Genomic DNA, 136,518 nt, shown 5'->3' on the forward strand with positions numbered 1-136,518 from the left:
TGATATACGTAAAATAAAAAAGTATATTAAAAAATATGTTTGTAATGCAAATCGATAATTTTTTAACAAATAATTCCCATCTAAACACGCTCTTAATAGCACTCAGTTCCACTTTTTGAACCCTCAATAAAAGAATGAAATGGACCGGAAAATTCCAACCAAGATAAGCTAAATATATCGTAGGCTCCATGCTTGCAGTAATAAAATAAAATGTGAGCTTTGAGCATATATTGAGAGCACGAGCAATAATGAGACAAATGATCAAAAGCTAACTCTTGAAAGACTTTTTTGGCGCAGGCTGACAGCATATAGCCGACGACTGAGCTGCTCTATATATCTTAAGAAATGTCCTACCTAACTTTTCTTGTCCTTTTTTCGATTTAAATTTATGTAATTATTTGTTGTTACCTGGTACTACTATTTTGATACCCTAATCAACAATCCATCTAAAATTAAAGAAAGAATTGCACACATCCACTGCAAAAAAAAAAAAAAGAAGAATGAAAAAAAATCCACTTCCAACGCAAAGTAGTAAAACGACAGCAATTCAGCAAATCGCAGACACTGACAATACGGCACCGTTAGCCATATTGCTGATAACTTGAACTTGAAGTATGAGCAGTACTTGATGAAATTGAAACTCCACAGCCGCCCGCATCCTGAGAATAGCTGGCACCAGCAGCCGCCCCCCCAGCGGAGTAAGAACTTCCACCTTCTCCTCCTCCACCACCAGCAGCCCCTCCGGCAGTGTAAGAACTACCACCTCCTCCTCCACCAGCAGCGTAAGAACTAGAACTACCACCTCCTCCCTCAATCTCCTCCACTACTACAACTTCTTCTACGTAAGTACTTGTTGGTTCCTCAACGCAAGGAGCTGGAGGAACGATGATTGGCTTCTTCTTTCTCTTGGCGAAGCAAAAGAGAGCGACTGCAAGAAATGCAAGGAAGAATACACCCCCCACCGAGACACATACAGCAATTATAGTTGTATGGTGATGGTGGTGGTGGCCTCCACCGCCGCCGCCTGGTGCAGGTGGAAGCGCAGTATGATTTTGGGAGGGTGGCATAGCATTTGGTGATGGTACTGGAGGTGGAAATTGATGGGATGTTGGAGTAGGAGGAGTTGGTGCTGGTGAATGCCGTGGCGGTGGTGGAATAGACGCCGGTGTTGGAGTTGGACCAGTTGGTGGATGATGTGGTGTTGGTGAAGCAGGTTTAGGTGTTGGACTTGGCGACTGATGCGGTGGTGGTGACGAAGGTGCAGGTGTCGGGCTTGGCGAATGCGGTGGTGGCAGGGAAGAAGGCCTCGGTGTTGGGCTTGGTGAAGTCGGTGGTGGTGAACTAGGTGCTGGTGTTGGGCTTGGCGAATTATGCGGTGGAGGGGGTGTAGGTATTGGTGTTGGGCTTGGTGAAGTAGGCGGCGGCGGTGAACTAGGCATTGGTGATGGACTTGGTGAAGTATGTGGCTGTGGTGGCGAACTAGGCGTTGGAGTTGGGCTTGGGGAAGTATGTGGCGGTGGTGGTGAACCGGGTGTTGGAGTTGGGGGTGGTGAATTACTAGGTGGTGGTGCTAGGCTTGGTGAATTAGGTGGTTGTGCTTGCGGTGCCAATGGTGCAGGTCCACCAGGAGGTGACAGTGGTGGAGCGGTAGGACCATTAGAAGGTTTTGGTGGTGGTGCAACTTTTGGGGGTGGAGGTGGTGGGGATGATACTGTTGTGTTGCATGGAGGTGGGGGTGGAGGCGGGGGCGCATAATTACATGGAACAGGTGGAGGGGGAGGGGGAGGGGGTGGGGGTGGTGGAGGTGGTGCATGATTGCATGGGACAGGAGGAGGTGGTGCATGATTGCATGGGACAGGAGGAGGTGGTGGTGGAGAATAATATGGATACGCCATATGAATGCTTTTGAGAAGAGGCATTATTGCTCCGAGAATTGGTTGCCTGATTACTTTAGTGTGGATATGTTCTTCTATGCTCTGCAGTCCAACGAGGAGCGCGGAAAATGCGCAGGGGCTATCTATATATACACATATTTTAGTGAAGAGCGATGATAAGCAAATGCTTGTTGGAATATAAAAGTAATCAAGTAGAGGGTGTTTATACTAACAATTCAAGAATTAATGAACTGTGTTCATATTCAAAATAATAGTAGTTGATTTGGAATGTGGAACTCGCAAATTGCTCCTATATCTCTTTGACATTTCTTACTTGGAAGGAACTAACAAACATGCTTGCTCGATAAAAGACCACACCCAAAAAAAAAATTAAAAGAAAAAGGTACACTGGAGTTGTGTTGCACCACCTTCAAAATTCAATTATACCATAGTAAGAAAGTTAACCAAGGCCGGGTTGGATCAGTTGGATCCTCTGTGCCACTACTCGATGTCAAATCCAGTGTCAATCCCACTAATCACGTGATGGTAGAAGAAATTTAAATAAACAACATATGATAAATTAAATAAATAGGACACTTGACATAAATATAGAAGTGGCACTGAATTGTCACTGAAAAAGTGGCACTGAGGATCCCGTATGGGGTTGGATGTATGTATGTACCCTCAATGAAGTTAAACTAAAACAACCTAATTAAGAGTGATTCTTAATCCTGTTGGCTAACTTGTTTAGATGTTGATTATACGTAGACTGGACCCACATCTCTTATTAATTGTTATAGACTTATTTATTCTAGTAAAATATGGTTTAGGAACTTGAGAGAGAGCTGAGGTTAAGCCATTTGACACGGGCAAAATTAAGCAAGAAGAGCGATTTCTTGTGAATGTTATTGCTTTGAATTTCAATGAACAAGACCTACAAGCTGCAGATTGCTGGAAATGCACGGAACATTCATTTCTAGACATCTGAAACCACGCAATACAGCAATTCAAAAATACTCTTCTTAATTGTTGTTACTTGTTTAAAACAAAAAATGAGACTGTATGCCAGCTTATAGGACAACGATGTTAAGTGGTAAATTTTATCAGGTGAATTATAGATACTGTTAAAGAAATTTACTAGAGTAGCTAAGTGTAGTTAAATTTTGATATTTGAGAAAAAAAAACTTTTATCGAATAATCTCACGGTTATTACAACAAAATTCACCACTACAATATCAACAATTAACCGATGTAATTAATCATCGAATTGTGGGGCGTTGAGCATTTTCCTCTAATCTAAAGCCATTCATGTCGCGGCGCACGTCGTTCATTCTAATTCAAGTCGTATTTGTCAAGCCTAAATAACATTAATATTATTAGCTATCCTCGAGCACATATATGGAATGATAATCCACGGTGTAAAACATGTTTTTGACTCTAATCAGTTGGTCGCTTTTAGTGTGTTTTAGAGATTAAAGACTCCAAAGTTGGGTACCACCTTATCCATTCATAGCATCATTATCCCTAGTTAAATGAGATTAAGACATGAGTCCTTTTTTTTTTTGTTAACACAATTCAACACTTAAATTTAATGGATTTAGATCTTAATATATTCAATCCGTTTGATAACTAAAAATTGAACATTTGAATTAATTAAATGGTACTAAATTTTCTAGACAAAACTTACTACCAAAATGAAATGATAAGCTATTCACTTATCATTGAACGTGATATGCACTCAAATGTATTAGAATTAATACTTAATGAATTCAATAAATTAATGAATTCAGACTTCAAATTTCAAATTTTAAATTTCAATTTTCACACTTCAATTTTATCAAACACACGCTGTATCAAACGCACACTAAGACATGAGTCAGTGAATTGAAAATTAAACCAGTGATAAACCAATAGTCTGCTTCAAATGTAGCACCTAGCTAGCTAGTGCGGTCAACGACCTTGAAGATGTCGAAGAAAGTTCTTTCTCTATAATTCCAAAGACATCAACTCTATAGAAGGGCTCGTGCATCTTGTGTCAGCTAATAGCTAGTCCCGCCGAGAAGTCAATTTGGACTGCTGTATATGGAACCAACGTTTTTGTTTTGTTTTTTTTTTTTTGAAGGATGGAACCAACTTTAAGACAAACTCTAGGGGCCGTCTACTTTAGTCTACAGTGCTCTCAATAGCCAATAGCCTACCAAAGTTTTGCACCTCATTAATTGCCTCATTAAATGAGATTAGTCTCTGTTCAGCACTGTTTTGCACCTCATTAAAAATAATAGCCTACCAAAGTTTTTTTTTTTTTTTAGTAGGTACGGAAAAACACCAAAATAAATCTACTTCGATCAGAGAATTTACTTGTCAGTAAAATTTAGAAAACCTGACCCTGAATAAAGAAGTAATGCAAAAACTGAACTGTAAGTTTTGCTGTATTTTGAAGTCAAAAGGTGCTTTATTTGGGCATGTTTAGTAGGGGTTGGTTGCATATCGTAAAAAATTTCATTGTGCACCTAATACTCCAAAGCACAAGTGTCGTGTGTTAATTTGCAAGAGGCCAAGTTGGACTTTCTGAGAATTAATTAATGTCAAGACGAAGTTTCGTTTAGAGGATGACCTTTTTTATTTTCTTTCTTTTATTATTAGTAATGATTCCAGATTCGAGGTTGTCTGTCCTTTATAAGTCCACCATCTATTTTGTAAGGGAAATAATAATATTGGCACCTTTTAAAAAATCTCAAACATTTCTTAAATATAATGCTAATATAATTTTTCATTTTGTAGTGCTCTCAAAATACACAAAAATTATCCTATAGCTAGTATCCTCGGAAATGGGGTAGGGACGGTCATTCTGAGCAGTTAATGGTGGTCCAGATAACAAGTTGTGCATCGATTTTCACACCGTGTGTGGGACCCGCAAAATTTTGTACTAAAGTTACACGTTGTGCAAATAAAGTTACACCGTGTGTAACTAAAATTACGCGCTGTCGAAAATGGTCAAAACCGTTGGGAACAGTTGCACCTGCAACCGTCCGTGCCCCTTGTCCATTATCCTCCGACAATTACAATACATAGCTAACCTAGTGAAAGATCCAAGTCAATCATTATTGTCCCTTTATGATGTCTTTATATATTAAATTCGTCCTTAATTTTCTTCTTTCTTCTTCTTTTTCCCCTTTGGAGTTAGGTTCTATTTGAGGCTGGTCAAATAATGATAGAGATATCACTACCGACCACGAAAATAATCGCGTAGCTGGCAAGTTATATAAAATTCTATGCCAATTTCGCATGACTTAAATCGCTCGTTCTCCATATTTATATTCTTTTTGTAATTTGGCAACGTGTGTCATCGTTTCTTGTCTAGTTTCTAAATTCCAAAAGTACGATGGTGCTGGATGGATTATCGAAAAAAGTATTCTTTTTTCTTTTGTATGAAACATTGACCAAGAATTTTGAACAAATATAAACAATGTTTAACAACACGAGGACCAAAGTATATACAACCAAAATTTAGCAAGAAGGTTGATTGCATGTCCCAATTAGTTAACACATGAAGAAGCAACTAGAATTTTTCTGCAATTAATTAAATTAGATTATATATTCTTCGTAATGCATATGCCAAATAATTGGTGAATTGAAATAGAGGGATTGTGCCCATTACTTTGTACTATTAATCCTCAACTAGAGATGTGAATGCAATCGTTGTTGAAAGCGTTGAAGATCGACTTCCTGCAAAATACTAACGTGTACAAGAACTATCTTCTTTCATTTCACGAAATATTTAAATGGTCCAACCTAGATACCTAAAATGCGAGTTCAATTCCTTTTTTTTTTTTTTTTTTTTTGTAATTCCGAATGAATGGATAGCAAATACGAAATAGATAATTGTTGGCCGGTCAATAGCATGCTACATTCATTAGAAAAATGATTAATCTTGTACGCACTAATAGTGTATACACTCTTATGGTTGAATGCATCAGAATTAATCTGAATTTGAATTCAAAATCTAAATTTTACATGTGCCATGCATATGATCATGATAGTATATACACTGTTGATATATATAAAAATTAGTTTTAGAAGAAAGGAACATCAAACACTTCAAAACTTTGAATTACTTTCATAGCACTCATGCAAATAAACTAACACAATGTATAGCAGTACTTTTGCAACTTAGTTAATAAAAATTTTCACTTATAATTAGGAGGTTATGCGTTCGAATCATTAAAAAAATAAGTGAAAAATCACTATTGATCATTTTTTAAAAGAAAAAATAAAAATATTTATACAAGCTAGAGCCTAGAGCAGTTGGTGGATGGAGATGTTGTGCCTCATTTCACACGTGAAATATAGGACTAAAGTTTTAAACTCACGAGGCAATTGAAGAGTCAATACCATGAGAGAGTCACTTGTTTATGTTAGAAGCTTATTTATTTTCTAATTTATTTACTAACTAACAAGTAGTAAATTTATGCCCTCTAAATTTCTAAAACAAGAAAGACCCATTTTAGATCTCAAGTTTTCAAAAACTATAGGGTTCAAAAACTTTTGACTGCAAATGTTCCATGTGGTTTATGTGTTTTCTGGAATGTATTTTGAGGTATTTTAAAAACTTAAAATTTTATTATTGTATTTTTTTAATTTTTCTCTACCATCACATACCATTGCCACTACCTCTCCTCTCTCCTCCTCCTTCCTCCACTATCGCCATCGCCCCTCTCCCCTCTCTCTTCCTCTCTCCTCTCTCTTCGGCTTCCTCTCCCTCATTTCTTTTTCATTTTCATCTTGATCTTCCTCTTCCTTCCTCTCTTTCCCCCTTCCCTTCCTCCCCTCTTCTCCCACAAACCCCCTCCCCTCTCTCCCCCTCTTTGGCCGCATCAATCGCTACAAGAATCCAGTTGGAATCGACACGATGAAAGGGGCATGACCCTTCTCCTATTCCTCCCTCTCTCAATGAGAGAAGAAGGGAAGAGGATTACTGAAGAAGGGAAGGAAAGAGAGCGAAGAAGAGGAGAGAGAGGAAAAGGAAGGAGAATTGAAGAGGAAAAAGGTGGAGGAAAAGGAAGATCAAGAAGAGATGATGACAAAGGGTCGATAATGGCAGTAGATGAGGGATGTGGGGAGGGACGATGGTCGGTAGAAGAAAAAAAGATGATACGATTTATTTTATTGTATTTTTATTAGGTACATTTGAAATTATTTGTATTTGGAGTATTTTTGAAGTGCTTTTAGAGTCGGTCACTGTAGACCATGAAAACAAAAACTTGTATTCAAATACAAGCTCACCTAAGCAGAGCCATAATCATTAGATACAAAACAAGTCTTTATTCTTTGCCAATCTTTTTTTTTCAGGAACATTAATAGTTTGGATGTAGGAAGGTAAAAATGTTAAACACAGCAAAACAGTAATAAAAAGAAGGGTTTTTCTAACGAATCTCTTTAAGGCACTCGTTAACGCACCTACTATTCACCTAACTTACCTTATATATATATATATATATATATATATATATATACTAACAATTATTATCGTCTCTTGCATTTATATACTTTCCTTATTTAATTTTGTCTATATATATATATATACTAACAATTATTATCGTCTCTTGCATTTATATACTTTCCTTATTTAATCTTGTCTATCCTTTATACCGGTTAGACAAACCGTAGAAAGAAAGCTTTAGGGAAGTGAAAGAGTCCAGCCGAGGAAACATTCCAAGAAATGGTGTGGCCCAGGTCCGTATTCAAGAACAGTAGATGCAAATAGCCCAAATCAGGGTGGGCTTTGGTTGATACCTGCAAGCTCACATGGTAGGAATATTTAATTAGCCCGGCAATACAAAGCTCTCCAATTTAACATTTCAACATCACACGTACTTATCTGCCCTCAATCCTTGAATTTTCTTCAACCCAAAATAATAAGTGACTATTGATGGATCTTATGCACATATACTTTGTCTATTTGTTTAATATATACCAAAGTAGACTTTTACAACCATTGAATTACCCCATTACAAGAGTGAATTTAAAGAACAATTCATCACTCAACTTTTGATGGCTTTCTTTTAATCAAATTGATTCAATATTGCTAAAATAAAAGGTCACATAATAAGTTGACCAGTAGTACAAGAAGATCTTCAAAATACTAATTAAGCAATACATAAATGTTGGCAATTGATTTCACATTATTATTTTAACTTTTAATATTGCCACAAAGCAAAAGATCGGTAGTATAAGGTAAGAATTTGCTTCAACAATCGTACTTGAAAATAGTTTTACTCCGCTTTTTCATTCTTAGACTGTGTCACCTTCTTGAAATGCAGAAATTTCCTTTAATTCAGTTACCAAGTTAACACTTAGATATATTTTTCGTAATAAAATCTTCACGTGGTGTTATCTATCTTTCCCTTTTTTTTTTTTGCAAATTGTCTGGTTATAAGTAATTATGATATGAGTCACATTTTTATTCAATTAGAAATATCCTAGTCATATAAATATACACAAAAATATATTACCCAAAAATGGACATGGGAGGGGTGATACGAGTAGTGCTTTAATGATAGCACTCAAAAAGGTAAATTTTGGAATATAACTCGAGAAAAGCATAGTTTTATTTATTACTAAATTGCTTATTTGGCTTAAGCATTCCTTAGGTAAGCATACAAGAGTTCATAGATAATTATCGTTTCCAAAAAAAAAAAATACAAGAGTTCATAGATGACAGAAGCAGAAGGAAAATACCGCGGTTGACGTTCAGTCGCCGAGTTGTCTTGTGGCATGTTTTCCTGGGACTCCAGCACCAGCACAGAGTACAATGCACTCTCAAAAAATGACACCCGCGGAGGAGCCTTTGCTTAGTTCAACCTCTGACGATAACCAGCTCCGCTTCCACACCTCCCACTACCAGCAGCTCCAGCACCAACGAGATGAAGAATCATTGGATGAAACCCAAAGCCTCGTTCAAGAAATATGGTTAGAAAACAAGAAAATATGGCAAATTGCGGGTCCTTCTAGCTTCGCCCGAGTAGCTATGTTCTCACTCACCGTCATCACCCAATCTTTCGCCGGCCATCTTGGCAACCGTGACCTCGCCGCTATCTCCATTGTCACCACCGTCCTGATCTCCATTACCTTCGGCTTCCTGGTAAGTCAAAGCAATCTAACTTTTTCTTTTCTTTCCTTTTCTTCTCTCTCAATTTATAAGTAGATCAGTATTCGTGAACTTGGGCCGTAAATGTAAATGCGAATGTAAGAGGCACTAAATACGAATGCGTGCATTTAATACATGGTCAATTACTCGTGTATGCTGAACTAGCGCCAATTGGAAACCCTGGTAGAAAAATTTGTAAACTAACCATAGTTGTAAGATATGAATAGTCGGCTATGGAGTAACAGAAAAAACATTTGATTAAACATTATAGTACTAGGTGGTCTAGTTGTTCAGTGGAAGGGGATAAGTTTTCTTGACATTGTTTGCTTTTTTCACTTGTTAGTCTAGGCTAACAACCGGTCAAATTATTTATTCAATTTTTGTTTGACTTTCGAAAAAACTGTGAATGAAGTTTGTGGCTCATTTTGATCTCTTCATTGTGCTTTTCTTGGAATTTTATACAACTCGGTACATATTTAAATTTTCTGGGCAGTCCCAGTAAGAACACCTGGGCATAACTCGACTGATGTTTTCCAGCGACACTTTAATAGACTTCAATTCTGTGACTTGCGAACATTCTACTATGAATGGCTGGAGCAAAGGGGCATCTATTTGCTATTGCAACATCATTTTGTTGTATTTGGCATGCGTATCGACACTAACATGTAATCAGTGTTCCAGCTGGGTATGGCTAGTGCACTCGAAACACTGTGTGGAAAAGCCTATGGAGCTAAACAATACCACATGTTGGGTATATATTTGCAGCGGTCATGGGTTGTTTTATCCATTAGCTCCATAGTTCTGTTGCCTCTTTTTCTATTTGCTACACCCATAATAAAGTTCACGGGGCAGTCAGAAGCAGTATCTGAACTAACAGGTGAGGTGGCTCTGTGGCTTATTCCAATGCACTTAAGCTTCCCCTTTCAGTTTACGTTGATGAGATTCTTGCAATGCCAGTTGAAGACGGGGATGATTGCTTGGCTGTCTGGTGGGGTGCTTGTTGTCCATGTGCTATTGAGTTGGATATTTGTTGGTTGCATGAGAGTTGGAATTACTGGTGCTGCAGTTATACTTGATCTTTCTTGGTGGCTTTCTGTCGTGGGATTGTTTAGTTATAGTGTATTTGGTGGGTGCCCTCATTCTTGGACTGGATTTTCCAAGCAAGCATTTCATGGGCTTTGGGAGTTCTTCAAACTCTCTTTTGCTTCTGGTGTCATGCTCTCGTATGTTTCCCGCTCCTCTTTCCTTGAACTTGAGATAATTTGACTTATATGACTAACACTTCTGATCTATGTCTACTGTTTCAGATTGGAGAATTTCTTTTATAGAGTGCTGATTATTGTCTCAGGGAATATGGAATTTGCTGAGGTTGCTGTTGATGCCCTGTCAATCTGGTTGGTTTTCGGTACTTTGTTGATCTTATTTTTGTTTCCTGCTATTTGTTTAGATGCTTATGTAGTTTCTTCTTCCTTTGACAGCATTACGATGTATGCTTGGGAATCCATGATCCCTCTTGGGTTTTTTGCTGCAACTGGGTATTTTTTTTTTTTTTGTAACTTTCATTCAATTTTTCACTTTGTTTCCATTCTTGAAGTTTCAATACCATACCAAAATTCTGAAGTGAAGTGCCGAGTTGTATATCATATGACAGAGGAAAAGAGAGAGAGAGATTGGAGACTCCTACCATAAATATACACAAATTTTGGATATATGACATTATACTTGGTACATCTTGTTGACGTTGTTCAAAGATACAAATCAGAAATATAGATCCAAAAACTTGCATACAGGGTTCCAAACGAACCTCTCTATGGAAAAAGAAAAATAAAATCTCTAATGCCCTTTCACTTGATTATTTGCCTAAACCACATGTATTCCACTTGTAATAAGTCGGGAAATTTGGTAAAATAGAGGAACCTATTGAAATCCTTAGCAATTGAAAATGCTCCCTCAAAATGGGGAAAGAATAGCCTATTTTTGAAGATAATCATACCTCTTTCTTAAGTGATTTAGCTTTGAGTGGTCCTTTCAAGCATAAGTTTGTCCTCAACTGTAACTCGAAGAATGCAAAACTGCAATTGATTCTATCAACCAGATAGTTTATTCTAGTACATGATTTCTTATTTTGATATGTTTGTTACTTTCTTTGTTAAAAATAGATATGATCTAGCAATAATAGACCATTCATTATCTTCTTTTTAGATGGCTGTTACAACTGAATGGTATTCTAAGTTCTGTTTGATGTGTGATGGCTCATGCATCCAGGGTGCGGGTGGCATATGAACTTGGGGCAGAAAGCAATAGAGGTGCCAAGTTTGCTACCAAAGTGTCATTGTTAAACGCTATAGCATTGGGTGTCATGTTTTCTTTACTTGTCATGATAGTCCCTGACAAGCTTGCAATGATCTTCACATCAAGTAGTTCTGTCACAAAGATGGTTCATGAGCTTTCACCCTTTTTAGCGATTACCATTCTTGTCAATGGAATCCAGTCCATTCTTTCAGGTGAAGAAACCTCAAAATCTATAAACCTGATGATTCAGATAGAGTATGAACACAAATTGAGAAAATTGAACAGGAGAACATAAATTGGCTAGCATAATTCATCATTATGCTCCAAATATAACATTTCAGGAGTAGCTGTTGGATATGGCTGGCAAGCACCGGTGGCATTTGTGAATGTAGGAAGCTATTACATTGTTGGAATGCCTCTTGGGATTGTCTTGGGATGGTGTCTGAAGTTTGGAATCAAGGTATATGCCAATAGAGCCAGTTAAAATTTTGAATTTGAATCTTCTATGTATTAAGCTCTCATAGAACATGAGGTAAAATTTGCAAATGTAATGTGAGGTGTTCTTTTCCAAACCAAATGTTTTCTGAAGTCTTTTGCTATTTCTTATAGTTTTCCAATGCTCCTAGTTGTTCTTCAGTTACTCTGTGATTAACCTCACATGTATTTTAATTCAACAGGGCATCTGGGCTGGAATGATAATTGGGACCATTGTTCAGACATTTATTCTCGTCATTATCACAATCAGGTTTCAAGGCGAAAACGAGGTAAACTTTCAATCTGAGCCTGGCTACTCTTGATCAACACTACCCTTGGGCAATATTGAAATTCATTGCAAAAGACATTCGAAGAGAACAAAGTTTGGAGCCTTAATTTGTATCTCAGGATTGGAAATTGAACATAAAACCTCTGTTTGATGGGTTCAGATTTCACAGCCAAACTGAAATGGGTGTGAGACTAAAGTTTTGATCAAACTTAGCCTTCCGTATACAAGGGTTATGGATACAATTTCCTTCCTTATGTGTATTGTTGCAGGCACAGCACGATTCGATTCAAGTGAAGATTTGACGGGCTTCCAATTACTTATACTGCAAATTCATCTGCCAAATTATGGACTAGTCAACTTGAAAATTATCCAGAACTTCTAATGCATGGCTGCAAACCCCAGCATTTCTTGAGATCAAAGCGGACAATCACAGATGACATTTCAAATACGTGGAGCTATGATGCTGTTTTTTGGCTTCCACAGGGATATGCTGTTAGAGAGCCATCTGAAATTCAATTATATATAGATATATATATTCCTTTTGGACAAACTTCGGTAACCTCGTATTGTTATTTTGCTTGGTGCTTATAACTCTCAAGTCATCTGTACTAGTCTGAATATTCTTTGAAAGAAATCAACTGGGAATTGTGGAATCTTTTGGTTTTGGACAAACTGGTAGCTTACATTGTTATGTTGCTTGGTACTTAATATCACTCTCAACTCATCTGTCCTAGCCTATATATTCCTATATGTTCTTTGGGGAATATGCAAGTAGTTGAGATGGCTCCGGTTGGTATAATGGAAGAGTAGTTGATGCTTAAAAGAAAAAATTACAGGAAAAGCAAAAAAAAAAAAAAAAAAAAACGATTGCAACCGCCATCCTTGGTCGTTACTCGTCCGTTAAAAGTCATATAATCCTAGTAACCATTTGTGATATTTGGAGTGTCATAAATGAGTAAATGCCAAATGTGGAGTCATACTAGGATTGACCACCACTTTAACGCACACATTGCTCTAAACAACTAATAATCCATAAAAATAGCCACGCATATGCAGTAACCTTCCAATATCTACATGCTCCTTCGCAAGCTCTCACTTTTCTACGCTTCAAACTCCATCATCTCATCCTTCTCCTCCCTATTTAATCTATATCTTTTGCTATCTCTTCCTTGATCATAATTAACCCTCTTTTGCTCTCACAAATTCTATCTCTTTGGCTGGCTCCAAGGCTTTTAGAAGTTTTGATTGACAATGGCGGGTGTTTCTAGGATTGAAGAACTTCATCAACCATTGTTGCATGAAGTAGAATCGAATTGTTTGAATAATAACGACGGGGGAGTTCAAGAAAATGAAGATGCTGAGGCAACAAACCTCAAGAATAGGATGTATATAGAATCAAAGAAGCTATGGCAAATAGTAGGACCGGCCATTTTCAGCCGGATTGCCTCTTAGTCAATGAACGTTGCCACCCAAGCCTTTGCAGGCCACCTTGGTGATGTTGAACTAGCTTCCATCTCCATTGCCAACACTGTTATTGTGGGCTTCAATTTTGGTCTACTGGTATTTTTCTTTCTCAAAAGTATATGCAAAAGGTTGTCCTTTTCTACGTGCTTTCCTTTTTGTCATGTTTTTGTAATTCTATGCTAGGGTGTTTCCATTGTACCAACCATAGACCCCACGAAGTGCTAAAGGCCTGTACACCAGTATTCCCAGCCATTTTTCTCTCTAGCTTAGGAGTATTACCTAACAAAGCCGGACGAAAGTGTTGAATGAAAATTCAAATTTTATCATGGTTTAAGCTGAAAATAAAAGCTAGCTACTCCTCTTTTTAGGCACTCTAATAGATTAATAGACTACAAGGAATGCTGGCATTATCATCAATCATTCCTATTTTGGAAGTATACTAGTAAATAAAACCTTTCGTTTGATCTTATAAGAACTCTTTCCTGTTGTTAGAAAATTGAGAGTAGAGTTCAATAAACGTTAACTCTTGTTATGTCATTTCTGAAAGATGACTGTCGAGATTTTCCATAAAGAAGTTTCTTTGTCGGATGGAAAAATTTTTCATTTTATTTTACAATGGCAAGGTACAAATTTTTTGTTGGTTCACTCAAATTGGCTCCTAACTAAAGCTAACACAAATTAATAGAAACTGCATTTGTCCAATTTGGCAAGACATGAGGAGGGCTGTACAATCCTTTGTACAGACTAAAGGTCCTTAAATCAGATCTTTTCAGTCTCTTGAATCAGTATGAAGAGGAAATTAGTCCCGCTGCAATTATTTCTCGTAGCATTAGTTAAAGATGTCACCTACAGGTTGCAACATTGAAATTGTGTCCCACTTTGTGAAGTTGGAGCATTAGTTAAAGATGTCACCTACAGGTTGCAACATTGAAAATGCGTCCCACTTTGTGAAGTTGGAGATGAACGTACAACCTGAAGTTTCGACAGAAAATGAATGTAAAATTTTGTGTCTTCGCTGACTGATGAGCTTTAGATGGAGTCAAGGAGAATCCAATAATTAAACTAACGTGATATTCCATTTCTTTCCAGAATACTGGTTTAAATATGAATCCATGTGTTTCCATCTTCTGTGAACTGAGCATATTCTAAAACCATGAACTAGTTAGGAATGGCAAGTGCATTGGAGACGCTGTGTGGGCAGGCATATGGGGCAAAGAATTACCACATGTTGGGCATATATCTACAGAGGTCGTGGATTGTCCTCTTTATTGGTTGCGTCATCCTACTGCCTTTGTATTTTTATGCCACTCCAGTTTTGAAGCTTTTAGGACAACCTGATGACGTAGCGGAACAATCTGGAACGGTGGCTATGTGGTTCATTCCATTACACTTCAGCTTTGCATTTCAATGCACATTGCAGAGATTCTTGCAAAGCCAGCTGAAAACAGCAGTTCTTGCTTGGGTCTCTTTGGTGGCTCTAGTGGTTCATGTGCTTATGTGTTGGCTTTTGGTTTATCATTTTGAGCTGGGGATTGTGGGTACTGCAATTACATTAGATGTCTCTTGGTGGATTTTAGTCCTTGGGTTGTTTGGTCATGTTGTTTTGGGTGGTTGCCCTGAAACTTGGAATGGTTTCTCTATGCAAGCCTTTTCTGGGCTTTGGGAATTCCTGAAAGTCTCCACTGCATCCGGTATCATGCTTTGGTAAGTTTATGCCTTTCATTTCCCCTTCCCCATGATATATTCCAAAAAATCATTATGTCTAATTGTCTCATGCAGTGTGGAGAATTGGTATTATAGAATATTGATCTTAATGACAGGAAACTTAGAAAATGCTACAATCACAGTTGGGGCGTTGTCTATTTGGTATGTCATCTTACTGCGGCATATGTCATTCATTAGAATATATTCAGTTTAGGTTTACTTTAAAGATTTTGTCTTCATGTTTCTTCTACGTTCGGCTTAGATCAGATGTTCTATTATGTGAATTCAAAATAATCTGTGCCTGGCAACTGTCTTTAACAGCATGAGCATTAATGGTTGGGAAATGATGATTCCTCTGGCCTTCTTTGCTGCAACAGGGTACTGTATCACATTCACTTCCTCATTATCTCACAAAACTTGCTATAGAAAAATTTTTTTGAGTCTAGACAGCAATCAATACCCTGGAAAAGAGAGGGCTAATGTCCTTGAGAATCGAATAAGTAGTGGCAGATTTTTATCAGTCATATACACTTCCCATTTTCCCCTACTTCCTTCTAGACAAAGATACTTTTCAGTTGTAATGAAAATGTTTAAAACATGGTAGTAATCAAACTGTTGGGAGTTATGGCTAACTCAAGTAAATACAGACATTCATGGATATTGTTGATCCATTTTGTATGTTTTGCAAAACAATGGTGCAGGCTTAAGGATAACCAGCAGTTATTATATGGTGGAAATATTATCCGAAAGAGGATTTTTAGCCATATATCTAACCTATTTAATGTGAAAAGCGCAGAGTAAGGGTTGCCAATGAGCTAGGGGGAGGAGATGGAAAGGCAGCAAAGTTTGCAACTATTGTTTCTGTTGTACAATCAACATTAATCGGTTTCTTTTTCTGCGGGTTGACAATGATGTTTCATGATAAGATTGCACTAATTTTTACATCAAGTGCTGAAGTCATTGAGGCAGTTGACCGACTCTCCTACCTCTTGGCTATCACGATTTTGCTCAACAGCGTTCAACCTGTTCTATCAGGTTAATCTACTATGCTTTTTGGTGGTGAAGTTGGCTCTGATTCGGATTAGGGGAAATGTCTTAAGAAGTGTCTGCTGGATTTAATTTAGGGGTGGCTGTTGGATCAGGCTGGCAATCATCTGTTGCCTACATAAATCTCGGCTGCTACTACCTTATTGGACTTCCATTGGGAGCGGCTATGGGTTGGCTCTTCAATTTGGGAGTCGAGGTACGTTATATTCATCCACAGGAGTCACAGCTGCCACTAAATTTCTCCTAACTTATGATTGGTAATTAGTAAAACTTTTAGCAATGGCATTTTGCTTTCATCCAATAGTTGCTATGGACAGGCCAGAACAATGGACATCACATTTTTATGCGTCTTCCAAATTCAATTTGGAAAATCAGGGAACATGGGGAGGAATGATTCTTGGTGGGACGGCAGTGCAGACAGTAATACTAGCTATCAAAACTGTCAAGTGCAATTGGGATGAAGAGGTGGACTGTCTACAGCACTCTCGCTCTTTTTGTCTTTTTAAGCTACTTCTCTTGTTCAGATCTTTCATCGCATGTAAATTTCAGGCCAAGCGAGCTGTTGCAGGGGTTCAAAAACTGTCCTGGTGATCAAAAGACGTGATCTCTTGAAGCAGAGACTTCACAATCATTGTGGTGGGTGAATTTTCAACAGTTTGATTAAGTGGATACGACCATCCAGGGTGTTACTTTTCAGTTTAAAGAGACATATATTGGTGTAGTATCTTCGTTGAGAAATATTCAACTTCTCATAGCATAATTAGGAGCGAGATGCAGACATGCATTTTAATAGATCCGTAGTTTTGTAGCGTGAGTAGAAAAGTAGCTGGACAAAGTTAACCATCAAAGGTTACTTGATCTGCTTGGCCGATTTGCAAAGATTAAAGCCAAAATGGTATCAAGAGCTTTTATCTTAGTTTATATTACTCTAAATTCCGACAAAGTAATATCAAGTGCTTTTATCTCAAGAAAGTGTGGCATTTTGTTGAGTGTATGTGGTGAGAATATTTTATAATTAAAACCAAAATGTTGAGACAAAACTTTTTTGTCTAATGCTCCAACTTTTAATGGTGAAATTTACTAAATCTGGGGAGTAAAATTTTAGACTTATTTTGGTAATCAATGATCTATGATTTATGGAAGGTGGCGGAGACAGATTTTGTTCCAGCACTATTTGAAGATTTGATAGATAAACAAATTAGAGATCACAAGGTTATAGAGTTAGACAGCAATCGAAGGCCAACATTGGCATATCATTTTTTTTGGTGCCGTTGTCACAAGAATAATGGCTAGCTTGTGTTATTTATAATTTAGTTGAGAATGAATTATTCTCAATTAACATAAAAGGAATAAATTTCACTTTGAATTGGCCAGATTTTGATAATTCTAAAATAGAGTATGATAAAACCAAGAATTTAGAACTTGAAAGAATTCAAGAGGGGCTCTCTGATAAGTTAAAAGGTGTCAAATCGATTCCTATATTCATTAAGAGTAAAATGTTGCTATTTTTGGATCTACAGTTGTGAAGGTGATGACAAAGAGTAACGGTGATGTCTAAGTTTATAAAAAATTATACAGAAAATTTGAAGGTTGTTCTATATATCCCACAACAATCATTTTTCATGTGTTTCATATTTTCTGTTTAGGTTTAAATATCGTATAAGGGTGTTCGATTTTGAACCTATAAACAAATTATTTAAATGTATCAAAGAAGCCATCTTTTATTTTGAAGTTTGGTGCAACAAACCAAAAGAAGCAGTAGTATTTTAGTGCAAGGCTAATCATCAATTTGCACAAGAAGACGAAAGAAAAAGTTTGTTGTAAGGCTAATCATCTGTTTGTAGACATTCTCTCAAAAATCTTCTCCAAGATAAGATTTGAGAATTTAAGAGGACAATTGGGAATTTATAGCAAAAGTAGCAAGAAGGGAGCGTTGGATTATGCAACTTATCTGCAAATTTTTTAGCACTAGGATAAATAAAATAATTGTTGAATAAATTAGGCCCTGTTCCACAATTTTAGTATTTAATTATTTCTAGTTTGTTAAAATTTCAAAAATTTTGTTTAGGAGATTTTTTAACAGAAGATTAGATGAGTTGTTAACTTTTTTTTTTTTTTTTGGTTGGGATTTGTTAAGAGATATTTGTGATTAGTTTATTGTTCTACGTCTATTAAATAAAAAATTGATGAATGAAAAAGAGAGTCATTATTATTTTACACCACAAACTAAAGTATTGTTTCTTTCTTAGTTTATAATCTAAATACCTACAGGTTCGCCGTGGACTTGACGAGGTATAAGCACACAATATGACAGCCAAAATTATCTTCTTTTTTTATCCACTTTGATCTTGATCAGGTCAAGTAATCACCATTCAGACCAACATTTTAGCTGAAAAATAGTTGAACAATTCCTCAATTCTCCAATTTCAAGATTAATCAAATGATATTGAGATCGGACACTGGCCCAAAAAAAAAAAAAAAACCGTTTCCTTGAAAAAATAACTTCTGGAGAATCAAATTAGCAGCAAAACTCTTAGTAACAAGATAATTTTTGTTGCATGTACATTTTGGTAGTGTTTCAACTTTCAATTGACAAAGATGAATTTTTTGACCGAGGTTCTAAGATTATCGTCATTTTATTGAACTTTGGAGGAATGTTTGTAGCTAAAATGCTATTTTTCACTCGTTTGGCAACCTTTGTAAGGTTTCTCACATATCTGATTCTGCTGTTCTCCACCGACTTAAGTGTTTTATGGCTACTGTTGCTTAGACTTCAAAACTTCCGCCAACCAAAAAGCACATGTAAACGGAAAGTTAATGAGTTATACCGGATTTTGACTCAACTTGTAATATTAAAATCTCTCCTTTTTGTTGCTACTGTACTGTCCAATGTCAAACTCGTAGTTGATTGGTTAAATTGGATCTCAACTGAAAGCAGCATATGTCTCGATAGATTGTAAAAGACTTTCTGGGAAAATGTATGGGAAATTTGTCAAATTGGTCCCTAACATTTATTAAAAATACTTTTTTAGTCTCTAACATATAAAATCAGCCAAAATTATCCCTCACACTTAAATTGTGATCCAATTTAGTCCTAATGCTCATTTTTGCTCATTTCTCCGACTAAAAATAACACGCATCTCTTACGTGATTATATTTTTAGGGGTAAAACCGGAAAACACATTTCATTACAGGTTGAAAGTAAAAGGATAGGGGACCACCTGACTTTGTCAGTAGGCAAAGCATCTCCAGCTGCAACACCACCTTCCCGGACACCCACCACCTCCTCCTCCTCCTCCTCCTTGACTAATTGTTGTTGTTGTTGTTGTTGTTCCAGTTCAGCAGCAGCGGAAAACGGAGAAGGAAGAGGAGGAGCAGCAACAGCAACAGCCTGTGATTCTGTTAACCTGGCTAGTACGGCAAAAGACATCCCTCCAAGGACATTGTTTAAGCACCTCAAAACGACAACGAAGCTTTTGAAGAGAAAAGAGGGAAGGCCCTTGGCAAGCAGAAACTCGATGCCGTTGAGGACTTGGTATCTGAAGTTGCTGCTGACACCCATGTGGACGGCCCAGGTGAAAGCGTTCAAAGGCGTCGGAGGAGGCTTGTTGGGGGTCTGGAAATTGGGATCCATCTTCTTCCTCATCTTGATCAGGGCATTGGAGATGGCAGTTCCCACGAGTTCGGCAGCGAAGCCCGCAGCTGCAAAGAGGGTACCTTTGTACACAAAAGTCCCCATCCGACTGAAATACGCCGTAAGCCCCCGGCTTGAACATGTGGCTGGGAGGACAGGCGGCGAAGATGGAGGGGAGGCGGCCAGAAGAAGAAGCGTCCCCAGCCCCTGCGGTGCGTGCCAGGAGATACATAAGCAGGAAATTGAGAATGGAGCCGACGACGAGGGTGGAGAAAACGAAATCCAGTTCATTAAGGCCGAAATTAGGATGAGATGCCATGTCCCCAAGCACGCAGGCCGTCACACTCTACAGCTTTGTCTTCGTCATCATCATCACTAACATTTCCAAGTTATGATTGTTAATTAAGGGATGCAATTTAGGGTTTCTTGAAACTGTAATTTGAGGGGGAAAGGTGAAAAGGCAGTGGTGGTCCCCTATCCTTTTACTTTCAATTTTGAAAATGTGTTTTCAAGTTTTGCCCTAAAAATATGATCACATGGGAGAGGCGTGCTATTTTAGTCGGAGAAATTAGCAAAAACGAGCATTAGGACCAAATTGGATCACAATTTAAATGTGAGGGATAATTTTGGCTGATTTTATATGTTAGGGACTAAAAAAGTATTTTTGGTAAATATTAGGGACCAATTTGACAAATTTCCCCAAAATGCATTATACCCTATTTACTCTTCTTAATAGTAGGACCGCAAAGTAGAGATCTTAGAATAGGTTGGTGTAAATAGTCATGCGGAGAAACTTGCTATGGTCAGGGTCATAGATTTTAGCTCTGAGTTTGAATGAAAGATGCCAGAAACAGATACAGAAAAGGATTCAAAATGAAAACAAACAAAAGGGTTTTTGTTAGTTAAGTCAACAAGTACTTACAAAATGCGGTATCTGGAGATCCCTGGATTGAAATCTGAGGGAGACTTGCCGCCGGAAGAAAGAGACTTGAAAGATGACATTCCCCTGAAGAAATCAGGAGCCATTGGTAGTAATACTGATGATGCAGACGACTATGGAGACACTGCATTCCTCTTGACCAACTCAAAGCCTTTCGAGGTTGAACACTCTACAGAGCCTGGTCAGGAGCTCTTCAAAAGAACAGGTAACACTGCCTAATTCCTACCTAATTTGTTGGGTTCTCAAGAATCGAACATATGGCCTGATGCTTAAAAGTCTTTGTTCTGCTTCTAATTAATGCCATCCCCCTTCAAACTTCCTCCTTATTACTTCCCTTAGTCCTCATTGGTTGATTGGTTTCTATCTGTCTTTGTTTATCCCATTGTTTTTCGGGGATTTTACTGTGAACTTAACTGATTATTTCTGATTTTATTTTTGTGGTTTTGGCATGAATTTTATTGCAGGGACAATATGGACTGCAACAGCACATATAATAACAGGAGTAATAGGGGCAGGTGTACTGTCACTTGCATGGAGCACCGCCCAGCTTGGGTGGATTGCAGGTCCATTGTCCATGATATTCTTTGCCCTCATCACCCTCATTTCCACTCTCCTGCTTTGTGAGTGCTACATGACCCCTGATCCCGAATGCGGTCCAATCAGACACGGTTCCCTCACAGGAGCCGTCAAATTCTTCTTGGGTTAGTAGTCATTAAGTTTAGCATTCTGTTGTTGATTTTGAAGGAATGAATAGAATAAGAAAGGGGTCATTTTCTTGATTTATTTCTTCCTGTCGGTATTCTTGTTGGTAGCCATTAAATACTATTTCACGTAATCTTTTTTGTACATTGAGGAAAAAACTCTCATGGGATTATAGGATGTAGGAATTTGTGGGATGATTTATTCGGATCCCTTGTTCTGGTCTCTTTCAGTGCTGAAGATTCTACAGGGACCTTTGTTTTTGTTACCATCTGCTAAGAGAGATGTAATAATTGAATTAAGGTGCTGTAGAAATTATGAAGCTGTACAAACAGTTTCAGTGCTGAAGATTCTGCAGGAATCATGGCTACTGTCTGTAAAGAGTGCTGTAATTGAATTAAGGGAATCTGCAACTATTAAGCTGTACAAAGACGTTTTAATACCTATTATCTGTTCAATGTTCTCGTTGAAAAAGTAATCATCTAATAGCTTGGTCTTATCATATTTTTGAAAAAAGAGTCGTTGAGGTTAATAACGTCAGAGGAGATATTTGTTATAATTTTGACTCTTGGAAATTTATTTCAGGAGAGAAGAGGCACAGGATATGTGCAATTTTTGTTCTGGAGAGCTTATATGGCACTGCTGTTGCATATACCATCACAGTAGTTGAAAGTGCTAGGTACTCTTGTAAGCATTCCAACTCCTTGCCTTAGATGCACGACATTGTACTGCGATTCAATGCCTTTGCTTAAAATTGCTCTTAACTGCTAGAGCCACTATTTTTGAAGTTTTGGATTTTTCTTATTAATCTTGGCTTCTGATTCATTACATTAGATGATGAAAAAGTTGAATTTGAGCGATCCTGGAGAAGTCTTTGCATAGCAAAGTTTTATTTTTCAGAAAAATTGGCACAAATGGCATGTTCTAGCATTAATCTATCTGTCAAATAGCTACCAGGAAGCTGAGTCAAACAGTGCAAAATTATCATGTGTGGTTTCCTTATTCACTCTTAATTCTTGGCTAAAGACTCTTTATAGATGTTGGTCAATCCAAGACTAATGTAATCTTTCTTGATGTTTTGGTTCTGTTTTGACAATTTCCGCAGTGCAATAAAGAAATCAAACTGTTATCACATAGAAGGGCACAATAGTAGTTGCGGGCATGTCAATGCTAATATGCTTATGCTAATCTTTGGGGCGGTTCAGATTTTAGTGTCTCAGATACCAGATTTCCATAACATGGCGTGGTTGTCTATTGTTGCTGCTGTTATGTCCTTCACCTATGCTTTCATTGGATTTGCACTTGGCCTTGCAAAAACCATTGGTAATAAGACTAAATTTCTTTTTGCTGGCAGATTTCAGTTTCTAATTTGAGTTATGACCATTACATGTTGTATGTACTCTTACCATAAGTTCTGCAGGAAATGGGATGGTCATGGGCAGCATTTCTGGAGTTCCAGCAGGTAGTGGAGCAGAAAAGTTGTGGTTAGTCTTTCAAGGAATTGCGGACATAGCTTTTGCATATCCCTATTCAGTTATTCTTCTGGAGATACAGGTTGAAAATCCAAACTTCTCTGGATGCCAAAGTTTTTTCTGTATGAATTTTGATGCCTGGAGGAATTAAAGATTAGTTTGCATTCAGGACACATTGAAGTCACCTCCATCTGAAACCCAGAGCATGAAAAAGGCCTCTAGCATTTCAATCGCGACCACCACTATCTTTTACCTATGTTGCGGATGCTTTGGATATGCAGCCTTTGGAGACAAAACCCCTGGAAACCTCTTGACAGGATTTGGCTTCTACGAGCCATATTGGCTTGTCGATTTTGCCAATGCTTGCATTATTCTGCACCTTGTTGGGGGATATCAGGTACCTTACGCTATTTAGACTAAAAGAAAAACACTTAAGGTTCTTGTTTCACTCTGGTCTTAGAAGGGTCTAACAAGGGCCTCTCCGGTTGATTTTGTCCAGTTTGGTCTAATTGTTGAATCCTTTTTGCATAATTTCATGCAAGTTTGGTATAATTGTGAATTAGTTGTATGAGTTGACAAAATTCACGTTTATGCCAAAGTTGAACCATTTTATGCTGATGGCAAGAATTACATAACTGGAGAAGCCTCTCGGATCCCTGATTCTCACCATCCTTGCATATTTCCCCCATGCAGCTGGTATGCCAAGTAATCTTTGCACTCGTAGAAAAGTGGTTTGCTGCTGAGTACCCAAACAGCGCACTGAGGAAGAATTTAGATTTGAAGCTCCCAATGTTTCCAAAATTTGAGTTGAATATGTTTAGGTTTGTGTTCAGAACCGCATTTGTGGTGACTGCAACTGGAAATGCAATGCTATTCCCGTACTTCAATCAAGTATTGGGGGTCCTGGGAGCCTTGAACTTTTGGTCTCTTGGCATATACTTCCCCGTGGAAATGTATATTGTGCAGAAAAAGATTGGCGCTTGGACAAGAAAATGGGTTCTTCTTGAAGTTTTTAGCCTCGTTTGCATGGTTATTTCGGTAGTGGCCTTGATTGGGTCGGTCGAAGGACTGATAAGGGCTAAATTAAGCTGACAAAAAATTTGCACCAAAGTGGTGATGAATTACTCAGATTTCGTTATATGAACAAATTCGTTAATCACTCAGATTCCTGTAGTTCACAAATGCACCCATTCACTAACACACTCGCATCTTGCCACATTATAACGGATAGAAAGGTTAAATATGTTATTAGCACACACATTGCAATCAAAGATTTCTAAGTTTTTTTTTTTTTTTTTTTTTGTGGTTTCTACATTAATGGTTCTCTGAAGTAAAGTTTCTATGTATCCTTTATCTAATCTTAAATACAACTGTAATAAGGAATTATCCTTTTAGTTTTTTTTTTTTCATTTTTCTGGAGAAACTCTGCATTTTGAAACAAAAATAGACTAGAACATATGCTTTATTCGTGGTAGGAATTGTCTTTTTACGTAGAAAAGTTACTGGAATACTTTGAAGAGCGAATCATAAAATTTGGATCCAACGTACAAAGGAGATGTAAAAAGATATTCATGACTATGTTGTTTCACATGAAAGAACCTAATCAAGATGAAAGTATTAAGAAAAATATTAGAAGATATTATTTACAAAAGAGGTGTGGTTGTACCTCTACGATCATACTCAACGAATATGAAGAAGAAAGGTGCCAATTAGACGATAATGCCAAGGCAAATAAAAGATTTAGGCAAGAAATGGATTTCTTTACATGGCATAATATCAGAATATGATAGAAGGCTGAAGCAAGACAATTTAACAAAAGGATAATGTCTCTTTTTTTTTTTATGATTTTATGTAAAATAGTAGATTATAAACTCTCTGTTATCCACAAAGGGTGGCTGACAGTCACCAAACTGAAATATTACGAGTATAAGTTCTTCCCACCCAAGCCCCTCCCCCCCCCCCCCCCCCCCCCCCCCCTTTTTCCTTCTCAAAGTTCATCATGTTAGAGCTTAGAAGTGTTTTACAGCTTTAGAAAGGTAAAGAAATCCCGGGTAGTACATTTTGTTGTTCAACCTTTACTTTTCCAGGAACCATGTCCCATAACCCTTTGATGAATCATCTCAAAGTGGCGTCAATAAAAATCCTGTTTCAGCAACGGATGTGGTTTTGGCCATGGCCTTTTGCTTTACTAACAAATATTTGCCAGGTTTTGCAGGGACATAATCTGATATCACACCGATAGCAATAATCTATTTACATTGTTCCATTGACGCCTAATCGAAGTAAATTGCCATTCTTTCAATTACTTCATGTATTAACTCAGGTTTTAATGTCAAAAAAAAAAAAAAAATCTCAGCATTATCAAAGTGTAGTGTCAAATTTTCATATTCTTAGACTAGGCATCCTTACAAATTTCGTGGGCTTACTAGGAATAAAAGAAAGACTCGTATTTGAGGAAGGAACAGGAACTAAGCCGGGTGGTAGTTTGTCTCCCTTTAACTTGAAAGTTTAAAGGGCAAATTACATTCTACCCCCTGTGATTTAGCCTTTTTTAACACAACCCCCCTATGATTTCAAAAACTATACATAACCCCCTCATGGTTTGGATTAAAGTGTCAAAGTAACGGAAATAGTCATTTGTAATGGAACTTCTAAAAATGTCGAAATTATCCTTATAAATACATGACACATTAACCCCGTATAATTTTTATATTTTACTATATAAGCCCCTTATAGTTTAATACTTTACCATATAACTCCCTTATAGTTTTCAAAATATACACATAACCCCCCTTGGTTAATAAATAATTTTCAACTTTACATAAGGGTATTTTTGATACTTTAGGTGACTCCGTTAAGAATATGATCATTCCCGTCACTTTGACACTTTAATCTAAACCATGAGGGGGTTATGTATAGCTTTTGAAACTATAAGGGGATCATGTAAAAAAAGGTTAAACCACAGGGGAATAAAGTGAAATTTGCCCAAGTTTAAAAGATGTCGCTTATATGTTAAAATTTCTGAAATTTTATTTGAAAATTTATGTTAACTCCAAGGTTTATATATCTTGATGAAGCTCGCCCATTCAAAATAAGAGCTCTGTTGTCTCTGCTTGTTTGAAGCAGAGAACCCTTGGCAATAATTAAGGCGACCGCATTCCCATGTTACCCACCAGCACTCTTCCGCAAGGAGACCATTCCCAGAAGCCAGAACACTTGCCTCTGCCCATACCCTTGCCTCAAGCTACGTGCAAGATCAATTCTGCAACGTAGGTTGAAATACCAAGCAAGTTGAGGATATTTAAATAGACCTAGCCTCATAGTGGATGATACATGCATAAAATTAATGTATTAGTCGAATCCTAGTTATGCGTCAAGTGGGAATACCGGCGCATAATACACCTACGCATGCATTCGAGGGAGAAAACACAAACTTGCATGATTGCATCTGCATTGCTAATTCATTTTAAGGGAGAGCTTGTATGCTGTAGGAAGTGAAAAAGGAAGAGGAAGAAGAATGAAAGTGAGAGAGTAAATAAAATTAGAAATGGTTTTAAGGAGATTTTTTTTCTATTAAAATTAAAGTTCCTCCATGTAAATAAAATAGAGACAAAGTGAAAGTTGTTTTAGGCAATTCAATATGCCGGAAGAGGTCAATGCAATTTTTAGAATTACAAAGAAGCTACGTGAAATTATCACAGATCTCAAGGGGGGTTTCTGAATTTATCCCTTGTGATACCGTAAGCTATTCACTTAATCTTCTAAAACTTGCTAAAAAATATTTGAGACTAAGATGAATAATCAAAACTTGGGCAGAGTAATGGAATTTGATGGCACTGATTAATAAAATAAGATAATAGGATTTGCCCCTTAATTTGGGTGCATATGATTTTGAGCATCAATGAATGGGAGATTTAATAATAATAATGATTCCATTCTTTTGTATTCCCCCCTGTTGTTAATTCATAATGTCCGCTTTCTACTATTCTACTCAATGCAGTTCTTTCCCTCTCTCTTTTGCTCCCCATCTTCGCCTTCTTAGCTGGATGTGGACGATATCAAATGTCTGATTGTATTCTCCATGATCCTAGGAGGAGGATATGGCGATCTATAATTTTGGTCAGCAATTTGCGTGGAGCTTTTATTGCGTTCTTGATGCAGTCAAGCACTAATGTTTTAATTACGCAATGTGAAGTCTGAATACTCCAAATAGTACGCTAAAAAGGGAACAATATATAACTACAGATTGCAAATTAATTTGAAATTTCCGTTCATATAATTGGTTCTGATACTCCCACTGAACTCTTTTTCTTTCGTACTATCTGAGCTAGTACAGATCATAAGTTGATTCAATGCAAGTAGAGGAAATAAATAACGTCCATGTTTTCAGGATCTAAGAGCACTGATACAGACAAATTCATCGTCACCGAAGTTAGTATCTACTTCTCGAAAGTCAGATATAGCAGCTAAGGGTTCCGCTGTGTTTAAGTATGGCATAATTTTAGATTTGAAAACTGTGTTAAAATGACGAGAATCCCATTTCTTCAATCCCCCAATCCATTTACCACTGGTTTAACTATAAAATGGGAACCTAAAATACATTGCTGCTTGTGATGCCGCCATTGTCATCATTGCTAAAACCATTTATGATCCTTAACATAATTGAATAATTTCTAACCAGTTCTGTTAATTTAGAAATCAGATTTTTTTTAGGGATAATTTTTGAAACTTCCCCTGAGGTTTCTGATGATTGTAGTCACCTCCCCTGAGATTTGAAAAAATTATACGTACTTCCATTAATGTTATGAAAAGACTATAATGGTCTTCACAAATTCTACAAATTCTAAGTAAAAAATGGGTTTAAAAGAGGAAAAAGGAAACTTTTTCTCACTAACACTTAGTTCTCCAAAAGAAGCTCTAACTCATAAGAATATATTTGTTAAAAGGAGTATTTTCACAAATCACTTAACAAAAAAAAAAAAAGAAAAATTCATGTTCAAATACAAAGAAAGGATGCCTTCAAAACATGAGTCAAATTTTCGGCAAAGAACTATTTTGAAATTTTTACCTAGTAGATAACAGTGATATCTGACTTCTTTTATTGTTTAATTTGTTTTACAAATCAGATAAAGGCAATATAGGATATTCATTGGATTTTTTGCTCTTACATCACCATTTGTTACCAAGACATAATTTTTTGTGTGTGTGTGTGGGGGGGAGGGGTGTTGGGTTTGTAAAATTTCAAATCTCATCTTGCAATTATTAGAAACCTCGAGGGAGGTTTTTGAAATTATTCTTTTATTGGGGCAAATTACATTTTACCCCTTATGATATAGTGTTTTTGTACATAATCCCCTATGATTTCAAAAACTATTTATGACCCACTCATAGTTTGAATTAAAGTGTTAAAGTAACGGAATTTACAATCCATAACTAATTCACCTGAAATGTCAAAAATACCCTATGTAAAGTTGAAAATTATTTTGTTTTGGCACTTCATACTTCAAAGTGTGAATATCAGTTGTTTTCATAAGTGGTACTAGTAAAATAATAGTATAATCGACTAGCAGTTAGTACATATAGAGAGTAGCAGCTTAAAAAAATAAAAAATAAATAAAAAGATTACTTTATTTTAAAACCACACCTATTTAACGAGAGTTAGACCGATGGATCGCTAAGAGGCTTCTGTTTCTTCACTTGCTGTCTGACTCATAACTAGCTAGCCAAGAATTTTTCAAGAAACCAGCTTCAACATGGAAGAAGGACTGAAGAAGCATTTGCTACAAGCTGATCAGAATGGATTCAAATGCTTGATAGATGTGCACCATAAGGATGAAGCGAATGATGATGAGGAAAAAGATCTTAAAACAAGGGTGATTATTGAATCAAAAAAGCTATGGCAAGTTGCTGGCCCGGCCATCATCACCCGCTTAGCCAATTACTCCATGAATGTCGTCACACAAGCCTTCGCTGGCCACCTTGGTGATGTAGAACTAGCTTCAATTTCCATAGCTAACAATGTCATTGTTGCTTTCAACTTCGGCCTTCTGGTTAGTTATTCCCATCACATTCCCAAATAGAATATCTAGACAAATTGTAAGACCATAAATACTCATACATATAAATGAGATGAGAAATCATATAGCACAATGCATTAGCCCGATTGCTTTTATACTTGGAAAGTAAGAATACAGAAGTTCGAGTATTATAAAAAGGTTGCAGGTTGGCTGTGCAGGGTTCTAACTTCTAAGTCTTTTTAAAAAAAATAATAATTTTCAGCTTGGAATGGCAACAGCATTGGAGACACTATGTGGACAAGCATTTGGAGCCAAGAGGTACAATTTACTAGGCATATACTTGCAAAGGTCGTGGATCGTTCTGCTTCTGGCGAGCATTTTATTATTGCCAATGTACATTTACGCCACACCAATCTTGAAGCTGTTTGGCCAACCGGAAGACGTAGCTGAGCTATCTGGATTAATCTCAATTTGGTTCATACCCCAACATTTAGGCATTGCATTTCAATGCTCAATGCAGAGATTCTTGCAGAGTCAACTCAAGAGTGATGTGGTGGCATATATCACAACGTTTACCTTGGTGTTTCACGTGTTCATTAGTTGGCTTATGGTTCATCATTTTCAGCTTGGAGTGATAGGTGCGGCCGTTGCTTTGGACATCTCTTGGTGGGTTTCGGTCTTCGGCTTGTTGATTTATGTTGTCGGTGGTTGGTGTCCTCTAACATGGACTGGATTTTCCGTGGAAGCCTTCTCGGGGCTTTGGGAGTTTCTCAAAGTTTCTTCTGCTTCAGGAATCATGCTTTGGTACGTATACTTGTGCTGTTTAATGTTTATGATGAGGTAATGGATTTTCCAATTACTAGCTAATGTTGTTGGCTCTAGTCAAGTCCATAGTCAGCGGGAGATTGCGGCACTAGAATAATCACCGTCAGCATCAATGTATCCGTATTGGTTTCTACGAGGGAAGCTGTAATTTGATCATGACTATACATATAAATGCTATCATCACGGGATAGAGTGCAAAGTGCAAACTTTGATGAATGAATTCCCCCCTTTTGTGGTTAAATCCTTCGATAATCACCTAAATTGTAGATGTTTTAACTTTTAACAGGTACAAAATACGCAATTAGGCTGAATCTTTCACTGATTCTAGTTCAACTAACTACTTGGTTAACTAAATTGAGGTGCGAATGTATATATTAATAATGAGAAGAAGACTAGCAAATCAACAAGTACCAATTTCTATTAACCCTTTTTAATTTACTGAGCTTGTGTTTATATTTATATTGACACTTGCAGCTTGGAGTTTTGGTACTATCGAATTTTGCTACTAATGACTGGCAACCTAAAGAACGCCACTATAGCTGTCGATGCACTATCAATATGGTATGATATTTTCATCCCAGTATTGGTTTTCTTTTTCTTTTATATTTATTGGGAGAAAGGGTTTCATTTTTACTAGACAATTCCAAGCTAGCTTCCTTCTAAAATGGTGAAGATTTCAGATGATTATAACATATTGAACTCCTTGGGAGTCATGAAAAGTGCATGTTTCATATGACTTCTTATTTTGGCTGTGTCTGGTTTTTGATTGGAAGCATGAGCATCAATGGATGGGAAATGATGATTCCATTAGCCTTTCTGGCAGCAACCGGGTAATCTGATGACCTTCTCTTCTACTAGTTCAATACATTTTCTATCTCACCTGCTTTCTTTAATCTTAACAAAATATTTCTGCTAAACAAGTTTGTTTGATTTCCCTTAAAGTTATCAAAATATTTTTTATCAAATAGATTTGATTTTTTTTTTCGAATGAGAATGCTGGAAAATATTTTTGACACATAAAATTTTTGATTTTCTAAATTTTGGGGAATGTGCCCCCGCCATGCATGTTACCATTGTCTTATCCACAATGGTGAAAATAAAGGGTTTATTCTAAAACGCAAGCAATTTCAGAGGTCTTACATATGGTGTCGTTTACGTTGAAAATTTGCAGAGTGAGAGTAGCGAATGAGCTAGGTGCAGGAAATGGAAAAGGAGCAAAATTTGCAGCCAAGGTGTCCTTGGTTCAATCCAATATTATGGGGATCATTTTCTGTGTGCTTATACTGATATTCCATCAGCAGTTGGCCCTCATCTTTTCATATAGCAAAGCTGTGATTAAAGCTACCGATAAATTTTCACTTCTTATGGCTCTTACCATTCTGCTCAACAGCATACAACCAGTTTTGTCAGGTAAGAATTCGAACAATTTTTCATCCTTCTGTATTTCATACAAATCCAGCAACAGAATTATGCAAAAACGAAAAGCAATAACGAGAGGACTTTTTAAGTTTTCACTACAGCCAAGATGCTCAATTACGTACTTTTTCACCTCTATTTCTTTATTACATCAAGTGATCTAGCCAACTTCTTCTCCATTTGGCAGGGATCGCCATTGGATCAGGGTGGCAATCATTGGTTGCCTACGTTAACTTAGGATCCTACTACGTTGTGGGAGTCCCGCTTGGTGTAGTTATGGGTTGGGTATTCAATTTTGGTGTTGAGGTATGTTTGTCCGTATTTTGCACTTTTTTTTTTTTTTTTTTTTTTGTGGTTGCTTTTGGGGACAGGTGAGGAAATGCATTCAGTAGCATTTAATAGAGAAATAAGAAGACTGGTAACGGACTAATGAGTTTAAACCCAAAATAGAAAAATTAGTCTGTGATCTCCAAGACATATAGAATGAGAGAGTAGAACTAAATTTTTTGTTTTTAGGCAAAATATGACAAATTTAATAACTAGTAGCATGAAGTATGACTATGACCATTATAAAAATGACCATCATAGTTAGTAAAATAGAGGATGTGTATCATATGAGATATTATACGTGCGCATATATATTATGGAAATTTTTTTTCATAAGTACAATTAAAATTTTGGCACAAAATTATGCATATAAACTCGTACGTGAATAGTATGAATATATTTGAAAGTTATGAAACTAAATATAGGTTAAAATTACTGTATTTTTTTCAATGATTGTGCTATATTATACCAATTTTAATTCTTATCCTTATGCATGAGATGTTAAATTTATCAAAATTTTATCACCTTATTATTCTTATATATATATATAAATCTACAGAATTATGTTATGTGTCACTATCATTTTGTATATAACTACTTAATCTTATTTAAATTTTTTTTTTCAAAAATTGAAGTATAATTTAAAGTATAATACATCAAAAGTTTATTACATATTTTGACGATCAATTAAAATGTACGAGCATTTTTAAAAGAAAGTACAATAAAAAAACGAGTATAAGTGAGAGATTTCGAGTTCGAATCCTATCATTCACACTAAAAAAGAAAGAGTATTTTGCACAATTTTTTTTTGAAATGTATGAAATACAAAAATTTTTATGAATTATATGGATGAACATGTATTATACGGATATAATACAAGTATTCACTAGCAAGGACTACACATAAACTTGTTGAGTTCCATAAGGATAGAAAATGAACTAGAACAACAAAACAATATTGGGCTGTTCCTTAACTTGACAAAAATTTTCTAACTAGTGAACTGGCCCGACCAAAAACTTGAACGGAATCGCTTTGATCCTAGCCCATTTCAGCCCAACTTAAGTAAATTCCCAACCAGAAGTGCGTTATAAACCGATATTTGGAGACAACAAAGTTCCTGCAGAACCAACCCATTTGACTCCGATAGCCCATGAGTATACGTAGGCACAGCAAACAAAATCAGATTACGAATTTAACTCGAAGAATTTTCTGCAGTCCCCAAGTTGCTAGTAGTAATTTCCCAGGTAATTGTTTTTATTTTTAGCTAGAACGAAAGATATAGATTTTTTTTTTTTGTTGCTAAAAGATAGAGATATTAGAATAATCAAAAAGGGTGCCAAGAACAAATATGGGAGTGCCTATCGACGATTTAATGTGAAGTTACTTCAAGAGTACACTTGGTCTCACCAATGCTTTGAATTAATGAAAAGAGAGAATCGCAGTTTTAGTTCCAAATGTTTAGGGTGTAAGTGCTTTTAGTCCCTATAGTTTGGATGAAAATAAATATAACTTCAAATGTTCCAAATTTTATGCGCATGTAGTCCTAATGATTAATTTTTACCAATTACTATCGAAATCAAGTCATATGCTAGTAAGTAATTTTTGAAAAAAAATTTTAAAAAAATATTACTTACCATAATCTATGATAAAAGATGACTAATTATTCATATGTTGATTACGTAAGTAATTAGTCTTTAACCTAATTTTTTTTTGTCAACTGAATGCTTTTTTTAGGCTAAAGTCTTATTGCTCACGTGATCAGCAACCAAGTAATCTGTCCTTTTTTATTATAAATTATGGCCAATAATATTTATTTCAAATTTTTTTAAAATTCTTTTTAAAAAATTAATTACCGATACGTAGCAGCATGTGATTGGATTCAGATAGCAATTGGTAAAAAATCAGTTAATAGGATTAGATGTATTTAGAGATTAAACCATTTGGAACTACATTTACTTTCTTCCCCACTTTAGGAACTAGAAGCGTTCATGATCCAAACATTTGGGACTAAAACTTCATTTTCCTCTTAATGAAAAACCAGGGAATTTGGGGCGCAATGATCTTTGGTGGAACTGCTTTGCAAACAGGAATTCTTGCTGTCATTGCATTGCGTCGAGATTGGGACAACGAGGTCTTTCCTTGGAACAAATCTCCCCCAAATTGTTGTGCTTGTTAACATTTTAATTTTTAAAACTAAAATTTTCTTCATTTTATTGGCATTGACTTACAGGCTAGACAGGCAATATCGCATGGATGATCAACCAAATCGTATAAATGCCATACAACAGATCACGTATCCCACTGGCAACCTCTCACAGGAATGATCTGTCAGCGTCCATGGCCTTGAATAACAAATAATAAACAGTCTCACAACAAAACCGAAATTGACAAAAAGAAATGTATAGCAGATCCTATTCCAGAGAACAATTCTTGAAATGAAATTTATAGTAGTATTTTAGAGTTGGAAATTAAGTGTATTATTCACAGCATTTCATATTTGGAGATTAAACCTCACACTTTCTCGCTTTAAATCTTGATCTTTCTAGCAGTTAGCAGATGCACAAGAAGGGGTCCCAAGTAACCTTGATCTGATGATATGTTCCAGAGACCTGCTCTTGCCCATGTGACACCAAACTAATCTGATTTAAGTATGGACTGTATTAGTTTTTTTTCTTTTTTCCGTGCTCAATTATAAAATACTATTCGATCGAGAATTCTCTTTCTTTGTTGTTTATCAAACTTTGAAGGGCAACGACAAGAGCTTTATTAGTCCCCCACCCCTCTAAAAAAAGACAGAAAAAAAGAAAAGAAAACTAGGAGGGTAGTTGCTCCATCATTAATCCTTTCATTTTCTTTATGGAGATTGTTAACAAATGATATAATAGATGTAATTGGATTTTCCCTTCTGTTGTTTGCATGTCATAGTCAAGAAAGACAAGCACGCAACTGTGGAAATCTTGGTTCAGCAGACAAATTTGCTGTTGGTTTAGGTTTAGTGAGTATTTCTCCTACTTGGATTTAAAATAGCTCAAAGGAAGTGTACAATACTTGAAGCATGAATAAACGAAGCGCTCTACATGGTAGTCAAAATAATGACTAGTATTTTTTTCTAAAAAAAAAAAAAGGAAGTTACTAGTTATAACTCAAAGATAAAATACAAGTACAATAAGATATAACCTAGAGCCTGTTCGGATTGGAGATTTTGAGAGTTTTGTAGAAAAGTACTATACCGTAATAATGTGATGTGAGTAAGATAAAAAGATAATTGAAAAATACATCAAGAGAATATTTTTACAAATTTTTTTGGGAAACTCACAATCCAAAGGGGATCTTAGAATAATAATTTATAAATAAAAAATAAAGAGATCAGGGCCTATCCAATTGATTTTGTCCAGTTTGGTCTAGTAATTGTAATTCTTACAGCTTTTAGCATAAACTCATACACCTTTTGGATAATCGTGAATTAGTTATATGAATTAATAAATTTTACATTTACACCAAATTTGTACTATTTTACATGAAATGTTATATAAATTACATAATCGGACAGAATTAGACAAAAGTTCAACTGAAGAGGCCCCTGATCCTAAAAGAAATTACAAAATATTTACGTATAACTGAGATCTTCTAGTTCAGTTAAAAAGATAACAGTTTTTGTGTAAAAAATTTTAGAAATTTTAGCAGTTAAACTTTCAGTTAAATGTTCAAAATTAAGGAAAACTAAGGAAACAAATTAACAAGTGCAGCTTAATTTAAACTCCTGGAAAATAGTCATGTCTTGAAGTCACTTAAATGTGGGTAGTTGGACTAACTTGGTGAATCGTCTCGTACAGTAACTTAAATTCCCGGCTTGGAAGGTGAGTTTTTTAGAAATTTATCTAAAACTTTACTGTAGCGCACTGTAGAAGTTTTTCAAAAAATTTTTAGAGTGTGTAAATTTTTGAATATTTTGAAATGTATAGTTTAAAAACTTTGAGAAGTTTTTTGAGGTTACTGTAGTTAAAGTTTTTAAAATATTTGTAGCAGACAAACTTGCCAAAAAACTTATAGAGAAAAACGCAGGCCATGCAAGGCAATGCAAATGGGGTCAGTCTACTCAGACCGTCTAGGTTGTGAGGAAGAATAATGGTCCGTATTGAACGCGCAAGAAATGGAATTAAGATATACATGCTTTCCCTCAAGTCAAAACAAAACGCTCCGATCCAGACAATTTGGCATACTTGAATTTGTTTACCACTTCGCCTCTCCCAAGATGCAACATACCCGTAGATTCTTCATGAAGGAATGTAGACCCACATGAATTAAAAGACCCAAAATAAAAAAGGAAGCACAAACATGCATGATTATAACTAAAATGGTCAGCCACTATCATATAAAGAAATTTTCAGATGCCATGCAAAAAAGCTGTTCTTGTGAATAATTGTCGACTGGATTGTAGTGATCATGTCCTTTCCGCTGTTAGCAAGCTTTCGTTTAAATTAATTCCAGCTATTTTACACATGTTTTTTGGCTAGGATTCAATCATGCTGGGGACCAAAGCCCTAATCATCCATTTCTTTTTAACTTTCCAGAATTAAAAAGCTTGTTTAGGGCCATGGATGAACAGTGAAATTATAAATGTCTACGATGGATCGAGGATCACGAGACGACCTTGTTGTTTGGCCTGTGCCCAATGAATCGACGCATCCTGCTGTGTCTTTTAGGCTTTAAATCAACCTCCCCCAGTCTCCAGCCACCTTCTCCTCTCATATTATTATGATATACATATATATATATATATATATATATATATATATATATATATATAACAAGGGTCCTGAAAAGAATCATGCTATGTAAACAATGAAAATATGGTTATAAAGGACCGAGATTGAGACATGTTACGCAGAAGAAATTAGGATCAATTAATGGGCTTCACCAAAATCATTGTCCTTTGATTATTGAAGAAATTTAGATGAGAATGCATCGTTCAAAGTAAGATTAAAAATCTTCGTTCAACTAAGCTAGTATGAAAAGCTAGCCCCTCGGGCACAGAACGGCTGGCTATGGAATAGCCTCATTAGACCCAGGTCGTGTGGTAGATTCTGACTCTCCTACCGTCTCATGTATCCTTAGGAGGCGAGGTGCACAGGCGCAGGGAAATTAATCTGGCAAAAGTTGGAACATTTCCTGTGTTGACAAAAAAAGAAAAAAAAAGCTAGTATGAAGTTATTATGCTTTTTCAGAACCTATATATGGAAGTTGTATTGAATGAAATAACGAGTTTTTTTTTTAAATATATATATTAAGCAATATCTTAGGGGGTAAAGAATAAAATTTGAATCAAAGTCTGGCAAGTACATATTTTTCTGAAGTTGTTGCATGATGCATTCAAGAATTACTGGCTTTCCATGATGGACAAAACTCTACTAAAAATATTGGTATAATACAGGAATTTGAGGGATCTCGGAAAGATGGAGAATGAGGGTTCGAACTAAATAAGCATTAAATTTTCACCAGTGTCCTAATGGTTAAAAGAAACAAAAATGAGAAATAAGAAGTGCTCCCAAAAAAAAAAAAAGAAATGCAAAAAGCTAGCAAACTAGTTTCTCTATTTTTTTAAAAAATAAAAGTAAAAAGTTTATAAACTTGAAAATAAGTACTTGATGGCGGGGAATTTAAACCTAACCTCCTGATAAAATAAATAGTGGGAGTGTTATTAACAAATTTCATTTGAAATTTAGCATTATAATTTAACATGTACTCTTGTGATGTTTCTCTAAATGGTTATATGACGATGGATGTTATACATTTAAAGGTGCTATCAAGAACTCACCAATTGCATACATCTTAGGACATGATATGAGTTTCAACTTTCATCTAAATCGATTTTCTTTTTTTTTTTGGGCAAATTTTGGTCCTTATTTATTCATGTATATCCCGACTTTGTTTGAAATCTTAAACCTAACGTGGGACTATAAGAATAGGAGTTTTAGATCTAAATTAAAAGCGGTGGACCCAAATTAATTTAGCGTAGATCTGATATTGCTTTTGGGCAGCGTAGCTTCTCTAATGCACACATTATTTTGTCTAGACTCCAAATCGACAAATCTTCCTACGTAGGTTGTGTAACTTAGTATGTCTGAAACCTTCTGCGCTATGCCAGGCACATGGCATTGCATCATTGGGATATATAAAATTCATTGACTGCAAAATTGAACAAAGTCCGTGATTTTCGATCTGCATCCCTTTCTGTCTTTCTTATTTTTAACCGTAATGATAATATTTTTATAATCTAATTTATTCTAATTTAAGAGAATGAAAGGCTAAAGAAAATATGTATAAGATGCATCCCTTTCTGTCACTGTAGATAAATTACATGTCCAATGTACGAAATGCATGAAAAATATCGATTTACCTCACTTTTTGCAGGTGGCAGGGATCATGGATGAGAAAGTACGTGGCTTGGGAGTATAAATCACATTCAAGGGAGGCAAACAGTGGCGGTGTCAAGAACTTTATTCAAATTTCTTGATATCTAGATTTTTCTGAAAATTTCATCAACGAGTGCGCAGGCATTCGTTTGGACCGGCAATGGTTCATCGTGTTCCCTTTGACCTCTTTAGGTCTTCTCTCCCCCTAATATAGAATAAGAGTAAGTGTAAAATAGAATCTATCGTGTCTGCAAAAAGAAAAAGTCAAGATCTTTATTGAGGGGGTGCAATAATATTAGTTTAGACTTATAAGATGTTGGTTTGTAGATTTTTGGAATAACTAAATATTTGTTGCAGTAAACATGCAAGTAAAGATTCATTATTAATTAGCTCATTCAATGGTATAAAATTATGCATAAAAATACAAATTGTATATTCTAATTAACATATACAATTGGCAAATAATTTGTACACAATCAAACTATTAAATGAAATGGAAAATGTAAAAAAGTTAAATATTAAATAAATACCATTTTCTTACAAAAGAAACGAATTACATTTGATAGAAAGGAAACAAATAACATCATGTAATATATTTTTAGTTCTAGGTTTACCACTATGAAAATAAAGAGGACAATTGTAAAAAATTATAACAATTTGGGGGGGGGGGGTTAATTATGAGATTAGAAGGAATCCTACCAAAACTCAGGGGACAAGAGAGAGACAATATTATAATATTTAAAATTTTTATAGGCTGTATTAGAGTTTTTCAAAAGTTGAAGGGGTGTCGCCACTAGGGGCAAAATATTAAGTGAAATTTCATCATTTGAAGTCCTTCATCCTCTTCTTGTAGCTAATCCCACCCATTTGCTTAGGTGATGTACGAGGAGTTAATTTTGTTAGCATGCTTGTAGTCACTTATAATTTTTTTGTCAATTAAATTTTTTCCCTTCCAAAAAATCAAGAATTAATAAAAAACTTTAGTCGCTAGATTTTGTTACTAAACTTTTTTTCCCTATTTTGGGCACATGATGAAATATATATTTCATATCTAATTTAATTTGCTAGTGGACACAATGAATCAACTTTTATTTCACAGAGCGCCTGGCTATTTGCAGGTAATCACTACTAATTCGTAGCAGAAAATCTCGGCCGGTGCTCCTTTTCATTGTTGAATTTATATCCATCCCTTTACACGAAGTTGTAATTCCAAAAAAAAAAAAAAGGGGGTCATATTTCGGTCTTTTTACATGAGTAAAAGGTCAGTCCACTCAGGAGTGCCAATAGCAACTCCTTACTAAATTCATATTGCCAGATGGCCACAAAGTTGTATATAAAGTATCCACTTTCATGATAAGCACCACCCATCATTTCCTAACTTCACTCTGCTAAATAATTGAGGGTGGATGGTTTTAGGATACCAGGTTTAGGATGGAGAGTGCCAAGAGCAATGAGATTATTCAGCCACTATTAGTGCAAGATTCGGCGTTAAGTACAAATAGCCGGGAGAAGTACATACCAGCTGAAGGTTCAGGAGGAGACCTTAGCAGCAGGGTGTGGACAGAATCAAAGAAGCTATGGCACATAGTTGGGCCATCCATCTTCTCCCGCGTCGTCTCCTACTCCATGAACGTAATCACTCAAGCCTTTGCCGGCCACCTTGGTGAGGTTGAACTAGCTTCAGTCTCCATCGCCAACACTGTCATTGTAGGATTCAATTTCGGGTTCTTGGTACGCACATTTTATTTATCCCTTTTGATGCTAACTCACTAACAGGACCATGAACCACATTAATGTCACAAATTTGGTACTACTATTACCATATGTATTGTTTTCTTGAAAGATGAAAACGGATCTCTGAATGATCAACCTCTTTGATTCATATGTTGTTGATTTTAGACTACAAATTAAGGGATCCTAGTGGCCATCGGTTTCTCTTACTTTTCTCCCATTATGAAGGGAATTGAATAACCAGTCGTCCTAGGCGCGCGAGTTGGTATCGGGTAATATTCAGGATGTGTATAGTAATGCACAAGATGCAGTTCCACCTCCTGTGGTCGGGACTCCGGAGACGAGTTTCTAGCAAGTCATAAGTATATAAACATTTATCCAACTTTACATAAGTAAATCCAACATGAACATAAATATTTATGCAGCCATAAGATTTTGATTTGCAAGTATAATTAAGAAAATTAATCTATGCTTGTTGGTTATTGTTTATGATTGTCGATTACTCCATTTCAGCTGGGAATGGCGAGCGCATTGGAAACCTTATGTGGACAGGCCTTTGGGGCTAAAAGGTACCACTTGTTAGGCACATACATGCAAAGATCATGGATAGTTCTATCCATCTGTTGCTTCATGTTGTTGCCATTCTACTTGTACGCCACGCCCGTTTTGAAGTTGCTAGGCCAGCCGGACGAAGTCGCCGAGCTATCGGGGCAGCTTGCCTTGTGGTTTGTTCCGATGCATTTCAGCTTTGCACTTCAGTGCCCGTTACAGAGATTCTTGCAGAGCCAGCTGAAGACTGGGGTCCTGGTGTGGGCATCTCTGGCAGCTCTTGTGATTCACGTGATTATTAGTTGGGTTTTTGTGTATCAATTTGACATGGGTGTAATTGGAGCTGCTGTTGCCTTGGATATATCTTGGTGGGTTTTGGTTTTGGGTATGTTGGGATATACTGTTTGGGGTGGGTGTCCTCAAACATGGACTGGTTTCTCTATGCAGGCCTTTTCTGGTCTTTGGGAGTTTACAAGACTTTCTGCTGCTGCTGGTGTAATGCTTTGGTACTGTGCCTTTACTCTTTCCTTACTCTGATTGATTAGAATTCTTTTTGTGTTGTTCTTTTCTTCTCAACTGATTCATTGTGCAGTTTGGAGAATTGGTATTATAGAATATTGATATTGATGACCGGCAACCTAAAGAATGCAACTATTGCCGTGGATGCTCTCTCCGTCTGGTGCGTATTTTTTATCTAAAGATCTGCAGTAATTGGTTAGATAAATCTGCTCTAGCTAGCAAAATTGATGGACTAGGTAAAAATTAAAAAAAATTAATAAAGTCAAGGCTTGAGCCTGTAATTAGGATTCGGACTTCACTCTCTTCCTACCACAACCTAACATAGCCAAAAACAAATGTGTTAAATATGTTTCTTTGCAATTTTGGCAGCATGGGAATCAATGGCTGGGAAATGATGATTCCTCTAGCATTCTTTGCGGCAACCGGGTACTATCTCGAATTCCTTTTGTTGGCCAAACATATGAGCAATAACATTGGATGGATCGATGTTTAATTTCAACTGTTCTTGAATGGTTAAAAGCTTTGTTGTTGTTGAGGAGCATAACTAAGAGAGGTTCTCAGGAAGAAATTAAATAGGACCAGTGTTTAAATGCAAGGATGGACAATTAATTTAAGTATGTCCATCTCTATGATAATTTTGATATAAGTTAGATAATAGTTGTTAAAGAAAACCTAGTTAAAATGCTTTAGATTTTCTGGCCACAAAAATTAATTAAATTGGATATAAAGCAATAAATTAAAAAAAAACTATTTAAAATAGCTTCAAGCTTTTCTATCCACAACACCTCATTAATTTGGATGTAAACCAGTATATGACAATATATTCTTAGTACTTGGGACATTGTAACGTTGAAAGTTTCCCCTTGAAAAATGATTTTAACAAAACAACAACTGCAGCAATAATAATAATTAGAAAAGGTTATTTAGTCCAATAACAAGCAAGGTCGCACTTCACAAAGTTTTTGTCATAGAAAAATTTAGGCTAATTTAACTGTTTATTTCAAGTTAATATTTTCATTTTGCCCAAACACAAGTAATATTAGCAATGGGTTGGACAGTATATATGGCAAGAGGGCGTGTAAGTAAGACATCTCGAGTTCGAAATCTCCCACTTATACTAAAAAAAAATGTGTAATATTAGCAAATGTATTTCCCTAGCGTATATTTTTGGATTTTCATTTTTGTTTGCATCTGAAATGCTGATCCAGGGAAAATTGCTTTCTGTCTTCTAATTATCAAAATTTTGATGACAGAGTAAGGGTAGCCAATGAACTCGGTGCGGGGAACGGAAAGGCAGCGAAATTTGCAGCAAAAGTGGCAGTTATCCAATCAACAGTGATAGGCATCATCTTCTGCGGCCTTATTCTGTTGCTCCATAACCAAATTGCTTACATTTTCTCATCAAGTTCTCAAGTTATTGCTGCAGTGAACAAGTTCTCGTACCTCTTAGCTCTCACCATTCTTCTCAACAGTGTTCAACCGGTGCTCTCCGGTTAGAGATTCCTCCAGTTGTTTGCCTGTTATTCAATTTCATTAAAGATTTATTAAAGTCTTTATTTTGGGTCAACAAAATTTCATATGTTTTTCTTTTTTAATTATCAAAATTTGCAGGTGTAGCTGTAGGATCTGGTTGGCAAGCTTGGGTTGCATACGTGAATTTGACTTGTTATTATGTAGTTGGGATTCCCGCGGGAATCGTACTCGGTTGGTTCTTAGACTTGGGTGTTGAGGTAAGCCAATCTGCTTCTAATTCTTTGCGATAGCGTTATACTTGAATTGGGAAACAAATTACTACTCAAAATTCTTTGGATTAATTCTATTTTACACCCTTCAACTATATTTTGATTTCTATTTTGGTCCCTAAACATTAAATTATGACACTTTAACATCTAAATTATACCGCAATTCTCAATTTAGTCCCTAAACTCCTTTTCTAATTTTGGAATTTTTTAGGTTATTGTTCAAGCTATTTGCTGCTTACTTGACTTATATTCTGCCATTTTCGGAGATTCTATCAACAATTGTCCGTGATTCTCAATTTGATCCCTAAAACTCCTTTCTTCCCTCCTAATTTTGGAAATTTTTGGGTTATTATTTATTTATTTATTTTTTGCCATTCACTTGATAATATTCCATTAGTTTTGGGAATTCTGTTAATAATTGTCCTTAAGTTAGACGGTTTTTATAGTTTAGGAATTAAAAGCGTTCAAATTTTTAGTTTGGAGACCAAAGTAAAAATTAATATATAATTGAGGGACACAGAATAAAATTACCGCATTATTTGAAGTAAACTTCAATTGAAACCCCTCTTGTGGGTAACTTTACCACTTCTACACGAATGTTTTATGTGCTCATGTCACTCTTCAAAATACTAACAAGTGATTTCTCATTTCACGTCCAAACTCGAAAGTGATATTGGCATTGCCACTCTCGAAAATTCAAGTAATGCATAGTAAGTTGTCAATAGCACTATACGTATGAATTTGATCTGATTACAGATACACGAAGGGTAAAAAATACTTGGATGTTGTAGTAGCAAGTCATGCCAAGAACTAGGATGTGGATTAAAATGCAGGGAAGAACAAGGCATACGCTTGTACAAAATCCAATGCTTCAATTAATGTGGAACTTTTCTATCTCTTCACCTCATCTACCCCTTCTCATAAATAGTAGCGGAGCCAAGAACTATAGCCAGTAGAGGTAGCATTATACACCTAAAATAATGTTCTTATTATGCAAGAAAATATCAAATAAAAATAAGATTTTTATTATTGAGTTTTTGTGTTTTGAAAGTATCAAAGCTATTCTTTATCCAAATAGAAACCAAATTTGTGTTTTAATAGTTTCAAAACATTTGTGCTGTAGAAGAGATATCTAAAAGAAATTGATTGTTTAGAGAGCTAATGCAAGAGGAATGAGAATTTCTTATAATATAAGAGGGCAATATAAAGGAAAAAAAAGGGTATTTTTTAAAATTGAGGGGGCGCAATTATAATAGAAACATAAAAATTTATAAAAGTGTCAAGACTATTCTTGAAATTTTGCAAAGTTAAGGGGGTGCAAGTACACACCCTCATCACAATGTGGCTCCGCCACTACTCACAGAGCATTTGAGACAAAAGCATCCCCACAATTAGAGACATTATTATTGTTTCTTTGTTTCTTTTTCTTGATTGCCTGCCTTTTCTTTTCTTCCTCTTTTACAAAACCAAACTATGAGGGGGCTTTGTTTTAGGGATCTCACGCCATTCTATGTTCAGATAATTTTTTGTAATGTACGAGTTATTTCATTTAAAGAATTTATTCCAGGAACAAAGCTTCAAGTACTAACACAATTTTAAATTATTATTTTAAATAAACATTATTGAACCAGTGTCAGGAACTAGAGACACGCTCTCTTTCATTTATTATAATACACGCACATACACACATTTATGACGAAAGAAACCTCTTCAAATTTAGATTTTTTCTTTTCCTCCAAAATTATACTCCCTCCGTCCCACTTTGATAGTTTTGTTTTCCTTTTTCGTTTGTCCCAAATTGTAGTCCACTTTCTAATTGAAGAATGTAGTTGTATTTTAATTTTCCTAAAATACTCTTATTGGAAGAAATCTGTCAATTGTCCAATTTTACGCAAAATTGGATAGATTAGGAACCAAATGTACTTTTTGAAATAGATTGAGGACCAGTTCCGTGCATGGGTAATACATTAGGCATTAAAACTACAATTCTTCCTATAATCTTCATAGGAACATCACTTTTATTAGGTTGTAGTGGAGGAATTAATCCCTCATCTGTACATAGAGCATCCTAAAATTCCTATTACTAGGACAAAGCTACCATCCCATGTACGTTTACTATCATCAGATCGTGGCACCAATTGATACATGGTCCAAAATTTTGAGTCTTAGGCATATAAATGTTGGCAATTTTTGCCTTTAATATCGTCCTAACCACTAGAAATTACAAAATAAAAGAAGGCTAAAGATTGTGAATAATGTTGGTTTAAAGTTTAAGCCTTTGAAATCCATCCACTCATCCAGGGTATCTGGGGCGGAATGATCGTTGGTGGAACTGCTGTGCAGACAGGGATACTAGCCATAATAACCATCCATCGCGACTGGGAAAAAGAGGTAAGTAATAGTTAGACTTAAATACCCATTAATCTCAACTAAAAGCTCTCTATTGTTGTGGATTAATCTTACTCTAAAGATTTTTCTGGGTTTTTGCAGGCTGAAAATGCTTCCAGGAATATCCAAAAATTGTCATGTCCAATTCCTGATTTGTTATCATGACTTGTAGACTGAATTTGTGGCACGGTGGAGTTGCCTGGTTTTTTTGATTGAAGCTTTTCAGTTGTCAAGAATATCTCATACCATTAGAGAATTCGTCAAAAATTTATCTAGTGGACTGCGAATAAATTTTGTCAATAATGTCAAAAATATGTTTAGCAGTGCATTTTTTTTTCCTGATTATTCCCTGATCATTATCAATGTCTCGTTTAATCGGTCCCTTTATACATTTGTCATGATTTGAAATGACATCCGTTAGATTTAAGTAAGCTTATTACATTAAAGCTGGTGATCTATAAATGCAAGGAATTAGAGAAGTTTAACATAAGAACCTATCTCCGGTTCCTTTTAACAATCACCAGCACACATTTATTAGTGATTATCAACATCTGTCTCCAAGTAACAAGAGCTGGTTAGGAGCAACTGAGACAAGTTTCCAATTGGAATAATTATCCATTTATCAGACACAAAATTAAGCAAAGTAAATACTATCCGATTAATGCATTTACAACACTAGTGCAGATGAAGATTTCCTCCCCCCCTGTTCTCTTCATGTCCTAATTGTGATTAACTCTAAAACTTTTCATTAAAGAACTCAAGGGTTCTTTGGCCCATTCGTTGCTAGAAAAGGGTAGTCTACTCGTTACATCAACCTTTTTTTTGGACACTGTACTCAAACATAATGTTTAACTTGCCATGCGGGGGCAAAATGTTTATTCTTTTAGTTCAGGTGGGCAAAGTGAGATTAATCCTATAATTCAGGAGGGCAAAGTTTTATTAACCCATGCAAATATTACCCGCATACCAAGCTAATTCACCTCATATATTATTTATGGGATAATTTCAGAAACCCCCCTGAATTTTTTGATAATTTCGCTGAGCTCCCCTAAAATTTTAAAAATTACACTTACCTCCCTTATCCATCTAAAATGACAATACTAGCCTTAACATTTAAATAAAACTTTGTTTGGTATGTATATAAATGGAATGGGATTTATAATTATTGTTTCTTTTCATTTTCTCTTCTTGTTCCTCATTTTTTATATTTTTTACTAGTAAAACTATGGAAATATAAACACCAACATTAAATGTCAAACTAGTGACTTTTTTTTTTTGAAATTTAATATGATCCAACTTTTATTTGTCAATCCTTTTTTTCTTTTTTTTGTGTATTAGAAGCAATACTAACTCAAAAATAAAGGTCCAAAACTACTATTGAAAAGCATTATGATAGTTTCACGGATCTAAAAGCAACCAACTCTAAAAGCATTATGATGACACTCTCTTCTCTAATTTAGAAAGAATAAATTTGATATTGAAAAATATTTTATCATAGTATAGAATTATTGTCATTATTGCTTATGAAACAATAAATTTGGTATTGAAAACTTGACAATCCATTCTCATACATAGACTAAATATATTATTATTGCTTTAGAAAGTAATGAATTTTATAAGGTGAGGGTATTTTGGGGTATTCAATTAAATTTTTTACTAAGTCCAAAGTTTGGTTACAAAAAGAGTCAAATCATGGGAGAGAAGTGTAATTTTTAAAAGGTCAAGGGATCTTAGTGAAATTGTCAGATACCTCAGGGGAGGTTTATGAAATTATCCCAAGATTATTTGATAGCTGGGATAGATTTAACGATGGATAATATCTCAAAAACAATTTAAGAAAGGGTTTTTTTAACTGGTGCCCTATGGTTATTTGTTGATACACTTACATTTCACCCCAACCTACCATATATATATGCACACACTAATAAATACTACTTTCTCTTGCATTTATACACTTTTTCTGATTAATCTCTTTGCATTTATATGTTTTCCCTAATTAATCTTATATTTCTAAAAATCTAACACTTGAAATACATTTTAATAGTCACCGTTAAACAGGCCGTTTAAAAAGTTAAGTAGACACCAATTGAAAGCCTAGGGCCAATTCTTGAACAAAGGATCTCTCATTCTTGGGGCTTGTATTTGATTTCTTAGTTGTGGTTTAATTTAGAGAATTAAACAGATTGTGAGAAGAATAAATATACATATTGACTTATTTGAACATTATTTTTTTGAATGACAAAAAATCGATAATCTATAATCACCCAAACTGTAGTTTTCGCTGATTTTAATTATTCTCTATAATCAGTTTATATAATTAGATTTTATAAAGTCTAAAGCAATCAGGAACAAGGCCTAAATCTTTTTTATCTAGAAGTGACATGCATGTAAATTGACTCGCTCAATTTTGTTCTCCTTTTTTTTTTTCAAAACTAAGGTAAATTAAAGTTTTAGTGGACAGTAAGTTCGCTAATTGAGTGTTAATACATCTACAGGGGTAGTTGTTGGATCCGGATGGCAAACAAGTGTTGCATACATTAATCTATGCTGCTGCTATCTTGTTGGGCTTCCCCTTAGTGCTCCCTTGGGCTTGGTTTTTGGATGGGTGTTCAGGTATGTATACATGTTGACTTTCTCTGACTATGTTATACGTATACTTTGCAATCAGCACTTCAGCAGAAGAGTTGGCTTTTAATGCATAAAACAAATCAAGGTTTTTTTTTTTTTTTTTTTTTTTTGGTTGAAGGAAATCAAGGTTTTTACTCTAACAGAAGCCTACAGAGATGTTAATTAGGCAACCTTGATATCCCTATTCCCTAGTTTTCAGTTCGACCATGATGTTAAGGCCTGACGTAAGTCAAAAGGAATTGCGTTGCATTTCCTTTTTCTTAGTTATTGCATGGCATATAAAGACTAAGAAAATTAAGGATACTGCAAAGTAGCTTTTATTCATGTATATCGAGACTCATTCGGGTTTAAACAGGAGATGTGCTAGGGCTAAAACACTAAAGGTGTATTTGATAAAATTAAAATATGAAATTTCAATTCTAAAATTTGAATATGTTAGATTACTAAATTGTTTAGTATTGAAATCTTACTTTTGAGCATATTTTGCATTAAGTGATAAGTGAATATTTTATCGTTTATTTTTTGGTTAAAAGCAAATAATTAGAACTTCTTGTGTTAGGAAAATGATATATTTTTTTTCCGACAGTTGAGAAAAGCAAATAATGGCTTTTTTTGCTTTTCTTTCCTTTTTTTTTTTTTTTTTGATAAGTGGGAGATTATGAATTCAGAATCTCCTATTTACAATCCATCACATCTTATCATCCAATCCAACTTTCCCTCCCAAATAATGGCCTTTATACTTGATTAAATGGTAAATATTTGCTTATATGTCAAGTAACCACGATATTTCATACAGCCAGTATTGCATGCAAATATATTGAAAGAGACGTTAACTTTTAACACTAGTGATTGTTAAATAAATACGGATCAATTCTACTTTGCACCATTCAACTGTACATAAATTTTCACTTTGGTTTCAAAAATTTTAAATGAGACACTTAAATTCCTAAAACATAAAATATGTCTCACTTAAGTAAATCATTGACAGAAGTAAGACAGATTTTATACTTATATAGGATAATTAAATTTTATACTTTAGAGACTACAATGTGAATTAAAATTTTTTTTTTGACAGATTTCAAAGACTAAGGCGCTCTCATACCTTAGGGACTAAAGCACCTCATTAACTTAACAATAATTGAGGTCTTTCACAATATGAAGCATTTGCACCACTTGGGGTCTTTTATAATTGTAGATGAGCCAAGCAGTAGCTCCAATCCAGTCTTGTAACACCCCCAACAAGCATCCAAAAATGCCATGTGATTTCAAGAAGACTTCTGAGGAAAACGATAAGTCGGTAATGGATTAGGTACCAATTGGGACAATATAAGGAAGTCCAACAGACTAATTCAAAGAAACACGCAGTGCATCTATTCTCCACTTGGCTGCCGCCTCAAAAACAATAACAAGGAATGAAGTGTCTGCTGTCTCTAACTTTTCGTAAAATTCTGCAGGCTGCCATTTTAGATTTTAGTAGTACTATAAAATGACTTGTAAATTTCGCCGGGACTAAACAATGAATGGTTAAACAGTTGACTTTTTTTTTCCTTTTTCTTTTTTTTAATCATTTTTTCCTCTCGTTTCTATTAAAACGAAATGATTAAACTGGTGGTATTTCTTGACCGTCATCATAAATACCTCTCATGACTTTCAAGTTTGCAATGCCCTCCGATCTAGAGGAATCGGAGCTAAATTTAGCAATACCGGTCCATGTTTTGGAATCACCTACCTGTTTAATTGAATTGAAATCTTCTGGTACATTTCAATTAAAGCTCATAATTTACTAGTTGGAGTTTTTAAAATCCACAACTAAATTTTTTTTTTTTTAAAAAAAAAAACTGAACTCCCATGGAAAATTGCTTTCAAAGTATTGGAAATTTAGTGATTTAGTGTAGACGAAAAATGACTTGTGGCAAAGAGTTTGCAAAATGGCCATAAAACAAACCAATTCATCTACGTGATAGGTTTATGGATTGCATTAAGGCGAAAATTCAGACAAATGGCAGATGCAAGAACTTATGAAAGTTCTCATACGATTACGTAAAATCTTCCGCAGCCACAATAAAATTAAAAGCCCAAGCCAATCAACTTCAAGAATTGTTGCCCCGTTATTACTTATTATATTCGTTCACGCTACGGCGGCCGAAACAGTTAACCATTGACTTCTACAGGGCGAGAGCTTGATTACCTCACTCGTTCCCATAACTCGCTGATCAACAAACCGAGTTAGCTCAGTTGTTTCATCTTTCCATCCCTTCCACACCACCATTCTTCCTCTATCTCGCTTCTCATTCAGCTCCTCCAGTCCCACTCTGGTTTGTCTGACCAAATCCCAAAATTCATCGTTTCTTTTCCTGTTTGCAAACATTTCCACTAGCCTCATCCTGCAGTCCTCCAGCCTCTTCAAACAGCATATCAACTCGGCCAAGTCATCGTAGCTCATCCTCGCCGTCCGGTCACCTAACTCATTGAGTCTCGTGATAATTTGATGCTGAGTAAAACGATAGTCCTCGCTCACCAATAACATGAATTCGTGCACCAAATCCAATCTTTGGTAATGTAACGACTCAGGTGCAGCACAAATCCCTTCAACCATGCACACAAGAGAATCAATTTCTTTCAGTAAATCGCAGTCTGGTGGTCGAATAGCAATCTTGTTATTTCCATTTTCTTGAAACTTTGAAGATGAGGAGGTGCAACAGAGGTAGCAACCTAAAATCCTGGCAGTGATCAAGTTACGTTCCAAAACACTAGCGTACCACCGGACCCATTGGGACAATTCCCAATTTTCAAGGTTGCTTTTGTTACTAAACCTCGTAAGCTTGAGAGAATTTTGACCGCCGGTCAAAGGGTAGAGAGAGAGCTGTTCCTTGAGGATGAAGGAACCGTGGGTAATGATGTTGTGCAGGATGAAGAGGCATTTCAGTGCCACGTAAGGGCTCCGAGTGTTGTGAAGACGGTCTAGGACAGCTTCAACGCATGCGCATGCAAGGGGAAGATTAACATCGTGGCCGAGGCTGAGGATGGCGTCTAGTTGGTGCTCCGGTGGGGCGGCGGTGGAGCTGTGGCTGGTGGCGCGGAGGATGGAGATTTTTATCGAAGAAACGGTGCGTTTTGTGGTTAAGTTTGCTTTGATTAGTGAAGCGTTGTCTTTGAGGCGGCCTATGAATTCTCGCAGCTTTCTTGGCCGAGCCATTTTTGGCGAGAGGGACAGAGATTTGCTAATAATTTTAGCGAGTGACCTTTGATGAAGTCTCTGTATGGAACTTTTCTGCTTACAAAGAATGATAAGATGGATTTCATTTTTTTCAACTTGTCTTAAATTTATATGGGGGAATGGCTCGAGATTCCTATTTCCTTCGGTTGCATTTCCACGATGTTTCCTGATGGGCAGTGACTAAAACAAAAGAATAGAAAAAAAAAAAAATATATATATATATATATATATTCGACTATTCGACTATTTCCTTTCTAATCAATAACTTGGTCAAGCATTATTTGTACCATAAATTTAAGGGATAATTACACAAACCTCCCTTGAGATTTCTAACAATTTCACTCGGCTCCCCTCAAATTTAAAAAATTACACTTACCTCCCTTGACATATTAAAATATCTATAATGCCCTCCACTTGGCAAACAATTTTAAATTTAAGGCAATAAATTTACAAAACCCATAAAAAATCTATTTTCTATCTCTTGTCTATTTTTGCTCTCTTTTCTAATTAATATAATCTCTTTTATTATCTCCAATTTTTGTGGATATTAGCAAATTGAAATTATAAAATCAATAGAGAGAGTAGATTATATCTTAAATTAGAAGGAAATAAAGAGACTCACAGTGATAGAGAAATAAATAATGAAATTGATAATTGAAATAAAAAGAAGAACTAAAGGTGTGGAATTTGTCTTTTTTTTTTGTTGCAAGAAAATTTTTTATAAAATGTCAATAATTACATAAGGGTTTCTTTTATTGGATTAGAAATTTTTTATTATGATTTTATTATGGAGGTAAAATTTATTCTCTATTTTTGAGATATCAATATTTTTAAGGTTGTAGAAGGGTTATAATGGCGGTTCTAGATCAAATTAGTTTGTATTGAAAAGGTATTTTAGCATTGATATTTAATTTTGGGGTACAATTGGTTGTCAATAAGGTTTGTGTGTGTGTGTGTCTTTTATTTTTTTGTTTTTTGCTTGGAGAGTATTGATACTATATATACAATTTGAAATTTTTTGGATGGCTATTTGATTTTAGAACTTATGCTTGAATGGTTTATAAGGATTAGATTTGTTGATTTATACAAAGTGCGGAAGAAAATTATTGAGTATACAATATTTTTCTTTCTTAGTTTTGTATAAAAAGGTAATTTAGGATTTTTTTGTTAAAAAAAAATCTATTTCATTGGACCTATGTTGTTGCTAAACAGTAAAAGTAGAGGAGATATATGTAATTTTTAAAATTTGAAGGGAGCTCTCTGTAATTGTTAAAAATCTCTGGGGGGTTTGTGAAATTTTCCGTAAATTTAAATATAGGGAAAAATTTTTAGCCAACAGATACAACGAAATAACAATTTTAGCTTATCAAAAAGCAAAGTCGTAGTCTCTTAATTTCCTGGAAAAACCCCACAAGTTGATAATAAAAATTTTATATTGGTGAATAATGCAAAGACTTGTATGTATACTCCGCGGAAAAGAAACTATTGGGAAGAAGCATCCTTAAGGAATTACTAGATATATACTAGGTCAGGTCATCATTTAAAATTTTCTGTCACTGTCACGACATAATTATTGGTGAAACCTTAAGCCGACAGAAAACAGGCTTGAGATCCTGTGTCTAAAACGTCTATCCAAAGTTCCCTGTCCAAATGCTACCGACGCCGTTTCATTCACAAAAAATTAATGGCGTAACATATTTTGACTTGGCTAAGTAGTCTGTTTATGATAAACACTGCTTCTTCCCTCAACACTTGTTGGACGGCAAATTAGGTCAAGCTTTCAAATCATGGACACTTGTTCATGCAAACCGCGTAAAACATTAAAAGTTTTGTTTCTTTGAGAAGTATCCCATATCGAAAGCAAAGCGATGGTTAAGCTCTGATGTGCAAATTCTGATTGGATCAGTCGTCGTCTTCATCATCACCCCATTATTAGCATTATCTGGTATACCTTTAATTTGTAATAGGGCTTAAACCCAGGCTCTTCGAACAATTCTTACGTACGTACGATATCAAATCAACACTAAAAATTGGAAACTCTGATGGGGCCTTCTGATATTTCTGAAGAAATCTGTGCTAAGCGTTTCTTCTACATTCTCCTTCAGTTCTGTCGCAATAAGAAAACGTATATTCAATCTATGTCCTCTAATTAAGGCTTATTATTGTCTTTTACCTTTTTTTTTTTTTTCAAATTCAGGGGAGATGGCAAGCTTTATATGAGAAAAGAACGAAGGAGATATATTTAGACTTCAAATGGAGATACTATGGTTATCTTGCTCGTATCCTTAACAGTAACTTTGGTTTTGTTATTGCGTTGCATCTCGTGGTTTTGGACTTGAATGTATTATTTAGGTTGAAGTCCTAGGAGTTAGAAATTTTAAGGTTGAGAGAAATTTTAAGGTTGAGATGTCACCATATACAAGTTTTTGTATCCACTATTTGGTACTTCATTTATTGAATATTGAGTTGCAATTTTCATTATTTGTGGGTTATATTGTTGATTATATTACTCTCGTCATTTATGGATTCTTTGTAATATATTTTTTTTTTTTAAAAAAGGGTCCTAACTAACATTAATTAAATTAGATTAACTAATATTGTTGGGTTGGACAACTAAATTGGGCTAATGTTGAAAGATTAGGGTAACATTTGGAACTAGGCTTTACCAATACAAGAAGCCCAACATTAATTCGTCTTCATATGATAGCAAGCTCGGCTGGATTTGTTGATTCCGATAGCACTAACCAAGATTTATTTGTTGTTTCCATAGGGAAGGGAGTATGGCTTGGCAGAGGCTAGCAAAATTTGCTATGGAGCTAGTTAATGAAATTAGATGGAACTCTAATTTCCCAATATCGCTGTTAGATTTATGGAGCGAAGATTGGATTGGATGGTAAGATGGAAGGGATCATAAATAACAAATCTATGTTCGAATCCTATTATTTATCCAAAAAAACAAAGACCAGAATGATATGAGGATAGTGGCCCCTTTTGTAACTAATACTTGTAATAGTGTGTGTATATATATATACACACATATATATATAATGTTATCGTTTTGAAAAAAAAAAAAAATTGACATGCAACCTTCAGCAACCAAATGTGGTTATTTGGACAAAAGTCTTTTCTAACATCTCCTAAATCAAAAGAAAAATGTCAATATCATTCGTGAATTAGGATATACAAATTAATGCACACAGCTACAAAGACCGACAGTGAACTTGTCGTTGTGGTGATGAAAAGAAATATCCCGCATGCGTTGTCGGAAATCCAGCCTTTGTTCTTAGATTTTCCAAATTCTGCTTTTAAGATATTTGCTTGAATAAAACTTGACAAAAGATTACAGAAATAGAACCTTTGAATCCTATTTGTGATCCTTGTGCTGTGGTGGTGGTACTACTCAGTACAAACCATATGAAATTAACTAAATAAATAATAGCCGTCAATTGGGTCTCAATTACTCATTTGTTGACATAACAAGGAGCAATGAAGTTATACTTGAAGATTCATATGTTGTTCGTTATAACTTTGTTCAAGGCAGATCTTTTGAGAAGGTTTATAGGCAGTTATGGATATTCATAACGACATAAATGCTTCATTCGAAATTTTTATTTTGAAAACTGTAATTGAAAAGGTACTATATATAGTCCCCTACTATGAACAAAAAGTGTATTAAAGGAGACTCCACTAATGCAGTTTATTGGAGCACACGGTTAAATATCCTTGAGATTGACTTCAAATTGAAGCAAACAAAACAAGGGAAGAAATGCTTTAATTTCGCTTTCCTTCGAATTTTAGTCTTGTCTAACATCATCATTTAGTTACAGAACATACAAGGCTTCTCATTACTTACGACTAGAGGTGGCAAAATGGGCGGGATGGGCGGGATTTGCTTGGGTTTGAAATGGAACCGAGTCATATGGGTTTGGGCCCAATCTTACCCATATGTGTTTTGGAACTAACTTGGGCGGGATCATTTTGGGATGGGTTTAGATTGATCCCGCCCAATACCCAAATCCATTTTCTACATATTTTTTTTCCTTTAATTCATTTTTTATTTTTATATAATTTTAATATTTTTGATTTATTAAATTTCTTTTAGTTTTATTAAATAAACATGCAAGTGCTTTATACTCAAGATTCCCACCAAAAATTGGATTAACAAATAAAGGAAAAGATAGATATACAGCCATATTCCAACATATATCAAGATGGCCAAGGTCCTTAGGATGTTGAATATTTATCCTTATCATTATCCAAGGATGACAGGTCTAAACTAACTGAAATGCTGGAAATTCTTGTGGATAATGACTAGGAAGACTACTAGATTATATTCGATGGTATAACTATAAAAATTGTTAAAGATAATTTTTGAATCTAAGATTCCGTTTGGATTGACTTTTTTTTCAAAAAATAAGTTTTTCAAATACAATGTTACAGTAATATACAATAACTCAAGAAACATCCCATCCATATTAATATATCAAATATTTCAAAAAAATTTTATAGTAAAAATTTTTCATATACACTGCTACAATAAAATATTTCAAAAACACCTACCAAAAACAGCTAATCCAAACGGAGCCCTTGCCATTTGAGCCCAATGGGTACCCAAGTATTTCCCATCCTTTCCCATTCATTAATGGGTATAGTTGGGATGTGTCCCAACTTAAACCCAATACCAAATTATAATACCCATCCCACCCAAAGTTCCTTTGGGCATGGGTAGCCCATTGGGACTTGGGACAAATTGCCAGCTCTACTTACGACCCAACCGAGAAGAGGTGGACGATCACACAAATTTTCCATTTCATCCAATATGGGTTTTGACAAACATGATTGTTGCTGAACTGCTATATTAACTTTTTGAAGGTAAATATTTAAGGATGATACCAACCCAAAAAAAAATATTTAAGGATGACTATTTACAAGTAATTAAAAACAAAATTGGTTGTAAAAAAGAAGATAAATTGAGTCCAATACTTAATCTATAGTACAGAAATTTGATTAGTTCACAACTTTAAACCGGACTATTATCTGGTCTTAACCTATTGAACGATCTTTCCCCATCAACCTCTTTCTGAGCACTGCTAAACAAACGTTCAAATGATGTTTTAAAATTCTTACCGGACCTAAACAAGCTCTTGGGGTTTCCTGCTGACTCTTCCCCACTATGGTTAACTACATCGTTGGTCGAACCAGTACGAGAGAAGAAAGGCGGGTTAATTGTAAAACCCCACCTATCAAATCGGCCAACTTGATCCAACCGTTCATAATCTATTGAATTATTCCGTGTTCCACCACCACCACTTTCACTCCTTCTATACCCCTTTGTGGAGCTTCTAATTCGAGTAAAAGCCACACAACTCTTCGCCCTGCTTAACTCTGAGTTAATTAAACGGTTTTTTATGTCCTCCGGTAATCTTAGTGTAAATCTCTCACAATCTTCACCTGGTTGAATCACTGAGTGACCAGTTGAGTGTGATCGAGGAAATTTTTCATTAACTCGCAATTTTTTCGTGTGAGTATGAATGGTTGGTTCAGACAAGTTTATCACCTCGGGTGAACCAATATGGATATCAATAGCCACATTACCGGTTTGAGAAGTCGAGTTATTGAAACCTTGGGTCGATATGGAGTTGGATGACAGATTGACAACCGGTTCATGAGTGTCTGAACCACGGTCATCATCATCCAGTTCGACCGGATCCACAACAAGGTTGGCCCGGCAAACGGGGCAGGTGAAGTGGGATGCCAGCCAAGCTCCGATACAGTCTGGATGGAAGACGTGAGAGCATTTGGGAAGCAAACGGAGCGTTTCATCGTCCTCAAACTCGTTTAAACAAACAGCGCATTCTAGCGCACCGTTGCCCAGCTTGAGCCCTTTAACATCGGAATATAAGAACATGGGGAAGGTGTCTATAACTGAAGAGTCGAGCCCACGAGCCGCTGCCCGACGTAAGCGACGGCGTGAGCCAAGGTTGTAATCTTCGGTTATGGCGTCGAGGCTATGCTCGGAACAATGGCGGATGGACACGGAGACGCACCCCATTATGAAGAAAGCACTTATAAGGCAGACAAAAATGATTGCCATCGAGGGGTTTACTCTAAGTTTTGTGTCAAATGAAAAGCTTTCTGACTTTGACGGCGGTGGCGGCGGCAGCGGCAGAGGAAAAGATGATGATGGTAGAGTTTCGTTTTGGGCGGCTGCATTTTGTAAGAGAAGTGGGAGAGCGAGAACCATGAGAACCAATTTGAGTTTGATTACTGCATGGCTGAGTTGGCAAAGAAAACATAGGAAAGAATCCTATGTTTTGGGTGCGTTTTCATTTCCTCGGCGAATCAGTTGGAGGCTCTAGTTTCACACATCTATGCAGTACATTTTTTGTGCGCTGAGATGAAAATTTTGTGGGAATGTTTGAGCCGAAGAGGGGGCAGAAAAAAAGCGTTAAATAAGGAGGGGAATTTGGTGGAGGGGTCCGGCGAAGTGCCTTGAGCTTTAAGATAAAATGAGATAGTATCATTTCTCCTGTTTTGGGTGATTTGACCCGGCAGTTCATAGGGACAAAAACAATTTAAAAAAAAAAAAGGTGGGTGTGGAGAGTGAAGTGTGGGACTTGAATTGGCAATTGGCATATCGACAATATACCAACTAGGACAAGATATATAGCAAGGGATGCCAAGTGAAATACAATGAGGATTAGAGTCCATCATCGATAAGTTACTGGTTTTTCTTAGAAAATGTGCATTTGAATTGAGGAAAATATTTATCCATCTGTTCAATACTTCAATTTTGGATGGAATTAGTCCAAACTCGTACTGTCTCAATAGAATTGTTTCTTGTGCCTTTCCTTTCAGTAACTAAGACTAGGGGACCCGTCCGGGGAACTGCAAGGGTGCTTATAGGGCGAGACCTGCTCGCTTTTACTCTCAAGAGAAAGTCATTTGCTCAAAATAAAATGGCTGGTTTTTGAGGGGTTAATGAATATCTATATTGAGAATATGATTATGTAAGATGTAAAACCACACTATAGTTTTTCACGTGTCTTTATTTTTTAATGAAGTACACTTTGTAACATTAAAACCACACTATAATTTCACGTCTGATTGCATTATAGTGGAGTACTGAGTAACAGAAAGGTTGGAGTCAGATTAATAGTTAATTCCTCACTTGCTTCCAGGTATTGGCTCTCATCTACTATAAGAATCAAGTGCACCTGCTATACTTAAACCTTTTCCTAACTCTTCTAGTTTAGACAACAATCCATTCTTTAAGACATCATGAGTTGGTTACTAATTAATACTAAGCACTAAAGAAGTAAAGATTCCAGAACAAAAGGATGGCCCAAAAAAAAAAATTTTTTTTTTTTTTTTTTTTTTTTTGCAACTTTGCAACAGAGAATATGTTACACAACGTTGGGTAAATTGTAGCAAGTGTAAAGGTGCCAGTACTAAAAACTACATATGTGCCGTTAGAATTATTTTTAAGCGGAATGATTTAAATTCAAAATCTTTTTTTTTTTTACAAACCTTCCATTTTACTGTCCAATCTAACCCTCGTTCAAACTACTTTTACAAGCTTGATGGTTGTCAACATTGTCTTGTCTGGATGTAATTCTTTGTCCAAAAAGACTTTAAATTTATCCGAAATAAGAACGATTCCAATGAATCAAGAAAAAAGAGGGTCCGATCCATTTTGTCCAACAAAAGTTTTAAACGTAGTTGCGTGTGTGATCATCGAATGGTCCACGCCTCCACAGAACGGAGATGGAGAATATGGAAGCGGCCATCATAGAATGGTAGTTGTTGTAACTTGCCAGTCAAACTAAGAAGCTCCCAACAACTGTTCTTGGCACGTACGCTATGTAGATTGGGTGACTACTGCATCATAAGCAACAAGCAAAGCAATGGATAATCATGGTTCATTACCTCCATGAACAATGCTTGCACGTCCGCCTTAAAAAGGTTTGCTTATCACTTTATCTCACCAAGAGGAATTTTTGTCTTTTTTTTTTTTTGAGAGAGAGAAAATTTTGTCATATAAACCAAATGTAATCAGATTAGGAGTTTTAATAGATTTGACATGTGTTTTTTCTTTTACATTTTGTTAAGATTTTGCAACTCATATATTTGTTGTTATTGATATTTTGGCATGATCCAAGGTTGTAAACAAATGAAATTGGATTGAACTTCTGAGTCGTCAAGTTGATTCAAATTTTGAGCTAATCTCGATTTTATTTGAGCTTAAAATTTAAACTTCAGTTTGATTTGATTTAATATTCGATAAGTTCGAGTTTGATTCAAGAGCTCAAAATTTTATTTAATTTTTAATTTTATCAATAATGTATATAATAAAATAATAGATATGTAATTTCAGTCAAAATCTCAATAAGTCGAACTTGAATTGAATCCAAATTATTAGTTAAGGGCTTGGTTCATTTACACCCTATTACGATTCATTTCATAGTTATAGTTGTCTGTTTTACAATCCCAATAAACTTCTTAATGGGATTTCCTTATTTGTAATACGTATAGAGTAGACGAAGATAAAGACCATAATCCTATCGATACATAAATATTCTGATCATTTTGTTCTTCAAAAATATTTTCTATTTTATAACTTTATCATTACTTACAAAATTTGACATAAGTACAAAATTTGAATTTTCACTTTTAAATTACAAATCAAAATCACTATTATTATTTTTGAAGTTGTAATCATTAGGATTTTCATGTTTGTTGGTTGCAAGAACTTTGATTTGGATATTGTATACATCATGTTCAAATCTTCTAATTGTTTTGAAATGTGTATAGAACTTAGTGTATTTGGAATATGCACTATTTGGACAAAGAAATATTTATTTTGTCAACACTTTTTTATTTATTTATTTTTTATTTAAGAAAAGGTTTCAAGCCTTACAAGAAACAAGAGCGAAAGTAGAAATTGAGAGTTGAACCAAAGACACTCTTTATTTTGCAAACATATTTTATCTCACATATTTCACGTATCAAAATAATTGTTAACAAATAAAAACATTTTTCCAAAATAATATTCAAACAAAACACATATTGATTCAATGTTTTGTCTAATGCGAGTGTATTTGGGTCAGTTAGGCCCATCCACAAGAGTTTATACAGGCCTTGTGGGAAAACTAGAAGCCCGTATACAAGATTAATAGGATGAGCACATTTATTTCTTGGACACCATTGTCATTGGTCAGGGGTCAGGGTGTCAATTTCCATTGTCATCCATCTTCAACCTGCTAAGGCTGATAGGATCCATGTTTAAGGCCATTTTACATGTAACCCTAAATTGATCAGATAGTTGATCCAATTGTGATGGCAGATTAAGAAAGATGAAAGGGTTTAAGTACCTTTTTCTCTCTTTTATAAAATAAAAAAAAAAGTATACATTTTTCTAATTTTTTCTCTCCACTAGCTCTCGAATTTCAAAAGTTGACAAATTATTTTCAAAAAAAAAAAAATAAAAGAATTCGTGATCAAATGAAAGTTTGAAAAATAGAATATGTTAAGTAACTTCTTTTATAAATACTGTAATTGTAGTGAAGTAGGGTTTAAAGTTTTGCAAGTTGTGAAGTGTATGTAAAAAACGGAGCAATTTTAAAGTCATACGAATGGTTGATTTTAGAATTGTATAAAGTTCCAATTTCTATGAGAAGAAAATTTCAACAAAAACTCAGAAAGTCAATGAAAAAAACAAGAGGAAATTTGGTTGGCCGAGGAATTTGTCAACAGCTCTTGTCATAAATCATCATAAAAGAGCACGCCCCAGCGTCCAATATGGTGTCCTTATTTGTTGCTAGGAAATTCGTCTTTTTAGGAGGTTGACTCATGTATAGACAACAAAAAATAATTAATGAAGAAAGCAGAGCCTAAAAAACTACGTTGGCTAACTGCTGGTTGTCATCAGCTATTTTCTAGAAAAATTATTCTAAATAATCTACTATCCAAACACATTCGACTGTAAACAAAAATTGTAGTTATGAAAACTAAGCTTTGTTTGGATTACATTTTCTTGAATTTTTTATAGAAAAATTACTGTAGTGATTTGATGTATGTGAATGTAATTACAGAAAACGACGTAATTTTTCGATAAAAAAGACTGTTCAAACGAGGCCTAAGGTCTTGACCGATTTAAGAGACTAGTACACTAAACTCCATAATTGTTAAGAATCTCTCGTTTGAATTGATATTTTCTGTAATTTTGATAAAAAAAAAAAAGTTATAAAAATTTAATATATGTAAAGTAAAAAAAATTAAAAAATAACTTTTATATGTCTGCATAAAACGTAATTAAACTACATGTTACCGTGGCCCGTGGAATCCATGGTTTTTCAGGCGCTTCTGATATGCAGAGTGGTATTGTACCCTGCGCCGCGGTTTAGACGGTTTGCCCGCGCGAAGACGGCAGAAAGGCGGGTCCCGCCAGATGTAGAGGCTGCACACACGTGTACGGCCGGTTGTAGACAAGTTGATGCTCGTCCAAAAGAACCCGACGAATCCACCCGTCACTTCATCTTTCACACGATGGGCTTACCGTACACCATTTTATGCGGTCACTGCGGCCGTGCCGACGTGATGAAGTTTTTGGTGCATTTACGTTGCATGTGCACAAGATTACAAGTATGGGTGTGGTTTGATTGGAGATTATTTGAAAATATATTTTATCTAGATGGATTTCTTTTAGTGAGTGTCTAATGAATAGCTATTAACGCTTCTATATTTCATATATTTTATTATGTGTATACACATATTAATAATTATTATCTTTCGTTATATTTACACTCTAATTAATTTTATTTTTTTTAAAATCTCACGTCAGAATTACATTTTAATGAATGGAGCGCTCGTTAGACTGACCATATTTAAAATGATATTGTAGTATTTTTGTATAAAATAATATACGTGAAATAAAAATGTATTGAAAAAAAATAAAAAAAAAAGTAGTTGGCAACCAAACAAACTCATTATTTTTCTATTTTTCTTTTCTTCTTTGCATCTCTTCTTCTTTTTGTTTTAAAATTCTAAGTTTGCACTGAGAGAGAGAGAGAGTGTGTGAAAACAAAAAAAAACTATGTGTACTATGTGCATTGTAAAGTCATGCATAAATTTTCCTCAAGTCAAGATTATTTGATATTCTTAATATATCTATATTTTTTTTTTTATGTGTGTGTATGCATATTATAGGATTTCAGTTTAAAAATTGTGTGGATTGTATAATAGTATATTGCAACTAATTTAGTCCCTACCTCAGGGGAGGAATGGATTGGATGGTTTGGAGAACGGAGTATAAAGTGAGAATTTATAAATTCGATCCCTCCCACTTATACTTAAAAAAAAATTGTTCCCACCTTTCATTTTGCTGTGTGCATTTTAGTCATTTCATTTAGTCATTGGTGTTTAGAACAAACAGCAGTTATCTCTTTTTTTCTTTTTTTTTTTTGAATTGTAATAGCAATTGCAATACGTAATCTAAAGGAGCAACAGGCTGAGTGTGGCGTACTATTTGATCTTTGAGCATAAATACTTGGTTTATGAAGCTTTTACATATTGGCTTACATTTCTCAACCAAAGATTTAGTATTACACTCAAAGCTCACCCCCAGACTTTACCATCTAATGAAGTATTGGTTTAACTATAGAAGTAGATTACTAAGTTTCCACGATACAAATTTTCAAAAGAAAAAGAATGGTTCCAAGAATACAATATACATTACCCTCTTATTAGTAATTGTTTTCTTTTTTGTCATCTTGACAGTCCAATTGCAAACTATATATTCTTCTGCAGATGGAGAATTCCTAGCTAGCACTCTTTAAGTTCTTTACTCGAGAGTTGACATAGCTTCGAAAATTAATCTGTTTCATACCATCAGCAAAATGCTGCGACAATTGACACACAGTTCTTTTCGTTGTCTATCTCCATTAGTATTTTTGTCGGATGGTAGTACTGCAATTGCAACTTCGTGCTTCAACCAAATTCGTGTCTGTTACATCTCAAGATCTCAATAATATTGGGTATTCAATTCGCTCCCGGAAATAAAAATTTCGTAATTATTTTTGGATACTTTATGGATCTGGCTAGGCCATTGTATATGGATGTGAAGGTACATTTCTTATTTTGAAACAAAAGTTCCAATGAGAGATTGATTGAGTTAATGGGACAATATTATTTGACACAAGAAATATACTAGATTGCAATAATGAACATGACATGTTCAGATCGATATGATGTCGAGAACCACGAACGAACAAAACTAACTATTAATGGAGTAACAACTACCAACGAGACAGAGGTACTGTTTGTCACAAACAAGCATCATTTTTTACACTTAAAACTATGCTGGCTTTCTAAACTTGAAAGAAAAGAAACCTCTTTTCCATCTTGTAATTACACACTTACCTCCTCTATGAACTCTGGTTGAATATATGTTTATTCATTATTTTATTCCTTATCAATTAGTGTTTCACGTTGCATATATTATATCACAAAAAATATTACAGTAACTCCAACCGTATCAAGCAAGATCGTGTAGTTTGCAAACTGGATTGGCAGCACAAGACATATATATTGGCGACAAATCTTAGGGGAAATCACTGTAAATGATCTCTTAAAGAAAAGTTTCAGACACCAAATAATCAATTAATGACCTGTTCAACTCAATGGAAGTATGTTATAAACATGGATGGGTGGCAATCTAGGACTCGATACGTGGGGAATTGTTTGTTTTTTGCACCAAATTAATCCTGATTTAAGTATTAAAGGAGGATCAATTTCTCTTCTGATTAGTCCATACCACCAATCAAGTCCCCAGAAAAAACCATGAAACTACTAAGGATTAATGATTGATGAATATTAAAATGAGAAGAAAAATTGTGAACTGTTTTAGGGCAGAATTTAATCTGGAATCTCAACGTGCCAAAATTCAAGAAAAACGGAATGTCGCTACTTGCTACTTGCGAAAGTACTTGAACGGCGCCGGATCTAAATCATAAGAGAATCTTCGCCTTCATGCTTTCATAAAAAATTCAGTAGCAGGTTCGCAGAATTTGAGGTCCCAACTTTTGCAGTTTCTTAAATAACTCAACAGGGCATGTTCGTCTTGACCTCGAAAGAAAATGACAAAGAAGGAGGAGGGGGGGAGGTGGCATGGAACTGATGAACCATGATTTTTCATGACAAAAGAACTACAACACAGATGTTCCATCACCTGTGATGTTGCACAGGGTAAGTCTACAAGAATACTACAACATAGTATTCTACTTGGTTTCAAAAAGTTCATCAATTTGGCTAATATTCAAGTATATACCTGGTCTCCATTTTCCCCTTGAATTAGGAAAAGTTTTTATTAATCATGTCTTGCTGTTAAGCGTTGCCCTCTTGTTTTACTATCATACATCTACTGATTGATCAGTGTCCATCCCGACAAGACTAAAACTGACATAACAATTAAAAGAAAAAAAAAAAAGAAAAACAAAGATGGAACGAAAGGTTCCCCACATGTCTAGGTTAGAGTACGGAACTTAACCGCAGTTCACGCTGAGAACACATGCCATTAGAATTTTAAAACATTAGATTAATCGCCTAAAACCAGGATTAAGTTTGGTTTTATATAGGACGATGAGTTGTAATTATAAGGACATGGGTAGGAGCCACCAGGTTTTGTTACTTTGTAACAATGACATAGCCTAGCTAAGACAGAAATTAAAGTTGAGGGCTTAGACTTGACCAATAGTCCCACCTTCATTGACAAGAAATCAGTCTTTTCTGCTGTATATCTACTCACTTCTTTACTTGCTTTGACCAAATTAGAACTAAAACTCTGAATTAGATGAAATATACAAGATCTTCTTCAAGGAAAAGGGCCCTCCAATTAATCTTCTGTTAATGGTTTCAACCAGCTAAAGGGGTAGGACTCGGGAGAGGGAGAATAAATCCAACTAAATAGAGTGCTTTTTTTTTTTTTTTCCTTTTTTCCCTGGCAAACATTGTAGACTGGCATCAAAAGTGCTACAGGGTGCTGATTACAACATTGTTCCTATTGCTAATGCAGACATTTTATAATCTCGAACTCGTTTACGTGTATCTTTCCTTGGAAAATCTCAAGATTTGATTAATAAATTGGTATTACTGCCAGTCAAGTTGCATTCTCTAATTGACTTCATCAGACATCGAGTGTCTTAAACAAGACAAGAATGTTATTGATACATACAAAATAATGCCAGATGGGATGCTCCCTTTCCCCTATATTAATTAAATCAGAGGACAAAATACCGTAGTTCTAAAAAATATTCCTCCAACATTTTCCTTTTTATCTTGTTAAAAAAGTCAAGTAAAGAATGAATGATAACTATAAAGTATTCCGCCGGAGACTTACATAGGCTGCACAAAACGATGCTGCCAAAATGTCTTATCCAATGGTACGTTAATACGTAAAAATGCTGCAGGAATGCAAATCCACTTAAACTATCCTCTTAGTTTGTGAAATTCAAGTAACGCGTGCGTACTCATCCCATCAATTTTTCTTTGCCTGTGTGGGAATTTGTCTTCGTAACTAAAATTATTGAAACAAGTAAGATTCCAACATTTCGTTGAAACTAGAAAATGGAGATGCATGGTAAGAAATGAAACAAGAAAGAATGTCCTATTGAGAAGATGTAGTATAACTTTGGCAATGTTGGTTAAACTTAATGCTAATGACTGCAGTACTAGCAGTGCTAGTTTAACAGAGCGACACGACAGTAGTCTTGGGAAGGCAAGCGTGAGAGAGGAGGAGAGAAAGAGAGGGCCGTAGTTAGTAGTCTTGATCGTAGATGATAGCAGAATGGGCGGCAGAGTTCGTAAGGTCACATGGATTCCTCTGGCAGCAGATGTCCAAACCTTAGTCTCATCCGTCATCTCTCTCACACACACTTCGACACCTACACTCCTTTTTTCCAGATCTTGCAACAGAATCTCTGAGCCAGCGTCAACTTTTCGTCAGCGTCTCTCTTCTTCCGTGCCAGTGTCCGACCATATTATTACCAAATGAAACTAGGGCTTTTCACAGTCCTCGGGGGACGTCCGTCTCCCCCGAATAATGCAATGCACCACCTACTTGCTGCCACCACTCAAGTGACTAAATCACCCCTACTTTATCAGTTTTTTTCCCCCCGCAAAAATTCACTTGTATTATAAACATATTTATTAATTACCGTTTTATTTCCTCAATCACAATATTGTCTCACATATATAATATTACAAAACAGTGTTATAGTATTATTATAAAATGTTGTGATGAACTATATTTTGTCTTCCAAAACTATAGACATATATACTTTACTACTTACAGTTAATAGTTAATAGGGTTAAGACAAAGGTACCTTTTGCATACTCTTGGTTAATTTTTGAGCGCACACATTTATAGAACAATTGTAACCTAATAAATGAATATTTTTTCAGCAATTGCTAAATCATTTTCAACACCACTACACGATGTACTTGACCTTTTAGTAGTAAAAAAATAAAATAAAATTCTACAAGAAAAATGTTTAAGCAACTCGAAGGGCTTATCTCAATGTCGATAATGGTGCTTATTTTAAATTATATAAAATTAGTGAGTACATTCGGAGAGAAGATTATTTGTAAGAATTTTTTTATTGTATCACTATTTTAATGTGATTTATGTGAAATAAAAAGGTTATAAAGAAACTATAAGTGCTTTAGAAAATGTGTTTAGAGAATCTCAATTTGTTTACCAAATAAATTAGATTCCAAATAGTAAAGCAAGTTACGAATGTGTCATACAAGTACTAATTAGCATCTTATTGACTCATGATTAGAATCTTGTGAGAGCTGCAAGGTAAGTGAAAATTATTAAAACTAATTCGTTTATAATTTAAAGCAAAAAGAAAAGTGACAAAAAACCGGTTAGAAGCTTTGGGAAATTTCTTTTAATTTTTTATATCACGTGATTCGGTGCTTTTCTTTTCAATAAGGCGTTTCATATTTTGATCTAAAGTGTGGCATTATCCAACAGGCATTCTGTACGAGTGTTCAAGTCATTTCATCAAAATTTTGAATGGAAAGGTTATCATTAATGCTTGACTAGTCAACATAGGGGGGCAAAGTTTATAAGTTTGAAGTTAGAGGGGCAAATTGTAATTAATCCAAAAAAAAATTTCAAGTAATTTTCCATCCAATCACAGTCGTGTATTTAATAAGGCAGGTTCCAGCTTTTGGATGCCGTTCAGCGCCAAGGTACTCGGTTTATCTCAAAGAGGTGATTCCAATGATTAATTTGCTCATAATAGGAATCGACCTTAAATCCTCTTATTTTCTAATAGGAATACTGTCGAGATGCATGATTATCAGTTGGAGGACAAAGCCCTCAAGGTAAGTGTCCATAGACTAACCCAAACAAATTAGAATTGTTAATAACTCTTGTTTATGCATGGATTACATGACGCTTTTCCTGATTTATGCTATTATCTTGTTACTTGTATAGAAGACAAATAAGTCAATTCATAATGCTAAGAATTCATAATGCTAACATATTATTGAAATTCATTCTTGATTTACAAGAAACGATAACAAACAAAAACTTGGGAAAAAAAATTATTACCATTTTTACGTCTACAATACCTATGCATAAAACACGATATCAGTCCGAATTGTACATATTAAACTAAGGAATATTGTGAATTCGAATCGGTCCCGTCTTATAAGGACACATGAGTAAGGGCTGTTCAAAAGAAAATTAAAGTATAGTGCCCAAATCATGTATATATTAAGAGAATAATATGCAAAAAAGACTTGCACCAATTGTTTACTCAAAGGTTACGTATTGAACAAGGTCCCACAGCTTGGTTTACCTTGTTTGTGAATCTATAAAGGGTCATGAGCATTATTACTGTGCTATCTATGCATTGGCGAGAAAGGAGAAACTGTATGAAGCTATGTGGTATGGTAGTACTAAGAGAATTCTCCATATTGGGCTTTACAAATAAAAATTCTGATGATGAGTTATGACTAGTCCAACTTACGACGTCACGTGTAAATCACTGTAACTTTACTTGTTTGATTAAGGGTCTCTCTCCTTTCCTCTCCTCTCAGTGAGTCAGTGTCTCTCTCTCTCTCTGTCTATAAGAGCTTATGCAAAAGCAATTCATTTTCCTCACAAAGGGAATGGGAATGAATAAAAGCCTAATTTGTTTGGTCTTTTGGCTTTCTCCTTCTTGGTCTTATGCATGAACCTTCCTATATAAGATGTCAATTTTCGTCAAGCTAGTAAGCATATTACTATAGCTTTAATCTTCTTCTCCTCCTATTTTTCTCCTTGGGCCCTTTTATTCTACTTTTGCTGCTTGATGCTCATACTCCTACCCTCTCCACAAACATGCTCGTCTATTTGTGGCAAGAGAGAGAGAGAAAAGAATAGAGTAGTTGAGAGGAAAGCCACAAGGGAACTAAAATAGCAGCAACCAAGGAAATTAAAGAAAATGGCCCTTGATGCTGCAATTCATATGCAAGATTCATTTGGCTACTTCTTCAAGGAATTTTACACGTCGGGAGGAGGAGGAGGAGGTGGAGGAGCAAATGGTGGATGGGGCTATGGCTATGGCTTTGGCTTGCAAGAAGAAAAGGGTTTTGTAGAGATGTTGGATAGTGGCATGGACCATAATTTACACGGGAATTGGGAGTCTTCATCTTCATCAGTTGTGATGCAAAATGTGAAGGAATATTGGGATCCGAATTCCTCACCGGAGGCTTGCACAGCTGACCAACTCCTTTTAGAAGGCGGCTCCCCTACGATGGAAGAGCCACCAGAGTCTGCACCTACCCCGGCTGCAGGCAAGAGAAAAAGAAGGCGCACTAGAACTTGCAAGAACAAAGAAGAATTGGAGAATCAGAGGATGACACACATTGCTGTTGAGCGGAATCGACGGAAACAAATGAATGATTATCTTGCAGTTATTCGATCCATGATGCCACCTTCCTATGTTCAAAGGGTAACAATAATTCATTCTTCAAAATCTAATCAGCACAATAATATGATACTTAAAATAATTTCTTTTTGAAGAATCTTAAATTATGGACGAATGTTGCTATTCCTTACCCTGTTATTGTCTTTAAAAGAAACATGTGCAGCCCATCAGGTAAATAATTGGACTCTTTTTGTTTCCGTGAAAAGCGTCACATAACCCCAAAAAAAAAAAAAAAATTTCATGTTCAATGTTTATTATCGTTTTCATGAAAGAGACATGATCAAAAGCAATTAAACGGTTTGTCTTATCATTTCGGAATGCATAAAAACTAGTGCTATATGGCTTGTCAATCTGTTTTCAAATAAAACAGCTGATTCAATAGTCACAAAGCTATAGTATGTGGACTACAGTAAGTAGTGCAGCATAACTTTCTTTAATTTTTCTTTTTCCTCTTAAATTCCTATTTCAGGGAGACCAAGCCTCAATAATTGGAGGAGCAATTAATTTCGTAAAGGAGCTTGAACAGCATCTTCAAACCCTAGAGGCACAGAGGAGGAGAAATAGCCAACAAGAACAAGAAAATGGAATGTCACCACCACTTTTTGCTGATTTCTTTACCTTCCCACAATATTCAACGCGGTCATCTTCAACTACTCTTCACTCTAACACCATCAATTCACCAGTGACCACCACCACAAGTGATCATCAGCCACAGCCTAGTAGGGCAGCAACTGATCAGAGCCCGTCAGCGCTAGCAGACATCGAGGTCACAATGGCCGAAAGCCATGCCAACCTCAAGATTCTTTCAAAGAGACGTCCAAGACAGCTCTTGAAGCTAGTCGCTGGGCTTCAGTTGCTTTGGCTCACTATTCTCCACCTTAATGTCACAACAACACTTGACCAAAAGGTTCTCTACTCTATCAGTGTTAAGGTTGGTTCATTTTCTTACTCATGATTTATTTATATATACTTGACAAAGATACATTCAAACCCACTGGCTATTTTCACGTCTTTATTTTTTTTTTTTTGGCTTCTTATCTACGATAACTTTCCATTTAAACATTTTTTTTGAGGAAAAAATGTACTAATCAATTTGTGGCTAATTATTATAATCTCTTGAAATAAACAGCTTGAGGAAGGGTGCCAGCTAACAACAATAGATGAAATAGCTGATGCTGTGAATCACTTACTGGGCAGAATTGAAGAAGGAGCTGTTTGAAGCTGAAACCCTGAAATTTTTTAATGTGTTGGGTTGAATTTTTGTCCAAGAGATATTCTGGCCTCTAGTTTCTTGCTTCATTCCCCCACCTTAATCACTTACTTCTCTTTTTAATATCTATATATATATATATATATAATTTTCTAATTCTCCTGGTTGTGGTGGTGGTGGGGGGACGTCTTTGTAATATTGATGTGTCTCTTAGCTAGTTGGTTATAATGGGACGAAATATTCTGTCATGTGCATGCAGTACTCTCTGTTAGCCCTCCAGGCGTCCGATCATTCATCCCGTGGTGCCTGTTCTGTTCCATGCGGCTTTCTGGGAAGAAAAAATTGTAGTTTAAGATTGAAATGAATAAAATTTTAGATGTGGATTGAAGTCCCAATTTTTTTTTTGTCTTTTCTTTTCCTTTTTCTTTTGACCTACAAGAATGGTGTCCCATGACTGGAACAGTGGAAGTTGAACATTCTCGTACATGAATCTGGAGGAGTTCAAAATTCTTGTCGTTGAAATTTTAAAAAAGAAAATCATTTGCAACAAAGCGCCTGAATTCTTCCAAATTCTAGTAAAGCCACAAGACTTCTTTCAAATACAAATTTCCAGTTTTTACCGTTCTTAATTATCTTTCTCAAATAGGTGAACACTGAATGTCATGTCATGCACTGTTGATGTTCTCTTTTTATTCCTTTCTTTCTTGATTTTGAAACAAAAATTAAGCATAAAATATAGTAAATTCTCCTGGGGTGGTTTGTCTATGGCACGCACAAAAACCATTTCTTGATTTTGAAAAAAAAAAAATTAACGGTAGAAACCGAATGCTTGTCTCCCTTTGTTTATTTTTTTCCCTTTTACTATTCTTGAGGTTCATTATTAGCAACACAGTTTCTATTTGGTAACAAATTATTAGACAATATAAATGGGCTGAGACATGTATATGAACCGTGAAGCAGTTAAGAGAAGCCGAACGCATCTGTTTGGCTATTAGATGACAATGTACAAGTACTCTCCCAACTTTCTTGAAAAGAAATTGGCTTAATAGAAATATTCAGGGCCACAAACTAGTCCTCTTTCTGCTATTGCTCCCATCAAACAAGACAAGCATCGCGAATTCAAAAACTAATGAATTAAGAAACTGAACGTATTTCAGAGTAAAACTAAAGTAGTACTACTTTCCTTAAAAAAAAAAAAAAGAGGAAAGAAGAAGACAAAGATATATAAGGGAAAAAATTCAGTTGAACAAGTGAAACCATTCCAAGGTAGATCAAAGCAGAAATCTTATAAAGTTAATTAAACATCTAATACTTGTTCTTGATTGATTATCTTAACTGATTATATATTCTGATTTTAGATAATCAATTTTTGTGATGTTCTCGATTGCTTTTTATACTCTAGTTATAGATTTTTTTTTGTAATGGCCAAAAAAGGTAAAATCTATAACCATCGAAATAGAAAAGTTTTTCGCTGATTCTAATTATTCTCCATAATCAATTTTTATAATTAGATATTATAAAATCTAAACAACCGAGAACAAAACCATAATTGTGAGACTCAACATGACATTTTATTGAGATATCAAATGTTCTGCGTACCTAATTGTATTTCATTGAATAATATATCCTCCGATTGGAAATTGTTATTCTATGAAGTGGTTAATGGAGATCGAGCGACAAGTTGGGTGCTCTATTTTTTTTTTTGTCGAGATCATTCTCTAAGCTGATATTGTGACTATTTTAAAGTTTAAACCTAACAAAAAAAAAAAAAAAAAAAAACCTACCTAAGGACCCATTAGTTTGGAGATATAATTGTCATGAAATTAGTTCTCTATGAAGGGTGTTTTAGAAAGTTTTGTTAGTATCCGTAGGCATGATTCTGTCTTTGATTCATGAGGTGTTAGATTCGCCATCTCTTTGTCTCCTTTGCAATGGGTTAAAGCCCCACGTTGACGAGCGTGCATCCGTTCACATTGTACACAGAATAAACAATGATGCTATGCAGATGCTGACGGCCTGATCAGCAGCTAGGAGATGTGGGGAAAATTCTAGCTACCTTCAGCCGTCTCCCTCCCAGCAATTAACACTGACTAGAACTGTCATTATTATTGCTCATCATATCATGTTGACGTTTTACATTCTTTTTCCTCTTTGGCCAAATGATTTGAGTTTCCTTTGGAAAATTGAAAAGGGAAAGAAACGTAAAGCATTTGATTTGGGTTCAGACTGGCCGTGATGCATGGTTTTTCTTTATTTGGATGATGACTGCTATTAGAATTCTTCTTGCTGACATTTTTTCTTTCTGAAGATGTAAAGGGATGCACTCATTCTGGCAGACTGGAAAAGGCGATAAAGAATCTAAACTCCACTGCTTAAAGCATATTCAAATGACTCCCAAGTGTTGCAAATTTAGCACTCTCATGATAGATTAGATCTGTTTTGAGTCAATTTCTCCAAATCTTAGGACGACCGGCTAGTACTTGATCAGTACATTTATCAAGACTTAAATACCTCAATCCGAACAGAAGATATTATGGCTATTTTCTTTTTTATTTCCTTAAAAAAAATTAAAAACAATAGTGATCTCCCTAGCTACTATCTCCTTGATGACCTCTCGGCAAACATCTTATCAACTAGACTGAATTTCGCTGTTATAGTAATTTTTAATATGAAAGTCTAGAATTTTAATGGGATGTGTTCCTAAGTTTCAAAATACTTACCTTCTTCTCAAATAGCTAAGCAAATTTTGGTACAAAATCAAATATTCTTTGGGACACGTTGACATTGATGGTTCAATCTCTCATTCCTTTTCTTTCTGTTTTACCACATTAGAGAATCAGAGGTAAAATCAGGTACTAATGATAACTCAGGAGCGATGAATGTTGGGAACAGAGAACGCACACGGGAGAACACTATCATCATATTTGTTTGCCACACAAACAATCATAAGGGGATTGACCCTCTGAACAGGTTGATGTCAAACCAAACGAGAAGCAACATCACCGGTCTCATGAGTTCTTTCTCGTGCTTCTCCACGGCATCGATCACAAGAATCTACTCGGCTACCAGCCATGAAAGTTCATTCTTCCTAAACATAGCTCAGTTTTATTTCTCAACAGGCGATTATATATAGTTCCCAATTTTTTTTTTAAGAAAAATAAGAAGTAATATAGTAGAAGAATTTTTTCGAACAAAACCAAACCCATCTTAAATTTATAAATATAATTAGATTAATCTTTACAGCACGGTCAATCCACACGATGCATGTAATATGTGCAAAAGTTATAATTTAAAATTTGGAGGAAGATTATGCATCATCATATATTCAAACCTGCAGCATCATATATTATGCTGCAGGAAAGATTAATCCAAGGTTGTATAAGATGATGCTCTCGTACATCTTGGTAGTTGCATTGACCTTATAGAATCAAACGCTAATAATTTCTTTTAAGAAAAAGTTCATTTTGATGCTACCAACAAGTGAGTCTTTCTCCGGCAAAAGCAAACAACTTTTCAACTATTCGTATGTTCTTGTCACGTATAAATGCTTCATATGCGAACAGAGTATGGAAGTAAAGTCCACAAATCTTCCAAGTAAGTTACTCATGCATTCATTGTATCATATTATATTACTGCAAATAAAGCAATCCTGCTTTAGGAGATAGAGCTCATGTGATTAATGAAGATGACCAGTGATAGGACTTAAAGTTGTACGTAAAAGGCTTAAAAAGGTATCATGCTTTCTGATAAATCTCTGAACTCTTCCCCATAGAGTGGCAGCCCCGCTAGTATTTTATTTTTATCCCCTTCTCTCTTCATTCCATCTTTTAAACTTTTTGATCATCGATAACGCTTTCTCTTGGTTTTCTTCACTTTGATTTGGACAATGTTGGCAATCGGCTCTGTCTGTCTCCAAATATCAAATCTTCGCCAAATGGTCTTTTAAAGCTATGGGGCTTTTTAAATGATTTATAGAGATGGGGGCAAGTCTAATGACATGAATCGAATAAACTAGGGTATTAATGTTCATGTGTTGGAATCCGTCAGAAATAAGGTGAAGATGTCTCATTTAACTTTAAAAAATATGTCTTTGCATTTAAGAACTAGTATTTTAAATTTAGATTGAAATTAATTGTCGTCCTTCGGGAAAAAAGAACAAAAAACTAAATAATCGACCGACTCAATTTAGATTGAATATCGGTACAACAGATTTCCAAAAAATTGAATTTTTAATTTCCAAATTCTCAATTACCGACCGAATTACCGAATTTCACATTTTAGTAAAACACATGTTTCATATATTGCATACCTACCAATATATCATATTACATATTGATCTATATGTGAGTAATGTTATAAGTTAGATTTCGTGCTTTTACACAAAGCTTAAATGTGTATTAGTTAAGTAATTAATAACTTCTACAATGCTAATTACACATTAAATATTCTAACTAATCTCTATTAGAAAATTGTATTTTAAAATTTTGGATATCACCTATTCTTCTGAAATTCAATTATTAATATCCACATTACCAAGTAAAAAAATTTGAATAGTGATTGGATGTTAGTCTTGTAGAGAAAAACTAAACTTTTTATGTTCAAATTATTGATTATAGGCTGAAGAACACCCTTACCCATTAATGGATACATTGTCAGTTTAGAAAAGATAAATCCCGTATTTCGCTTGTGCAAAATAACGTTGTCAGCTCCAACCTTTAAAATGGTACTAGTATTCTGCACTAAAGATAAAGAATGCATATGGCAAGCCTTTATTTAATTTGGACCTTTAGACGTTTCACTCATTTTTGGACCCAAGGTGTCAGCCAGCCCAAGCCGAAGATTTTCTACCACCCACTCTATCCTGTGCTTCCACAATGCTGACCCTCTGAATTCTCTCACTTTCATAGGCCCAAACTTCAAGCAATCATTAAATGCCTCTCTACGCTTGAGCCCAATCTTCAATGGAAAAATATTTGGTCCATCATTGATACAGCGAGGCACTCTAAAATACTCCAAAAATAATTCAAATATACAAAATCACAGAAATAAAAAAAAATAATAAATATAGCAATTCCTAGTCCTACCACTTACTTTCTCCTTCCACCTACCACACACCACCACTCACTGTCATTGCCCCTCCTATCCTCCTTACTCCTTTGCGTACCACCGTCCCTTTTCCCTTCCTTCTCCTCCTCCTCCTTTTTTTCTCCTCCTCTCTCTTCCTTTTTCTCCTTTCCCCTTCTTTCTTCTCTTCCCTCCTCCCTTTACCTCTCTTCCTCTTCCTTGGCAACTCCCCTTACAACTGGAGGAGAAAGGAAAAAAAGGGAGGGGCAATGGCGACTATGGAGGAGAGAGGAAGAAGGAGAGAAGAGGCAGCGGTAGTGGTGGTGGAGAGTTAGCAAATTTTTAAAAATATCTCAATAAAATTTTAAATTTCAAAAACGCCTTAAAATATATCTCGAAAAACACTAAATTTATACGAACTATCTGTAGTGGTAAGTTTTTGAAATACAATGTTATAGTAAAATTTTGCAAAAATTTCCAAAAACACCTAATCCACATGATGGTAAGTATTTGAAATACAGTGCTATAGTAAAATTGTCTTGTGTGGGATGCATCACTTTTACATGGGTGAGCTCTTCTTCGGTAGGGTTTCTCCCCAATTTCCCTTAATGCACATTTAGAGAAAAGTCTATAGTTCCTTTAAGGAATCATTCCCTTAATTTCTATCTCTTAATAATAGTAATACTTTAAATTAAAAAAAAATAAAGTTCAAACAATTTAAGAGTCTAAAAAATTAATTTCATCATGCAATGGTGAATTTAACTTGAGAGTATGATATCCAAAAGTGATTATAGATACTCCCCACATTTAGATGCTTGACAGTTGACACATGTATTTATATAATACCAAGGGTTGAAATCGATTATAGCTAATGATGGTCTTAACTTTAGTTAAATATAGTCAAACTTCCTAATTCAGATCTCAATAATTTTCTTACCAATTTGCTACACAAAAATCTTATCACACCACAACCACTGATTGCACCTAATAATCATGACGTAAAGAAAAAATACATAAAAGAATTCGTGTTAGTGCACTGTGAAAATTAAATAGAGAAGGTGCATAATTTTTTTTACTCGCAATCACACACCAATGATTGAGACTAGTAAGAGGTGGGATATTCGCGGTATCAGAATGCATCAATCAAGTATGATTAAATGGTGACGGTGGCAAGACCATTGTTGATTATCTTGCAGGTAGAGTTGAGCCTAATCGTTCATCAGCGTTCTTGCCAATACATCGCAGGAAAGAAATGAATTGCAAATTGGATTTCCTCCACGCAAGAAGGTGATGGGCTATTAGCACCTGAAAGCCAAGTTCGAAGAACATATGATGTTATCCACCCTTTATGCACATAGAAATTTGAAATGAAATGATTGCAACAAAATAGAAGAAGATGGCTAATTCAAAAAATCTTCAACAATTTACAAGCAATTTTAGAACCGTATCAATTGGTAAATCCAATTGCGAGTTGACTGGATATCTTGACAGAATCAAATGAATTTCAGACCTAGACTGTCCCCGTCCCTTTCGTGATGCATATTACACTTCTGCATTTACCTCTTGGTATAATTTGGACTAACTTTTTCCGCAGCTTGAAATTGGCGAATTTGTAAACAGCTCTTGTACGGTACTTTTCTTGCTAGTGTTACAAGCCAATGGGTATCACTCTGTTTTGCATTGAGCCAAAATTCTTCAGGAATATGCCATCTTCACAAGGGAAGTGATGAGTTGCTTCTTGAACTTTGCCTGGATAAAAATGACCTCCCAGCATATGAAAACGATCTCTTCATCCTAACAGGTCCCATATGCAGAAATTGTGTAATTGAAGAACTCCCATTGCTAATCCTAGGCGTCCTAGAATTTTCACCGACGACGCTCTCTCCAGAAACATGGTCTGCCTCAACATCTTGATCCACTGGGGTATCCTCAAATTCAGCCAACCGCATGTTAGCAACAGCACCATTGATATTTGCAGCCAACAAAGAATCCACTGAAACAGACCTTCTCATTGGTTGCATCTCAAATTTCCCTCCCTCCATCATCGATTTATCGTGTGAATCATCAGTTACCCAAAATTTTGCAGCTTCCACAACCCGTCCATCCTGATGAACCTCTGGAAATTCAGTGATTTCCCCTGTAGGACCTCCCCCGTTTTCACGAAATTCATTTTCCCTTGTATGATTAGTACTCAATTCTTCATCATCTTCCGGATTCTCCACCTGGGAAGCTTCACCCGGGCGCATGTTATGAGAATTAATCCCAACTGAAGCCACCACAGGAGTAGCTGCGGCACTGGAAACAATACCAGCACGACAAACGGGACAATTTGTGTGAGACCTCAACCAGGCATCGATGCAAGGAACGTGAAAGGCATGGCTACATTTTGGTAACAACCTAAGAGTTTCATCATCTCGAAACTCATTCAAACAAACCGAGCACTCAGTCCCTTCGATGAAGTTATCACCTTTCTTGTACCTGAAAATCGTGATAGCTTCAATAACTGATGGCTGTAGACCAATCGTGTTTATGTACCAAATGGGATGATCAATGCCCGGGCCACGATTTTCATTCAGGAACTCTTCATCAGCAGCTCCTCGCTGCTGTTGCCGCGGCCTAGAACGATTACATGCCAAGAAATACTTGACCACTATAAAATAGTAGCAGACAAGAAGGAAGCAGCTAGCAAACGACGTTCCTAAGACTATGACAAGAGGGGAAACGTGATGGCCTTGTTTAGCTGACGAATTGTGAGCTATTGGTGGTGGCACCGTTGCCGGAGGAGGTATTGAGTATGTATAAGGATAGCAACCCTCCTGGCATGTTGAACCGCAAATCTCTGGACAAGAAATGGTGTCGTTACCTTTCGTAAATGGATGTAATTTTCTGTGCCTCATCAGTGCTGTGTGGGGGAAGAATTGAGGGTAGAAGATAGGAAGGGACTGAGGGAGACGAGGAATATTATTGTTTTGGTCAGTTGATTTTCTTGAACAATGAAGAGGAAATTTGGTTGCATTAGCGTTGAAACGAGGCAGTGTTTTAGACTAAAGAAACTCCGGATTTCGTACTTTAGTTGCCACGTTGTGTTCATAGGTGAAGAAAATAATATGCAAATCTTTTTTCAAGTTCTCGTGGAAGACTTTTCTGTGTTTGAGTTAATTGTATTATTCATCAACTGATGACGGTCTCTCGTCATTTTCCTTTCTTTCTTTTTTTTTTTTATTGTTTAGAATCAAGTCTTTTTGTCAAATTGAAAATTCTGCAGCTCAATTTGTTAGCCACAGAAAATCAGTGCTACCAACTACCAACCTGCCATGCTGCAAAACATAGCACGGTCCTGGCCTTAAATTATTTTCCAATATTCTCACAAGAAGTCCTGGCCTCTATCATAGCACTAGGACTGCAAACGAACCGAATCAAGTCGAGTTTTGATCTAATCGAGTCGAAATTCGACATAATTTCATTGAACTCGAACTCGAGGTCGACGAGCTGACAATTTCAAGCTTGAGCTTGAGTTCGACTTGATTCGAGCCGAGCTCGAGTTCGAAAAAAATAAAAAATAATTATTTTATTTTTTAAAAAATAAATAAAATAAATATTTTTTTTCTTAATAAATAATAAAATATTAAGGATATATATGTAATTTTATTATTAAAATTTAAAAAATATAAAATATATATATACTTAAAATTAAAAATATTTATATACTTAAAATTAAAAAAATAATATATATATATATATATATATATATATATATATATATATATATATATATATATATATATATATATACTCGAGCTCACGACGAGCTTAATATTTTGAGCTCGAGTTCGAGCTCGATTTCTACTCGAGCCAACCCGAACTCGACTCAAGTTTGATATTGATCGAGTTCGAGTCGAGCTTGACCCGCTCGCGAGCGGCTCGATTCGTTTGCAGCCCTACATAGCACAATATACTAACGAACTTCTGAAAATTATCACCTACTCACCCTGTCTCCCCTTTCTCCACGCACAATAATAATAATAACCACTCGCCAAGTCAAGTCTATGTATGATGTGGGTACAAAGAAAACAGCTACATGTACACATGAAAAAAAATTAAATTAAATTAAATTTTATATACACTGACCGTGTATGCACTATCACGGTTGGATATACGACACATATGCAAAATTTGAGTTTCACATTCAAATTCGAATTATGTGTCATGCATCTTAATGGTAAAAATATATACATTATCAGTGTGTAAAAGATTAATCCAAAAAATTATGAGTGGTTCTTCCAAACTGACTGACTACTAACTACATACAAACAACAGGATTGTTACGAGCAAAACTTAATTTCAATATGCGCACAATGTGTATAAATTTTATCTTTTGAGCCAACTGTTATTAGTATTATACTCATGAATGCTGCTCTGAACTTTCATGGGATTTATGCAATAACAGTCCTTTTTTTCTTTTCTTTTCTTTTTTTTTGGGGTCATTTGTTTCGTAGTTGTTGTTCGATGTGGAGAGGCCAGGACTCAGGAGGAGTGATTAAGGTGGGTGTTGAGTATTGAACAGTGAGACAGCCCTTTCAACTTTCATGATGTTTGCCTGTTTGGTGATAAGTCCACATCAGATGTATATTTTACGCAACAATTTGTTTGGTTGGTGAAAATCAAAAGTTAGTGAGCCAAATCAGGCGGTGAATTATATGTCACGATCCCTTCCCTTCCCTTCCCTTCCCCCACACACACAACCCACAAAAAAATATGTCACGAAATGGTCAGTCGGTGGCCGTCGTCGGAATGGACTTTATATCTTCAATGTTTATCCAAATTTCTCATGATCTATCCTATAGACGGTGTTTGTTCACCTAGAACGTTAATCCATCAATGGACGTTTCGTATATGGATTGAGACATTACCGAGGAATCCAATTTGCTATCACCTATCTATTTTGGACGTATGTATCTAAAAATATGTATTGCTACTTCATTTTTTTTTTCACTTGTTTGTTTTCCGGATAAGAGGTAGGGGATACTCAAATTGGCATCTAAGTCTGATACTGAAAAATTCATTACTCAAATAATTAGCAAGAGAAATGACTAGTTTTCTCTTCTATATATAACAAGTTAAACATCTTATCTTACAATATATAATGGGGAGAAGTCACTTTTTAGTGTAAACACATAGTCAGAGAATTAAAGATTTAAAGGGAAAAAAAACAACTTTTTGGATGCAAAAATAAATTTTCTCAAGTTTCAAAATGCTTTTCCTGACCAAAAAAGGCAATATACATATGTGTGTGTGTATATATATATATATATATATATATATATATATATATATATATATAATATATATAGGCCCGTTTGGCAAGTGAGTTTTTTGGGTGTTTGTTTAAAACTTTACTGTAACTTATTGTAGAAGTTTTTAAAAAAAATTTTGAAGTGCGTAAATTTTTGAATATTTTGAAATGTATGTTTAAAAACTTTGAAAAGTTTTGTGAGGTTACAAACAAGACCAAAAAAAACTTGGTAAAAACTCAAGTCAAAAACTTGTAGCAGACAAACTTGGTAAAAAACTCAAGTGCCAAACAAGGCCTATATAAATATGTATATGAAGTAGGCCTCGAGCTGCTCGCTCGCTTTGATATGAAAGTCAGCCCAAGCCCAATAGTTCTCCGTGAATCAATAAAGCAACCTTCTCCTGCTCTGGACAGTCTGAACGACCCACTGGACGGGACTAAGTCTGTCCTTTCTTGGGCCAAAATATATGAGGTGATTCATGGACCGAGCCTACGACACTCTGTGGCTTCATGCATTGTTTGACGAAAAATATATTCATATATTTCAATAATTGCGAGGAATGCAGCATAGTTACTTAAATCTTGTTGTGCACTTTTCGGGCCATTGAAAATATGTGAAACCTAGTGGGTGCGCCAATTAAATGAGAAAATGCACATCTTGTGATTCTTGCACAAGTTTCTAATCTATTTTGATATATACCTTCTCATATCATCAAACTAAAATTTGTTCAACGTTATAGTAAGTTTTTTTTATACACCGTAAGTGTAAAATTTTTTGCATACTAACAAATTTAGGTCATGATTAATAATATGAATTTGACTTTAAAATCTAAATCATGTAGATGTAGTGTACATCTATAGCTAGCTTTTAGTGTAAAAAAAAAAAAAAAAATCATTGCACTGTCAGTGCGTAAAAAGTTAATTTTAAATGTTACTGAAATTTTGAGTGATAATGTAAGTTAGAGTAGGAATAATGTAAAAATATTACAGATTTGGGGAAAAAAATCAAGCTACCAACTATGTTATTTCACACATAGGGTTCTTCCAGTATTCAATCCTTAATTGGGGTAAATCAATTCTTAGTATGTGTTGATCTCCTCCCACCTTTCTTATTTTAAAAAACAAAAACATTTAGACAAAAGAAAACCAAGTGCTACAATTTTTGTCAATATAATCGATCTTCCTCCTCCGGATCACGTGTATTTCATTGCTTTCAAGCCAATAATGATATAGCTAATTCAAAAATACACTTTCAACCCTATCCTGCCAACCAAGAGAAAAGAAAACAAAAGTATTACTACTATTTACTACATTGATTTTTCTCAAAAAAAGAGAAAAGAAATATTGAAGTCTCAATCATGTATAATATCTCAATCCTCGTTATGTTGCTATTGTTGCAGTTATTGAAATTGCTAAAGTTTTCAATTATCTGAATTTTTGGAACTATCTATTAGTCAATGTGCTTAATGGTGAATTAAGAGATTATGAAACAATTACTTTTAACCCTATAGAATTATTACCCCATAAACCTTTAAACCTTTCAACTTTATGAATTAATTTCAGCGGTATTTTTAGAAACCTCCCCCGAGGTTTCTTATAATATCACTAGCTCTTCTGAGATTTTTAAAATCTCACTTATCTCTCTTGAATTGACATTTCTTGTAATATTTTAACCCATTTTGCAGGAAATACAAGAAAGATAAAACATTTATTCTAATATTACCCTTATATTATCCTACTTATAAAATTTATAAGAAAGCAGCATTTCTTATACTTTATTGAACGAAAAAAATGGAGAAAAGAAAAAATTGTTCCTCCGTGTCAATTTTTCTAGGATTGAATAGAGGATTGCAGGTTCTAATCATTTACTTTAGTTAAAGAATTTGTGGGCAAGTACAACGAAATTGTTTAGTCTTAGTAATCTGATTTTTCGCACAATAATTAGTGAACAATGGAATTTGAATACAAATGATAGCATGATTCGACGAACGGCAGTGATTTGGTTTCCAATACCAGAAAGGTTCAATTTTTTTTATGTATTTGAATACGTTTTCCAATTATAGGAAGCAAAATTTTATCTTTTGCCATTGCAAAACTATATGTAGACAAGCACAACCAATTTTAATGCTGTACTTTGTTGTGCCCTTCCCCTCCCTCCCCCCCCCCCCCCCTCTCTTAAAACCATTAAAGGTAGAACTAAAAATTGAACCAAAAAGACCAAATCGAATTCAACTCACGTAGAGTTTGTTCAAATTTGGTTCGCCAATTAATCAAATTAAACATGAACAAATATGTTGCATTCAAAAAAAAATTTATACTTGCCTTTGACTTGACTCAAGGAGCAATATTTGAGATTTTCCCCAAAAATATTCAAGCTTTTAGCTCGATAGATAAACAAACCAGGTTTGAATATAATTCCAAATTCGTTAAAATAAACAAATAAGTTTGAACTCTAAAGCATTTGACTTGAGTAAATTCATTTATATCTCTAGTTAAAAAAATACGAAACTACTAAGATATTAAAAGATCATATCACATACACATTTAATACTTAATCCATTTGAATGTATGCTTAATTTACTTGACCAAAATTCTTTAGTTCATTTTTCGTTTAAGATCCTTCTAGCGTTCAATCCTATACCTTTTAAAAAAAAAATCTTCGATAGGGTTGATTTTCTGCTTTTCTAGGTGTGCTGATTTACCTTCCGGAGACCATGTGTTTCTCATTGATTTCAATCCAACACTGGCTTGATTTTTAAAAAAAAAAAAAAAAAAAAAAAGGAGATCCAAAATAATGACGTCCCTATTTCAAATTTGTCCTTTCAACCAATGTGCAATGATGCCCGAGGCAACTTGTCTTGATTATTCCAAGAAATATAATTATGTGTATTTCAATGTGGATAGTATACTTATCAAAAATCAGGTCTTTGGAGTAGCTACGAATTGTTTTCATCTAATTTCTTTGTGTCCAACTATAAATGGAGACATTATAAAAAGATATGATTTATTTACAGAGCCTATGACTATTACCCAAATAAACCTGGTTATGCCTCCAACTTTGAACATTTACCTTTTTTCCTGTTTGGGCCAAATCTGAAATAATTGTTCTCTATCTGTTGATTAAACCATAGAAAAGAAAGAAATTGAACTGTTTTCTCAAAGTTCTCGAGAAAGTTATTTAATTTCTAAAACAATTTTAACAAACCTATACTCTATTTGAATACCGAGCCAAAGGAGAACTTTGAATTCATTCTAAAAGGAACAAACTTCTCTACGAGAAAAAAAAAGATGAAGAAAAAATTTTATAAGGAATAATCTGATGATTAGGTAGTGAAGGAAAAACAAGTACTTCTTTTGATGATTATGTAGCATGGATTGATCCTTCCCAAACCTCTACCATTATATATAGCGGATTAATCTTGTGCCGTAAAACAACTATTTCCTAAAACGGGAGCTAAAATTTGATCAACGAGTAGAATTTTAACAATCTAATCACCATAAAATTTTGTTTTTTCGTTAAAGACTCTTGGTTACGAAATTAAAAATTTTTTGCTACCAAAGTTTGGATGGCTAAATGTCAATCTTCTCGTAGTGAGTAAGCAATATCCAAAAAAGTACAACGAGAATAATTCACAGGTAAATATTCCAAAAAAAGAAAAGGAGAAAAAAAGAGAGAACAGTCAAACTCAAAGTTGATACTGGATAATGCTCATTCTGGGGTTCATAGCTCTTAGGGACCAATCAGTGCATGACCGTGAGAAACGTGTCAACGTTTATAAGCAATATTCTTTTGAAGCCACCGTGTATTGAAGAAAAACGTGCTACCAATGTCACTTCTCAAGAAGAAAAACGTTTCAAACGAGAAGCTCTTCTAGGTTCTTTTCCTTTAAATTTTACTCGTATAAAAAATACCAAAAAATTATTTTTAGATTATTGGGAGGTACTTTCGTCCTCCGCCAACGGTTGGATAGTCAACGAAGCCATCCTTTTTTTTTTTATAAATACACAGCATCTACTGTAATAGCAACCAAACCACCAATCAAGGAATCCAAACTTGCATCAAGATATTTCCATAGGCCTTCTTCAAGTCGACATATTTTACGGTTCAAATAATATACTACTGCAAAAGCTGCTGAACAAAGGTTGAGAAATGAGTACATCCATCCTTTTGTGTAGTTCCACTCCAACTGGCCTTCATAGGCGTAGAGTTGTCACATTGAATCGCGCTTTGGACTTGGCTATCTTAGCTCAGAAAAGGTCCCTCTTTTTTGCGGGTTGCCAGAGCTTGATTCATCCAAGCCATGGAGTGCAAATAATGAACAAGAGCAACAGGTATATATATATATATACTCATTGATTGTTTCTGTGAGAACCCGAAAATTTTCTGAATTTCTAGGCCTTAGCAATACTAGGAAAACAGGTAACAAAGTATACTTGTACTTGGTTGGATTGTGACGGGGCAGCGGCCCTTCATCTCGTTTTGATTTTTTCGTGGAAACGTTGTACTAAACATTGATTGTATCTTTTAGTTCGGTTCAATTGAGTTTTGAATATTATCTTCTCGAAGTTCTTTTGAGCGTCTGGTAAGGTTTTCGTTTGTTCCGGATCCGTAGTTTCGGCGAGAGTTGTGCAGGTGGTCTACCGAACCCTTTGGTTCGTCTTAGAGTAAGGTGGGGCTGAATTTCCGTTTCAAAAAATCCATGATCATTGATCAACATGAACACAAAATGCAATTTTATTAACAACTATATACATTTCTTTTTGTTTTGATTAGGAAATTCGCAGTATTCAACGGTGTTCTACCGGGTGTTCCTCTACCTTCAGAGCCCCCTCCTTCAGATTCCTGGTAAGTTCATTAAAATGATAAAATCCAACCTCTAATAGGAAACCTCCTGTTTGAAAAAACAATTTAATAGGAAACCTCCTGGGATCGATGTTCAAAGAACTAGATGCATTTTGAATTTTCTTCCGCTTTCTTGGTTGACTTACCGAATGCTGATGGTAGAATCATTTTTTTTCCTGATGAACTGGCAGGAATGGATGGATTCTGGGGGCAGTATTAACATTCGTTTTGCCCTTCCTGGCTAACAAATGGGGGCCATTGTTGAAAGTCAAAGGTAAGGCTCTTCTTCTAAGTTCTAAGTGGTTTATCTGTCTTCGTATTTCTTGTGTTATAAGTAACGGCTTGTACTTGGCTTCCTAAGCAATGAATCGCATTGAAATTTTGTCATCTACAGATGAAGTTGACACTGCAGTACAGACGGTGGAGAACGTAGCGGACGCTGTGGAAAAGGTGGCGGAGCAAGTGGAAAAGGCGGCGGAAGATATAGTCGAAGGCCTTCCAGCTGGAAAACTTAAAAATGCTGTTACCTTCATTGGAAATGTAGCTGATAAGATTGATGATACAGCAGAAGTGCTGGGTGATGTCATTGATAAGGTTAGCCTAATATACTTGATTAATTTACGTTTTAGTATTGTTTTAGTGCGTTAATGATAAAATTAAGTTTGGTCAAATCTCATTGTCATCAAAGTTTGATCACATCAATATAATTGAAATCTTAGTCTACTATTAAATTTAGTGCCATGCAACTTGTTCTTAGGCTGGCGGCTACAAAAATGACCCTACTTCTTGTTGTCTTAATCGTAAAATGCAAACATCTTTGGTTTACCTGCCCTGGAAGGAAAATGCCCCAGTCACGTAGGAATCTTGCTCCGTTTGGATTATCTATTTTTTGGAGTGTTTTAAAAAATTTGATTGTAGCAGAGCTTTTAAATTATATTTTGGGATATTTTCAGAAAATATTTTGAAATATTTAAGAGTAGATGAGTTTCTAAAATATATATTGAGATATTTTTTAAAATTTTAAACTAATTTTTAGATTACCTTTTAGAATACTTTTTAAAAATTGGAATTGTATTTGAAAAACACTGCCAATTCTGTATTATAAAAATTAGACAATCTACTTACTGTGTCGTGTTTGCGCGATTGAGGTTAAATTAAAAACTAATGTTGAAAAGTGGATGCAGGTTCAAGAAGTGGGAGACCAAGTGGAATCAGCCCTTGATGGAGAAAAAGAAGCGATCCTTGATAAAGCAAAGGAGCCTGCCAAAGAAGTGAAAGCTGAGGCTTGAACACTTAGAAAATACTCTTTTCCCTAGTGCAATTGTACAAGATTTGCTAGAAAGAAAACGCTATGTAGAAAGGTCAAAAGTTGAAAGGTGCATTGAAAAGTATTCATTTTCTCGTTCTACTTTCTTATCTACAGCTTTGGGGATTTGATTGATTAAGAAACTGTGCTTTGACGACAAAATTAGACGAATTTCATTTCTCCACGGGGGCACATTCTGTACTATTTTTTTTAAATTTTTTTAAGATCCAATAACTATTAACTAACTAAAAAATAAACACAGAGCCTCAAAAAATAATATATAATAAAAAATTAAAAAACACAGCAAAAAATTCATAAAAAAACTCAATTTTTTATGCATATTGATTTTTTGAGTTTGTTAAATTTTATATATTATTCAGTTAATAGTTATTAGATTTTAAAAAAATAAAAAAATAGTCATATAATAAAAAATAGCACAGAAAATGAGATAGAAAATCGAGCTAACAAAACAAATACTAAGTATATCAATGGGAAACAAAAAAAGGCAAACTCAAAATGAGCATTTTCCAATGAAAAAGAGGCTGCTTTCAAAGAAGCATAGAAACAAAAAGTGACCCATCTGTGTGATTCACAAAAGAGAACAATAAGTCAACAAAAGTTAGGGTCAGAAAACAACAAAATTACAAAGCAACCAAGCAAATATAACATACATGTTGAATGAATGAAGGGAAAATAAGACAACACTTAAGGCTAAACTAATACTCATGAATAGCTAAGGTTGCCCATCTCTGCGGATCACAAGGGGCAACAATGACGCAAACAGAAGAGAAACAAAGAACAAATAAATTACAAAGGAACCACACAAGTAGAGCATGCATCTTCTGGCGGCCTAACAGCAAATGGTGTTATCGAAAAATGAAGAAATACTAAGGTTAATGCTAATCACATGAGCAATTGGCAAGGGACTGATGCAAATGGACCGTAATAGCCCAAACATATCAACCAATACCGAAACACTCTTTTACTGATCATTCAGCCAACTCTCCCTTTTAGATACAGTGTTTTTTGCGAAAATAACACTCTTGCTAAAAAATATTTTCAATGTGATTCACTTTCAAATTTTATTCCCATAATAATATTATTATTGTCGTCTAACTATCCTGATTGTCATGTAGGATAACGAAAAATGAAAGTTCTACTATAGTTTATAGTTTTTAACATGAACTAAAAATTTAAATTTTTTTATTGTAGAGGCACAAAAAGATTACATAACTTTTATAATTTCCTTATAATTATTTAAAATAAATTCTACCATTATTGACCTTGCTATTATTGGTCTCTAAGTTTTTTAAATGTATCAAACCTATTGCATATATTTTTTCAAAAAATAAATTTTAAAAATACAAAATTGCAACAAAAATTGTAAGCAATTACAAAAACTTTAAGTCTATTATATTTGTTTATATCCTTCCTACTCCTTGAAAAGACAAGAGAATAATCTTCATTTGCCTGGAGATTATTGACCCGAGAAGCATATTTTTTAGATGTTGTTAATATAAATATTGGTTTTTTAGAATTACGTTTGACAAAAGAAAGATAACGAAAGAAAAAAAAATACAGAAAGGTTTAGAGAGAAAGTTGAAGAAGATATTAGATGGGAAAAAGAAATAGAGGGTGTCTTTATCTTCATCATGGCACATATGCAGCCTAAGTGGCAAAAAAATGATCATAAAAGTAATGAATTTTAAATTTAGGTTACTTTAGGTATATGTTTTGGGAGAAGAGTTATTTTGACAATAAACTCGCTAGATATATGTGTGCGTAAGTATATGAAGTAGGCCTCGAGCTGCTCGCTCGCTCTGATATGAAAGTCAGCCCAAGCCCAATAGTTCTCCGTGAATCAATAAAGTAACCTTCTCCTACTCTGGACATTCTGAACGACCCACTGGACGGGACTAAGTCGGTCCTTTCTTGGGTCACAATATAGGAGCTGATTCATGGACCGAGCCTACTACACTCTGCGGAGAAGACATAGTCATGCATTGTTTGACGAAAAATATATTCATATATTTCAATAATTGCGAGGAATGCAGCATAGTTACTTAAATCTTGTTGTGCACTTTTCGGGCCATTGAAAATATGTGAAACCTAGTGGGTGCGCCAATTAAATGAGAAAATGCACATCTTGTGATTCTTGCACAAGTTTCTAATCTATTTTGATATATACCTTCTCATATCATCAAACTAAAATTTGTTCAACGTTATAGTAAGTTTTTTTTATACACCGTAAGTGTAAAATTTTTTGCATACTAACAAATTTAGGTCATGATTAATAATATGAATTTGACTTTAAAATCTAAATCATGTAGATGTAGTGTACATCTATAGCTAGCTTTTAGTGTAAAAAAAAAAAAAAAAATCATTGCACTGTCAGTGCGTAAAAAGTTAATTTTAAATGTTACTGAAATTTTGAGTGATAATGTAAGTTAGAGTAGGAATAATGTAAAAATATTACAGATTTGGGGAAAAAAAATCAAGCTACCAACTATGTTATTTCACACATAGGGTTCTTCCAGTATTCAATCCTTAATTGGGGTAAATCAATTCTTAGTATGTGTTGATCTCCTCCCACCTTTCTTATTTTAAAAAACAAAAACATTTAGACAAAAGAAAACCAAGTGCTACAATTTTTGTCAATATAATCGATCTTCCTCCTCCGGATCACGTGTATTTCATTGCTTTCAAGCCAATAATGATATAGCTAATTCAAAAATACACTTTCAACCCTATCCTGCCAACCAAGAGAAAAGAAAACAAAAGTATTACTACTATTTACTACATTGATTTTTCTCAAAAAAAGAGAAAAGAAATATTGAAGTCTCAATCATGTATAATATCTCAATCCTCGTTATGTTGCTATTGTTGCAGTTATCGAAATTGCTAAAGTTTTCAATTATCTGAATTTTTAGAACTATCAATTAGTCAATGTGCTTAATGGTGAATTAAGAGATTATGAAACAATTACTTTTAACCCTATAGAATTATTGCCCCATAAACCTTTAAACCTTTCAACTTTATGGGTTAATTTCATCTGTTGGGATAAGTACGAGACAGTTATCAAGTTTATCTATGATCAGAAGAAAAAGTAAAAAGTTGAAAGAAAATAAATTATTATGAACTATGAAGTCTGCAAATGAATAGTACCCCTCATCATGAAACAAATCAGACAATGTAGCACGGATTGCATTCTTGACCCGTCTATGTCTTCTACATTTCTACTTCTAGAAAATTCGAGAAATTCTTTAATCTTCCACCCTCCATCATCCTTTTCTGGAAAAAGAAATATGCTAATCCAAGATTAACAACTGACTTTTGATAATTAGCAAGTGAAGAACATGAAGTAAAAATCTCTTTGACAGGGAGAAGATAAATCCATAAGACAAATTTAAGTTGCAAATAGCCAAGGGAAGAATATTAAAAGTTACTATTCATGAAGCTGATGCGTGCAAACGTTTTCTATGGAAACACGTTTCCGTCTTTGTCTTAGAACAAGTCAAAAACGTCGATAGTAGAAACGATTATAAGACACGCTAAATGAATGGAAAATATTTAAGTACGTCGAACATACGGTTTCCCCAACTATTTTGACCAAATTTCCTTTGTTTCGTTTTAATATTCCTCCAACAAGAACGAGCTCATCTCCTTGACAAGTTAACACAAAAATTGCGATTCAAGAAATCCAATTCTTGCATACAAATAATTTACTTACTACTCCAATTCTAACTGAATCCCTGGTTGAGAAATGAGTGGATCCTTCTTTTTGGGCAGTTTAACTTCGAGAGGGCTTATTACCAAGCCCTCCAGTTGTGATAAATATACTAGGCGTCGAGGCCTCTTTTTAAATCCTGGCTCCAATTTGGGTATCTTAGCACCCCAAAAAAATCCCATGTATTTTCTTGGTCACCAAAGCCTGATTCATCTCAGCCGTGAAGTGCAAAGAAAGAATGAGAGGCAGAGGTACTTGGTCGGATTTTATTTTTGAGTACTTAGTCGGATTCAGATTTCGAAGGAGTCACGATCACCCGACCGTCGGCACAAATGTTTCAGTAGCAACCTCTCTAATTCTACACTCTTTGTATGTTAGGAATTTTGCAGTGTACAACAGTGTTCAACCAGAAGTTCCTCCACCTTCTGGACCACCTTCTTCAGATCCTTTGTAAGTCCATTAAAATCCCACCTCTAGGAAGCCAGGGCATTAGGATAATCGTAATAGTTTTTGATGCACTTCTTCTTTTGTTCCATTTTATTCATTTCTGGTAATGGAAATCTATCTGCTGATGACCTAACAGGAAAGGCTGGATTATCGGAATCGTATTAACCGTGGTTATACCTTTCTTGGTGCAAAAATGCGGGAAAACATTTTTGAGACTTGAAAGTAAGACCTCGATCCAAAGTCGGCTTCCATTAAATTTTCTCTTAAGCCTTGTAATTTTCTTTTGCTTTTTTTTTTTTTTTTTGGATTTGTAACTTTTACTTACATTTCTATCTAAATCTTTTGAATTTTTTGGCACCTATTAGATAAAGTTGTTGCAGTTGTAGAGAAGGTGGAGGATGCAGTGGAAGGTGTCGAAAAGGTAGCGGAGAAAGTAGAAAAAGTAGCGGAAAATGTAGCCGATCATCTTCCAGAAGGAGAACTCAAAAATGCTGCAATCTTCGTTGAAAAGGTAGCAGATCGGGTTGATGATACAGCAGAAGTCGTTGAAAAAACCATCGACAAGGTTAACCTAATACACTTGATTGCTTAACTTTTTCCTATTGGTTTACAGCATCCAAACTCCCAAGTAGCTGGTCAATTCTATTCATTGTTTCTTTTTCTGTGCCTGACAAAGTCCTTATTCTAGTTTTAGTTGTAGGGAAAACTTGTTCTTGGTTTGGCGGCTATAGACAAAATTACTCCATTGCTCGTCTTAGTCGTAGAAATGCAAGTTTTTGCTGTCGAGGCTAAGAAGTAATGTTGAAATGTGACCGCAGGTTGAAGAAGTGGAAGAAGAGGCAGAATCAGCCGTTGAATCAGCACTTGAAAAAAAAGATGCAGTCCCTAATGAAGCAAAGGAGACTGCCAAAGAGCTAAAGAAGTGAAAGTTGTAGGCTTGAACACTTAATTAATTAACCGACAAATTACTTTTTCAGTTGGTTCACAAATGACACAAGTATAAAATTTGCTTGTAATTTTTGATGGATAGAATGGAGCTAGCTATTACTATATTAGAATTTGTATATTGTAGAGATTAGTTTTTAAAGCTTATTCAACTACGGTAGTTAAATTGTTTTGTGTAAACCAAGGTTTTAGAAGAGCATGGCAGATTAGAACACAACTGTTAAGTGCAAGAATGTTTGATCGACATTTCGATAATGCACAGCTGCCAAGAAAGCAGCATTTCTTATACTTTATTGAACGAAAAAAATGGAGAAAAGAAAAAATTGATCCTCCAAGTCAATTTTTCTAGGATTTAATAGAGGATTGCAGGTTCTAATCATTTACTTTAGTTAAAGAATTTGGGGGCAAGCACAACGAAATTGTTTCGTCTTAGTAATCTGATTTTTCGCGCAATAATTAGTGAACAATGGAATTTGAATAAAAATTATAGCACGATTCGATGAGTGGCAGTGGTTTGGTTTCCAATACGAGAAAGGTTCAATTTTTTTTTTATATATTTGAATCCGTTTTCCAATTATAGGAAGCAAAATTTTATCTTTTTTCATTGCAAAATTATATGTTGACAAGCACAACTAGTTTTAATGCTGTATTTTGTTGTGCCCTTCCCCACCCCCCCCCCCTCTCAAACCATTAAAGGTAGAGCTAAAAATTGAACCATTGATTAAAGCATAGAAAAGAAATTTTCTCAAAATTCTTGAGAAAGCTATTTAATTTCTAAAACAATTTTAACAAACCTATACTCTATTTGAATACCGAGCCAAAGGAGAACCTTGAATTCATTCTAAAAGGAACAAACTTCTCTACGAGAAAAAAAAAAGATAAAGAAAAAATTTTATAAGGAATAATCTGATGATTAGGTAGTGAAGGAAAAGCAAGTACTTCTTTTGATGATTATGTAGAATGGATTGATTCTTATCGAACCACTACTATTATATATATAGTGGATTAATCTTGTGGCCTAAAACAACTCTTTTCCAAAATGGGGTTAAATTCTAATCAACGGGTAACAGTTTATCAATTTAGTCACTATAAAATTTTGTCGTCGTTAAAGACTTTTGGCCATGAAATTAAAAATTTTTTGCTACCAAAGTTTGGATGGCTAAATGTCAATCTTCTAGTTGTGAGTAAGCAATATCCAAAAAAGTACCGCGAGAATAATTCAAAGGTAAATATTCCAAAAAAAAGAAAAGGAGAAAAAAGAGAGAACGGTCACAGTTGATAATGGATGATGCTCATTCTGGGATTCATGGCTCTTCGGGACCAATCAGTGCATGACCGTGAGAAACGTGTCAGCGTTTATAATATTCTTTGGGAAAATACCGGTTTTCATCCCCAAACTTTGGGCACAAGACACATTTCGTCCCTCATCTTTTGGGCATGACACATTTGGTGTCTGAATTAACAATTTTTGATCAAATGTCATCCTCAAACGGCAATTTAACCAACATTTAACGGACCGTTAAGTAAATGTGGCTAACCGAAGCAAAATCAAGTGGAAAATGACGTTGTGTTCATTTCCTCTGCAAATTTCCAAGACTAAGCTCCTACTGCAAATTTCTCCGAGAGTAAACCCCCTCTTCCAATTATAAATATATAATTATAATTATATAATACATATAAATATTACTTATACTAATATTTTATATAATTATAATGTATATTAGATATAAAATTTAATCATTATATAACCTTATATTCATAATAATAAATATAATTATAATTATATAATTTATTGATATTATATACACATATATATTATAAGGGATAATTTCATAAACTTCCCCTAAATTAGCTTATGGAAAAATGGGAAAATGGATAATTTATGGAGAAAAGCCATAAAGAGCTGGTGTTTTATTGGAGAACTGGTTTATTTTTATTTTATCTGATAAATAAATTTGTTTATGAAAAAATGGGTACTCTGTTCTTATAATAGAGGAAAGCCATAAAGAGTTGAAGTTTTATTGGAAAACGAGTTTATTTTTATTTTATTTGATAAATAAATTTATTTATGAAAAAATGGGTACTCTGTTCTTATAATGGAGGAAAACCCTAAAGAGCTAGTCTTTTAGGGGAAAGCGATACTTTACAGAAAGTGATCGCGATTTGGTTTATGAAATTATCCAAAAAAACAATTTAGAATGAATTTGTTTATTTAATTAAATAATTATTATATATATTTACATAATGCATTATATAATTATACTAATATATTTTATGAGTATAAAGTATATTATATATTAATTATAATTTTTAGTATATTTATCATAATAAATATAAATATAATTATATAATATATTATTACTATATACACATATATATTAAAATATATGCACATATAATATACATTTATAAATATATTATTAGGGTATATACCCTAATAACTATAATATATTTAGGGTAATAACTATAATAACTATAATAACTATACCCTAATAACTCTAATATATTTAGAGTAATAACTATAATATATTTTTATATATATATTTATAAATATATATTGTATGTGCATATATTTATAATATATATGTGTGTATAGTAATAATATATTATATAATTATAATTATATTTATTATTATAAATATTCTAATATATACTAAAAATTATAATTAATATATAATATACTTTATAATTATATAATATATTAGTATAATTAATATTTATATATATAATATAGTTATAATTATATATTTTATAATAATATTAGTATAATTATATAATGCATTATATAAATATATATAATAATTATTTAATTAAATAAACAAATTCATTCTAATTTTTTTTTTGGATAATTTCGTAAACCAAATCGCGGTCATTTTCTATAAAGTATCACTTTTTCATAAAAGACTAGCTCTTTAGGGTTTTCCTCCATTATAAGAACAGAGTACCCATTTTTTCATAAATAAATTTATTTATCGAATAAAATAAAAATAAACTTGTTTTCGAATAAAACTTCAGCTCTTTATGGCTTTCCTCTATTATAAGAACAGAGTACCAATTTTTTCATAAACAAATTTATTTATCGAATAAAATAAAAATAAACCAGTTCTCCAATAAAACACCAGCTCTTTACGACTTTTCTCCATAAATTATCCATTTTACCATTTTTCCATAAGCTAATTTAGGGGAGGTTTCTGAAATTATCCCTTATAATATATATGTGTATATAATATTAATAAATTAGATAATTATATTTATATTTATTATTATGAATATAAATTTATATAATGATTAGATTTAATATCTAATATACATTATAGTTATATAAAATATTAGTATAAGTAATATTTATATGTATTATATAATTATAATTATATATTTATAATTGGAAGAGGGGGTTTACTCTCGGAGAAATTTGCAGTAGGAGTTTAGTCTTGGAAATTTGCAGAGGAAGTTGTTGAAGTGAAAGAAAAAGGGAAAGTGAAGACAACGTCATTTTTCACCTGATTTTGCTTCAAATAGCCACATTTACTTAACGGTCCGTTAAAGGTTGGCTAAATTGCCGTCTGAGGATGACATTTGGTCAAAAATTGTTAATTCAGACACCAAATGTGTCAAGCCCGAAAAATGAGGGACGAAATGTGTCTTGTGCCCAAAGTTTGGGGATGAAAACCGGTATTTTCCCATATTCTTTTGAAGGCCACCGTGTATTGACTGGCCCGTGCTTTCAATAATGTAACTTCTCAAGAAGAAAAACGTTTCAAACAAGAAACTCTTCTAGGTTCTTTTCCTTTAAATTTTACTCGTATGAAAAATACCAAAAAATTATTTTTAGGTTATTGGGAGGTACTTTCGTTCTCCGCCGACCGTTGGATAGTCAACGAAGCCATCCTTGTTTTGTTTTCCTTTTTAAGGTTGTTTGTTTTATAAATACACAACATCTATTGTAATAGCAACCAAACCACCAATCAAGGAATCCAAACTTGCATCAAGATTTTTGCATAGGTCTTCTTCAAGTCGACATATTTTACGGTTCAAATAATATACTACTGCAGAACCTGCTGAACAAAGGTTGAGAAATGAGTACATCCATCCTTTTGTGTAGTTCCACTCCAACTGGCCTTCGTAGGAGTGGAGGTTTCACACTGAATCGCCCTTTGGACTTGGCTATCTTAGCTCAGAAAAGGTCCCTCTTTTTTGCGGGTTGCCAGAGCTTGATTCATCCAAGCCATGGAGTGCAAATAATGAACAAGAGCAACAGGTATATATATATATATACTCATTGATTGTTTCCGTTTCGAAAAATCCATGATCATTGATCAACACGAACACAAAATGCAATTTTACTAACAACTATATACATTTCTTTTTGTTTTGATTAGGAAATTCGCAGTATTCAACAGTGTTCAACCTTCAGGACCCCCTTCTTCAGGTTCCTGGTAAGTTCATTAAAATGATAAAATCCAACCTCTAGTAGGAAACCTCCTGTTTGAAAAAACAATTTAATAGGAAACTTCCTGGGATCGATGTTCAAAGAACTAGATGCATTTTGAATTTTCTTCCGCTTTCTTGGTTGACTTACCGAATGCTGATGGTAGAATCATTTTTGCCTGATGAACTGGCAGGAATGGATGGATTCTGGGGGCAGTTTTAACATTCGTTTTGCCCTTCTTGACTAACAAATGGGGGCCATTGTTGAAAATCAAAAGTAAGGCTCTTCTTCTAAGTGGTTTATCTGTCTTCGAATTTCTTGTGTTACAAGTAACGGCTTGTACTTGGCTTCCTAAGCAATTAATCGCATTGAAATTTTGTCATCTACAGATGAATTTGAGACTGCAGTACAGACGGTGGAGAACGTAGTGGACGCTGTAGAAAAGGTGGCGGAGCAAGTGGAAAAGGTGGCGGAAGATATAGCCGAAGGCCTTCCAGCTGGAAAACTTAAAAATGCTGTTACCTTCATTGAAAATGTAGCTGATCAGATTGATGATACAGCAGAAGTGGTTGGTGATGCCATTGATAAGGTCAGCCTAATATACTTGATTAATTTACGTTTTAGTATTGTTTTAGTACGTTAATGATAAAATTAGGTTTGGTCAAATCTCATTAATTATCATCAAAGTTTGATCAGACTAATATAATTGAAATCTTAGTCTACTATTAAATTCAGTGCCATGCAACTTGTTCTTACGCTGGCGGATACAAAAATGACCCTACTTCTTGTTGTCTTAATCGTAAAATGCAAACATCTTTGGTTTACCTGCCCCGGAAGGAAAATGCCCCAGTCACGTAGGAATGCAAAAAGATGCTATTATAAAAATTAGACAATGTACTTACTGTGTCGTGTTTGCGATTGAGGTTAAATTAAAAACTAATGTTGAAAAGTGAATGCAGGTTCAAGAAGTTGAAGAACAGGTGGAATCAGCTGTTGAATCAGCCCTTGATGGAGAAAAAGAAGCCATCCCTGATGAAGCAAAGGAGCCTGCCAAAGAAGTGAAAGCTGAGACTTGAACACTTAGAAAGAAATGACACATGCACCAAATTAATTAATTAATTAGCCTGTAAATGTTGACGGAAATAGTTCATGAATTACTATCAAAATTTGTTTATTGTTTGCAACAGGGGTTTTCGTCCTTGTTAACCCTATTGATTATGCACATTTTCAAATGTTAAGTACGTATAATATATATATATATATATATATATATATTCCCTAGTGTAATTGTACAAGATTTGCTAGAAAGGAGAACAATTGTTCATGAATAATTTTCTTCAATCAAAATCACTTGCTATACTTGCTGTTGTAACTTTTTAGTCTTGATAATTTTAAGACAATCAAAAAAAATTATAACTTATTCAAATAGAACTAGACACCTTTAACTAATCGGAAAAAAAAAAGTTGGTTAGTTGGTCCGTCAAACTTTCCATGTGGAATTGTTCTGATGCCCAAACAATTCAACGCGTTCTCCCAATGGCCAATTTTGGTGCAATATTCTATGGAGGCGGCTGCTCTGGAGTGGAAGTTGTTGTGAGGGATGAATGTGATAATTATTTTATTGCTGGTATTTCTCACAAAATTTTAAGTATCTTTGCTCCTGAAGTAATTGAAGCATATGCTTCAAAATTAGCAATCACTTTATCACTTGCAAGTTCCTAAGGTTGTTTTAGAGGGAGACTTTGAAAATCATCAATATGCTTAAAAATCTAAAAAACCGATGATTCAGCCTATGGAATTCTGCTAGATGATGTCTAAGAGTTTGTTTGGACAAAGAGAATTTGGAAAAAAAAATTTTGCCTCACGAATCTCAATTACCTTTTTATCTTTCCAATCACCTTTTTATCTCATATACATCACATCACAAAAAATACTACAGTAAATATCTCAAATAAATCATCCAAATAAACTCTTATCCAAACAAACTCTTTGTTATTTTACAGAATTTTGCCATTTGCGAAGCTAATTGGGTTTCTAGATGATATCAAGTTTCGCTTCTGGATGAGTCAATGCGTGTTGACTGCGCACACCCTCAGGCCAAAACAATGAAGGTGCTAATTGGGTTGAGATTGAAAAGCCTCAGGCTCAAGCAAACAAGCTTGGAATAAAAAAAGAAAACATTATGTAGAAAGGTCAAAAGTTAAAAGGTACATTGAAAAGTTTCATTTTCTTGTTCTACGTTCTTATCTGTAGCTTTGGAGATTGATTGATTAAGAAACTGTGCTTTGACGATAAAATTAGACGACTTTCATTTCTCCACATGGGCAAACAAACACACAACGCATTCTGTTTCATTTTCTGTGCCACTCTCTATTTCACTTTTTATTATATTACTATCTCTCATTCATAAATATCATATTTTAGTTCTTTTTTATTTTCTTAAAATTCAATAACTATTAACTAAGTAATAAATAAATACAATAGTTTCAAAAAAGTAATATATAATAGAAAATTAAAAAATACAGGAGAAAATTCATAAAAAAAAAATCTCATTTTTTATGCATTTTGATTTTTTGAGTTTGTTAAATTTTATGTATTACTCAGTTAATAGTTATTGGATTTGAAGGAAATAAAAAAAATAAAACATGATATTTATGAAAAAAAAATAACAATATAATAAAAAATGATATAGAAAATGAGGAAAAAGATCCATTGCAAAACAAATAGTAAGTATGACTTTGTCACGTTTCGGTGGCAACTAGCTGGATTCGTATCTTTCTTATGTATATCCAATTAGTCAAGACTCAAGAAGCGAGAAAGACGTATCTGCCATTTTATATTTCATATTTGGACCGTTATCATGTTTCAAGCAATCTCCCATCGCATTTATTAGTTTGATGTCGAAATAATAATGGAAACCCCATTTTGAATTAGTCCTAGGGTTTGTTTGGATTCATTGTTTTTGAGTCTGTTTTTGAAAAACTGTTTTTCACATTCCAAATGCTACAGTAATGTGTATTTCAAAAACAACTCCAAAAACACTATATCCAAACAATATATCAAAAACAACTCCAAATACATATTTAATATGTTTATTTCAATTTGTATATTTCAATTATGTATAGGATATATATATTATATTAATTTATATTTTATTTTATATAAAATATATTTTTATATTTCTATAATATATTTATACAAATATTATGTATTATATAAATTATATATAATATAAATATGTAATTATACAAATTTATGAATATTAAATATTAAAAATTATATATTTAATATATACATAATATATATGTTTATGTATATTTATAATATACATTTATATTATGTATTATATATAATATTATGCATTTATACATTTATATTAATATACATAATATTAATTATACATTTATACATGATATTAATACCTTTATACATTTATATTTATTATATTAATACACCTATACATAATATTAATATATATATTTATAATATATTAATTTATACATTTATAATTTATACACATTTATAATAACATACATTTATACATTTATAAATACATTTATATTATGTATTATATATAATATAAATGCATTTATAAATACAAAAATGCATTTATTTATAAATATATATAAATGTATTATAAATACATAAATGTATATAAATATATAAATATAAAAATTATAATTTATAATTTATAATTTATACATTTAAATAATATTCACTTATAATTTATATATTTATAATAATATACATTTATATATTTATTTATAAATATATATAAATATTTATTTATAAATATATATAAATATTTATTTATAAATATATGTAAATATTCATTTATAAATATATGTAAATATTCATTTATAAATATATATAAATATTGATTTATAAATATATGTAAATATTCATTTATAAATATATATAAATATTGATTTATAAATATATGTAAATATTTATTTATAAATATATGTAAATATTCATTTATAAATATATGTAAATATTCATTTATAAATATATATAAATATTTATTTATAAATATATGTAAATATTCATTTATAAATGTATATAAATATTTATTTATAAATATATATAAATATTCATTTATAAATATATATAAATATTCATTTATAAATATTTATAAATATTCATTTATAAATATTTATAAAGGTATTTACAAAAATATATAAATATATTTATAAATAAATATATAATTTATAATTTATAATTTATACATTTATATAATATTCATTTACACATTTATAAAAATATTTATATTATGTATTATATATAATATAATACATTTATAATACATTTACATATATTTATATAAATATATAAATATATTTATCTATAAATATTTATAAATGTATTATAAATGCATAAATGTATATAAATATAAAAATATATAAATTATAAATTATAATTTATACATTTATATGATATTCATTTATAATTTATATATTTATAAATGTATTTATATTATTTATTATATATAATATAATACATTTATATTTATTTATAAATATATAAATTTATTTATTTATAAATATTTATAAATGTATTATAAATGCATAAATGTATATAAATATAATAATATAAAAATTGGAAATTATAATTTATACATTTTTACATTTATATGATATTCATTTATAATTTATACATTTATAATTTATATATTTTTATATAAATATATAAATATATTTATTTATAAATATTTATAAAAGTATTATAAATGCATAAATATTTATTGTTATAAAAATATAAAAATTATAAATTATAAAAACACTTGAAAATATGTTTTAAAAATACATCTAAAAATAATCCATAAAACATCTACAGTAAAAGTTTTTCATATAGTTTTTGAAAAACAACCCCAAAAATAACTAATCCAAACGGACTTGTATTTGAAAAACGAAATGCTACAGTGCTGTTTTTGAAAAACAACCCCAAAAACAGCTAATCCAAACGGACCCCTAGATTTCTCCTCCTCTTACTTTTCTTTAGACATTATTGTCAAGAGACAACTGGACTTTTCTTTTCTTTCCTTTCCTTTTCCTCCATTTTCATGACAAACTCCGAATACGTATCGTTATGGACAATGAGTAGTAGGCTTATTACTAGTCTAAAGTCCTTGGATCCATGACAATGCGATTTATTTTGCTCCTAATCATGGGGACAAATTAGCAATTGTAGGTTCAGAGTTACTATAACAAAATCCAAGAAGAATGACACTGCACTTTGCAACCCGGACCGCGCTGGCGGAGGCTGGATTTAAAGCTTTGCAAGAGATTTGTGCCGCACGACAGATCTTAATCTTATGGCTGAATGTTGGGGACTCAGAGATGAATTTGAACGTGCACAATCTCTTTACATTAATCAGTTAATTGTTGAATTTGATTGTGAAAATTTGTGCTTCTGGAAAATATTAATCAAATGAGTCATGATCTTGCTCCTCTATGTTTCATGATAAACTCCGAATACGTATCATTGATTCATTATGGACAATGACTAGTAGCGTTATTACTAGTCTAAATTGCATGCGATTGATTTTGCTCCTAATTTTCAACGAACACCACATTGAGGATCAGACAACTAATTGGTCGGTCACATTAAGAAAGTTCGGTAACAAGTAATCTAAGTACTATTTTCCTAGAACTGGTTGTTGGACGTATTATTCCAAAACTTAAGACCCTCACTGTAAATTATAAATTCAATCCAAGTGAACTTGTTCAATTGACCACCAGCACGTCGTGTGATTTTGCAATTTTACTATCCTGAGATCTAATCAATTCGCCCCGTTGCAGGTCCACACCGTACCAGACCAGACCAACTACCCCGCCAGAGACCCTTTACAGAGACAATTTTAACCAGGCTCAGACTCACATTTTTCAGACCCTTTACAGAGACAATAAACAGGGACACACGTCGTAAGTCGAAATGTGTATTACAAAAAGTGGAGAAAGAATTCATTGAAGTGGAGCAAATCCTTCCCACAGCTGCAAAAGATAACTTAAAACCATTCCCCCATTAGAAAAACTTTGCATATTATATTGCCTCTCTCTATCTCTCTCTCTCTCTCATAATTAAACAAGAAAGAAAACCTTAATTGCTAGTGAAGACCGAAGACCTTTGTTAATTCATCCATGGCATCATCGTCTGTTCTTTATACTAACTTTTTTACCGGTCTTCTTGACATCAAGTCATGCAAGAGATCTCGATCTTCCATCTTCCAGCACCCTTTATCAAAACATGAGGTTCCAAGATCACTACCCAAAAATGGAAGCTTGCAGTACCTCGGGACCAGCTTGGAGATCGCACCAATTAACAGAAGATCAAACAAGTAGAACTACTTGCTTTACCCTTTAAACTTCCAAATCTATAGGAATCTTTTTCTTTCCTTTAGCTCTGATTCCAGATCCATGTTGCTAACATTTGGAACTGTTTCGGCCACGCAGGGACTTTGCCGTCTACTGCACTCCCCCAGAAGCAGGCGGGATCTTTCCATTTTGGCCCCTTACAGAAAACTTTTGGCCCCCTACAGAACATTCTTGGTATGTGAAACTAAATTCTTGGTAAATTTGTTAGAGTATACTTTTGTTTGTATTATTAAAGTTTTGCAAACAACTAATTAAGATCAGAAATCTTTAATTTGCAGGACTTGGCTACTAGGCTTGGTGGCATTAGTACCCGTGGCTGCCCAAAGATTGTTAACGTTGACCAGTAAGGATCAGAGCGTTACCACGTAAAAAATAAATAAAAAGGATATAGAGTGAAAGATTGGGGGGGGGGGGGGGGGGGCTTGATGGATTATGACTCTTAATGGTTTAATATTGCACAGAGGAAGTGGATACCGTGGCTGAGACGGTGGAGAAAATGGCAGAATCCGTGGAAAACGTGGCGGAGGACGTGGAGAAGATGGCGGAGGATTTTGCCGAGAAGCTCCCAGAAGGCAGTAAACTCAAGCAAGTTGTTGCTTTTGTTGAAAATGCTGCCAAAGAAACGGAAAAGGATGCTCAACTGGCTCAAGATTTCATGGACAAGGTTTGTCTTGATGCCATTCTTTTACTCCGCTGATTATGTTCAGAGTCCTGTATAGTTTACTTGCTAAATAACAGTACTCAATTCAGGGAATAGGTTATCTTCTTTTTCCGTTCAAATTTTCAAAGCTATCTTTGTTATTGACTTTTTGGTTTACATCCCATTAACAAAAGGTGGGTACTCAATTTTAGGCCGAGGGAGTACCTATCTGTGGACGCAAATGTTTTGAATGAATTGTGGAAAGTACTTAATAATTTTTTTTTTTATAAATCATCATAATTTTATTGAAATCTGTACTAATGGCAAAACTTCTCTCATCAAACATACACAGATATAAAAGATCAGATCTGAAGAACGGATACCACAGATCTGAAGATCAGATAAAAATAAGTTGAATGGGTACTACAGATCTGAAGATCAGATAAAAATAAGTTGTGGAACTAGTGTAATTTCTCTTTGGAAATGATCAATGATGGAAATTCTTTTAACTACAAATGGGGATAAATTAGCTAAACTCTTTTGACTTTTGTCACAATTAGAAGATCTCCCAACTTATTTTTAAGACTTCATGTGTCTCAATATCTGTCTTCTAAAGTTACTTTTGGCTATTTTGCATGGTTACCGTTATTAATGCTTTAATAGCTTCTCCCTCAGACCTAATCATAATACTTGATGCCAATTTCAAAAATCAAAGGCATAATTCTAATTGGGACGTTTAAGCTGTTGTGTTGTCCCTATTTTTTTTTTTTTTTCTTATCTAAATTTCTAGTGAGATACTGATATGTAACTATTAGGACAGCTCTATTATCTTTAGTTCGATTTTCTCTAGCATTTGTTTTTTTTTTTTTGTCCTTTTTCTTTATTATTATTATTTTTTAATTTTGCTATAAACTTTGAAGTTTGCATACAAATTTTTCTCAATGAAATCGATAACTCAGGTTGAGGAAGTGGATGAGCAAGTGGAATCTATGCTCACAAATGGATCAAAAGGCACTGTGAAAGCAGCAGCAAATGATCAAAAGTAGACAGATTCCTCAACTGCGCAGTGGGCCGGACATGCATGTTGTAACATTTTGTCTGTAAAGTCATTCACTACTTTGTTAGTAAAGTCTTCTTTTTTAGCTCATTAATAATAATAAGATCTAGTTATGTCACTCTATCCTTGAGATAATTCATGTTTGTTAGTCGATTTGTTAGTTCTTTTGGCACTAGAAATTCTTGTACCAAACCTGTTGTTTATATATACCATGTTCTTTAGGCCTTGTTTGGATTGCTTGTTTCCGTCGGAAAATATTGTCGTTTTTCGTGATCACATTTCCCTATCACCTTTTACGCTACAGTAATTTTTCCATGAAAAATGACGGAAAATGCAATCCAAACGCAACCTAACTTTTCCGATGTATGGAAGAAAAACAACTAAGTGTTGCAAGGCATAACTAACCTGTTATTTATAAAGCATTGCTGCAAATTGACAAGCACTTGGAAAGTGGAATTCTTCACAAGCTTTGACAAGATATGAGAGTGGTCCAATTACTCCAATGCCAAGATTTAATATCAAAAAGTCGTCCTATAGATTTTTGTTTTTTTGTGTCATAGACTTTAGTGGAATTAATCTAGTGAGAAAAAGCTACTTATGTTGCAAATTAAAAACAAAAAGGAAAAGACACTGCAATAGGTTGGAGAGTCTTGACCATGCATATGCATAAACTTGACTGCCAATGTTCGATCGGTGGGCAGCACCTAGTTTAGGGCAAGTGTGAATTTACCTGGAGTAAAATATAAAACCAAACTTGTACATAATTATAATTAGTTGATACTTAAAGGTGTCAGTGACCCTAGACATGAATACATAAATAAAATGTTTGAGGTGCCGTGCACTTTTATACACACCATCTGCATCTCTCCGATCAATGCATGACACCATACTCCATTTCCTCCAATCCATGTTGATGAATTAGTTGTTAATTGATAGCAATTAATTAAGCCAACAAGCTTTTCTACCCATATGTATTTAAATTATAAAATGTTACCGTCAACCTTATCTTTTTTTTTTTTTGGCATAAAAAAGTTTGGCAGAGTTCAGACGGGTCACCACTACGATCGCTTACAGAAATTCTTACAGATCGCCTATCAATACAGCTATTACATCGGTAGTGGATTCGAATCACCAACTAAAACAACCCTCACATTAGAACACTATTTTTTGTGAGAAAGTGATTCGTTTTTATAAACTAAACCGACTTATGTTGGAATTGCCATCAACTAACCCATGTAGTTCCTTGCGGTACAAATTAGTCAAACATGCAGGGGGGCAAGAACATGGCCACAGATTTAGATCTCTTTCGCGGGATTCCCCGTTTGCAGCAAGAAGTGTTCTTTCCTCTTAATTGCGGAAATTTAGACAAGCCTTTTTAGTTTTTATCTCAATATTCAATAGTGTATTTTGATATATTGTTTGTGTCGATGGCAAAATCCCTTGTCACCTACAGTTCTTCCATTAGTCACGAGTACTTCAGGGCTCGTAACCTCTCCTATGCTGCACCTTTCTTACTTCTTCTGCCCACAGCAAATTAAGAACAAGGCTTCATCTTGCTGCTTCCGGAAAAACCAACTATTGTCGCCATATGATCAAAACAAATCTAAGAGGTTGGTATTAGCATGTGATTAATTTTGTGTGCATGCGCAGGTTTTAATTTCGCTGATGATCGTATGCTCGTTATTATTGAGTGCTGAAAGATGGTTTTGCAATTGTTTGTTTGATTGCCTTTATATTTGTTGCATCGAGGAACTCACTAGTTGTTTACAGCAATGTTCAGCCAGGGGTTCCTCTTCCTCCTCAACCACCTCCAAGTTCCTGGTATTTTGAAATTCACTTCTACTACTTGAGAGAATAAGGGAATGTGACATTGCTCACAATGAATTAATTTCTTGCTAATTTAAATGGTGGGGTTGCATTTGAAAACATCTTTGCCGGAAAAGTAGGAACTCTGGCCATTGTTGAAACTTAAAAGTATGGGAGTAATTAATTGCTTTCCCTTGGTTTTGTAATTGATCAACACCACATTTTCCTTAGTTTTGCTATTAAGCCCCAGAATTTTGTTTCTAGTACTGCATTACATGTAGAGGTGTCAAAATGGGTGACTTGGGCGGGTTTGGGTTGGGTAAAATGGGTAATGGGTATAAGTGAGTCAACTCATTTATACCCATTTAATTAGATGGGTATAAATGGGTAAGTCAAAAAATGAATTGGGTAACCCAATTACCCATTTATAACCCATTTATTTTAACTTTTTGTAAACTCATTTAAATTCATTTTTACAAACTAAGTTATCAATTTATACCGCTCTTTGTACCCATCATTAGTTTTAAATATTTACTTATAATGCTCAATAAGCCTAATTACCAATTTTTTTCCATTTATACTCTATGTCGCAAAATTACATATTATTTAATAATTGAATAATAAGAATATAAAATTTTGAACTAAGTACTATAAAACTTAATCTAAAAACTTAATCTAAAAATTTTGAACCCCTAACATTTTTTTCATATATAAATTGAAATTTTCATTTTAGAAAAATAAGAAAAGAGGCTAAAACTTATCATAAATTTGTAGTGCTAAAAAATGAGCAAGTTAACAAATTCAGAGAAAATAAAATAATAAGATAAAACCAACAAATAATAATAATAATGAAACAAAAGTAGTTAACATCATGACAAAATAAAAAATCTGAAAAAAATGGGTGGGGGAAGAGAAGAGACTTAGGGGAAGAGAATTCTAAATGAGTTAATTGGGTTTGATTGGTTACCCAATAATATCCATTTATTATATGGGTATTATTGGATAACCCATTCATACCCATATACAAAAATTTAAGATACTTATACCCATCTATTCATGGCTAATTTCTAAGATTATATGTAAAAAAAAAAAAAAAAACTTCGCACAAATGTACGCCTGACAGACTCTATTTCTGATTCTATACCTGCCGTGCTGAGTCGAATAAATTGTCAGAGCCCTCAACCCCTCTGCAATAAGTTCAGTGCACTAAGCGGCCCACCTTTTTTTTTTTAATAACCCTGTCCCCATCCATATTGACTGGACACGGCTGGGGACACCAAGTCCAAAAAAAAAAGGCGCTGCTCAGCCTCGTAAGCATCACGTTCCAAGGTTTTTGCCTTCAAGTTTAAGTATTCTGCTATGCCCATGTTTTTCACTTGATTCTTCATCTTTTTGTTTCTTACCTTTTCCTTTTTGTCTTTTATCTTTTCCATTTTGTTTCTCAATTAGACCGTTCTTTTTAATTTGGATATTCCAAATTTTCATTTTTGTTCATTTTTGCTTTTTTTTTCCCTGGGGTTTAATTTAGGGCACAACGTAAATCAAACAACAAATTTCAATCTACGATATAAACTTGAAAAAAAAGTTGAAACAGATATGAATCTGTTTACAAAGAGTAGAGAATTTGTGGATTCAGCTTGGGAAACTTGCGAGTAGACTTAAATTAAATCGGATCCCAAACAAATTTACTTAAACCCCAATTTATACCTGAAAAGTCAGAATTAATTCACCAAAATACAGATTAACATCATAAAGAAAGGCCAGGACTCAAAAATGAAAAATTATATCCATTTTTTTGCAAATGTTGACGCCCTAGCATAATTATGTAAGAGTTAGGGGACAAATTATAAATATAAATTATGGACTTAGATGAAAATCAATGAGCATAAGAACACAATAAAGTTTTTACAAAATTAAAGAATGCCTAAAGTTTTAGGCATTCTTCATGGATTTTGCAGCATTTGCATTTTGGCCATTAGAATTAAAAATACCGGGTTGGGGGTACGTCGGACAAAGGCTGACAAAGCGCCTTTTTTTTTTTGGACTTGGTGTCCCCAGCCGTGTCCAGTCAACACGAATGGGGACAGGGTTATTAAAAAAAAAAAGGTGGGCCGCTTAGTGCACTGAACTTGTTGCAGAGGGGTTGAGGGCTCTGACAATTTATTCTGCTGCCGGTATAGAATTAGAAACAGAGTCTGTCAGGCGTACATTTGTGCGAAGTTTTTTTTTTTTACATATAATCTAAGAAATTAGCCTCTATTCATGGGTGGGTATGGGTAAATTTAATTAAATGAGTTGGTTTGTCACCTATAATTACATTTACATGCTACTTTTTTAGTAATACTCCGTCTGAGATTTGAGAAACTCATGAACTTATGTGCTTAATTGGAAGGAAGTTTCTCTTCCTTCTCTGTTGAACTTTTCAAATCAAGATCTTTTTCATCTCTCCCATGGGAGAGAGACCAAATCTAGTTTTTTCCCATGGGAGGAAGTACATTTTATAGTTTTTAGTTTATCTTATTTGAATAAATTCTCCCATAAAATTTCCTAATAAGAGATTCTTTTCTCCTAAGATCTCCTAGTGAGAGTTTCTTCTCTCCTAAATTGTTCTAGCGAGAGTTTTATTCTCTTCTTAGATTTTTTCTTGTGAGAGTTTTTTAGGTTTTTATCTTTGTGAAATTTGAGACTTTTAAATTTATATTCTAGTTTCTCAGATCTGCAATTTCTCGATTATTGTTAGATCTAAATTTCTCTTTAAACTTGAATCAATTTTAATCAGATCTGATTATCAGCAGATATGCACTGATGTATTGGGTTACAATGATTCATCCAGATGGGAGATATATAGGAGCATCAATGTCATTTTTATTTATATTATTTTTTTAGATCTATTATATCTGTTAATTTCAGATCTATATGTATCTATGTCATGTTTGTTTGCACTATTTTCTGCCATTTAATACAGATTTATTTAAATGGAATGATCTTTTCTGTCAAAAGAAAAAACTAATTAACATACAAAGTTGAAAGAGCTGTGGAGACGGGTAGAAAAGACAGCAGAAGCAGTGGAAAAAGTGGCAAACCAAATAATTGACCAACTTCCAGAAAGCCAAAAACTGAGAAATGTTGTGATTTCTATTGAAAAGGTGGGCGAAGCCGTGGATAAAGATGCTCATCTTGTTGGAAATTTCGTTGAAAGGGTTTGGCCTAAGACACTTGGTTAATTAAAGCATTTACAAATAATATACTATTCCACTAAAAATAATTGATGAAGCCAAGGAATCTGCAAAAGCCAAAGAAGCGAAAGCCCGGAAGAAGAAAACCAAACCTACAGATATTTAAATGCATAAACTATACAGGGACCTACAAATCTAAATTGTAAGTGAATGGTACATAATAGAAAGTCACATTTGTTAGTTGATAGTGTTAATTACTGCTTCTTATCTTGTAATTTTCACGCTTATCCTGAAATTTACCGTGTTCATTTCTATTAATAGTAGGTAAGGTCAATGGATATAGAAAATTTGTTAAGCATTTAATTGCCGGCCTCTCAATTGAGATGTGACTTGCGAGTAGTTTTTTATGTATATTTAAGCTTGGAGTAGGAAAAAAGTTTCGAGACATCCGAAGAGGCTGGTTTTCAGTGCTGCAATTTACTATCATCTATAGAGGGCTAGGAACCAAGCTGCATTTCGCCAAACCTCTATGGCTGCTGTAGCTATTTTTGTATTCAATTCAACTCTCTCTGCTGTTCGAGATGTTGTAGCAGCAGGATTCAGTAAAGTTCCATTGTCCAAAGATAATTGGGAACTAATTATGGAACTTGGGCTGCCGTATAGTTGTTTTAACTGGCGGTCAATTATATAGTTTAGTTGCTGACTCTTTGTATTTAGCGCTAGTTTGATAACTCTACTTAATGCTAAAAATTAATTCATTTAAAATTTTTTGAATTCAGTATGTTTGATAATAGAAATGTCTTACCACTTAATATATTAAGCACTTACAAATTTTTTAGTGAAAAATTTTCACTGAATTTTTGGAATTGGCTGCACACACTATAACTCTCGTACATATAACACATTCTCGTATATGTTCTTGCAAAAAATACATATGTTCTCTTTCTGTTCACGTGCGTGCACGTATGCAAATATACACTCTCCTACGCAATATTCACATTTAAACACCACCTCTAAATTGTTTCATTATTTTCTATTTCTCTCAAACACACACATACATACTTTTCTTTCTCTCTAGATGCACAAATAAAGGAAATCTTTTTAAAGATAAAAAAATATTATTTCTACTATATTTCAATTCAGCAATATAATTCGATTACTTATCAAACAAATATAATTTAATCAATTCAATAAATTAATACTTTCAGCATTTATTTTTCATAATTCAAATTTCAAACTTCAGTCTTATAAAACAAGCCCTTAGGGTTCGTGTAATTCATAGGATAACAAAAGATTGAATTAATCATCCTGTTTTTTTTGGTTGTATTTTACATACGGAATGACATTTCCCAACTAACCGAATTAATTCTCTATTCATGAGATAAAATAATCCAATGAAGGAGGCGGTAGGATGACTAAGAGATAGGATGATGAAATTTTAAACTAATTTATCCTTATAAATAATATAAATTTATACTTTCATAATTATATAACCTTACCCTCACATGATAATATAACATGAATGGACTAATTTGCCTCTACTAATTAATTTAAATTTTTTTTGACTAATTTACCCCTACTACTAACATAACAATATTTGGACTAATTTGTCCTACGAATGATATAAATTCATATTGAATATTATATAACCATACTCTTACATAATAATATGATAATAAATTGACTAATTTTTCCCTTCTAATTATATTAAAATTTTTTGACTATTTGCCCCTATTCATTATTTTAAAATTTTTGACAAATTTACCCCTATTATTAATTTAATGTTTTTGACTAATTTGCCCCTATTTACATCATAACAAAATGACTATATTGCCCCTGAACTAAATTACCCTTACTAGCTTTATTTTCTCAATTAAATTCTATATAAATACATAACCTTGTCAATTGGGTATTGCCAATGAGGGTTTCAATAAAGCCCAAACTCAGTCCAAAAAAAATATTCTATATTGGCTTGAACTTGGCTCGTTTAAGACTTTTAAATGGGTTGGATTTTGTTCAATTGAATCCTAACTTAACCAAAACTGATCCATTATTTTATTGAATTTCAATTTTAGATTAAAAAACTAGGTTAAAACTTATTTTTAAGGGACCGAATGGACTGAGTTTAAGTGAATGCAAATTTTTATATATCAAAATCCTTGATTCACTTCATAATTCTATAGTCTCAAATTACTTTATTTTAATAAAAGTTATAAATTATTAAATTATTTTATTAGAACAATCCTACTAATTAAGGGGTATTTTGGTCATTAAAATAGTAACCATATCTCATCCAATTTCCAACTAAACACAAGATAGGATTATTTCCCAATATATTCTATACAACCTAGAATCAACCAAACACTAGATGACTTGAATTATTAATCCAAGGATGATTCAACCCAAGATTAATAATCCGAAAATGAGTCATCCCATCTCATTCAATCCATGAACCAAACGAACCCTTAGTTTAGTGTGTTTCTAATGTTATTGGAAATTTGGAATGTGCATTTCTGTGTACACTCTTTCTTGGTTGATCCATGGAAAGTGAAAAGGTTGCTCAAAAAACAAAAAGAAAAGAAACTATTAATGCTTTAAAGTTATTACTCACATAATCAATTGCAATATTTTTGCACATGAAATTTTACCTTTTACTTAAATTATTAAATACAACATCGGATTCACTTCTTATTTCAGGACACTAAATAGACAAACCCAACGTAAAAAAGTATAACCTGTATTTTGTAGAGATTTACTGACAAAATTACAACACAAACTTTTAGTTCAAAATCTCATAACATTTATTGACATGCAAATACAATCAATTAATAGGTCATTTTTTAAAAAAAAAACCACACACACGAGGAGCCTCTAGAAAGGGGAATAAACCAATTAAGGAAAGAAAAAGGATAAAAATTAAAAAGAAAAGAAAAGAAATAGTTTCGCTCCCTAAAAAAAAAAACTCCTAGTCCACTGTGATGCGCCCACGTGCACTTCTCCACCATCTTCACCATCGAAATTAAAACAAAAGATCCCAATTCTCCAACGGCTCTCCCACAGTACCAAACCGTCTCACTCCCTCCGATTCAAATTCTGCAAAACCTCCCAAGAACACCGCCACAGTTCTTCTTCACACCCAAAACCCTAGCTTTTATTCCCTAGGGTTTCTTTTCTTCTCCATATTATCTGATATTTCCCTGAAAAAGTTGATCCAACATCGTGTATTCGTTTTTGCTGGGGTTTCAATTCTTGTTAAAAAGTTCAAGAATGGATCTTTCTCAAGAAACCGAAGACTTCCTTCGAGAATCGGTGGAATATACCCTCGGCTTGCCGGTCTCGACTCAGACTCTGCAATTAAAGCTTCGCGCCGCGGAAGAAGCCCAATATCATCTTCGCAATCAGTATCTTCATCTCCAATCGAAACTCAGAGAAAAAGATGAAATCATCGAGCGAGCTAGGGTTTGTAATTTTTTTTAATTTTTGTTATTTCCCCTGATTAATTGGAAAATAATGCAAATTTCTGGGGCTTTTAGGGTTTTATTGATGTTTCTTGTGGAACTTTTTAGGCGGAGGCTACTCTGAATGCGCAGGCGTTGAAGAAATTTGTGGAGGAGAATCAGAAGTTGGCAATGGAATGTGCCAATTTGTTGGGGCAGTGTAAGAGGTGGGAGAGAGAGTGCTCGTTGTATGATCACGATCGCGAGGCATTGATGGATTTTGGAAATGAGGCGGATGAGAGAGCTAAAGAGGCTGAGGTTCGAGTTCATGAGTTGGAAGACGAGGTGAAGACGTTATCAGAGGAATTGCAATTTTACAAGTATCAGTATGATGAACAATCGGTAAAAGTTCGATCCTTTCCCTCCATTTTGTGTAACAGGATCCAATGGAGTAATTAATTTCAGTTGTAAAATGTTTATCTGGTATTTGGATTCTTAAAGAAGACAAAAATGGGGTTGGCCCGAAACTTGAATGTCATCTATTGTTTTAATAAGGAACATGGAACTACGTTTTTATTTGTTCACGGCATGGGATTTTATCCTTCTTAGTTGTAAAATATTTTTATGACTTCATTGATTATTACCTATTCATCTGGTATGGTCACTGAATAATCTTGAATTGACATGATGAAATGCAAAATTGTTTTGTATATGTTTAGCTTGAAGATTCTGTTGTACTTCGTTTAATGGATGACAATAATTTATATATGTTTGCTGTAACTGACTGCCTGCTGGTTGATGAATAATATTGGCATGGTGAATAGTAGTTTTGATGTTTTGCATGGATTTATTTGGTTTTCCTTTCTATGGATATAGAGACTTCAAACTAGTTTAGCTGAAATCCAACAGCGACTTTGAAAAGGAAACTGTTTTAAGTTGGGGTTTTTATTGCTGAATTTTGAACTTGATATTGATGCTGAATTTAATCATTCCCGAAATTTTTCAATAATTATGGAGTGATTTAAGGTGTCAATCTTTATATGAAGCCTGAAAGAGTTTTTGAAACATATCAAGTATCGTGAGGTTTTTGCATTATCTAATAATTGATTATAATGATTCTCCGGAATAGAGGTCTACGTGCTGTAAAGGACTTTAAAAGAACACACCAACTGTTGAACCTTGATCCCCCTACGTATTAGTGGTTTTTAGATTTTTTTTTTAAGCATGCAGCTATATGATCACCTTTTGCAACAGGACTATGCTTTTAAATGAAAAGCATGCCCTGTGATTTCTCAGCTGGCTGATTAAATGAAAAGATCTTAGTCTTGCTGAACTGGTAAAAATTGGCCTTTGGTGTAGTGATAACTTTTGTTTCATGTACCCTTCTGGCTTAGCTTGTATGCTTTGATGATACCTTCTGACTATGCTTTTAAGTTACCCTGTGATTTCTTGGCTGGCTGATTAAATGAAAAGATCTTAGTCTTGCTGAACGGGTAAAAAATTGGCCTTTGGTGTAGTGATGACTTTTGTTTCATGTACCCTTCTGGCTTAGCTTGTATGCTTTGATGATACCTTGGTTTTACTGAATTATCTTCTCAAAGGTTTTCTAGGTGTGTAATCTGTGCAGAATTTAGGAACCAGGCAGCTGATGCCAAAAATGTGGAAACAACGTGCAGTTTTATAATATCAAATAATACTAACTTAGTTCACATTGTGTGCTGTGGCTCAAAAAATTGCACCTCTAATTATTTATAGATCTGATGTGTACTTTTTATTGTAAACATTCATTTTATGTGGCTCTTCATTTTGTATCATCAGCATCTTTATTTTTTTTAATTGGATAAAGGCTTTAATATCTTATTTGAGCATCTTGGCTGCCTTGATCTCTTTAGTTTAAAATTTCCCATCGAGTTACGTCTTTATCCAATATATGTAGCTTAATAAATGTATACCTGTCTAGTTGATAAAAATTACCGGTTCAAAGTTGTCTTTTGAATGAAATACCAGGATTAAGCAATCAGAGAGTAAATTGAAACAATCTCGACAATTTAGAGTATACTTAATGAAAATTAAGCTTCTATTGGACAACATCCTTGCAATGGTTGATGATTCTCTCAGAGCAGAAGGCTTACCTGTAGAGTATGATGATTTTTTTACTCAATGTAGCTTATGTGGCATAGATGTGTTTCTTTACTGTTTCTTTTAGAGTTAATTACTTCAAATGCTGGAGCTATCTTTTGCCCTTTATTCTGGGCAAAAGCTGGGGTGGTGTATCACATGTTTGATGAATCTGCACTTGATATCTGGTATTAATTTATTGGTTCACATTATGGTTAGAGTTAATGGAAGCTATCTAGATAATTATTGCTTATCAAAAGTAATTTTTGTGTGTTGCTGTGAATCTTACAAGTGGACGTGTGTGGCACAGATAAATCTGTCTTCTTTTATGTGGATAGTATTATGAGATGAAAATTTGTTAATGTAAGCATCTAAACTAAATAAAGCTCACATTGAGGCTCATTGTCATACCTGAAGGTTGGTACATCAGGAGAGGCCGCAGCGACAGAACAAATGTTACTTGAGTCACTATTGGCTTCTGCACTTGGAAAAGACAATGTCATGTCAACAGCGCGTTCATTTCTAGAATCTAATCGTGGAGTTGATGTGTTTGAAAGGATGTTGAGCCTGTGGAATAGGTAAGATTGACAATCAAATCTATGATGGTATTGCTATATCATATACTTTACAATATTCCAATAAAATAATCTTGTTGCAGTTTTTTTCTGATTTGACTGATATTTCTTTTTCCATTGGTAGCTTGAGACCGTCAACACAGAAGGTGTTAGCTTTGGTGGCTGAGTTGACGAGTTTGGAGAAACACAAGGAACATTTAAGAGTCAACCTTGATAGGGCTGAGGAGGAGGTAAGCTTTCGTTTGAAAGGTGTGCCAAGTTCATGTCAGCGTGTTGTTTACGAAGCTCTGTTTTCTGACCTTAGGTGAAGGTGTTGTTTGAAGAAAACAACATCCTGGATGAGGAGAACAAAAAGTTAATGAGGCAACTCCACAGAGAACGAAATCTACATGGCTCTGGCGGAAAACATTCTGGCAGCGTTTCTTCAAAGGTTAGAGAAAATTAGTTGCATATTGTAGGCCAAAATTATAATTGGTGATAGATGCTCAAAACAAGTGCTTGCTGGCACCTCTATACTTGCTATAATGTGTAGTGTTGAAATGATTAATTGAATTTCTTCTTTCTATACAGGGTAACAAGAGAAAGTCCAGCCGCAAGATGTGCAGCCAAGTTGAGAAGAAAATTGATTTCGGTGATGCTGATTCACTAAGACAACCATTATCACCTTTGCAACAGTACTCGCCTGAAAGCAGGATGCACAAAAAGTAGCAAACATACTCTGTTTCTCGACAATGTTGTTGCAATTTTTTTTTTTTGCCTTTATTTAGTAAAATCTCTTTGTGATTCTATTGTATCAGAAATACCGTTCATCTTACTAAAATGTGTTTCAATGAACCTATTCATACTTGATAAATCACATGCTTGTAAAGTTATTTTTTTCTGTCCTAAACAAAATTTTTTTTAATCATTATGTTGCAGCCCAATGGAAATATTTTTCATTCTGTGGTTATGTTGATTGTTGGCACAGTGTATTGAACTAAAATCTTGAAAGTAGACTTGGGATTGTCTTTTTCTTTTTTTTTTGACCAAATAATGGCAGAGATGTCAATGACGGTAGAGGTATTCTATCATGGCTAATTGGCTATAGTTGGTTCTGTTAACGGTTCTACGGGTGCATTCGGATCAAGTCAAGCTCAAACAACAAGGTAAAATAATTGAGCTCGAGCTCGTCAAACTTTTAGAAGTCGAGTTCAAGGTCGATTTCAGTTTACCTTACTCAAGCTCAAGTTTAATTAAATCTAATCGAGTCAAATTGAACTTAATCAAGTCTATTCAAATGTAATCGAATTTAATCGAGCCTATTCGAGTTTAATCAAACTCACGTAATAAAAATTAATATTTTATATAAAATTTTAAATAAATGATATTATTGACATTTCACAATAATAAATATTAAAAAATTAAAAGATATATATATATATTATAAAAAGCTCAATTAGACTTGTCGACCTTGCAAATAAAAAATATTGGAGTTCGATCTTGACTCGTGAGCTCAAACGAGTAGTTCGAACTCGATCAAAATGAACTCAAATCGAGTTATTGACCAAATAGTTCGCGAGATCGAGTCGAATTACTTGGCTCAACATCACCTACAGTGAGTTGCTTTTTAAAATTTCAATCCGTCCTTGCATTTATGGTACGACATTAATTTTGTCACATTTCTGAAGTTACACTTCTCTAGCTGGTAATTCCACCTTATTTGTGATGAACTATTTTCTATCAGCACAATAACATGTAAGAATTTGGGGTTGTACATTAGCACTGTTTTCCTTTCCTATTTTCTTAGATAAAATGTGTTTGGTTAAGTACATCTCAATCGTTCCTCAAAACAATATTTTACCAATTCCGGTCCTAAATCCTAATACTTCCCAGTGGTCCGTAGCCATTCAAATTAACAATAAGAGGCAAGAATGCAAAAAAATTAAAAATCTAAAAAAAAAAAGGGTTTCAGATCTTCATACATAAACATTGCCACGTCATTTAAATTAAGAACCTGAAATTTCGTTTATTTAGCTATACAATAGTTAATTCCTGAGATCATAAAAAATGCTCAAATTATTTATAGAAAATAAAGGATATTTTTTTTCATTATATATATGCTTGTATATAAAATAAAGGATATTTTTCATTATATAAATACAATTATTTGTTATTCAGATAATTTTTTGTCATGTTCCCCCTTATCCAATCGCTCTGGTTCTCTCGTCGTTCTCCCTTCCTTTCCTCAACTCCTCTATTTCCTCCCCTTTTGAAACAGGGTACCCAACCCCACAAACCATGAAAAGTCATTAGATTTTTCTTTTCAACCTTGATTTCTCTACCCATAAATGGCACTTCTTCGTCTTCTCCATTTGCCATCATGTCCCACAAACTTCTTCTGCTTCCACCAGAACCTTTCCTCAGCTTCACCACAACCCTCCACTCACAAACCTCCCACACTCAACGCCACTCTCTCTTTTCCCTCTCTTTCATTCAAACTCCCATTTAAGTCCCAAAGATTCAATCTTTTTGAGTTCCAAGTCCCTTTTTCAGCCCAAGCCCAACCCATTACTCAAAATTCAGAAAATGCAGAAAAAGATAACCAAGAAGAAGAAGAAGACGACGAAGGAGAAGGAGAAGAAGAAGAATTCTCTAAAACCAGAATTTTAGCTCAGAATGTTCCATGGACCTCCACTGTAGATGATCTTCGTCCTCTCTTTGAGAAGTATGGTACTGTTGTGGACATTGAGGTTGGTTTTCATTGCTTTTTGTTCAACTTCCAAAAAACAAAAAATACAACTTATGCTCAATCTAGATTGTGTTTTTTTTCTTTTTAGCTTGTTTTGTTTGCTTTAAACATAACGGCTCCAGTTATATCTTGATTTTCTTGATAATCAGTGGAATGAATGTCTGAATTGTGAAAAATGTTAATATTCTGAATGATTTTGTTTTTGTTTTTATTTTTTCGTTTGTTTAAGCTGTCAATGTATAACAAGACCAGAAACAGGGGTTTGGCATTTGTTTCAATGGCTTCACATGAGGAAGCTCTGGCTGCTTTCAGGAATCTCGAATCGTATGTAAGCATATTCGATAAATCTTGGCTGTTTCTGGACATTGTATTTTTCATGGGATTATGTAAAATTCTGGTTATGTTGTGAATAGGATTATCAGGGTAGAGTGTTAAAGCTGAGTTGGGCTAAGCCGAAGAAAATCAAACCTGCTGCTCCTCCAAAGCCAAAGACATTGCCAATACACAACTTATTTGTGGCAAATTTACACTTTGCAGCCCGTGCCAAAGATCTCAAAGAGTTTTTCAATGCTAATAATGGAAATGTTGTTTCTGCTGAGATTATTTTTCAAGATAATCCTAGACGGTCTGCTGGTTATGGATTTGTTTCCTTCAATACTAAGGAGGAGGCTGAGGCTGCACTAGTAGGTTTTCAAGGGAAGGTAATCTTAGGTTTTATGCTTATTTCTTCTGATGTCATTTGATGTTGAAGGTTTATTGCACATCTGTATTTCTTTTTATGTTTTTTAGTTTCTCTAATCTATATTGAAGTGAAGAGCCTTTTCTCTTGTTGAACACTGAGAAAGTCCTTTGCTGCAGGAGTTTATGGGGAGGCCAATTCGAGTGGCACGCAGTAGAGGATTTTTAAGACCACAAACAAAAGCTGATGTTCAATCTGATATTACCACAGCTAAGTCAAATTCTTTAGAGAATTGAGAGATCCCTAATGGAGCATGAAGGTTAATTAGTTTATAGATGTGTTTTATATTTCTTGTAAAATTCTACTTACAAACTGCTAGATGCACTCAATTTTGTATAAGCATCTTGAGCTGAATTTTGAAGTTTCAGTTAGTTTTTCTTTTAGTTTTGTATTTAAAATACATTATCTTTTCTTTCTTTTTTTTAAAAAAAAAATCTTTTCTAGTGGCCTTTTGGGGGAAAGGAATGCAGATGTTTCCTTGTGTTACCAAAATGGTTGGCCTGGAGTAATCTTTCATTGAAAAAAAATATCCTCAACTCTCCTCAACTTATGAGCTAATTGTGTTTGCTTGCACATGCAATTTAGCATGTCATCCAGTCATAAGCATGGTGTTAAAAGTCTATGTTCAGTTCATTTTTATTTTTCTAATTTCTCATATAGGCAAATGGATATTAAATTTCCTAATTGGCAAGTGGAAAGGATATTCAAATTAACACTTGTGCACTCCATACTTTGTCATCAAGGTGGTATAGCTTGTACTATATCCCTAACTATTGCCAATTGTCTACTGGAGCTTGAATCCCCTCTTCACTTCTACTTGTTTGCATTAAACTGAAACTTTTTCTTCTATTAGAAAGGGAAGTTAGAAACTACAGAAACAGAGTTGTAGCATGTACTGATAAAGTCGAATTAAATTGATGAGATAAGAAATTCTGAGTGGCCATGTCCTTTGAAAAGAACAAGAAGATTGTATCCACAGATGAAAGAGCGGAAGAAAGATTGGCAAGGTGATCTGTGTCTATCAAATTCCATTAATGTTTGTGATCTTATACCCATTTCCATTTCTCTAGAATCAACTAACTAAACAAGTGGGAGAAGTTTCTGAATATCATAGAAACGGGCACTTGCAGTCTGGTTCTCACTTTTCCTTACCATTGTCAACCAGCAGTGACTAGGATTGGTTGGGCTGGGCTGCTTTCTAATTCTCTTGCTTTCTGTCATTACCGAAATAAGATTCCTAGTTAGACCAGCTGAAACTGCTGGTTCTGTCTGGCTTTGCAAACAATTTAAGTTTGTATCTTAAACTTTGCGTTATGATGGTATTGTCCTTAATTCAGCAAAAAGGAAGTAATCTCACTGACAAGCTGTTGCCTCTCTCTCTCTCTCTCTCCCCCTCTCCCTGTGTCTAATAATAGCAACTGTATTTGCTATGGTATTACCTCTTCGCAAGAAGCATCTGAAGGACAATTGATTATGAAGTACTACTCAATGGAAGACTTGTTTTCATTATTTGGATGAAGTAGACTTGTGAATATGGCATATTAAATTACTAAAGTTGACTATGGAGCGAGAATATACACATACACACACACACATTTGCCAGTTAAAGCAGGAGAGCAAACAGCATGTATTTCTGGGGTTACTATCTAAGGGCGTTTGGAATAGCTGAAGGGACACCAATGTTTCTGTATTACACTAGTTGCAGAAAATTGCCTGCCTCACAGTTGCTGAGGCTGGCTGAAGACTCAGATTGTTCTGAGCTGATGTGGCTCAATCAGGGTCAAAAACTGACCTTAGCAATTGCCTTGAGGCAGCGCCCAGTTAGAGATGTATCTGTTCTGACACTTTCCTGTTATAGTGTAAGAAAATTCTGTTTATGTTTCAATCATGCTTCCATACGCTCAACCAGTGCTGTTCATGTTGTTAATAGGCAATGTGCTCTCTGTGAAATGACAACTGTTATTGTAAAACTTTGTTTCAAATAATTACCCATCCTTAATCTGGAATGACATTTGATTCTATGCTTATGAAAGATGACTAGTATTAGGAGACTTTGAAAAGCTACTTGCACTTGTTGTGTCTCCTCTGTCCCTTACTAACTTTATTTGTCCAAAGTGGGAAGGGAGAGGTGGTGTCAAAGAACTGTATGTGACTAAGTTTTGGCCTTTGCATTTCAGCCATGCATTGTTTGGGATGTTTACTTAAATTAGCTTGCATTTGCTGTTTTAGGTTATGATACTTTCATATCATGAACTTCAATAGAACTTGCTTTTTGCTTTGGTGATTTTTGGCAATATGCATGATTTGATTGTTTTTCCAAGGCCTATCTAGTTTAGATACTCTTGTTGAAAGTGTCATCCTTTATCGCTTCCCCCCCCCCTCTTCAAATGATGCTTGTTGGAAATAAGAATTTGAGAGGTTGATTATGAATTAGCTTATATATTATGCATGAACTGGATTATCTACTCCGTACAGGATAATAGATTCTAGTCTGTTTCCGATAGATGTTTTGCTTGAGCACTCTGTTTAGGGTATTATAGATGTAGATAACTTTTGAGTAAACAAGGATTATTTGCTGGCACTTGGCATTTACATCAGGAAATCAAAAGTTTCTTTTCTTAGAGGAAAGTGAAACTAAGGTCTCCAAATTACCAAATTTTGGCAGATTTAAGGTCTCTAAGGAAATCATGCACAGACAAGGAGAGGGTGTAGAAGAACTGAGCTTGTCTGAGGTGGGACTAATAACTACTATCACTTTAACTTTGTCAAACATTTACGTATTGCCTGACCTTGAACTACTGATATGTGTTGTTACTGCAACTTAATTGGAGAGCTTCTTTAAGTTTCATTACAAGGGTCACTTATCTTCAAAATAGGATTCATTTGTCATCAGAAATATCTACAAGCAACATACCAAATATCACTTCTGTTATTTGCTCATCTTGGTGGGTTTTCCAGAATGATGCTTTTCTGCTTATCATCTTGAACTAGTCATGAAAATTTGAGTGTCGTGTTAAAAGATCATCACTACTCTCAAATCAACAAAGCTCCTGTGCAGTAATTTGTTGAAACTTAAAAAAAGTCACTGATTTAACAAAGTAGGATGGGCAGGCTGGTCATTCACCAGGAATGAGCTGAGTTCTGATTTCGTGCATGCTAAAGCGACCACTCATCCCCCTATTAATTTTCCTTCCTTAAATGATGCAAGAACCAACCATGCTTAATGCCAGTTTGCTATTAAGAATAGCAACCTTTTCCTCTTCTCCTACTACGTGGCTGATACGAAATCAGTTAGAATGTCATAGTCTTGTAACTAAATTCGTACTGTTCTTTCAAAGGTAATAATGATTCTGATAGTCTTAGACTATTTATTCTTGGTCCTGAAGTTAACATTTTTACTGAACTTGGAAACGTCATTCAAGTAATGCCGCTAAACTAGAAGAAATGGCGTTAAAAAAAGCTGCAATCTCTGTTTTGAAATTTGTTGTCCTTCGTCGTTGATTAAAATTTGCTGTCTACTGAAGTAAGCATCAGCATTCATGCATATTTATGAGTCTTTTTTTTTTTTTTTCAAAGTCATCCCATTGAATGGATTTCCAGCTACTGGGGCTCAACCTGTGAATCATATTTCAGCATTGCATCCGAGAAGAATGCCATTTATGGATGATAGGTGCGCTTTCAGGATTTCCACTCTTACATTTTCATGGTAATTTTCTCTGCTGTCACGCTTAGGTGGCCAAGAAGTTTAGAAATAGGCAGAGGGATGGAAGAATCAGGTGATTTAATTCAAAAAGAATGAGAATTATGGTAGGAAAGTAGGAACTAGGAACCAGAAATGTATGCATGAAACAAAAGAGCAGCAGTTGCTCCAAATTTTTCCGCCCCAGAGGCTGGCTAACTTCCCCAACCACTCACATACTTCCGCGTTCACCAAAAAGTATAGGATACCATGGGATGTGGCGGGACCATTTGATGTTGTAAGTGCGTTGTTAGGTGAGGTCTGTTGTGTTAAATGTATCAGTGTGCAACTGTTTAGCCAAGAATTTTTCAAAGAGGTTAATCAAGCTTTCTTGCAGGGAAAAAATGGATTTCTTAGCCACAAAACTTCACCTTTTACTTTTGTTGAAAAATTGAAGAGGGGGGGGGGGGGGTTAGGTTAATTGTTAGGGTCAAAATGTGGAATTCCCTGTTGGAAGTTGTAGTAGCAATGAAACAAATGAAGCTCAAAAAAAAAAAAAAAAAAAAAGCAGAGAGTGAAAAATCAAAGAAGATACTCATGAGTCATAATGACCAGCATCCATGTATCCAGCTGAACAGGATAAAGACTTCCACTTTCTTAGTTACCACTTCCGTCTTTTATTCATCATATGTAACTTTCGAATCCTGATCATATGACAATAGCTTTATGGTCTGAATTCTGAGAGCTCCATCCCCTTTTTTTGCTTCTTTTTTTTTTGTTGCTTATCTTATCTTTTGGTATGAGTAGGGCTCGCGAGTATGTTTGATTTGGCCCTTGGCATGATTATGTTCTCATCTAATGATGAGTGTAGGGAATCATTTTTCTTTCTCTCTCTCTTTGTTTTTTAAAAAAAATTTTGGGCATAGAGAATTTCTTTTCACCAACTTCAGAAATATCTAATGTTGGCCCTTGAACTTTGTAATTGCATTAGGCAAGATGCATACGCAAGAAGACAGAGAAAGATAACTAATAATAACTAAGGGTGGTAATTTGCTTGCTGAAGCATCAGACGTCCAGTTCCCTCTTTTGACAATTTTGGTTCTCTGTTTTTCCTGTGCTCTTCTGGAGACCGGTTTTTTTTTTTTCCACAAGTCTTTATTTGCATAATACAGTAAAGACGAAAATTACTCCACGAATTAATATTGGATACTTCAAAATATACCATGTTCTTTGAAGGTGGAAAAATGACGAAATTAATAGCCACTTTATGCAAGAAGTAGGTATAGAGTCTAACCGAAGTTATCCCCATGAATGACTTCCTTTACAACCATGCACATAATCCTTACAAAATTAAGCGAACAACTCCATTTCCTTTTGTGTCATTATATAAGGGAACTCCCATTTCCCCCAGTTATCATCAATAACCAATACCATAGTCAAAAAAAACCTATATTGGATCCCTCTCCCACCACTTCTATTCATCCACCATGGCAAAACAAAGTTCTGGGATTTTATGCTTGATCCTGATCGCTTTTGCTGCTGTTCCAAGTTGGGCAACTGATTACACAGTTGGAGACACTTCTGGTTGGGCACTAGGGATTGATTATACCTCATGGACTGGTGGGAAGACCTTCAAAGTTGGCGACAACCTTGGTAAACTCTCTCAGCTTTCAAACCAGGAACAACTTACGTTACATTTGTTTTCTTAATTTTGGACATGGTGAAAGCATAAAGGAGGTGAGGATCAAATCCTAGAAAGAGCAACGACTAACTTATAGTAACAACCACACTGGCCCTTTGCGTCCTATTTTTACAGGCTAGCTAGGAACGTCCATTCTAGGAATTTGTTGAGCATGGATCTTGAAATTGGCGTTGTTCATTTTGTTATTGTAACCAAATCAATTCGTATTTTACGACATTACCTTGTTTTTTGGGAATGAATATACACAATTAAACCTGGTAAGGACATCCATTAGCCAACTTTTGCATCCTACATTTCACGATCTTACTAGCAGTAGTGATCCTAGTATTTTCTTGAGCATGTACAAGTCTTGAAATTTGTATTTATTCTTCTTCTGCACTTTTTTTTTTTTTTTTTCAATTTGCAGTATTCAATTATGCAACTAGCCATACCGTGGATGAAGTGACACAAAGTGATTATGGCACATGCGCAGTGGGAAATGCCATTAGTACAGACAACACAGGCGCAACTACCATCCCTCTCAAAACTCCCGGGACACATTATTTCATCTGTGGTGTCGTTGGCCACTGCGGCGGTGGGATGAAGTTATCCGTCACCGTGACAGGAGGAGGACCTACTGCATCTCCACCAGCTGGAAGCGGAACAACTACTTCTCCATCATCTGGCACCACTACTACTCCGGCAACCGCTACAACTACCCTAACACCACCTTCAAGCACCACAACTACTACCCAGCCATCGTCTTCAGCAGCTCTCACTCCATTTGGAGCCTTGTTTTTCACTTTGGTAGCTCTGATTTCTAAGTTGGTTATGTCTTAAAAGCTTAGCAAGAGGGCTAGTAGTACTTACTCTAGCCAGGATAGAGGCAGTGCCATTTTCCTGTTCTTTTGTGTTATTCAATCCTTGCTTTTCTCTTGTACTTTTTGTTGAGGTTGTCTTTGTCCTTGATTAATTAGCTTAATTAATAATTGTCCCATTTATTGGTTTAGTTGTTTATACTGAACAATTTGCAATTGGACATTCAGATTTGGGGTTGGGGGGGGGGTGGTGGATCTTCAAGAAAACCTTCAATATTTTACCATGGATGGCTGCTATTGACAAATTTTATTTTGTGCAATGAACTCTCTTTTCTACCCACCAAAAAAGAAGAAGAAGACGAAGAACATTTAGCCATGGATAATATTGAGATGGAATCATGGAAATGAGGCAAATGTATATTCAAAAATAGGTCCTAGGGCGTCATTCAATTAGCTGGTAGACTCTGTCTAATCCTTCTAACACCTTTGTAGCAAGCAAATTTTGGTAAATTTAGAATTACTCTTTAGTATTTACCAAAAGGACGAATATTATGAAGGGTGGCAAAGATTTCAAAATTCATATGAAGGCCGAAATTTTGTACTGGAAATTCAATAAGATAAATTATACGTACTTTTGTGGTTTGCATAACATCCCAAGAGCCTTGGTTCCTGCGACTAGGCCTGTCAACGGGCCGGAATTTATTATTTCATACCCGGACCCGGCACACTATATCGGATCCGGATCCGACCCGTTTACCCAACGGGTCTTTTACTCTATGTTCCGGATCCGGATCCGACGGGTCCCGGATCCGGATTCGGGTCTACCCGAAAAAAACTAACAAAATTTATAATTCCTAACAAAAATGAGAAAAAAATATATTTATAAATTAATTTCTAACTAATACAAAAAAAATCAAATAAGAAAAGAAATCAAATTAACCTTACTCAAATACATCACCCTAATCAAATTATATTGATTAGGATCCGGGTCCAATTATATTGATTACTCAAATATATCATCCTAATCAAATTTAAATATATATTTTAAATTATTAATCCATTTATATCCGGATCTGGGTCCAATACGGGTCGGAATACTATATTCCGTATCCGACCCGTTTTTTTGTTTGACAAAACGGATCCGGATCCGGGTCCGGATAACAGAATTAAATCCCTACCCATACCCGGATAAATTTGACGGATCCGGTCACAGCCCTACCTGCGACGAAGCTCCATCAGCAACCCCTGGATAAAAATTCCTCTTGGTAATGGCATTTCTACTTCTATGGTCACACTACTCTTACACGATTTCTTTAGTTTAGGGTAAGTAGTAATAAATCCCCTTAAAGTTTTGGTCTCAAAACCCCTTCGCTTCCCAACCTTTATTTTTGAGCATTTTGCCCAATTCCATCAGTCAAAAGCAACGTTTGACTGTTACAAATTACTAAGGCCTTATTTGGATTGTAAATATTTAAAGAAAATTTTTTACGTTTTTCGTTAATATATTTTTTAATAACCTTTTTATCTCACATAAATCAAATTTTTATAATATACTTTTCTATAAAAACTCCAAAAAAATAACAATCCAAAAGGGTTCTGTACTTTTGAAAACGAGGGTTCTGTACTTTTGAAAACGCCCATGTTTCTAGTAGTTGGAACTTTTAGACAAAATTACACTGGTGGGTTGCTATATCATTTTTCTTTTGACAAATAAATGGCTAAATGCCATTAAAAAAGTCCAAAAATTTTTTAGTCAAATGTTGGTACTAGTTTATTTGTGTTATTTATTGAAATTCGTTTACATAAAAAGTAATTGATTTGGTAATTTTTTTAGTGTTACTTATTGAAAACTTTTGCAAAAAATCTAATTAACTTTTTTATAGACTCATAAAGCATGTAATTTTTTCAAGTTTTTGTATCCAAAAATCTTGAAGTCAAAGGAGATTGGTAGCACATTGCAAAATTGCTAGCTGAAAAAACAACTCTTTAGTAATAGATGGATACGAGAATAAAGAACACATTGAAGGATAGATCCTGAATATATACGTTTTTTATTTGTAATTACATTAGCTGTGTATATGTACATACATAATCCCAAGTCCAAAAAAATATTGTACATTTCTTGATGTTAGGACAAGGGTAATTTTTCAAAAAAGTTTCAACTAGCAAGAATAAGGGCACTTTTAGGAGTTCAGTAATTTGTAATGGTCAAATATTACTTTTGACCGACGAAAGAGGACAAAGTGCTCAAAAATAAGGATTAGGGGGTAAAGTACTCAAAAATAAAGATTAAGAGGTACTGCAATTTAGCCTTTAGTTTATAATAATAGTAAAATTATTTTTTTAAACTTTTCTAAATAAAATACATGTTGCCCCCATACTTTACAAATTTCATGTATACACACCTCATTGTCGAGGAATTTGGCATAGATATCACCATGGGGCCTTTTATGTTTAATTCTTTTTTCCCTGGTGGTAAACTAATAATTTAAACAAATGGAATGATATAATGTGCAACTCATTGTCGAGGAATTTGGCATAGATGCCACGAAGGGTCTTTTTTTTTTTTAAACTTCTTTTTTAGGCAGTAATCTAATTTAAGCAAAGAAAAACAATAACCAAGCATGATCACCACTAATTTAGAGTTGATAAATTATTTAACTTTGATATATGCTCATTAGCGAGGCATTATATAATTTACCAGTCATTGAAAATTGCAAAAATAGGCTTTATGGCATGTAGTGGCAGTCAAAATTGCAAATAGACTGAGTTAAAGTCACTTGGAATGGAGACTGAGCTATAAATAATAGTTTGCTCGACTGGCTTGGAATGGTAGTAGGCTTGCGGTCGTTTTAGAAAAAGAAAATGTACATGATTAAACTAACCTTTTCTCTTTGTTGTTATGTCAATAAGGGCATATTAGGATTTTTGAAGAGAAATGTGGTATATCGGGTCTATATAAAAATAGAGGAGGTAGGTAGAGTTACTATCGAGCCGAGTCGAGCTCGAGTAGCACCATACTCGAACTCAAACTCGATCAGAATCAGTGCTACTCGAGCTCAAGCTCGAGCTCGAACGAGTAAATAAATTTGGATTCGAGCTCGACTCAATAAAATAAAATTAAACTCGAGCTCAACTCATTTGAGCTTGAGTAAGCTCAAGTAAATATCAAGCCCGATCTACTCGAGCTCAAGCTCGAGTTTTCAACTAAACCTATTAATTTTTTTCAAAATATATAATATATAATATGAATATAATATAAATATATAATATAAATATAATATGAAAACTTGATTAAGCTCGTTGAGCACTTGAGTATTTATTTTTGGAGCTCAAACTCGACTTGTTGAATGTAACGAGTAGCTCGAACTCGGTTTGACCGAGCAAATCGAGCTCGAGCCAAGCTTTTGACCAAGCCGCTCGCAAGCTACTCGCGAGCAGCTTGACTTGATTGCACCCCTAGAGGTAGGTGTAATTTTTAAAAATTAAAAGGAGGTGGCTGCAATTGTTATAAACCTTAGGGGAGGTTTGTGAAATTATCCCACTGTTTAACTTTGATATATGCTCATTAGCGAGGCATTATATAATTTACCAGTCATTGAAAACTGCAAATAGGTTTTATGGCATGTGGTTTGACGTCATATTTACCACTCAAAATTGCAAATAGACTTTGTGATTTGACGTCATATTTTCTTTGCTGAGCCATTTATAATTAAGTAAGCCATAATTTGAATTAATCTACCATGAGTCGTGCCAAACTCAGTGGGTTTGTTTGGATTCACATAATTTCAGATAAAATAATTTACTTTACAAATTTCAATCACCTTTTCATATCACACACGTTAAATTACAAAAAGTACTACAGTAATTATCTCAAATAAATCATCCAAATACACTCCTATCCAAACAAACCCAGTGCCTTAGAATTGTAGTTCGAAATTCTTACCCAATGCTATCGTGCATCTCTAGTTATTACCTAATATTACGTGTATCCAAGATGGACAGTACATAGTAATGGACTTGTCAAAAAATTTGGGTCAGTCCTGCAGTTCATCGGGCTTTCTTTGACCCAATATTTGAAAGCCCAATATCTACTACAATTAATTTTCATGTTCAATGTAAACTAATTTTGAGTTTTGGAATCTTTTAAAAAAAATTGATGATAAGTTTGCTCTATCATTCATATTTAATAATTCTTAATTTTCAGTCTATAGCGTGAATTCCACGGCAGGCAATTGTGTCCTTGCATGAAAAATGTAAGATCTGATACAATTGGCAGCTGAACGGATGTTGTAAACACAAATGATTAACTTGCTATGTTGTTCATATTCAAGTAATAACTAACCATTTTTTTTTTATATGGTTCATCATGAAACTTTAAACTCCACGTTGCAACTTCATATTGGCATGGACGACAAAAGTTGATTTGCAGTTGGTGTTAAAAAGATGGGTTGCCTGTATACAACTTTTTTGAAATTCTTAATTGAGATTTGCCAACATGAATTGATACCAGATTCAATAGCAACTAATTTTGCCATTTTCTTCTTTTGTGGTGATAACCCAACTGACAGCTCAACGAAATTCAAAACTACAACAGGCACTAAATTAATAATTAATATAAATATTTTTTAGAACAGAGAAAAAGTGTAAAATGGAAATGGATCAACTTTAAAAATTAACCATCTAATTTTTCAACCAAATTTTGAATATTGAGAATAGTTTGTGGATAAAATTCAAATGTTTAAAAGTAGTTTTGAAGGATAAAATCCAATAAATGGTGAAATCCTAAATAGTTATGTCTGCCACAAATTCGAAAAGATAATTAAGCCAATTTGAAATTTGATAATTATAGGAGCCATTGCAATCCGAACCTGAAGTGTCTTAAATATAAAAACCTCTAAAATTAGGTCTTGGCTTTTCATGAAGGTATTATAAATTTTCCTGTCAGCGTCCAAATGGAATGTTAGCCTGAATAGGCCCAATGAGTCACTGACCCTAATCATTATATACAGGTCTTACGAGTCCCATCCAGAATATGAATGCTGAGATATTTGCTAGATAGGAATTACATGTTACAATATTGTCAATAAATGCTTAAACTTTTATAGATAGAATTACAATTGTATTTATGCGGTTACAGTCTTCGATCTATATGATTACTTTATTGATCAACGGTCCTCAAAAGTGATGGTGATTTATTCAATTGAAAATCTCCAGGCCATGCGATCACATACTTTATTGATCAACGGTCCATATAAAAGTGAGGGTGATTGATTCAATTGATCGTAGACTTCAAAATGCTAAAATCTACACCTGATGTATAAATTGCGAAATTAGTTAGTGTAATAACATCCAAACTATGCGAATTGTGATCAAAAAATTCATGTGTTTTATGAATGTAGTGGTGTTTGGATCAAGGATTTTGAATGGATTTGAATTTCAAAACCTCCACCACCACACCAAATCCACTTATGATGCATTTGTATTCAAAGCACAATCTCATTTCAAATTCTTCATCTCAATTATCTTCCAATCACAATCATCATTCCGATTACCATCATAGTGATGCAATGCATTTGTAATTAAAACACATTTCCTTCTCTTCCAACTTCACCATGACCATGCTTTTGGAGCAGACACAAGAACTACTACAATTTGCTTTATTTTGTGGAGGAGGAGAGAATACATGCAACGTGAACAACCTACTGGTATTTAATCTACTATTTCTAGAATAGTTAACCATCAAGAGAGTTTTAAACTTCTATTTGAACGTAGACCAAGAGATTAAACTCATTATCTATGTTCTAAAAATCAAGACTTTTCTAAAAATGTCATCAACTGATGCCTATGCACCCGTCCGAATCGGTGATAGTTCAAATCCCTTCAAATTCTCCTCGAGTCTCTTCAAGTCTTCCCTTAACCTAATACACAGTAAATTTAGGTCTATGATGTCCGGGGAAATAAAAAAACCCTACTAGTATTTGTTTACTAGACTAGTCATGGAAGGTCGGTTTTTAACCCCAAATGTTGGTTGGTGTATTTTGTGACAACTGTTTAAAATCCGACGACCATCTTTAGGCATTGACACCAAAACAAACAAGGCAACAAACTTGTTTAATACTAGTAATCTTTTGGGGGCTCCCACCCTTGGCGCTATGACGACGGAGGAGCACATGGGGGGCTTTTCTGTACGATAAGGTTCCCCAACAGCTGTTCTCTCCACGTGACACACACACACTAAAGCAGTTTCCAGACTCCCATAAAAAGCATAAATAAACATACTTCATCATTTACCTAAACAGGCACCAAAATTCAAAAAAAAAAAAAAAAAAAAAACTCTCGCCACAGCACCACACCCAGAAACGGTGCAGACTTCTTTTAGATATTTTGATGACGCCTTGGCCTCTACTTAGAGACAAATTGCGAAGTCACACACTGTCGATTATGGGTCAAACGAACAGTTTAATTATTACTGTTTCGAAAATATTAACGCTGTACAATTATCACAAAAGTTTTTTTTTTTTTTTTTACAAAAAAGTTTAATTATCACAAAAGCTATGATAATACTTGGAAGTTAATTTGAGCTTACCCAAAAATAATGATCCGTTCGATAAGTGTTAGATAATGATGACAATTAATATAAAAAAGCGCTGACGATTACTGTATATATTTGTTTCACGGGATTAATTATCTGAAAATCAAAATAAGATACTAATAATTATTTTTTCCCGTACTAGAATTAGTAAAAGAACTGTGTGTTACTCTACTAACACGAATATCAAAATTAGTAACAAAATATTATAAAAAAAAAGAATCCATAATAATAATAAATCAACAATAATGATAATAAATCAAGTGCACAGACCAAAAGGCAAAAAAAAAAAAAGAGTAAATCAAAATAATGTACTCATCATCAGCGTCACCAGAGCTACTATCATCACTACCACTGTCGTCACCGTAAAATGATTAAAAAAAAAAAGAACAATAAATATAGATGCTAAAGAAAGTCTAGTGGAAAACAAATCTCGCCGGATCGGAGAAGATCTAGAACAACAAGGCGGCAGCAAGGAATGCTACGCCAGCAGATCCAACGACGGTGACTCTGTTCAATGCAGCACCGTTACCAGGAGTGGAAGCGGGAGCACCGTTAGGAGTGGAAGCTGGAGCACCAGAAGGATTGCCAGCGATGGACGACGGAGAAGTAGCAGAAGGACCAGAGGCAGGGGTAGCAACGGTTGAAGGCGATGGTGGAGAAGCCGCGGGACCGGCGGTTGGCGAGGTCTTGGGAGCGGAAACCGGTGACGTCGCAGCAGCGGAGGGAGTCGGTGCGGTAACTGCCTTGTTTGGTGATGCTGCTGGAGCCGGTGATTTCTTCGGTGAAGCCGCCGGTGATGCTCCCGGTGCTTGAGCCACCGCTGCTCCAACCACAACAGCGAACATCATCAAAGCCAAAACCACTCTTGAAAAAGCCATGTTGTAAACAGAGAGAGAACAAACAAAGGTTTTCTCAACAGAGGAAAGAAAAAGAGAAAGCGAGCAGCTTTAGCACGCAGTATAGGGCGAGAGACGAGGATTTCTGTAGCGGGGATCTGAGGAGTCGTAAAGGGTAGGAGGAGGATATATATAGTGGTACGAGAGGGAAAAACAGGACTACTTTTTAATTAAGAAAACTAAGTCGGTTTAAGGAAATACAATAATAAATGTTGGGAAATTTTAAGGAAGCCGTAAATTGGACCTGGGAGCTAATGATTGGATGACAACTGGACCACAGGCTGGGGAAAGTCGGGGCGGTGATGGGGAGAGTTGGAGACGCGGTAGGGTTGCTTTTTTGAAGTGATCTGTAGCGCACGCGTGGAAGGCCGTGTGGATCGGACGGGTGAAGTTGGTTTGGGAAAGAAAGATTCTGAGGACCGTTGGATCATTAAATTAAAAAATAAATACTACTATTGTGACAAATGTTTTCTGGTTACCGTTATGATTGGCACGTTGGGCAGGGCGATGAGGGGGACAGGGAGGACAATTATGCTTTTCTTTGTAATTAATAATGATTATGATTACGACTTCCAACGGAAAATTACAGATCATAGATTTGTTTAAATTTAAATGTTTTCTGTGATAGGGATGGTCAATAATTTTGTTGCATTTGCATGCATGTATTAATTTAATTTGTGTTGTAAAGTTAGAATTAAAAAAAATATACGCATCACAGTTGGTATTATTTTATTGTATTAGCAGCTGAGAAAAACTATATGACTGTGTGTGGATGGGGTTGTTAATTGAAACAAAACAAAATACTAGCTGTAATTCAAGTTCTTTAACATTCATATCATCGTAAGTCAGAACTAACTAAAGAAATAACTAACCACTGAACTAACTAAAGTCTGCCTTTGAACTGTAAGTCAGAAGTTCGAACCCTACCTGTAATGAAAAAAATTCAAAAAAGTGTCAGAACACCGCTTTAATCTAATAGGTTCTTATACCTACTAACCCCTCGTATTAAAATGTTAAGCTGAATCACAAACTAATGGATGTTGGATGTAGATCAAGACTTCAAGAGTTGAAAGACATGCATTGAAGAGCTGAATTACAAATCCAAACCAGGAGTAAGGTTTTCAAAAGCTTAAACAAGTGCACGCCACCAGTTTCTTAAAAATTTTTTTTGTTGGGGGGGGGGGGGGGGATGCATAAATCAATACAGTTGTTCTGAACGACTAATTTGGTGTGTCAACTGTCAATAATGAATAAGACGTTAACTGGCACAAGTGTTTGGTCTTTGTTTCAAGAATCGCTTTAGACAATTGTGCTTTGCGGAGAGAATACACAGATACTAGAATAAATTCCCACAAAACATGTGCTATAACCCATCGCAAGGGGGACGAAGCCACGAAGAGCACGCTAGTATAGGACACAACATTGCCAAACCAGCTATCATAAGGTTGATTGTAAGTAGCCAAGCTTGTCGGGAATGAAATATTTTGTTCATAATATGCTTGCTTTTTTTTTTTTTTTTTTTATTCTTTTTACCGTGACAAACTGATCTGTGATTTAGGTGTGTTAACGTTAACGAGTGCCTACTTTCATTAGAAAAATTCTTAATATGATAGATTAAGTGTGATTTAGGAATACTAACCCATTAAAAAAAACACTCACTAAAGAAATCCTTCGAATAAATGCTGATACGATAGTAACTTCATAGCGGCTACTTGCTAGATGGAATCGTTTGAGACGTCCATATAGATCGAGTTTGATTCAGGGATCACAAATTTTTTGCTGCCGGGTTACTCTATCAGAACCAATTAAGTCACACCTTTTACAGAATTCCTCGTGGGATTTTTTCTTGACAAGAAAAGAGTTTCTGGAGAATGTCCTAATTTCCAAAGTCTACAAAAAGGGCATTGCAAATCTTTTGCTTGTTGATTAATTAAATTGGGTCTGTTGATTCAAGGGAACTTCTGTCTTCCCATCGTACCAAAATTATATATGAATATTTCGTCTTTAAGACTATATTAACTTTTCTTGTCTTGTACTAGTTGATTGAGCTTCTTAAAGCTAGCATGCTGTGAATTTGGCTTGCCGTATAATAATGGTGAACAATCCAATTTAAGCTAAGCTCCATAAGTCCATGGTATTTTGGTCATATGAACGAGTCCAAGTTTCCATATTAACTAATATTGTCAAAACCCAAGGAAAAGATGGAAGATATAACTTTTACCATATTCGTGAAAGCTTGAACATAATTATCTCCACTTTTCCAATTCTCGACAAACCTTGAAGTTGAAGGAAGGAAAGATAAGGGTTTACTTCTCTTAGCGTAAATTGCTGCTGATTTTATTAGTTTTGTTAACCACTACTCCAACTTGTTCCTTTCCGTGTTGGGGTAGGAAGCGTGTTGTTCATCATTTGTTTCACGCGTTTACTTAGTACCGAAAAGATATATTAATTCCAAGCCCATGCCTAATAAACCCAAAGAAAAAAAAATTGAACATATACCATTTCCAGGAACCAGCTACTCATAGAGTTGTTGGCCACCAAGAAAGTTTTAAGGCCATGTTTGACAATCCAATTTAAATTTAATGGATTCATATTTTAATATATTCGAACCGATTGCTAACTAAAAATTGAACATCTGAATTAATTAAGTGGCACTGAGGCAAAACTTGCTTTCAAAATTAAGTGATAAACTACTCACTTATCACTAATATATGATATACACTCAAATATATTAAATTTAATATTTAATAGATTCATATTTCAGATTTTAGACTTCGATTTTCAGACTTCAATTTTATCAAATGCACCTACTTGGGTCTAAATCCAAGTTTTTTAGAAAAATTTCGCCAGCGACGAGTGCCTACGGACTAGGGGTGGTTCAATTCCGCCGGATTTTTTCGTTGATTCCTTTGGATCTCCCCCTTCCTTAATATAGAGTAGGAATAGTTGTAGAATATAATTTATCGTATTCGAAAAAAAAAAAAACCATTTCCAAGTCTTTTCGTGGTTGTGGTCATTTATGAGAGATTCAGAAAACATATAATCTGCCCAATATTTGCCATTTGGACAATGGACATCCTTCATAGTTCATTCTATCCCTCTTGTTTCGCAGATCTTCAATCAAGATTTATAGCTCACACTGCTTTAGTTTCTTTTAACATCCCGCTAATAGTTCCTGATAGGCAAATTTTTACCAAAACACATCGACTTCTTATTGGAAGTTTTGAAGTTTAAGGTTAGTTCGCACAGTCGCAAGCAACATGTTTTTATGAACAATAGTTAAGTAGTAAATCTTAACCATTTAAACATGCAAGCAGACACATTAATACGGCTACTCGTGACTTTGTCGAAAAACTACACATAACACAACAAACTCATGATTTCCCTCCTCCTCCTCCTCTTCTTCTTCTCTTTTCTGGATATGATTAATACAATTCTTTTCCATGGCATTTGAAAATTGCAAGTAAGAGATCTTGAATTTAAAATCTTTCACTTAAAAAAAAAATAGCAAAAATAATCGCTTACACCCCACCTGTAACCGTCGGTGCATAAATCATGAATTTTTTTCTTATATCATTAAATTAAAGATCTCATTGAAGCCTTAAGGGTATTAGGCAATTCCGAAAATGGATGCAGTTCAGGCTGAGGTAAACTACCACTAATAGTAATAGGTAATAGACCACCAGATTGTTAAACGTCGTTGCGACACCTGCATCGCTTTGATCTGGTGGAGTCTCTACGAAATGGTCCCCTTTTTCATTCTCTGTTTTTTTTTTGCTCTTCCTGTTTGCGGGCTGAGATCAGAAGTGAATAGTAATAAAGAATGGAGAGCGACAACTATGGCATAGATTTTCAAATTACGTACGTCAGAATCACACCCAACGCCGCGTGACAAGAAAAAAGAGCCAGCGCTTAAATTTATATCCAACATAGCAAAGCATTCAATTCTTTAAGGTACAAAGATTGTTTGCTTGTGAGGGCGACGCTGCTTTAGTACTTAGAACGGAGTTACACATTGAAGTGGTCGCATTTTTTTGGGTGTACTGTTTGGTTGCGGTCCCATATCTCAAGGCTTCCATAACCCGTGGCCAATAATCTTTGCTTTAACAACTGTAGTCCACCTGACCTGGAGACCCCCCACCC

At 34.5% G+C, this 136,518-nt stretch overlaps 16 protein-coding genes and 2 pseudogenes across 18 annotated transcripts; 13 read left to right on the forward strand and 5 right to left on the reverse strand.

The window, feature by feature from the left end:
* The first annotated feature begins 8,572 nt into the window (after positions 1–8,572).
* Positions 8,573–12,748, forward strand: LOC113713721 (protein DETOXIFICATION 27). Its single transcript, XM_027237510.2, has 8 exons — positions 8,573–9,015; positions 9,703–10,244; positions 10,329–10,415; positions 10,500–10,556; positions 11,287–11,525; positions 11,655–11,773; positions 11,991–12,077; positions 12,346–12,748. Exons 1-8 carry the CDS (start codon positions 8,686–8,688, stop codon positions 12,376–12,378), a joined length of 1,494 nt encoding a protein of 497 aa, XP_027093311.1. The 5' UTR covers positions 8,573–8,685; the 3' UTR covers positions 12,379–12,748.
* Positions 12,749–14,675: 1,927 nt separating this feature from the next.
* On the forward strand, positions 14,676–17,197 carry LOC113715171 (protein DETOXIFICATION 27-like; annotated as a pseudogene).
* A 2,018-nt stretch (positions 17,198–19,215) lies between these two features.
* Positions 19,216–20,510, reverse strand: LOC113715035 (protein RETICULATA-RELATED 3, chloroplastic-like; annotated as a pseudogene).
* Positions 20,511–20,686: 176 nt separating this feature from the next.
* On the forward strand, positions 20,687–24,199 carry LOC113713652 (probable amino acid permease 7). The gene is made up of 7 exons (XM_027237433.2): positions 20,687–21,070; positions 21,330–21,566; positions 22,150–22,243; positions 22,670–22,887; positions 22,985–23,118; positions 23,206–23,433; positions 23,730–24,199. Exons 1-7 carry the CDS (start codon positions 20,851–20,853, stop codon positions 24,126–24,128), a joined length of 1,530 nt encoding a protein of 509 aa, XP_027093234.1. The 5' UTR covers positions 20,687–20,850; the 3' UTR covers positions 24,129–24,199.
* Positions 24,200–28,966: 4,767 nt separating this feature from the next.
* Positions 28,967–33,878, forward strand: LOC113715037 (protein DETOXIFICATION 27-like). The gene is made up of 8 exons (XM_027239187.2): positions 28,967–29,086; positions 29,316–29,857; positions 30,353–30,439; positions 30,652–30,708; positions 31,050–31,288; positions 31,482–31,600; positions 33,663–33,752; positions 33,852–33,878. Exons 1-8 carry the CDS (start codon positions 28,982–28,984, stop codon positions 33,876–33,878), a joined length of 1,266 nt encoding a protein of 421 aa, XP_027094988.2. The 5' UTR covers positions 28,967–28,981.
* A 5,514-nt stretch (positions 33,879–39,392) lies between these two features.
* On the forward strand, positions 39,393–45,291 carry LOC113713848 (protein DETOXIFICATION 27-like). Of its 2 annotated transcripts, XM_027237654.2 has the most exons (8): positions 39,395–39,765; positions 40,279–40,820; positions 40,907–40,993; positions 41,203–41,259; positions 42,087–42,325; positions 42,445–42,563; positions 44,877–44,966; positions 45,066–45,291. In XM_027237654.2, the coding sequence occupies exons 1-8, from the start codon at positions 39,466–39,468 to the stop codon at positions 45,126–45,128; spliced, it is 1,497 nt and encodes a 498-aa protein (XP_027093455.2). In that variant the 5' UTR covers positions 39,395–39,465; the 3' UTR covers positions 45,129–45,291. The 2 variants fall into 2 exon arrangements, with proteins under 2 accessions (XP_071924389.1, XP_027093455.2); XM_072068288.1 differs by lacking the exon at positions 45,066–45,291 and having other exon boundaries at positions 39,393–39,765; positions 42,787–44,967.
* A 3,247-nt stretch (positions 45,292–48,538) lies between these two features.
* On the reverse strand, positions 48,539–50,888 carry LOC113713800 (putative clathrin assembly protein At4g40080). The gene is made up of 2 exons (XM_027237589.2): positions 49,780–50,888; positions 48,539–48,868 (listed from the first exon to the last, which is right to left on the reverse strand). The coding sequence occupies exons 1-2, from the start codon at positions 50,785–50,787 to the stop codon at positions 48,857–48,859; spliced, it is 1,020 nt and encodes a 339-aa protein (XP_027093390.1). The 5' UTR covers positions 50,788–50,888; the 3' UTR covers positions 48,539–48,856.
* A 4,867-nt stretch (positions 50,889–55,755) lies between these two features.
* Positions 55,756–57,236, reverse strand: LOC113714369 (E3 ubiquitin-protein ligase ATL15-like). Its single transcript, XM_027238178.2, has one exon. The coding sequence runs from the start codon at positions 57,050–57,052 to the stop codon at positions 55,829–55,831; it is 1,224 nt and encodes a 407-aa protein (XP_027093979.1). The 5' UTR covers positions 57,053–57,236; the 3' UTR covers positions 55,756–55,828.
* Positions 57,237–67,945: 10,709 nt separating this feature from the next.
* Positions 67,946–70,397, forward strand: LOC113713835 (transcription factor bHLH94). The gene is made up of 3 exons (XM_027237634.2): positions 67,946–68,816; positions 69,262–69,723; positions 69,922–70,397. The coding sequence occupies exons 1-3, from the start codon at positions 68,307–68,309 to the stop codon at positions 70,009–70,011; spliced, it is 1,062 nt and encodes a 353-aa protein (XP_027093435.1). The 5' UTR covers positions 67,946–68,306; the 3' UTR covers positions 70,012–70,397.
* A 5,708-nt stretch (positions 70,398–76,105) lies between these two features.
* Positions 76,106–78,108, reverse strand: LOC113713811 (RING-H2 finger protein ATL54-like). The gene is made up of 2 exons (XM_027237597.2): positions 76,627–78,108; positions 76,106–76,371 (listed from the first exon to the last, which is right to left on the reverse strand). Exon 1 carries the CDS (start codon positions 77,961–77,963, stop codon positions 76,779–76,781), a length of 1,185 nt encoding a protein of 394 aa, XP_027093398.1. The 5' UTR covers positions 77,964–78,108; the 3' UTR covers positions 76,106–76,371; positions 76,627–76,778.
* A 6,287-nt stretch (positions 78,109–84,395) lies between these two features.
* LOC113711940 (uncharacterized) lies at positions 84,396–86,670 on the forward strand. 2 transcript variants are annotated; one of them, XM_072069779.1, is made up of 6 exons: positions 84,396–84,691; positions 84,973–85,029; positions 85,134–85,205; positions 85,394–85,476; positions 85,597–85,796; positions 86,387–86,670. In XM_072069779.1, the coding sequence occupies exons 1-6, from the start codon at positions 84,510–84,512 to the stop codon at positions 86,489–86,491; spliced, it is 699 nt and encodes a 232-aa protein (XP_071925880.1). In that variant the 5' UTR covers positions 84,396–84,509; the 3' UTR covers positions 86,492–86,670. The 2 variants fall into 2 exon arrangements, with proteins under 2 accessions (XP_071925880.1, XP_027090985.2); XM_027235184.2 differs by lacking the exon at positions 84,973–85,029 and having other exon boundaries at positions 84,398–84,691; positions 86,387–86,618.
* A 3,438-nt stretch (positions 86,671–90,108) lies between these two features.
* Positions 90,109–91,873, forward strand: LOC113713362 (uncharacterized). Its single transcript, XM_027237081.2, has 5 exons — positions 90,109–90,486; positions 90,614–90,685; positions 90,819–90,904; positions 91,048–91,247; positions 91,501–91,873. The coding sequence occupies exons 1-5, from the start codon at positions 90,272–90,274 to the stop codon at positions 91,606–91,608; spliced, it is 681 nt and encodes a 226-aa protein (XP_027092882.1). The 5' UTR covers positions 90,109–90,271; the 3' UTR covers positions 91,609–91,873.
* Positions 91,874–95,564: 3,691 nt separating this feature from the next.
* Positions 95,565–97,288, forward strand: LOC113715128 (uncharacterized). Its single transcript, XM_027239325.2, has 5 exons — positions 95,565–95,885; positions 96,007–96,063; positions 96,250–96,332; positions 96,446–96,645; positions 97,016–97,288. The coding sequence occupies exons 1-5, from the start codon at positions 95,704–95,706 to the stop codon at positions 97,130–97,132; spliced, it is 639 nt and encodes a 212-aa protein (XP_027095126.1). The 5' UTR covers positions 95,565–95,703; the 3' UTR covers positions 97,133–97,288.
* Positions 97,289–101,969: 4,681 nt separating this feature from the next.
* Positions 101,970–104,353, forward strand: LOC113714827 (uncharacterized). Its single transcript, XM_027238928.2, has 5 exons — positions 101,970–102,393; positions 102,509–102,604; positions 102,709–102,773; positions 102,892–103,094; positions 104,030–104,353. Exons 1-5 carry the CDS (start codon positions 102,197–102,199, stop codon positions 104,114–104,116), a joined length of 648 nt encoding a protein of 215 aa, XP_027094729.1. The 5' UTR covers positions 101,970–102,196; the 3' UTR covers positions 104,117–104,353.
* Positions 104,354–112,165: 7,812 nt separating this feature from the next.
* LOC113713845 (uncharacterized) lies at positions 112,166–116,111 on the forward strand. Its single transcript, XM_027237650.2, has 6 exons — positions 112,166–112,568; positions 112,676–112,948; positions 115,082–115,242; positions 115,364–115,469; positions 115,544–115,669; positions 115,810–116,111. Exons 1-6 carry the CDS (start codon positions 112,377–112,379, stop codon positions 115,945–115,947), a joined length of 996 nt encoding a protein of 331 aa, XP_027093451.1. The 5' UTR covers positions 112,166–112,376; the 3' UTR covers positions 115,948–116,111.
* A 1,291-nt stretch (positions 116,112–117,402) lies between these two features.
* LOC113714531 (28 kDa ribonucleoprotein, chloroplastic-like) lies at positions 117,403–119,089 on the forward strand. Its single transcript, XM_027238423.2, has 4 exons — positions 117,403–117,968; positions 118,197–118,295; positions 118,381–118,668; positions 118,826–119,089. Exons 1-4 carry the CDS (start codon positions 117,567–117,569, stop codon positions 118,940–118,942), a joined length of 906 nt encoding a protein of 301 aa, XP_027094224.1. The 5' UTR covers positions 117,403–117,566; the 3' UTR covers positions 118,943–119,089.
* Positions 119,090–123,733: 4,644 nt separating this feature from the next.
* On the forward strand, positions 123,734–125,083 carry LOC113714532 (blue copper protein). Its single transcript, XM_027238424.2, has 2 exons — positions 123,734–124,038; positions 124,494–125,083. The coding sequence occupies exons 1-2, from the start codon at positions 123,873–123,875 to the stop codon at positions 124,904–124,906; spliced, it is 579 nt and encodes a 192-aa protein (XP_027094225.1). The 5' UTR covers positions 123,734–123,872; the 3' UTR covers positions 124,907–125,083.
* Positions 125,084–131,705: 6,622 nt separating this feature from the next.
* LOC113713242 (uncharacterized) lies at positions 131,706–132,488 on the reverse strand. The gene has a single exon (XM_027236922.2). It carries the CDS (start codon positions 132,355–132,357, stop codon positions 131,929–131,931), a length of 429 nt encoding a protein of 142 aa, XP_027092723.1. The 5' UTR covers positions 132,358–132,488; the 3' UTR covers positions 131,706–131,928.
* Between the last annotated feature and the right edge of the window lie 4,030 nt (positions 132,489–136,518).

This window comes from Coffea arabica, chromosome 10c (assembly GCF_036785885.1).
Source record: "Coffea arabica cultivar ET-39 chromosome 10c, Coffea Arabica ET-39 HiFi, whole genome shotgun sequence".
Classification (NCBI taxonomy): domain Eukaryota; kingdom Viridiplantae; phylum Streptophyta; class Magnoliopsida; order Gentianales; family Rubiaceae; genus Coffea; species Coffea arabica.

Bases quoted from the DNA above. Each gene is read 5' to 3' on its own strand.
- LOC113713721 (XM_027237510.2), top strand. From the start codon at position 8,686: ATGCACTCTCAAAAAATGACACCCGCGGAGGAGCCTTTGCTTAGTTCA. The intron at 11,526-11,654 runs GTGAAGAAACCT...ATAACATTTCAG, and splicing joins AATCCAGTCCATTCTTTCAG to GAGTAGCTGTTGGATATGGC. The intron at 12,078-12,345 runs GTAAACTTTCAA...GTATTGTTGCAG, and splicing joins GGTTTCAAGGCGAAAACGAG to GCACAGCACGATTCGATTCA.
- LOC113713652 (XM_027237433.2), top strand. From the start codon at position 20,851: ATGCGGTATCTGGAGATCCCTGGATTGAAATCTGAGGGAGACTTGCCG. The intron at 21,071-21,329 runs GTAACACTGCCT...ATTTTATTGCAG, and splicing joins GGAGCTCTTCAAAAGAACAG to GGACAATATGGACTGCAACA. The intron at 23,434-23,729 runs GTACCTTACGCT...TCCCCCATGCAG, and splicing joins ACCTTGTTGGGGGATATCAG to CTGGTATGCCAAGTAATCTT.
- LOC113715037 (XM_027239187.2), top strand. From the start codon at position 28,982: ATGAATGTCGTCACACAAGCCTTCGCTGGCCACCTTGGTGATGTAGAA. The intron at 29,858-30,352 runs GTACGTATACTT...TGACACTTGCAG, and splicing joins GCTTCAGGAATCATGCTTTG to CTTGGAGTTTTGGTACTATC. The intron at 31,601-33,662 runs GTATGTTTGTCC...ATGAAAAACCAG, and splicing joins TATTCAATTTTGGTGTTGAG to GGAATTTGGGGCGCAATGAT.
- LOC113713848 (XM_027237654.2), top strand. From the start codon at position 39,466: ATGGAGAGTGCCAAGAGCAATGAGATTATTCAGCCACTATTAGTGCAA. The intron at 39,766-40,278 runs GTACGCACATTT...ACTCCATTTCAG, and splicing joins GATTCAATTTCGGGTTCTTG to CTGGGAATGGCGAGCGCATT. The intron at 42,564-44,876 runs GTAAGCCAATCT...CCACTCATCCAG, and splicing joins TCTTAGACTTGGGTGTTGAG to GGTATCTGGGGCGGAATGAT.
- LOC113713800 (XM_027237589.2), bottom strand. From the start codon at position 50,787: ATGGCTCGGCCAAGAAAGCTGCGAGAATTCATAGGCCGCCTCAAAGAC.
- LOC113714369 (XM_027238178.2), bottom strand. From the start codon at position 57,052: ATGGTTCTCGCTCTCCCACTTCTCTTACAAAATGCAGCCGCCCAAAAC.
- LOC113713835 (XM_027237634.2), top strand. From the start codon at position 68,307: ATGGCCCTTGATGCTGCAATTCATATGCAAGATTCATTTGGCTACTTC. The intron at 68,817-69,261 runs GTAACAATAATT...TTCCTATTTCAG, and splicing joins CACCTTCCTATGTTCAAAGG to GGAGACCAAGCCTCAATAAT. The intron at 69,724-69,921 runs GTTGGTTCATTT...TGAAATAAACAG, and splicing joins TCTACTCTATCAGTGTTAAG to CTTGAGGAAGGGTGCCAGCT.
- LOC113713811 (XM_027237597.2), bottom strand. From the start codon at position 77,963: ATGAGGCACAGAAAATTACATCCATTTACGAAAGGTAACGACACCATT.
- LOC113711940 (XM_072069779.1), top strand. From the start codon at position 84,510: ATGAGTACATCCATCCTTTTGTGTAGTTCCACTCCAACTGGCCTTCAT. The intron at 84,692-84,972 runs GTATATATATAT...CCGGATCCGTAG, and splicing joins ATAATGAACAAGAGCAACAG to TTTCGGCGAGAGTTGTGCAG. The intron at 85,206-85,393 runs GTAAGTTCATTA...ATGAACTGGCAG, and splicing joins CCCCCTCCTTCAGATTCCTG to GAATGGATGGATTCTGGGGG.
- LOC113713362 (XM_027237081.2), top strand. From the start codon at position 90,272: ATGAGTGGATCCTTCTTTTTGGGCAGTTTAACTTCGAGAGGGCTTATT. The intron at 90,487-90,613 runs GTACTTGGTCGG...TTTGTATGTTAG, and splicing joins AGAAAGAATGAGAGGCAGAG to GAATTTTGCAGTGTACAACA. The intron at 91,248-91,500 runs GTTAACCTAATA...ATGTGACCGCAG, and splicing joins TTGAAAAAACCATCGACAAG to GTTGAAGAAGTGGAAGAAGA.
- LOC113715128 (XM_027239325.2), top strand. From the start codon at position 95,704: ATGAGTACATCCATCCTTTTGTGTAGTTCCACTCCAACTGGCCTTCGT. The intron at 95,886-96,006 runs GTATATATATAT...TGTTTTGATTAG, and splicing joins ATAATGAACAAGAGCAACAG to GAAATTCGCAGTATTCAACA. The intron at 96,333-96,445 runs GTAAGGCTCTTC...TGTCATCTACAG, and splicing joins GCCATTGTTGAAAATCAAAA to ATGAATTTGAGACTGCAGTA.
- LOC113714827 (XM_027238928.2), top strand. From the start codon at position 102,197: ATGGCATCATCGTCTGTTCTTTATACTAACTTTTTTACCGGTCTTCTT. The intron at 102,605-102,708 runs GTATGTGAAACT...TTTAATTTGCAG, and splicing joins CCCCCTACAGAACATTCTTG to GACTTGGCTACTAGGCTTGG. The intron at 103,095-104,029 runs GTTTGTCTTGAT...TCGATAACTCAG, and splicing joins CTCAAGATTTCATGGACAAG to GTTGAGGAAGTGGATGAGCA.
- LOC113713845 (XM_027237650.2), top strand. From the start codon at position 112,377: ATGGATCTTTCTCAAGAAACCGAAGACTTCCTTCGAGAATCGGTGGAA. The intron at 115,470-115,543 runs GTAAGCTTTCGT...TTCTGACCTTAG, and splicing joins TTGATAGGGCTGAGGAGGAG to GTGAAGGTGTTGTTTGAAGA. The intron at 115,670-115,809 runs GTTAGAGAAAAT...CTTTCTATACAG, and splicing joins CTGGCAGCGTTTCTTCAAAG to GGTAACAAGAGAAAGTCCAG.
- LOC113714531 (XM_027238423.2), top strand. From the start codon at position 117,567: ATGGCACTTCTTCGTCTTCTCCATTTGCCATCATGTCCCACAAACTTC. The intron at 117,969-118,196 runs GTTGGTTTTCAT...CGTTTGTTTAAG, and splicing joins GTACTGTTGTGGACATTGAG to CTGTCAATGTATAACAAGAC. The intron at 118,296-118,380 runs GTAAGCATATTC...TGTTGTGAATAG, and splicing joins TCAGGAATCTCGAATCGTAT to GATTATCAGGGTAGAGTGTT.
- LOC113714532 (XM_027238424.2), top strand. From the start codon at position 123,873: ATGGCAAAACAAAGTTCTGGGATTTTATGCTTGATCCTGATCGCTTTT. The intron at 124,039-124,493 runs GTAAACTCTCTC...TTCAATTTGCAG, and splicing joins CAAAGTTGGCGACAACCTTG to TATTCAATTATGCAACTAGC.
- LOC113713242 (XM_027236922.2), bottom strand. From the start codon at position 132,357: ATGGCTTTTTCAAGAGTGGTTTTGGCTTTGATGATGTTCGCTGTTGTG.